A 144179-nucleotide genomic window follows, 5' to 3' on the forward strand; every position below is an offset into this window, starting at 1 on the left:
AACACCGGTATGATTGTTTAGATTGTCAAATCTACACAATGGGATGAAGTGTGTCCACATGCTAATCTCTATGTGGAGGCCTTCTTCACTTCACTTTGGCTTCACTGTGAATCCCCAGGTTGAAGATGTTCTTTGGTAACTGGGTGGCTCCAGTTTCTCAACTCCACCCTTGACCTCATTGCAATTTATCATTTTTGTACCTATATGAATCACATCTCCTAAATACAACTTGTGAAAACTGCTTTATTGGTGGTCATGCATATAATACTAGCTACAGAGGAGGCTGAGATCTGACGATTAGGGTTGGAGGTCACCTTGGACATAAAGACAATGAGTCTCTTTCACCAGTTAAACACCAAAAGGTTGGAAGTGAAGCTGTGACTCATTTGGCACACTACCACCATTGAGCATAAAAGCTCAGGGACTAAGTCAAGCACCATGCCTAGTACACAAAAAAACTGCTAGACTTAGGACCTAAAAGACATGTAACTTCTAGGACTATGCAGCTTAAGGAGCAAAATGAAGTTAAAGTAGAGTTGAGTCCTCGGTCTACAGAACAACTCAGCTTCTGAGAAAGAAGAGTTTCCATTAACAGATGAAACAAATGTCCTCTAAAAGTTCAGAAATATCTGTCCCAAACATGCATAATACCCACAAAGCTAGATATGATTCCAGGTATTTTCCTAAAACTAAAGAAGAAATACCTGAGGTGAACTGTTCTAGAGGGAGGCGATAGGGAAGAACATTCAGAAGGGAAGCAATCCAGTCATTTATATGAGTTCACAGGACACCAGTGAATGCACCAATGGAGTGTCCATATATCTCTGATCAAGACACTTTATTGCACATATTTCAGTGCTACCTTCCAGTAAAAACTTTGAAAACTGTTCATTTCTCTCTTTCTATCAATGCATCTATCTGTCTTTCTACCTACATATGTATTATCACTTTTATAACACATGTCTGCGTATTAATGTTTATTATTAAACCATATAACAAGGTTCAGGCAAACAACCTGAATACTCTTAATTCTGTATCACAAACTCCACTGTTACCAGAGTTAGGGACATACTAAAATTAATTTCCCTTTGAAATGTTTGTCTTTGAGTGTCTGATTTAAATGAAGAAAATCATACCAAGTCATGGATAAGTTGAAAATGTTAAAAAATTCTATTTGGGGTTGGGAATTGAGCTCAGTGGAAGAGTGCTTACCTGGAAAATGCAAGGCCCTCGGTTCAGTCCTCAGCTCTGGGAAAAAAAATCTATTCTTATCACAGGCCAACAGAATCATAATGTTTTCTTAGCTCTAGAAACACATTATCTACAAGCACATTGGACATCTGGGTTCTTCAGTTGTGTGCTTTGTCACTGAGATCTGCCAGCTGAAGCTCTGACTCGCACTGCCCAAGCCATGTTGATTTGCATGTGCCCAGAACACAGCCCACTACACTGGGAACTTCTTCATCGGCTGCTCACACTCTGTGCAGGAGAAGTTCCAGTCAGCACACAGCATGGACATGAGGGCCCTTGCTCAGCTCCTGGGGCTCCTGCTGCTCTGGGTTGCAGGTAAGGAAAGATGATACTGGGGATTATTCACTGAGTGTTCAGTGGAGCTACCTGGCTGTTCATGGAAGTACTTGGACAACAGAATTAATTAAACTGCTAATGGCTTTTATGTTTCCAATGTCAGGTACCAGATGTGACATCCAGTTGACTCAGCCACCTTCTCTGTCATCACCTCTGGGAGACAGAGTCACCATCACTTGCCTAGCCAGTGAGGGCATTAGCAAGAGTTTACATTGGTACCAGCAGAGAGCAGGGAAAGCTCCAAAGCTTCTGATCAGTTATGCAACTACTTTGCAATCTGGGTTCCCACCAAGGTTCAGTGGCAGTGGATCTGGGACAGAGTTCACTTTCGCCATCAGCAGCCTGCAGCCTGAAGATGTGGAAACATATTTCTGTCAACAGAGTGATAGTTTATCTCCCACAGTGACACAAGTCATAAAAAAAACCTCCCAGAGAAGCAGAAGTGAGAGGCTGGGCTGCCCCAGCTTCTCTTCTACCTGCAGAACTGCCTCTACTCTACACAACTTCTCAGACAGACGCAAACTTTAAAGTTACTGGAAAGTATTGGTAGAGAGGTCATGGAGGCATTTGCACACCCTAACTCTCTGTCCTCCTGCTCATCCCAAGCAGCACACACCTTACAATGCCTCTTCTGACTTTAAAAATCAGTAATCTATACTCATGTTTCACTTACATTGTGCTAACAATTTGCAGCCACAAAAAGAAAGAGCCATTTTAGGAATATCAAACCAGGTTTTAAAAGCAAGGCAATAGAGCTTTAGAAAAGATTTTGTTTTCAGATTATAAAAAAATCATCATTAAGTATTGAAACCTAAAGCAGATTTTTTTTATTAAAATGGAAAATTTCTAGTTCATTGAGTGACACATCCATTAGTTATTATATCTATATCTATATATACAGATACACATGTGTTATATGTGTATAAATGCATACACACACACACACACACACACACACACACACACACATACACACACACACACACACACACACACACACATATATATGTGTGTGTGTATAAAACACCCAGAAGCCATACATAAAATAGTAAGTTTACACAATCCCTGTAACTGCCATGGTCTGATTTGTAACATATTTTATTCAGCTGCCAAGGGCTCTCAGAATGCAGAGCAGAGCATATCTTCTGAGACCCCACTCAGCTGAGCCTACAGCCCACAAAGCTCTCCCCTTGCAGGCTTGTGTTGGTTGCTCTACTCAAGAAGCAGTTTTTTTGTTTTGTTTTGTTTTTGGTTGGTCCTGGGGCTTAAACTCTGGTCCTGGGTGCTGTCCCTCAGCTCTTCAGCTCAAGGTGAGCACTCTACAACTTGAGCTACAATTCCACTTCCAGTTTTTAACTCAGTTTTACATATAGAAAATTCTAGATGAAATAGTCTCATCTGCTTCTACTCAGGTGAGGCCTGTTCTGTTTGTCAACTAATATGCTGTATTAATGTGGAGAGAACAAGTAGTAGCTGGTCGCTGGTGGCTCATGCCTGTAATCCTAGCTACTCAGGAAGCTGAGATCTGAGGATCGAGGTTCCAAACCAGCCCAGGCAGGCAAGACCTTAAGAGTCTTACCTCCAATAAACCACATGAAAACTGGAAGTGGCACTGTAGTTCAAGTGAGCTGAAGAGATAAGGGACAGTGCCCAGGCCCAGAGTTCAAGCCCCACGACTAAACAAAATAAATAAATAAAAATAAATAAAAATAAAAACAAGCTGCAGTTAGAAAAGCCCAAATATATGGTTTATAACAAGCAACTTCTGTGAAAACTGACTCACTCCATGATCTAATCACTTCCTACAAGGAGGCCCTTCAGACGACCATGTGGGGTCTTCTGGAGCATCAGCACCAACTTCCTTCTCCACCTGTTCCTCCTTAACATGTGATATTCTGCTGCATGACAGAGCAGAATCCTTGGAGACAAGAAGTAGGGACTGAACTCTCTGTGACAAATAAGCAGAGACTGATCAATTCAGATTGGAAATGGAGACATTAAGAGATTTTATGTTAATTTAAGATAACCAGAATTATATACCTACATTTGTCTTTACATAGTTTAAAAAAGGGTTAAAAAACAACGGTATAGAAGTGGAATATATCTTGATCACTTTCTCCCTTTACTCTGTAGAGGAAAGATTTAAGAAATTCTGTGAGCAATTTGTTGTGCAAATACAGTGTGGAAGATTAACAGGACAGATAATGGATTTTAAAACTCATTACATTGAATATATAATCACACTTTGAAGTAAAACTTCATAACATTTTTCTTTTATCCTTTTTAATTTTATTCTGTTGTAAAGGTACTGTACAGAAAGGTTACAGTTACATAAGCAGGGTAATGAGAACATTTCTTGTCAAATATTGTTACCCATTCTTTCATCTCCTACTATCCCTCCACTCAAGCCACCCAGCCCGAAGTTATAAAGTTAATTTCCAACATAGTGTCCTGTGAGTATCACTGTTGCACTGGTCACCCTGTGTCCTTGTTTCACCATTTTGTTATTCTCCTTCTCTTCTCAAGTCATAGAAACGTGTATAAAAGATGCATGGTTCCAGAATATAAACAGTGACTACAGGGGATAAGCCAAAGGGTAATTAAAAAAAAATATATATATATATATAATAAAAAGAAGGAACTTGATACAGTATATAGACTGCATCAAAGACAACAAAAAAGACATCTTGTTTCTATATCTTGGAGTTCATTTTGATTAGCATCATTTTATATGGTGGTATGTGCATAGCTATTATCTATTGTGATCCTCTGCATGGACTATACTAGACATCTACTAATTATTACAAATGAAGGAAATTATGAAGCCTATGTTTCTTTGGATCTGCTTACTTCACTTAATATGGTTTATTCTAAGTCTTTACATTTTCTTGCAAAGGGATTTCTAGGGCTCCTTTATCCAGGTGAAAACTTTCTAAATAAAGATCCAGAAACACAACGAATCGAATGGATGGATAAATGGTATCATATTAAGCTGCAGAGCTTCTGCATGGCAAATGCCATAGCCAGCAAAATAAATAGAAATCTCACAGATTTGGAGAAGATATTCACTAGCTATACAACAGACAAGGCCTCATATCAAAAATATACCTAAAGCTCAATAAACACCCCTCCAAAAAAATCCTCAAAGAAATAACCAGCCCATTAATCATTGGGCTAAAGAATTGAGTCTATTCTGGAGAGCAAATAAGAATGGCCAATAGACACCTGAAGAAATGTTCAAAATCTCTGGTCATAAGAGAGATGCAATTCACAACCACATTGAGATTCCACCTCACCCCAGTTACAAGGGCCATTATTAAGAAAACAAATAATAATAGATGTTGGCAGGGATGAGGCCAGATACTACTCTGATGGTGGGAACATAATGTGATTCAACCACTATGGAAAGCAGTATGGAGGTTTCTCAAAAGATTAAACATAGAACTCATTACAATCCAGCAATCCCACTTCTGGGTATTTACTCAAGTGACCACAAACAAGGCCACATTACTGTTACCAGCACAACTGTATTCCTTGCAGCACTATTCACCTTAGCTAAGATATGGAACCAACACTGATGCCCCCAATAGATGAATGGATCAAGAAAATGTGATATATATACATCTATATATGCATCTGTATACATCTATATCTATCTATCTATCTATCCATGTATTTATACTGGAATTATATGCTTCTGTCAGAAAGAGGGCATTGTCCTTTAATCTTATAAATAAATGCATTTAGATCACTACTAGTAGCAGAAATTTTTGTTCTTCCTATCAATTCTTTATGTTAAATTTCCTTTCGAAACAGAAGTTCTAACACTTGTAGCTGAGATTCATGAACATATAACTTAGTAACTATGGGTATAAGATGACACTTTATATAGCTAAACTATTCATCTCCCTTGAGGATCCTTGCTGCTGTTGGTGAGTGCAGTGTTTCTCTCTAGACCTTCTGCATGAGTTTAAGGCCAGCTGGGAATTGTGCTCATTCCCTTCCTATAGACTGTCCTTGACATGAACCTGCATACTTTTGGTCTCTGATGATGTTTTAGGGTGTCAGAGCCATGGGCACCCTATCTTCCTTCACAGTGGGGCCTTTCTTCCCAGTGCTGCAGGAATCAAGGATTTTATTGGTTGTCCCCAAACACAGAGCTTATTTGGAATCACTTTTCTCAGAAGAGCAGGCCTGACCTTCCCCTTGGCTCTTCCCACATTGTTGCACCCACCTGGAGATCTGCATATTGGAAATATGCAAGGAAGGAGGAGGACCTTCCTTTCTAAGATCTGAACTTGCCTTGACCTGTCAACACTCCTCATTTAACTCTTAAAAATGAAGTCCTTCTATCACTTCCTGGGGCTGTTAATGCTGCGGATCCCTGGTAAGGGCAAAGGGAGATAAGGAATGAAAGTGGGTGAAAAGGTGAGATCTAAGGGTCAAGTTGTGCCCTATCTGTGAAGATCCTGTTATCCATGTTGGGAAAGTGATAATTAGGTGTGAGAGAGTGAAGAACATTCCAGAAAGAGCTAAAACTGTGCTTGGGTGAAGACTGCTAGATGAAAATACAGTCAGTGACTCCTAGAGACCTCTTTATATTTTACAAATATCTCTATTTATAATCTTTTATATTAGTAATCAATATGAAATATGAAAACATGCAATATGTATCAAAATTCAAATAATATCTACATGTCTATGCTTGTGAATAACCTTGCACTTCTGTCTTATTCTAATTTCAGGATTCAGTGGAGATATTATGATGACCCAGACTCCAGTCTCCCTGCCTGTCATGCTGGGAGATCCGGCCTCCATCTCCTGCAGGTCTAGTCAGAGCCCCTTGCATAGCAATGGAGACACTTATCTGAATTGGTACCTGCAGAAGCCAGGCCAGTCTCCACAACTCCTGATATACACAGTTTCCAACTGATTTTCTGGTGTTCCAGACACATTCACTGGCAGTGGGTCAAGCATAGATTTCACACTGGCATCAGCAAGGTAGAGCCTGAGGATGTTGGAGTTTATCACTGCTTCAAGATACATATAAACCTCCCACAGTGATCCATTTCTGAAATAAAACTTCCTTTTAGTCAGTATGAGCTATCCTTAGGGTTACTGGTCTGGGAAACTGCAGAGCAGATCATCTGAGTCTGTCTAGGAGGAAGATATTTTTTTTGGGGGGGGGTCTGTTCTCTTAGTAACTAGAAGAGACCAGAATGGAGGAGACACATGCAGGTTTAGGTGATACAATAAGTTTCAGATAAACTGAGTTCATCCTCCTTTTCAAGGAGAATTTACTTCTGAACATAATACCTAAGGGTGAAGAAGTTTAAAACCCAGAAGGAATAGTAAGAGGACCTCAAGCATGGACATTTGAAATAATACCCAAGGCTAGGTTGTTTTAAAAAAAGGTTGCAGGCATGAAGGAAGAAAATCTCTGAGAGGACTAGCTTTTATGGATCATCTGGGACAAGAAATTCAGTGGTAGAGGAGAAAATAAGACTGAGCAACCCAGGCATTTTCATTTCAATGAGTTCCACTTTCTTATTTCATTCCCATGGATTTCATTACAGGACAGCAGTGCTAATAAGTTGCCACATAAAGATTATCAATAATTCATAGCAATTCCAAAACTTTCTATTCTGCACTATAAAGACTACCAAATTGGTATGAAGCAAATTTTGTCTATAAATTTCTAGAACTAAGTTTCCAGTGGACAAGTCTTCTCTGACACAAAGAAATTAAACAGAAAGAAGCTTTGATCCTCCAAGGGATCATTGGTATGATCAAACCACAGTAACAATTTGGTGATCCCCTTCTGTAGCTACAACTTATTCTTTTACATGAATTGTGTCCCCTGAAATTCAGAATGTATGCAGTTGCTGAGATGAGGCAACTGGACAGCTGTGTTTAGCCCTGCCCAAATGCTGTTGATTTGCATGTACCAGCAGCACTGCCCACAATAATCAGGCTTCTTCACAGGCTGCTCACACTGTGCAGCAGTCAGTCCCAGTTAGCACACATCATGGACATGAAGACCCCTGCTCAGCTCCTGGGGCTTGTGCTGGTCTGGCTCCCAGGTAAGGAAGGACAATTCTAAGGATTAACATAGCTCCATGTGACCCACGGTGCTTTTCTTTTCAGGGAAGGCTTGCTATAACTTGATTAATAGTGTGGATATTTATTTCCATGTCTCTGCTGCCAGGTGCCCCGTCTGACATCCAGATGACTCAGTCTCCCTCATCATTTTCTGTCTCTAGGAGACACTGCCACCATCACTTGCAGGGCCAGCAAGGACATTGGGTATGCTTTAGCCTGGCACCAGCAGCAACCAGGGAAAGCTCCAACATCTCTGATATATAGTGCAGATAGTTTAGAATCTGGAGTTCCACCAAGGTTCAGTGGCAGTGGGCATGGGAAAGAGTCCACTCTCACCATCAGCAGCCTGCAGCCTGAAGATGTTGCCACTTATTACTGTCAACAAGCTTTCAGTACTCCTTCAACAGTGATACAAGTCATAACAAAAACCTCCCAGAGAAGCAAAGTGTGAGGCTAGGCTACCCAGCTGATTCTTCTACTCCCTCCAACTGGTCAGAAGGTTCTCAGACACAGTTTACACTTGAAGAATATGAATTGTGGCATCAGTTAGTATTTATGGAAGAATAAAACAATTAGCTGGCTATTTTAAGCAGGAATTGTCTTTAATACAAAGAACAGATTTATTGCTTCAGATTTTATTCATTCATTTTCTGATCTAATATTTCATTAACATACATATGCACTTATTAATGGTATTCTAGGATTCTCCATATATATCATTTATATGCATTGATCTTCCACCTTTCTTTTGTGTTCAATCTCCTGACATCTGCCCCTGTGCCCTTTCCAGCCCCACAGAATCACGCTTCTATTTTATTTTTTTCAGTTTGCTTGAGTAAGATACAGTATACATATGGTATTTATTTTGACTATTTTTTAAAAAGATGTGCTCTAGTTCCATACATTTTGCTGCAGATTGTAGGATTTCCTGATTCCTTATGCATGTCATATATATACACACACACACACACACACATATATATATATATATATATATATATATATATAGTCATATATATATGGACCACTTTGTGTCTACTTTCTCATCTCTTGTAGGGTACTTCACTGAATTGAATTTTTCACTAGTATGAACAGTTTCACAATAAATAAAGGCATGCAGAAACACCTTTATAAACGTCACGTTGTATAATGGCTTTTTTTTCTTTTGCATAAACACCTAGGAACTAGGTGGCCAAATCATCTGGTAAGTCTATTTTTATATTTTTAGTAACCTCTTACAGTCATCCATACTGGAACTGATACTTCTGTCCCTACTAACTGAGCTAGCCTAGTGTTGAAAATTTATTTCAAGGGAGATGGGAATGATGTGTCTTCTCCCTTTCTCTTACTCTATTGGATTATGCATTTGTCTGTTCTGTTCTAACTGGTCCATAACTGGTCCATAGGAATAAACTATGAGTGTGCCAAAGTCCTGTAGTTAAAACTTTACATTTCACGTATTAAAGATAGACCTAGGAAAACCTAGAAGATGGACATTTATTAAGGAAAATCACCCAAAAGCAAATATGGGTCCCATGACAATTTTCAATAGTCAGGTTAAACTCATTAGTACATCAGTAGTAATCTCAAGCACATTACTTTCTTTAAAAGTCTTTAAATAAAATACAGTTTTGGGGTCCACCATTATAAATAAGGCCCTAGATTACATTTGAGATTTCTGGAAGAGAACCACTAAGTGGTTTTTGGTTTCCACAGCATTTGAATTGAGATGAGCAACTTTCGTTGGTAAAGAAAATGTTTGATGTTTATTCTGCAGGCATTCCTTTCTCCTGCTGTTTTCCAAAATATGAGTTTATATGTGACCAAGTGTGCATTGCATTTTCATCCAAAATTAAAAGTGTGGATTGGGGTAGAAATAACACTTGCAGCCAGACATAAACAGATGGATCCTGAAGAGATAAACATGGAGATATAGTCCACACAGAGAAAGGCTGGAGCCTCAGACATCAGGGGCCCTTCCACAGGCTGATTAACCTTGGTCTCATTGGACCTGGTTCTAGAACTTTTGCAGGAATCTACCCCTTAAGATTTCCCAACAGTGTTAATTATTTGACCTTCCAGAATGTGTACTTTTCTGCTTGCTATTCATATTTATAAGCAGCAGCAAGAGTACCATTCAACCCAGGAGCAAGGGAAGCCAGTTTACTCCAAGAGTGTCATCTAAACCTCCTTTATGTTGGGAATCACCATATTATCTCAATGGACCTGCCAGAAGAAGACAATATTCATGGCCCTACTTGGTCAGCCTCTGTGACTTTATTTAAAAAACCATGGCATGAGGTCATCATTCATATTTTAATGTGTCATTTATCCACTTCTGTCACATTCAATATCACTACAAATGCCAAATAGCTGATCCGTCTTAGTCCAAGGTATGATGCTCTGCATTTTTATTAAATTAGTAGATATCTAGAGAATGTCCTAGATTCCATATTTTAGTAAACTTTTACCCCAGCAAATGCAATATTTTAAGAAAAGATGTTTGATATGAAAAGTAGAATAGCTAATATCTATGTACATATGACCATATAAGATGATGTCAAGCAACATAAACTCCATGATATGGAAACAAGAGGCTTTCCTTTGTTGTTGTTTTTAATGTACTATGTGATTTCTTTTTTCTTTTGTGTTTTTTCTTATGGTTTATCCCCTGTTGTCACTTTATTTGCGTTTGGTACCCTAGATATTGTATGTAGGTATATCTGAATTAGAGAAGGGAAGGGGAAACAACAAAATGGTGAGACAAAGAACAAAGGGAAAACCAATAAAATAGTGATACAAGACAATATGTTGGAAATGAACTGTATAACTTGGGGAGGGGATTGGTAAGGAGAAAAAAATTGGAGAAAAATAGGAAGTGGATAACATATGTAATTGTAATCCCTCTGTACATCACTTTGACAATAAAATTAAATTTAAAAAGAAAAAGGGGAAAAAAAAGAAAAGATGTTGGCAACATACTAAGTTTTTGGCTAATTAACACAAACTAATTTTTGTTCTTGGATGCTGAAGTTCAAATTCATAATTATTTCTAAATAGCATTATCCAATTCCTTGAAAGCATAATAGAATAAAGGTTTATTATTATTATTTTATCATTATTTATTATTAGATTTATTATTATATTGATAAACTATTAAGACAAAATAATTGAGTCTTTTCTGTTATGGGAATATTTCAATACAAACTTGTTGCTATAGCTTGATTACATGATAGTGTATATGATCTTAAATGGTCATTTCCTTTTTTTGTCTCTTTTCCAGATCTAACAAATCCACATGCTGGAGACTAGACTAGTGTCCTGCAACAAAAGCAAGAAGCTGTGTCCTGCCTGGATTGGGCAAATCATTGCAATTGTGAACTTCTCTAAGCAATAACATAAATTATATGATGTTTGGAAGAATTTGATACATACCATTGCTTTGAAATTCTGACTATCAATGCAAGATATGTATAAATACAGATGCATATTTATGAAAACTGATTGCATAACTGAAAATAATTGAAATAATTGTGAAGAGAAAAAATGCTGAGACAAATATAAAAGTATGTAAATAAATAGAATACAATTACTTCTATCAAGGAAACTTAGAATAGGAACAGATAATTTGCATGTGATCCATGCACATCAATAAATATCAGAGGAACAACAAAGGGAATTACATATAGCATGTGAAATTACTGATGGCAAGAAGCTCACATTAATATTCACATTAAAAGATAAAAAGTATATTTATACATATAGATTTGTATGAAGTTCTCAATTGCCTGCAGCCTTGCGTCCATCCACCTGTCTCCGGGAATGCACATCTTAGAGTTTGGACTCCTCTAGGGGGTCTTCATTCATCATATTCACAGGAACCCAGAAAGCGAAAGGGATGCTTAGAAATGCACTTCCTGACGATACTGTGTAACAGTTCAGAGCTGACCACCCTTTGAGTGTATATGGCCCAACTCTCAGGAAGCATTGGCCAAGAACATTTCCACATTGATTCCAAATGTCATCAGTAAGTTGCAATCAAATTAAGAAGTTTCATTAAATCACTGGCCAATGAAAAAATAAACTTTTTGCATAAAATGTGTAAGAAACTCTTCACAAACAAAATTCTTTCTGACAAATAAAAAGCAAACTCAACTAAACATGGATGCAGTATTATTTTTTTCTTATTCACTTTATCCAGAATTCTACAGCATCATCAACACTGAGAGCATGTTGCAAATGTAAAATTATAAATCACCTCAGATCCAGTGAAGGTGAGTCTTTATTTCAGCAAGTTATCAGGTGATCTTTGTTAGGTTTAAGAAATTTTACCAGAAATTGGTGGCTTACAACTAAGCTACTTAGGAAACAACAGCGATCTAAGGATCAAATCTAGCCTAGGCAGGAAATTCTCTTAACTTCCACCAAAAATCTGGAATTATGCACATGAAAATCTATGCCACATGTTAAAAGGCACTGGTGCTGCTAAAGACAACCCAAGGCAGTGTGATGGGATACTGGGATGAAAAGAAAAACAATAGGAAAAAAACAGAGACATAGACAGATAGAGAGATAAGGGGGAAGCCCAATGGTCCCAAGGCCCACCTGCACTTGAACCCCAAATGCCCACTGAAAGCATATTTATTTGAATTCACACAAGGAGTGTTACCATGGAAACATGCAAAAGTAAAGCATCTATATTAATATTACAATTAATATTACAAAGCAGCATTTGTAAGAGACATTGATCCACTTACTCTATTGAAACATGACACTGAAGCCCAAGGGAAAGTCCAGACATGAAGTCTACTTATCTAACCCAAGGTTAAGCTGTCAAGGTCTTTAGTCTAACTTACAAGGTCTCCAGCATAGCTGCCAGCCTAAGGAAAAGGGAGTAGGCAGCCTTCCAGTCTCAACCCTCTTCAGAATTGTCTGTTTTATCCCTTCCATGGCCAGCTCTAAGCGATCTCAGTCCTATGGAGACAGTATTCCAACATTTCAAAACTTTTCCAGGTTTCACAGCTCCAAGTTCCCTACAAACTGATATTTTCACTGATATTTTCCTTGCTATTGTTTCTCTGGTACTGAGATTTGAACTCAAAACTGCACAAGTGCTCTTCCATTTCAGCTAAACATCCACATCTTTTCACTTTAGGTTTGTGTGTGTGTGTGTGTGTGTGTGTGTGTGTGTGTGTGTGTGTGTGTGTGTGTGTGTGTTTTCTTCCATAGGTTTTTGTGGTTTTGATTGTCTGTGTCCCATGCCCAGACATTAGTTCAGTCATTAAAATTTTCTTCTGTTCCACACTAGAAGAGATGGCTGATGTAGGCATATGTAGGTTTATGGAGCAGAGTAATCTGAAGTAGACTTTAGCTCTTAGGTAAGGGAATATCCCAGTTCCTGAAGGTGAACTGAAAGATTGACCCCCTGCCCTATTCTCCCAGGCCCATACATATGCCAGGCAAAAATCCCAGGTATGTGTGAACTTGTTTGAAGTGCAGGTAGGGCAATCCACCTAAGCCCAGCTGTAAACATCCCATTGTGGGCCCAACTGAAAGGCCCCCACCTTCCCTGACCTAGTGGCTATTTAATTCACCTCTGCCTCCTTGCTCAGAACTCCTATAAAAACCCAGCTCCTGTCCCAACTCTTTGGCACAATCTCCAAATGCAGAAGGTCTGTGCCCCTCTTTGTTCCTGAATAAAGTCCTCACTTATTAATGACTGAGTCCAGCCTATTCCTTTTCCATTTTCCATTTTTCTAACATGAACAATTTGTGTTAAAATAGAGGCATAAATGTTATCCAAATACTTAGGTGACTTTCAGCTCAGAAAGCTGCAATGATCACAAAGGTGTACATGTAGCCTAGTATTTCAGGATATAAAGAGCCAGTTAGAATAAATTAAACTTTGCCAGAAAACCATGGGGACATGCAGGTACAAAGAACAAAGAAAAGGTTTATTGCTGGTGAGAGGAGGTGAGAAGTGCCAGTTTTGTATCAGGTGAACTTTTATAACCTCTGGGTTTGGGGGACCTCACTGCATTATGTGGTCATAGCTATCCCAATGGAGTGCCCTCTCAGATGACCATATAACCTGTGAGGTCTAGGAGATCTTGCTTCCTTATATGGTAATAGCTATTCCAAAGGAGCTTTCTCTGGGGAAAGGGGGTTGGGGCTAATCATTCACTGCCTTTACTACATAGGCCTAGTGTTGCCTAGGGAAAAAGCATGCCAAGCTATGAGAGAGGAGGCTTCTGGGCTAACAGAGCAAATATCTGATGTTAACTGTCCTAGACCTTGGTGGTGCGAAAGCACATTCAGGAGTGGAAGACAGCAATTCATTTATATGGAGTTGAAAGCAGATATACACTGGGTAAATTGTAAATTGCAGACCATGACACTATAGCTCACATACTGTATTATTATACTTTTCATTGTTATTCAATTTAAAATAATTAGGTTTCTATAATCATCTTTTAATTATCTATCTATCTTTCTATCTATCTATCTATCTATCCATCCATCCATTCAGCCATCATTCATCTACCTCTTTAGCTGAATAACTATCTACTTTGCTAGCTATCATCAGTCTTAAATTTTGTTCCATCTCTGGGCAAACGAATAATTGTGTTCATATTTAACAATTAAAAAGTTTATAGAAACAATTTAAATAGGAAATTAATCAAAATAATGAATTATACATTTCTGGGTATATTTTTCCCTGAAAAGATTGGCTTACATAAAAAGTTATTATGAAAAGCATGTCATGGACAACAATTAAATCATAATTCACTCTATTTATAGTGTAAAGTCTGATCCTGGATGGCGAGCAGACTCCACCTTCCTAGCAGCAATGTCTCTGACCAGTACCTGCATTACCTAGGCAACTGACACAACTGGAAGAAGTAACATCTGCATCCACTGAGGTCACACCTGGATTTGATGTGGCCACACTTTTCCTGCCCTACCCTAGATAAGGTCTAGCCCAGGGCCAGACCCTCTCTTTCCCAGGCCTTTCCCAGCCACATGGAAGTGCCAGCTGGAACGATGAATAAAAAAAAATCTGCCCCTTACCTCAATACCACGTGTGTGGTGTGGTTTTTACTTTGCCTCTTCTTTAAGAACCTAACGTATAGGATATGAATTCAGTTGGTTCTCTGGACTCCATGGAAAAACATCTTCTGCAAGCACAGCTGTGCTACCTTGGTCATGTCTAGGGCACCTTGAAGAATACAGGTCTGTGCTGAGATACTAAAGTTAATTAGCCTTGCAACTGTGCTCCTCCCTCCCAGACCCTGATTTGCCCATGCCCAGAGCACAGCCCACTGCCTGGAGCACTTCTTGTAAGGCAGCTCACACCTTATGCAGAAATCAATCCTCCCAATTAGCATACAGCATGGTCAGAAAGGCATCTGCTCAGCTCCTGGGCTCCTGCTGCTCTGACTCACATGTAAGGAAAGAAAATGCATAGATTCACCCAGCTCATTGTAACCAACACTGCTTCAAGGAAGTTCTCTAAGTAATGCATAATTATAGGTTGTCTTTTAATGTTTTCAGTGCCAGGTGTTAGATGTGACATCCAGCTGACCCACTCTCTATCCTTGTCTGCAGCTCTAGGAAACAGAGTTATCACTTTCAGAAACAGTCAGGGCACTGGTAGTTACTTAAGCTGGAATCAGCAGACATCAAGAAAAACTTCTGTTCGCTTTAGTCTAAATGTAATGTAAATAAAATGACATAATTTTGCATATAAAATTACTGAGACTCTCTTGCATATCTCTGTTGAGATAAACATTTAACATAACAAAACAAAACCAGAACTTCAAATGAAAATCTTGTCAGGTGTTATGTCATGACATTGCCACTAGTGGGAAATAAAACTCCACAAAGAGAAAAAAAATGATCCTTGACTTTAGAAACCCTGGGAAAGCATGGGTGATGCTGCCTCCTTATAAAACGGAGTTTGAAGCTGGGGAGCATTCTGCCATGCTTTCATAACTCTCATGGCAACTGGGACTATAATTACTGGGGGAGTGTGTATGTCATGTTTCCTAATGTACAGGTTGCTGACTATTCCATATTTTATTTTGTGAATTGTAATCACTTTACAAGGCTGACACTTCCACCAGGATTCTTATACGGAACTCATTACGTACAGGTCAGCAAGGTGAGGGAAGGAGGGTGGACTTTGCAGACATGCAGCTCTCATGAGAACATATGCACACACCATGCTCAGTTGTGGGAGATGAGAAGATGCTGCAGTGTCAGTGCTGACCCTAGTGGGTCCCCAGAGTCCTCTGCAGTGAGCAGGTCACTGCTTGTCCTCAAGGACACGGATTGCATCCTGATCTTCATGATGCTCAGGATGAGAGTGAGGAAAGGCCATGTGGTGGTGACTATCCATTGTTCCCTAGAGTGTTTTCTCAGGTCAAAATTTAAAATGACCAGTTATACAATTAAACTTTGTATTATTAATATGTTAATAACTATGTTATTACATATAAACAGTCATATAGCTTCTATGTTCATTTTTATTTAAATTCTTCCTTTCTTTTTCATTATTAATATTTTTTATTGTCAAAATACCGTACAGATGGATTACAATTACATGAGCAATGTAATGTGTGCATTTCTTATCAAGCATTATTGCCTCTTCCTTTGTTTCCCCTTACCATCCCTGCCCTCCCATATCCCCCAGATACAAAGTTGTGAAGTTAATTTTTGGATATAGAATCTTGTACATATCATTGCTGCAATGGGTCTATCTTTATCCCTATTTAAACAATAGTCCCCCTTTCTAATCTGGTAGAAGTTATATTAACTGAAGTAAGCCAGGCCCAAAGAAACATAGGTCCCTTAGTTTCCCTTATTTGCAATAACTAGAATATGTCTGAGACAAGCAAAAATGGTCAGACAAGTTGATGTTAGGCAAAATGAACCCCAAGATAAAGACTCAAATAGTTTTTCTTTCTTGCTATTGTTTCTAGCATATTTATAAGATGATTCTTTGTTGCTTTGTATGTCCCTCCCCCGTGGTATAACCCCTGCTTTCACTGTATTTGATCCTGGTATAATTTGTGGAGGGGAAGGGAAAAAACAAATTGTTTAAATGGGGATACAGGTGGACCCATTGCAACAATGAGATGTAAAAGATGCTATGTCGAAAAACGAACTTTACAACTTTGGCGTTGCGGGGGGTGAAGGGAGGGAAGTTGAGGGCGGTGGAGATGGGAAGGGATGGTAAGGGGAAACAAGGGGAAACAAAGGAGGACACAACAATGCTTGATAAGAAATGTACTCATTATCTTACTCATGTAATTCTAAACCCTCTGTACGATATTTTCCCATTTAAAAAATTTAAAAAAAAAAGAAAGAAATTGGCTTCAGTGGATTTTGGACCATCCTGAAGACACTGAAGACTCTCCACTGCATCCCAGTCACCTTTCCCACAGAGTCAGCCCTTCCCTGAAGTCTGGGTCTCTCAGAATTTCAACAAGGTCCCAGACCCAATTCAGGTTCATGGCTCAGCCTATAAGCACTTCCTTCTTGCCTCATAGAAAGCAGTCTTGATCTCCTTCTGTTCCCACATCCTTACCCTCGTTTCTCAGCCAGGAGCTCCTTCCCTCACAACTAAGCCAAACTACAATTCTGGTTTGAGACCACTATTCCATGTATTCCAGTGCCTGAAGTCTGTGTGGACTGGAAATTCACCAGCCAGAAGTCTGCACTTGCTAAATCAGCCCTGGAGCATGGCTCTTGAGATTGTATATACATATATATGTATATATAATATATAATATGTAATATATTATTGTAAAGATACTGTACAAAGGGGTTACAGTTACACGAGTAAGGCAATGAAAATTTCCTATCAAGCATTTTTACAAGGCTCTCGAGATTTTAGAGACTGGCTTCTATCAATCCACACAAATAGATGTTCTTAGGATCTCCCTTCCTCATCCTATTAATATGTCCCCTATAATTTACCAGGTGGCCTTCACTCTTACCCAGCAGCCAGCTGCCTTTTTCTTGGTTTTTGAGTACCCACTTTGTCTTGCAGTGCATGGTAGAGCTGAAGTCAATAGCAGCTACTTGGGGAACCATGTGATAAGATCAGAAGTGAAATATCAGAGGAGTGAAAGGGATGGGTAAAACTATTAGGTAGGACAAAATTGCAAAGTACTTCTTGGATCAGTTATGTTAGTATGTACTGAGGAGAGCATCGATGTTGTAGAAGCTAAGGATGATCCAAACACAACTCAGATGCAGATTATATAGTGAATGATATTGAAGAGAGATCCTACAGTATTGGATGATGTGCCTTTCATGCTGATCTCCATGTGGGTGGGGGCTATTTACTTCATTATAGTTTCACTGCCTCTGGTCAGTTGTTCCCAAGCTGAAGATGTCCTCTCCATACTGTGTGGCTTCAGTTAATTGTCCTCACTCTTGACAACAGTGTATTTTATACCTTCTGAATCTTCTTGGGTCATATGGTCCTAAACAATCATTAAAAACTGCTTTACTGTCTGTTGGTGGTAGTTTATGCCGGTAACACCAATTACACAGAAACTGGAGATCTGAAGCTCTTGGTTGGAAGCCACCTTGGTACAAAAGTCCATAATTACCTTACCTTCAATTAACTACCAAAAAATCTGGAATTGAAACTGTGGCTCAAGTGGGAATGCATCAGCCATGAACACAAAAGTTCAGGAAACCTCTTAGACCCGAAGTTAATTCTCCAGTCCTAGCATGCAAAATATTGCTTTAGTAGCCAGGCGCAGGTGGCTCATGCCTGTAATCATACCTACTCAGGAGGCTGAGGTCTGAGGATCATGGTTCAAAGCCAGCCCTTGCAGGAAAGGCCATGAATCTCTTCTCTCCAATAAGTCACGAGAAAACAGGAAGTGGCACTGTGGCTCAAGTGGTAGAGTGCTCAACCTAAGCTGAAGAGTTGAGGGACAGCACCCAAGCCCAGAGTTCTATGACCAACAAATACACACACATATATATCTATATATATGTATATATAGATATAGTTTTACTTAGGATCTAAAAAATGTAACTTGAAAGATTTTCAGGCTAAAGGAACACAGTGAAGTTAAAGTGGTTGAGCCCTTGAGTTAGAGAACACCTCAGCATCTGAGAGGGAACAATTTCCATTAAGATAACAGACATAAACGTCCTCTAAAAATTTATTAAATATCTAGGACAACAGTGCATATGCTCACCAAGCTAGCTAGGATACTATGTATCTTCCTAAGAGTAAGTGGGAAATGTCTAATGTGAGCTGTCCTGTCCTAGAGGGAGGTGATGGTGAAGAGCCTTCAGAAGCCGACGAGGGGGCGGCTATGGCAGCTGCGCGGCTGCCGTGGAGCATGCGCCCGGCTTTGAATGAGCAAGGTTGAGATGCAGCCCTCCGTTGAACCGTCGACCCTGAGCTCAAGGAAGCGACTGGCGGCGCGTGCTTGTGCCTCATGTGCGCGCAAGTGGCCTGTGGCAGCTGGGAGCCTCCGGGCGGGCTGGGAGGGGGAGGGGCAGGTTTTGATTCCCACCATGGCCATCACTCAGTTTCGGCTATTTCAAGTTTGTACCTGCTTAGCAACAGTATTCTCATTCCTAAAGAGATTAATATGCAGGTCTGGCAGAGGAAGAAAATTAAGTGGAGACCAAATAACTTTGCCAACTACAGTTGATTATTCTTCAGTTCCAAAGCAGACAGATGTAGAGGAGTGGACCTCCTGGGATGAAGATGCACCCACAAATGCAAAGGTTGAAGGAGGGAACGGCAATGTGGCATCACAACAAAATGCTTTGGACCAACTGGAACCTGACTATATTAAGGACATGACACTAACTATAAGGAAAACTCAGAAAATTGTTATTAAGAAGAGAGAACAGTTAAATGTTGGCATCCCAGATGGTAGCACAGGTTTCTCCAGTAAACTAGCAGCTACACAAGATATGCCTTTTATTCATCAGTCGTCTGAATTGGGTGACTTTAGACACTTGGCAAGAAAATACTAATGCATGGGAAGAGGAGGAAGATGCAGTCTGGCAAGCAGAAGAACTTCTGAGGCAGCAGAAAATAGCAGACAGAGAAAAGAGAGCAGCAAAACAACAAAGGAAGAAAATGGAAAGGGAAGCACAGAGGCTATTGAAGAAGGAACAGAACAAAATTGGTGTGAAACTTTCATAACAAATACTCTTCAAATGTCATTGTGCCAGTAGGAGAAATGTGAGCTCCACAGCCCATACAACATTTGTATGGATTTAAAAGTATTTATGGAATACAAATACACTGCTTGATTTTACTGCATTCATCAGGCCATTCAGGAGACCAAGATTCTCCCAAAGTACTTGGAACTCGTAGTGATTGAGACTCAAAAGGACAGAACAGATGTACGCAACTATTTTCTTCAACATTCTCCAGACATACAACATTGTTTTCTGTAGAAAAATTATTACAAATGGAATACGCCAGTACCTCTCAAGCAAGTATTTCTAGCTAAATAAATGGGTGTAAATAATTTTATGGTGGAAAAGAAATCTGCTATCTATTATGATTTCCTTCAATGTGTACAATTATAAAATAAATAATTCTACTAAAAAAAAAGAGCCTTCAGAAGAAAAGGACACCAGTTATTTATAAGTAATGTACAGGGCACTAACCCTAACAGCAGCAGATAGTCTATACACCTCAGACCATGAAACCTAATTGCACATATCCATTTTTGTTAGCATTTTCCCAATTACCTATGGTTTAACTCCTTTTTAAATATTTTTATTAATATATCTTTAAGTAGTTGTACAAAGAAGTTCTCATTCTGCAAAACAGTATATGAGTACAAGGTGTCTGACAACATTGTCACCCATCCTGACTAAACCAACCCTTCTCTCACTAATTTTTAAATTTGAGATTAGGTGATTACAAAAATTTCACAGTATTGTGGAATAGTGATACTTAAAGTCACAAACATTATAATCTTCACAAGGCAAATTGTCATTATCATGGTCTATAAAGTTTGTGAACTCTATGAGCTTTGACAATACAAATTCACATATACTTTTGAAGTATTATCTTTTATTAAGAATTTGGATATTTTTCTTTAACTACCTATCCATTTTCTTGACTATCTTTCCATCTCCACATGCATTATCACTTTTATAACACTTGTGTCTGGGTAATAATGATCCTTATTAATCATATTCTAGGAATTGTGTGTCATAAAATCCACTGTTAACAAATGCAGAGGAATTAAAAAATTAACTTGCCTTGGAAATGATTATCTCTGAGTGACTTACATTAAGGAAAAAACTAGCAAATTTTAGATAATGTTCATTAGATTATTATTCTTCTCACAGGAGACACACCATTTTTTTCCTCACCAGAGTCAAACACATGCTCTAGAAACAAAGTGGAAATCTGGGGTCTTTAGGTCTGTTCTTTGTCACTAAGATATGCCAGTCTGCAATTCACCCAGCCCTGCCCAGCCCTGCTGATTTGCATGTGTCCATAGCACAGTCTACTTCTTCATATGCTGCTCACGACCTGAGCAGGAGGTTTTAGTCAGCACACAGCACAGACATGAGGTCCCTTCCTCAACAACAGAGCCTCTTGATGCTCTGGCTCCCAGGAAAGGCAGGATACTATCAAGGATTTCTCATGCTGTGTTAACAGAGCTGCTTGGCTCTTCATGGATATATTTGGATAGTAGAATTAACTAAACAGATAATGTTTTCCATATGTCCATTGTCAGGTGCAAGATGTGACATCAGGTTGACACAAGAAACACCCAAGTCTATATTTCTGGAAGACATAGTTACTATCACTTGCAAGGCCAGTCAGGGCCTTAGCAATAGCTTATTTTGGTACCAGTTCAAACCAGGGAAATCTCCAAAGGTCCAGATCCTTTATGCAACTGGTATGTAATCTGGAGTACCATCAAGGTTCAGTGGCATGGATCTGGGACACACTTCACTCTCAGTATCACCAGCCTGCAGCTTGAAGATGTTGCTACTTTTTCATTTTTTATTTTCACTTTTTATTACTGTCAACAGAGTTGTAGTTGCCCTTCCACAGTAATACAAGTCATAACAAATGTCACAGAGACGCAGAAGTGAGAGGCTGGGCTGCCCCAGCTGCTCTTCCTGGTGCCTCCACCTGCTGACAGAGCTGCTCAGATGCAGCCAGACTTTTGAGATTATGGGAAAGTATTGCAGAAAAAGTCATGGAGGCATCCTCACACCATAATTCTCTGTCTTTCGGCTCATCCCAAGCAGCACACACAATGCCTATTATGACTTACGAGGCATATGCATCTGTACTCATGTGTAGCTCAGATTGTGTTAATAATTTGCAGTCACCCAATAAAGAGGAAACACTTTTCTGTAGGCCAAAGCAGATTTTTTGTATGTTTTTCCATTGTAAAAATACTGTACAGAGGGGTGACCATTACATGAGCAAGTTAATTAATGAGTACATTTCCTATCAAGCATTGTTGCCTCCTCCTTTTTTTTTCCCTACCATTCCTTCCCTCCCACCTCCACAACCACACCCTCCCACCCCTGCAAAAGTTGTAAAGTTCGTTTTTAACATAGTGTCTTGTATATCTCACTGTTACAATGGGTCAACTTGTATCTCTTTTTAAGTATTTTGTTTTTTCCCTTCCTCTACCTGAATTACAGAAGGGCATATAGAAGATGCAAGGCTAATACAATATAGCTTGAGAAAAAGATTTTGAAAAATAATTTTATAGGATAAAGTCATTAAAAATTTTAAAACAGGGCTGGGAAGGTGGCTCAGTGGTAGAGCGTTTGCCTTGCATGCTCGAGGCCCTGGGTTCGATTCCTCAGCACCACATAAGCAAAAAGAAAAAAGCCGGAAGTGGTGCTGTGGCTCAAGTGGTAGAGCGCTAGCCTTGAGCTGAAGAGCTGAGGGACAGCACCCAGGCCCAGAGTTCAGGCCCCACGACCGGACCCCCCCAAAAAAAATTTTAAAACAATTACTGATTGCCACAGTAAAATCTAATTTGAAATTAAATATAATGTTTTTGTATATGCACACATTGTGTAATGATCTAAAGGAGTTCATTAACTATTTAGTTCATCATCTGAAACATTTTTTATTTTTGTGTAGTCAACTTGTTTTCTTTAGGAAATTAGATCTTTATGACAACTTATATCTAGTTATACCTCAACAATACATGCAAAATTGTAATCTAAGTATCAGAAAATTAATATCTTTTTCATGCTGAATATCACGTTAATTATTATTATTTCTCAATGCCACTTTTGGAAGTCGAATGGAATCATGAATTTGTTATTAACTTAAAAAATATAAAGAAAAAATAATAAAGATTTTGTACCTTTATTTTGGAAAGTTAGGTCCGAATTTTTTGTTGCTTGATCTTCTCAAAATAAACTACTCTCTTATTATTTTCACTTCTTATTGTTATTGTATAGGTGATGTACAAAGTGATTAGAGTTACATAAGACAGGTAATAACTAGATTAATTTTTGAACAGTGTCACCACTTCGCTCATTTTCTCCCTTTTCTTCCTCCTGTTCCTTGCCCCAATAGTTGTGTAGTTCATTTTCAACAGTGTCTAGTGAGTATTACTGCTGCATTTGTTGACCATTTGTCCCACCATTCCTATGGCACCCCTTACTCTCTTCAAAATAAAACAAAAAAAAATTATATACAAGACAAGGTTACAGAAAACAAAAACAGCCAAAAAGGAGATAAAAAAATGAAAAGCAAAAAACAAAAGATGTAAACCATAATTTTAATTGATTTTATATATATATATATATATATATATATATATATACACACATCCATTGAAGCTTTTTTTGGGTGTGAAAATATTGTGCAGAAGGGTTTAATTACATGGGCAAGGTAATGAGTACATTTCTTATCAAGCATTATTGCCTCCTCCTTTCTTTCATTTTCTCATCTACACACAAGCACCACATCCCCCCTCTGCCCCCAGCTAAATTTGTAAAGTTCTTTTTTGCCATAGCATCTTGTACATCTCATTTTTGCAATGGGTCCATCTGTATCCCTATTTAAACAATTTTTTCCCTTCCCCTCCACAAATTTTATCAACATCAAATGCAGTGAAAACAGGAGTTATACCGTGGGGTGGGACATACAAAGCAACAAAGAAATCATCTTATAAGTATGCTAGAAACAATCACAAGAAAAATAAATATTTGAATCCTTATCTTGGGGTTCATTTTGTCTAACATCAATTTGTCTGACCATTTCTTCTTGTCTCAGACATATACTAGTAATTGCAAATAATGGAAATCATGGAACCTATGTTTCTTTGGGCCTGGCTTACTTCACTTAGTATAATTGTTTCCGAGTCTTTCATTTCCTAACAAATGGGGCAATGTCATTTTCTGATGGAGGCATATGATTCCATTGTGTGTATAACCACATATTCTTGATCCATTCATCTTTTGAGGGCATCTGGGTTGGTTCCAAATCTTAGCTATGGTAAATAATGCTGCAATAAACATAGTTGTGCTGGTAGCTTTAGTATGGTTTTGTTTGTGATCATTTGGGCAAATGCTCAAAAGTGGGATTGCTGGGTAATAGGGCAGCTCTATGTCGAGTCTTTTGAGAAACCTCCATACTGCTTTCCAAAGTGGTTGAACAAGATTACACTCCCAACAACAGTGTAGTAAAGTTGCCTTCTGTCCTCATTCCCTTCAGCATCTGTTGATATTAGAGTTCTGGACTTTTCAGTAAATGGTGCTGGGAAAATTTGTTAATCAGTTGTAGAAAACTAAAGCTAGATCCTTATATATCACTCTGTACCAGGATCAACTCCAAATGGATCAAAGACCTTGGAGTCAAAGCAGACACTCTGAAAACATTACAGGATGGATTCGGAGAAAACCTAGGTCTCCTGGGTACAGGCTGAAATTTTCTTAAAAGAGACCCAGAAACACAACAAATCAAAGAAAGTTTGGACAAATGGAACTGCAAGAAATTCCAGAGCTTGTGCATGGCAAAGGATGTAGCTAGCAAGATCAATAGATACAACGGACAAGGGTTTCATATCTAAAATAAACTTAGAACTAAAAAAATTAAATGCCCCAAAAACAAATCACCAAAGAAACAACTGCCTGCTAAATAAGTGGGCTAAAGACTTAAAGAGAAACTTCTCTGAAGAGGAAAGAAGGATGGCCAATAGACACCCTTCCTTTTTCTTTTCTTACACTGTTAGATCCACCTGGCAATTTGCATATTGCTCCCTAAGGAGGACCTTCCTTTTTAAGTCTGAAATAAAAGCTCAGCTCTGAACTTGCGTTGACCTGTCTAGACTCCTCATTTGACTCCTAAAAATGAAGTCCTTGTCTCAGCTCCTGTGGCTGTTAATGCTCTGGATCCATGGTAAGGGCAAAGGGAGGTGAGGAATCAGAGTGGGTGGGAGGGTGAGCTCTCATGGACCAGTGGTAACTTATCCATGTGTTAGATGTTCATGGTAGGGCAATGAGGTTTAGGTCTGAGAGAGTGAGGAACAGTCCAGAAAGACTAGAACCTGTGCTTGAGTGATGACTCTGCTAGGTGGGAATACTGCTGTTGACTCCTAGAGACTTTTCTGCTGCAAGAATATCACTTTTAATACTAAGTATTTTAAATTAAAAATCAAATCATGAATATGAATAAGAGGAAACATATATAAAAATAAAAGTAATGCATGCATGGCTCTCTATGGTTATATATAATCTTGCTCTCGGCCTTATTCTAATTTCAGGATCCAGTGGAGATATTGTGATGACCCAGACTCCAAGGTCCTTGCCTGTCACCCTGGGAGAGCCAGCCTCCATCTCCTGCAGGTCTAGTCAGAGCCTTCTGCATAGCAATGGAAACACCAATTTGCATTGGTTCCTACAGAAGCCAGGCCAGTCTCCACATCGCCTGATCTATTTGGTTTCCAAACGAGCATCTGGGGTCCCAGACAGATTCAGTGGCAGTGGGTCAGACACAGATTTCACCCTGGCAATCAGAAGGGTGGAAGCTGAGGATGTTGGAGTTTATTACTGCATGCAAACTACACATCTTCCTCCCACAGTGATACAGCCTTGAACAGAAACCTCCCATCTGGCTGGGTGAGCTGCCCTCATGGCTGGCTGGTCTGGGGAGCAGCCCAGCAGATTGTGTGAGTCTGCCTAGGAGGAAGATATTGAGGTCAATATTAGAGTCACTCTGAGTAGAGGTGAAGAGTTTATGACAATACAACAAAATGCAATCTAAAACAACCAGGATAATTACCTGAATATAAAGACCAGATAAACCATGAGGTATTTATTGAAAAATGCAAGTCTCTCTTCAGTAATATCATAGCCAACCAGAAATCTAAAAATCAAATGTCTGTCGTGATTATTATTCTCTCTGTGATGAAATTTGTAATACTTCCTTTCAGCACACACTAGTCTACAACTTATGCCAGAACCTGGAAACCCAATTTTGCCTTTTCTAGCTTCTACTCTGTATGTTCATCAAACCTTGCCTGACCATCAAGCCATCATCAGAGTTTGATTAGTGTGTCTTGGCTGGATCAACCTGGGGAAGATACAAAATTGCAGAAAGCACAGTATTCTCTGCTTCTATGTACTGGGGCTCTGGCTCTACTTAAGAGAGTGGTGTGTGGTGAAACCCTGTAATATGGTTCATAGGTCCCAGAAGTCTGAGATTGAGCCCTTTTTCAATGGGTGCTATCTTCATCTGTTCAACCTCTATGTCTTTATATAAACAACCATGTCAAAAGGGCAGCATTAATCTTGTGTGTCTTGTATCTATTTCTATCACCTTAGACACCTGGAGTTATGACATCTCACAGGCTAGGACTTGGGGAATTCCCAAGTCTCCACCAGTGTCCAGTGTTCATCTGCTTCAGATGCTATAAATTGTTTCACCATGATGCTCTCCAATCCAGCTGGGAAAAAGTGGCATGAAGTTGGAAATGCTCTGAATTCATCAAGGTATCATTTATAGGAGAAATATAGGTTTGGAATGTATATGAACCAATGGAATAGCTTTACATTACCTCTGGAAACATCTTAACAGGGACATTAATGCAATGTTTATCCACAATTGTAGCATTTTGTGGAAGACCAGACAGAAATGTCAGAGTTGAATCTCAGTTCTCCTCTCTGCTCAGGAATTTTAAAAGGGTATACATAAGTACCCATCAGATTTATAATTCTCACCTAGGCTGCTCATTTTCTTTCACAAGTCTGTGAGTCATCAGAAAAGAAAAATTAATTATAATGGGGCCTCCAACACAGTGCTATTGCTGTATGATTGACAAGTCAGCTGTTATCATTTCTTCCTGTCTAAGAGCTGCAAATGGAGCATGCATGGAGTCATTTCAAGATATTATTATTGAGTCTACTATCCTATCAACAGAAATTCATTTTAATAATGGTAATTACAAAATGAGAAATAACATTAAATATTTGTAATCAACATTTGTCAGCTATTGGAATACCTTTCTAGAAAAGCACATACACAGGCAAACACACATATGGAATAAAATGGAGGAATATTTGTTTACCTAAATATATATAATTTAGCATTTCTACTCATTCTTTTCCTGAAGCCATAAATATCCTCCTCATCCATGAGCACTAGTTACAAATGCAAAATAGCTGATCCACCTTTCTTCAAGGAATGATGCTCTGTATTTCAACAAGTTAACAGGTTTCCATGGGATGTTTTGGAATCCAAGCTTTAGGAGATTTTGAGTTAAATGATGATCTTTTAAGAAAAAAATGGTAGCAACACAACTACATCTTTGTCTAATTAACAAAAACTAATATTTGTTCTTGGATGCCAAACTTCAAATTCATGATTATTTCTCATGATCCAGTCCTTTGAAAGTATAATGGAATAAATATATATTAGTAATTTGATAAGCTATAAAGCAAATGGTTTAAAATTCATGGTCCATATCTGGGGATATTTGGACATAAATTTGTGACAATAGCTTGACCACAGCAGCATGTAAATAATCCTAAGTGGTCATTTCCTCTTATGTCTCTGTTCCAGATCAAACAGTCCACAAAATGGAGACAAGACCAGGGACCTGCAACAAAATGCAGAAGCTGAGCCCTGCCTGGATTGGGCACATCATTGCAATTGTGAATTTGTCTTTGCACTAACATAAATGATTTGAGTTCAAGCCCCTAGATTTAGAGGAGTTTGTTACACTTTATTATTGTTGAAATGATGACTTTTTTGGGGGAGGGGTCCAGTGGTGGGGCCTGAACTCTGGGCCTGGGCACTGTTCCTCAGCTCTTCAGCTCAAGGCGAGCACTCTACCACTTGAACCACAGTGCCACTTCTGGCTTTTTTCTTTTTGCTTATGTGGTGCTGAGGAATCGAACCCAGGGCCTCAGGGATGCAAGGCAAGCGCTCTACCACTGAGCCACCTTCCCAGCCCTAATGACTGGTTTTATATGAAACATGAACACATAGAGAAGATGCATTTTTTTTGAGAAGATGCATTTTTATGAGAACTGATTACATAATAAAAGTATTTGTAAAATAAATATAAGGTAATAGAATACAGAGACAAATATGAGATTATGTAAATAAAAATAATGCAGTTGAGTCTACCAATGAACCTTCTGAACAAAAAAACAATTAATTTGCAATTGACTCATGAACTTCAATAAACATCAGAGGAATTAGAAATGGGCTTACATATATGAAATTACTGATAGTCAGATATTCACATGAATACATTATCAGGAAAAGAAAATTTAGAAACATATAATATATAAAAATATATATGATACAGGCTGACCATTGTAACAATGAGATGTGTAAGACACTGTCTTGAAAACAAACTTTACAAATTGGGAGGGGGAAGGAGGAGTTGGGAAGGTGTGGAGGGAAAGGATGGTAGGAGCAAAACAAAGGAGGGGGTAACAATGCTCGATAGGAAATATAATCATTACCTTATTCATGAGCTGTAACTCTCTGTACAGTATTTGTACGATAAAAGATATAAAGCATATCTAATACATATAAAATATGTAAAAATATATCAAGTCTTCAGTTGCCTACAGCTCTCAAATATTTCCTCCTGTATATTTGTGGATGGATATGACTGAGTCATCTTAGGGCCTAGAATCCTATCTGAGGCCCTCATTTAGTATATACACAGGAAACCAGAGAGGGAAAAGGGTTCTGGGAAATACACTTCCTGTAGAAACTGTGTAATAGAAATTGAGAGCTGGCCATCTTTTGTGGTCATATGACCCAAAACTCAAAGATTTGATCAGGATTTCAATAGCCAAGAACATTTCCACATTGATTCTAAGAATCATCAGCATATTGCAAGCAAAGCAAGGAAGTTTCATTAAATCACAGGTCAGTGGAAAATGACATTTTTGCATGAAATATATAAGAAACTATTCACAAGCAAACAAAATTCTTTCTTAACAATAAAAAAAACAAAACTCAACTAAATAGGGATGCAGTATCATTTCTTTCTCTTCTGAATTTGTACAGAATTCAACACCATCAACATCATGAAGATCATGTGACAAACGCAAAATTATAAACCATCTCAGATCTACTGAATGTGAATATTCAGTTCAGCAATATAACAAGTGTTCCTTGTTAGGTCTAAGAAGACTTGTGTAAGCCAGGGCCTGGTGGCTCACAACTGTAATTACAGCTACTCAGGAGACTGGGATTTGAAGATTGTGGTTCAAAGCCAACCCAGACAGGAAAGGAAGACTCCTATTTCTAATTAACCAAAAATATCTGGAAGTAGAGCTCTAACTCAAGTAGTAGAGCCCTAGTCTTGAGTATACATAGTGCAAGGAAAGTGCCTAGGCCCTGCATTCCAGGATGAGGACTGGCAGAAAAAACATCAGATGTGTTTACAGGATGAGTATCAAGGGTAAGAGATTCTCCTTACTTCTCTATTAGCCCCTTTTAAGAACATGTCTATTTAACCCACATGTTAAACACACATAGATGTGCAACTGCATATACATACATGTGTATACACACATACACATACCTTCATTAGCTCATTCCCAGTTGTTAAAACAAAGTACCTGAGCACTGTACAAAGAACAGTTTTGTTTAATCCACACTTTTAGAGTTAGAAAGTCCTAGGTGCAGTGTCCTTATTTGTCTGTTCTCAGGTGAGGGCTTTCATGTCTGTATCTGGACACGGTGTGTTATTAGAAAACCACATGTTGAAGAGGCTGATTATTTGGTGGTCTTCACATCATGGTAATTGACTCTTAAGAGATCTGACTTACTCCTTCATCCTCCCAAAGGCAGCACCTTCAGTGATCTAAACACTTCCCCCAGGTCACTGACATTTGAGGTCTTCTACCTCTTAGCATAAATATACAAGTGACCACTGAGAAAAATCTTTCTTACACAGACTTTGTGAAAAAGGTACATTGATATGTTAGTAGTGCCTGTCCATATGCTAATACATTTGTATTGGTAGACAAAGGGAAGATGCATGCAATGTAATTTAATATTTTGTTATAAGCTCTACTCTGCTGTGCATATTACATTTCTATGGGTATCAATGCAGGTTGTCAGATATTGAACTATACAATTCACCTCTTACTGATAGGCATTCTATTCCCATCAAAAGCACCAGGAAATGGGTATTTGAGAGAGGAAGGGGCAAAAGAGAAGAGTAGAAGAATGATAGGCAAGAGAATAGAATGCAGGCAAGAATGCATCTAGAAAAAATAGGGGAAAGGGTGGGTCAAAGTGGGTGAAGATGTTGAAGGGATGACACAGATTGAGATGCATTGTAAACATAAACTTCTTTGTTAAATGGCAAAACAATCCAATATACTCTAAAGAATGAAAAGTAAGGAAAGAGTTAGGGTGGGAGGGGTAGGTAAGAATGTTAAAAGGGGCAACATTGATTAAGAGGCACTGTGGTTATAAACTTGTGTTGAATGGCAACTCCCTTTACTACTATTTACAAGAAAATAAAAAATATTCAAAAAAAGTTACTTAGTGGTAACAAGTTAGACAAGAAATGTACTTACCACCTTACTTATGTAACTGTATCACCTCTGTACATCACCTTGACAGTAAAATTAAAAATAAACATAAACATAGGAATAATCCGAGGTCTCTTTGAATGGGAATGAAACATTTTAAGCTTATGCATGATATCAACACTTATGCATGATATGCCATGTCAACACTTCCTTCCTATGCTATACCATGTACCATGATATTTGCATATTCTCCTGTATGTAATGAAATATATGAAGGCATATAAAACATGGTGCCGAGCTAATTGAGAAGTTAACTTGCACATGAAGTTCAAGTCCAAGGTGATGTGGTCACCGGCTCTGATTCTCAGCTTTTCTCCTCTAGATCTTTCATGAGAGAAACAGTTTCTCTTCTTTATGGAATTAAGTGCTCAGAATCTTCACCAAATAGTACATTTTCAAAAGGGATTGATATTCTTCATCTTCTGAAAATATGATGCACTTGACTTGTCCTCCTTATTTCTATCCATAATCAAACAGAAGAAACAATATTCATACAGTCTCCACAGTTCCCGTCTACAGCTGCAGGACACAAAGCCACCATCCACTGCAAAGCCAGCACAGACATCGATTATGACATGCATTGGTACCAACAGAAGCCAGGAGAAGCTGCCAACCTCATCATTAAATATACTACTACTGCTGTTTCTAGGGACCCATGCTGATTCAGTGGTGGTGGGTATGGGACAGATTTTACCCTGACAATGAATGATATGTCTGAGGATGCTGTATATTATTTCTGTCAGCAGGATAATACTTTACCTTACACAGTGATGCACTCTGCTGCAAGAAACCTGACTAATGCGCTCAATGAGACTGCCTCAGCTGCTCCTGAAGATGGTTAATAGGGGAACTAGGCCTGCTGCGGTGTTTGCTTCATGCACAAGCAAATTCACTTCTCTTTCCTGTTCTGTAGTTTCTACTACCCACCTCCTCCTATGGTGTTCTTGACAAATTTGATGTGGCAGGTTAAAATAGATTTTTCCACATTCTCTGAGTCAAAGACCAAAAAAAAAAGATCAATCTCCAAAGCAGAGGTCAATTCATGTAGCAAAGTCCCTGGCTTATACCTCACATGTGATTTCCAACTCCAAGAAGAAATCAAAGACCAGAATGGACCTAGTTAATATTCTAAATAATATTAATAAAGGCAATTCTTGATCTTGCTCCAATCTTCCATACTCATGACCATATTCCAATGCCCTGGGCAAAGCACATGATAGGTCCTTCTTGCATTCCCAAAATTTGTCCTTCATGGATTTTTCCTTGATTTTTTTATTATAAAGGCCATTAATCAATAAAATATCTATCTCTGTCTCTACTACTTTACGATGTCATTCAGTTTTATTTAAATTTATTTAGATAGTCCCATAGTTGAAGGCCTCCTCTTCTAATCTGGTATATACTATTTGCTGGAATTGATGGGACAAGAAGAATACAATAATGGCTTCCCTCTTTAGGCTTGAGGTTGCGGCTTTCAGCCTGTACTCCTCTAGCCATCACCTCTACAAGGTCCAGATGTGATGGTCTCACCTGTGACTCTTCCTGGTTTGTAGGTGATGGCTATCAGTGTCCCAACTGTTAACTAATTAATTTGAAATACACATTCATAATACATATTCATAATATTTTCTAAATATGTTATAATAGTTCAATATTCCAGTCAGTGGCTTCTCTTTTTATTTTCTTTACATTGTCTTGGAAGTATAAATGTTTCAATTTCTTCTTTCTTTCTTTTTGTTTTTTTGGTTGGTTATGGGCCTTGAACCTGGGTCTGGGCACTGTCCCTTAGTTCTTCAGCTCAAGGCTGAAGAAAAAAATGGTATGGGTTAGTAGTCTTAAGGATTGCAAGTTATGGTATCAATGTGGATTTAAACATCAAAATAAAAGTACATAGATTAAAAAAAAATATTTAAACTAGTGATCGGATCATTATTTTATCCTGTGTGTGTGTGGGGGGGTCTATGCCAGGATTTGTGGGTTTGTGACTAATTTCACCTGTGGTCCACAAACATATTGATTTAAGGTGTAGATTATTATACTATCAATGAGAGAGCTTAACTATCACTCTGAAAGACCTGAATTAAGACATTCAGAGACTTCTGCACAAGTGAAAACAAGGTGTGAAGGTATGCTCTGCAGCCCCACTGCTGCTCATGTGTAATTTGTCAGTGATGGAGTTTTTATCCTCCAGGATGAGCATTTACGGATTCCATCTATTAGACAGGAAATTTCCAAAAGCAGCATTAACTTGTACTTCTGTGAAACTTGTCAACAAAACACTGGGAGTAAGGTTGGTAATTTTTAGAGGTTCCCTTTGCCTTGGAAAATCCCCACTCTTCTTGTTTTGTGTGTTTTTTTTTTAAAATTTAATTTTATTGTCAACGTGATCTACAGAGGGCTTACAGTTACATATGTGAGGTAGTGTGTACATTTCTTGTTAAGCATTGTTACCCTCTCCCTCATATTTCTCCCATTCTCCCTACCCAAATTATATATTCTGTTGTATGAAACAAAAACAATAGCCCAACCATAATAATTTGGTAGTAAATAAGTAACTGATGAAAAATCATCAATATGTCTCACAGTGTTTGTGCAGAACCGTGCACTCCCCTCTCATTATTGGAGAATCCATGGGGATGATGGAAGGACCTAGACTCCATAATGCCTTCCCGCTATCCATGGAGAACTGGCTTCCACTTCCTGAAGGTCCATTCAGTGCCTACTACACAGTTATGGAACAATTACTTTAATTGACTTTTGTAGATGCAAGACTATTCTCTGTGGATTTCAACATGATCTCTGGGTCCCCAGATAGTTTCTGTGGCAGCAAGTTAAAAAAAAAAATAACCGATTATCTGCAGCATTGTTTCTAGGCATGAAAGAACACAATACTGTCTGCTCATTGGACTCAACGAATGTCCCAGTGCTACAGTTTTGAATAAGAAACTGTCTGCTTGGGTAGCCCAGCTGTAAACTTGTCCCTTCAGTGTGGAACAAGCAGGACATACTCCCTAGTTCTGTGTCAGAGAAAAATGTCAAGGAATTCATGTGTCCAAATTAGTAAGAAGCCATGAGATGCCCGGTTTGTATCTGTCTCCTGGGGTGGCACAGCATCTTAATTATGGCTAAACTTTTAGGGGAGACTTTAGTGAGACTTGATGCTTGGAGAGCTGACTGGAAACCTCATCCTCAGTTTCTCTATTTTGTTTGTACAGTGTAAGTGTAACAATTGAGGCTGAATTTGTGGCAAGAATACTAGAGCAGTTTGACTGATCACTTGTGATTTAGTATTTGTGGTCTCTAGTGTTATAGCATATCACTTGGTAGTATGAAGAAATTTATTTTTGGGGCTGGGATGGTGGCTCAGTGGTAGAGCGCTTGCCTTGCATGTCTGAGGCCCTGGGTTCAATTCCTCAGCACCACATAAGCAAAAAGAAAAAAGCTGGAAGTGGTGCTGTGGCTCAAAACTAGCCTTGAGCTGAAGAGCTGAAGGACAGCGCCCAGGCCCAGAGTTCAGGACCCACGACTGGACCCCCTCCCAAAAAAAAAGAAATTTATTTTTTCCTGTACTATTGCCTTCTGCTTTTCCTTACTATGTATTCCTTTACAGGCCAATGGCACACATAGGAGAGTGTGATCCTAAAGGAGAAGCTAAGAAGGACATGAAAATGGATACTCAGTTTTAATTACTTACAGTTTATCCACAGTTAAAATGGATAAATGTTATTCAACACTTTTAAAATACAATGTAAAACTAAATAAACTTCCTGGAGAAATCTCATTAAAAACAGTTTAATATAAACCACTATCATTTCCCTTCCATTTCCTTCTCTTCCTATCTTTCCTTCTTCCTTCCTTTCTTTAATGTGTGACTGTATAGGTTTGTGATGTCTGCATGTGTGCATGTGTAAGGTGAGGTGGAGGGAGTGTGTTGGAACTGATAATCTAATTCTGGGAGTCATGCATGTTAGACTTATAGTCTATCACAGATCTATATGAAAATAAATGTAATTTTGCAATTACACAGTTGTGCTTGAGTTTTATTGTTTTTTTCAATTCTTAAGGAAAAGATCAGTTTATAAATTGAAATAAAATGATCCCATACATGCTGAAAATAAATTTTTAAAAATCCAAAATTGCGATGAAGGTCAAAGCACATTTTACCATACTGGATGCTGATAGTGAATGCTTTCCATGTTAAAGTAATTCATGAGTCACTCAATGCACTCTAAATAGATCCATTCACTATGCTATCATAATCTGGGAGGTGGACACTTGTGAAACCTAGCACCAGGAAGCAAACTTGGCATCAGAATGAGACTCAATCTCAACATATAAAATGCAGAACAATCTGAGTTCAGAGTGAGACCATATTTCAATATACAAAACACAAATATCACTGTAGAATTTTAGTGATTCAGAAACATATATTAATTATGCTATCATAGAAATAATGAGAAAAGGCTAGACTGAACAAAATATTTTTGCGAAAATAATCATGAATTCAAAAATTTCCATACTAATATATCCCATAATTAATACAATTAAAGTTCCTTTTTCCCAATTTAACAATCCTATGAAAATCTTTTTTTATAGAGAGGGTCTTGGCAGCAGCAAAGTAGTAATTCCACATATGGCAGTTTGCCTATATGAACGATAAGATAGCACATGAGCTCTAGTTCTACCCTATTTGAAAACAGAAAAAGAGTGCTTCAATTAGAAATCAAGGAGCCAAATCTTGTCATCATTTCATGTCAATGTTGCAGATATGGACCTAAAAGAGGAATCTGATCATTCATGGTGTTACACCTCACAGCACAACATCTGTGGTCATTGATACACATGCCTGGTGACCTTAAGTGCTTTCAAGTGACAAGTGACACAGCAGCTATGCCTATCTGAATCAGCTCTCACAGGTTTGTGAGACAGGAGAGCTCTAGATCAGGAGACCTCATCGTTCTTCCCACCCTGACGCTATACCCTAGAGTTCCTCCAGGAACACTGTCTAAAACCACATTATTAACATTTCGAATATATCTTAATAGCCCATTCATAAGAGTCTTGTGACTAACATCTTTTCTGAATTTAAGGTTGCGTATTAGAATTTAATATTGAAATAGATGTCTGAATGACTGGGAAGGGGAATTTTTTTATTGTAAAGATACTTTACAGAGGGGTTACATTTACATGAGTAAGGTAATGTAATGAGTACATTTCCTATTGAGCATTGTTACCTCCTCCTTTGTTTTCCCCTACTACTCTTCCTTTCCTCCCTACCTGAACTCCTTCCCGAAGCTGTAAAGTTTGTTTTCAGCATAGTGTCTTGTACATCTTATTGTTACAATGGGTTAACCTGTAACCTTATTTCAGCATTTTGTTATTTCCCTTCCCTCCATAAATTAGAAAAATGTGTATATAAGATGTAGGGCACCAGAATCAAATACAGTGAAAATAGGGGCTATACCAGGGTGAAGAACATACAAAAGAAATAAAAATTCACATGGTACATTAAAAACAACAGCAACAAAGAAAAAAGTCTTGTGTCCCTATTTGAGGTTCATTTCACTTAGCATCATCTTATATACGGAATTGTTTTATATTCCTTACAGATTCCATTCTAGCAATGGATGAAAAGGATCAACAATAAACACTGATGGAAGAAAAGCATCACAAGTAAAAGTGGAGTTTGTCAACTACTGATATCTAATATCTGGCATTGTATAAGCTCAATGTGAGAGAAAGACTATCAGATGGCAAACAAATTCCAAAATAAACAAAAGAGCTCCTATCTTATAACAGCAAAGTAAGAATGAGTGTCTTGCTCTGTATTTCACATGTCTTCCCTGCTGTACATTGCAATATTAGGCCAGGATCTCCCTACCCAGGACAAAATTAGAGATTAGGGGAATATCAGCTCAGAAATGAGATGTTACGTGTGTGTGTGTGTGTGTGTGTGTGTGTGTGTGTGTATGTGTGTGTGTGTGTGAGAGAGAGAGAGAGAGAGAGAAAGAGAGATAAAGTTGGGAAATTTGGTCAGTTCTTTTAAAAGATTGTGTTCCTCTATAAACTGGAAATCTAAGAGCTTTCCTTCAAATTCTTTTTGGAATTTTTATAAGAGAACTTGGCAGAAGCACCACAGCTTTCTTGACACCATGAAACACTAAGCCTGGTATTGAATAGTCTACCTGATTATGGTAAAGTAGACATATAGAAGGAACCTGAGTCCTTTCTGCCATCATTATGTTGTAATAGCCCACTCCTTCCCAGCCTTCAGACTTCTAAGTGTGAGTTGTTGCTGCACTATTATTTCTTCTGCTAGCATATAAAGATGCATCCTCTGAAACTTGTCCCAAGTAATTCTATCTTGCTGTCATAGAGATCCTCTGCATGTCAGACTGTAACAGAGCAAGCCAACCTTCCTGTAGTTGAGCAGCTAGCTGAGAAAGTCTCATTAAGGGATACCTTTTGCAGGGTGGTTTTTTCTCATATCATGTCATTTGAGCCTGTGTGCTGTTTTACCACTAGGTGGAAGTCTAGGACCAGGTTTCTATTATTGGGTTACATACAAATAAAATAGGAATTCAAGGGATTTTAGTGTCTTTGGGAGCTTAGGGTCATCGGTAGTCATCCAGTGCTCTGTAAGTTATTCCTATTAAGGTCACTCACCATAGTAAGTTATGTCCATCCTGGCAACTCAGTCATACTATGCTAATGTCCAGTCTAAATAACCTCCTAGTTTATGACTACTATTTTCCAATTTTCACTTCTCTTCCTATAGTCTAACTGTGAAACAGCCTCTTGTTTTTCTTAATCTTGTCTCCTTCAAGGGCAATTAACACAGAATTAGAATTAAGAAACACAGGAAGTCTGTCCACAGACCTTAAAGGATCAATAGAGCATCTCCTTATAGAGCACAATATCTGAACTAGTAAGAAAAACATTTTCTCTGCAGGGAAAATTCTTCTGCTTTGCTCTGACCTAGGACAACTGGGCATTTGCTCTGCTATACCATATGGAGTTTACCAGACAAAGCCATCACCCCTGGTCAGAGCTCAGGCTGTCAGTGGGTTGTGGAGTGTTTTGGCCTGTGTCCACGAAGCCACTAAACATGTATGCTGCCCTGGGTGATAAAAGTCACTAGGAGAGGAGCTGTCCATGGTAAGTACTGGACACAAAGCTTCTTCACATTTGAGGGTAAGATCCAGTGTTTCTCCTGGGCTCCTGTTTCACTTTCTCCAGACCTATTCATGCCATTGTGTATCTTCAGAATGGTGAAGGTCTCTGTTTCAGCAGCAGGAGCACAGGGTGGGTTTGGGAATTCATGAGTCTAAAGGGTTTGGAGTAGGAAGGATTCTGTGGAGTTGTATAACCAGCCCTGATTTTAGTATACCAACTCAATACATCTAAATGTAATATCACATACACCAACAAACAGAATTGCATCTATATATATTCAAAGTAGGACTACAGAATGAGCTTGAGTCTCTTCTATTGTGTCTAAGTTGAAGCCCCATCCTAATAAGTTCTTCATTCTCAGCCTTATACTTATGGCTTTAGCTATGATCAGATTTTCTTTTGATAGGTCTGACTGGGACTTGTTGGGTCACTGAATCTGTGCAGAGTTACTGTGATGATCCAGTTCTGTGCCTGTGCCCATCACTGCAGCTGTGCTAAGGCCCTGCTGATTTGCATCTGCCAAGAGCACAGCCCACTGCCTGAGCATGTCTAATAGCTGGTCTCAACCTGTGCAGGAGTCAGCCTCATTCAACACACAGTATAGCCATGGCAGCCCCTGCTCAGCTCCTGGGGTTCCTGCTGCTCTGTCTCCAAGGTAAGGAGGGCCAGCCTGGAGCTCTATTCAGTCCAGTGTGATCAGTGCTGCTTAGCACTTCATGGAAGTCTTCTTGTATTATGATTAATACTATGGTGATTTTGTTTTGTGTTTCTCTACCAGGAGCCAGATGTGACATCCAGATGACCCAGTCTCCACCTTCACTGTCTGTTTCTCCAGGAGACAGAGTCACAATCACTTGCCATGCCAGTGAGAATAATTATAACAATTTACACTGGTACCAGCAGAAACCAGGGGGAGCTCCTAAGCTCCTGATCAGTTATGTATCAAATTTGCAACCTGGGGTTCCATCCAGGTTCAGTAGCAGTGGGTATGGGACAGAGTTCACTCTCACCATCAGCAGCCTGCAACCTGAAGATGTTGCCACTTATTACTGTCAACAAAGTACTAGTTACCCTCCCACAGTGATGCAAGTCATAGCATAAACCTCTTAGGGAAGCAGAAGTGTGAGGCTCAGCTGCCCCAGCTGCTCTTCCTGGTGCCTCTTGCTGCTAAGGGTATTTCATGGAGGAAGCCAAGTTCTGAAATTTATTGGAATGATGTTTTTGATTTGTAGCAGTGGCAAGGATTAGCACTGTACTATCATTCCAGTTTATCCCACTGTTTTTCCCAGCACAGACATGTTGATGCCTCTTCTAAGAGAAAGGAAAGATATTTCCTCTGAAGAGTGTGAGTTTTGGCATCATTTACTATTAATTCAGCTAAATTGAAGGCAGGCAAGTTAATAAGCACCAACTGTTTTAATACAGAGCACTAGATTCTAAAGTTTCCATGTTGAGTGGTGGACAATGACATTAATAGAAATGAGATTATTTGGTGCATTCATAGGGCTTAGCTGTGTTAAAGTTTAGAATGTCTCATCATGTGATCCTCTGTCATGCAGAGAGAGCCAGTGGTGAGGTAATTACGTCCTCACTTGCTCTAAGCACCTTTGCAGGTAACCTGGATTTACCTTTGCTCATGTATCTGACTGCTGATTTAAATAAATTTAAATCCTTTCCTGTGCCCCTCAGTCTCATAGGAATTTCAATCAATCAACTCTTCAGGAAACCATAGGAGGGGCAATTGCTCTGGAACAAAACAAAACAAAACAGAAGGCTTCCAGAGTGATAGCACTGACAGGTAATAAATGTTCCACAGGCTAGGATAGTAACTATGGCTCAACTCTCAAATTTTTCATTTAGAGAATAACCCTAGAATATAGTTGAATGTATTTGAGCCAACATTGACTATTGATCTTTCTTTACTTCTCTTTGCATATCAGGAAATAATTGTACTTGAATACCAAAGGACTAGTTCTTTCAGGTAGCAATCTATTTGTGTGTGTGTGTGAGAGTGTGTGTGTGTGTGTGTTTGTGTGTGTGTGTGTTGAAATTAATAGTATATTTGGAAAGAATTCAGACATTGTAATCTAGCCCAATCTTCAGTCAGAACCTGACTCTCCTACTTATTATTTTTCTAATAGAAGTTGAATAAATTGGGCATATTATGGGCATATATATAGTCTTGTTGTGAGAATGAAAAGAGATAATAGACATAAAATGTCTGCCATGGTATCTAGCACATCATCAGATATATACTAATACCCTTTGTAGTTGTTTTCCTTGCATTCAAGTTCAACATTTCTAATTCCAGACAGTGTCTTTGAAAAATGATGTTCCCTCTATCCTGTATTATATATTAAGGGATTCCCATCTACATCCCCTTAGAAATTTATCTTTTAGTCAGAATCATAGGACAATTCTTTACCGAACTAAGAATATTATTTTAATAGAAGAAATTATGATATTACTCTTACTGCTTTTCATTTTTCCTCATTCCGTATTTCCATATTGGAGAATGGAGTATTCATTTTAAGGGGTTCCTTAACCAAGTGTCACAAATTTGGGGACCAGAACCAATAGAAATTTCCAATCTCTTATCTCTGGATAATGGAATTCCGAAATTAATATCTCCATTCATCTCTAATCAAGAAGTTTATGTTCTAGCAGCTGTTTTAATGATGTGCCAGGAAAAATCTCAATCATTGCTGTAGAAACAGAGACATGAAAACATTGGGTTCAATGCTTGCTATTCCAGCTTGTGGAATCTAATTTAACTGTGAAATTTGTAGTTGTGATCACACCACAAAAAAACAGGGGTTGGGGATAATATGGCAAGAAAAGAAATAGAAACTCTGACAATCCCAGCTTTTAAATGAAAAGAAAGTGTAAAAGTGTACAGGTTAGGATAATTTTAAAATAATCACAAATTAATACAATCCTTTCTTAATCATTCTGTCACACTATTTGGGTGGAATTGTATTTTTTTATTTTAATTTTTTATTTTTTATTATGATAATACCATACAGAATATTTACAATTACATGGGCAAGATAATGAGTACATTTCTTATCAAGCATTGTTGCTTAGTCTGTTATTTTCCCTTCCTATCCCTTCCCATATCCAGCCCCCCACACCCATATCCACCCTTCTTCCTCCCTTCCCCCCTCCCCCCTTTCCCCACCAAAGTTGTAAAGTTTTTCTACATAATGACCTGTATATCTCATTGTTGCAATGGGTCCACCAGTATCCCCATTTAAACAATTTGTTTTTTTTCCCTTCCCCTCCAACATCAAATACAGTGAAAGCAGGAGTTATATTGTGGGGGAGGGCCATACAAAGCAACAAAGGAATCATCTTATAAATATGTTAGAAACAATCCCATGAAAGTAAAATACATTTGAATACTTATCTTGGTGTTCATTTCAACTAACATCAAAATATCTGACCTTTTCTATTTGACTCATACTAGTTATTACAAGTAAGGGAAACCATGGGGCCTATGTTTCTTTGGGTCTGGCTTACTTCACTTAGAAAAAATTTTTTCAAGTCTTTCCATTTCCTAACAAATGGGGCAATGTCATTCTTTCTGATGGTCGCATAGAATTCCATTGTGTATATATACCACATTTTCTTGATCCATTCATCTACTGAGGGGCATCTGGGTTGGTTCCATATCTTAGCTATGGTAAATAATGCTGCAATAAACATAGTCATGATGGTAGCTTTAGTGTGGTCTTGTTTGTAAACATTTGGGTAAATGCCCAAAAGTGGGATTGCTGGGTCATAAGGGAGCTCTATGTGGAGTCTTTTGAGGAACCTCCATACTGCTTTCCAGAGTGGTTGAAGAAGTTTAGACTCCCACCAACAATGCAGTAAGGTTCTCTTTTGTTCACATCCCCTCCAGCATCTGTTGTTATTAGAGTTCTTGATTTTAGCCATTCTAACTGGGGTGAGGTAGTATCTCAATGTTGTTTTGATTTGTATTTCTTTTATGGCTGGAAAGGTTTAGCATTTCTTCATGTGTCTATTTGCCATCCTTCTTTCCTCTTTAGAGAAGTTTCTCTTTAAGTCTTTAGTCCACTTATTTATTGGGCAGTTGTTTCTTTGAGGATTTGTTGTTGGGGGAATTAATTTTTTGAGTTCCAGGTATGTTTTAGATATGAGACCCTTGTCCGTTGTATGTCTAGTGAAGATCTTCTCCCAATCCATGGGCTTTCTACTGATCTTGCTAGCTATGTCTTTTGCCATGCAGAAGCTCTGCAATTTCATGAAATACCATTTGTCCAACCTTTCTTTGAATAGCAAAAATGATCCTCAACGGAAAGAACAGTGCTGGAGGAATATCAATACCAAATTTCAAACTCTACTACAAAGCCATAGTAATCAAAACAGCTTGGTATTGGCACAAGAACAGACCTCAGGACCAACGGAATAGAATTGAAAACCCAGAAATGAACCCCCAAATCTATAGCCATCTAATCTTTGATGAGGGAGCTAAAAAAATAGAATGGAAGAAACACAGCCTCTTCAGTAAATGGTCCTGGCAAAATTGGTTAACTAATTATAGAAAAATAAAGTTAGATCCTTCTATATCACCCTGCACCAGAATCACCTCCAAATGCATCAAAGACCTTGGAGTTAAAACAGACACTCTGAAAACATTACAGGATGGAATAGGATAAACCCTAGGTCTCCTTGGTACAGGCCCAAATTTTCTTAATAGAGACCCAGAAACACAACAAATCAAAGAAAGGTTGGACAAATGGGATTGCAAGAAATATTTTTTTTATTTTTTTTAAAAAATTTATGGGGTTTCAACTCAGGTCCTGGGCTCTACCCCTGAGCTCTTTCACTGAGGTGGTAGTGCTCTACCACTTTGAGCCACAGTGCCACTTCTGGTTTTTCGGAGTCATTAATTGGACATAATTTTCACAGGGACTTTTCTGCCTGGTATGGCTTCTAACCAATATCCTCAGTCTCAGCTTCCTGACTAGCTATGATTTGAGGTGTGAGCTACCACGTGTCTGGCAGGTGAAATTCCTATTAAATAGTTTGACTGATCTGTAGTATTGCTATAGTATGAAAATGATATAATATTTGGTAAATTACACAAATTATTACATGGACTTTAATACTTAAGTCCTAAGGTATGACATCTCTCTGCTTTTACTCTCACTCAAAAGAAAAGCTATTATTTCTCAGCTCAAGGAAACCAGTTTTAATCTCCTTGTACTGTTCTTTATCCTTGATTAGGGTACAGGGCCATGTTTATGGACCATGTTTATCCTACAGATCCAAACCTTTGCAATGGATTTATTTGGCTCACAGATGCAGGCGGCATAGTCTTTAGAGATGTTACACCAAATACTGAAGTTATTTATGTCACTCCAGTCTCAAGAGAGAGGTCTTTTCCTCCTCTTATCTTTTCCCATACAGCTGCACCAACAAAGACATGTACAGGTTCACTATAGGTAGTACCTATCCTCAATCTCTGAGATAAATGCTCAGCTCTAATGATTTACTAGGACTTCTGAGTTTAGGTTCTAAAAATGAAGATCATGGTCTTTTAATAGTGAAGAAAATGAAAAATATTTTAGTGTTATATGTGTTCTCAGAAATCACATTTCCATATTTAGCAGTGTGCAGAAGGGATTCCTTATTGAGAAGGCTTTCAGAGTTTTAAATTCTTTGCTGGGTCAACTCTAGTAGAGTAGCATTATATAGTTCTCTTTCTGTTGCTCTGCTTGTTCCCTAATTTTGTTCTTACATTTAATTTTCCCTCTCCAATTTCTAATATGTTTCAGCTTCTTTTAATAGTAGAATATTAGAGGGTTTGATTGTGTCTGAAAAAAACAGATTTTAGTTAGTTAACATCATAAGAAAAAAATGGGAAGATCACAAGGGAAGATTTCATGATCCTCAAGGCAAATAAGATACATTACTACTGAACAACAGAATATTTCAGTCCTGTGGTCCTGATATATGTTAAGCTTACTGAGATGAGTCAGCCACATAGCTGTGCTCACCTAGCCCAGGCTATGCTGGTTTGCATATGTCTCTCATTACACAGCTCAGGTGTCCTAAGGAATTCTTCATAGTCTGGTCATAACCTATCCAGCAGTCTCAGTCAGCACACAGCATGGACAGGAGGGCCCCTCTCCCACTCCCCCAGCTCCTACTGCTCTGGCTCCCAAGTTAAGGAAGGACAACAGTCAATATTTACTCAACATGGTATGCCCATTGTTGTGTGGCCTTTCAAGGAAATCCTCTTCTAACACGATTAACCATGTGAATACTTACTTTTATATTTCTAATGTCAGATGCCAAATGTGGCATCCAGATGACCCAGTCTGCATCCCTGCCTGCATCTCTAGGAGACAGAGTGATCATCAATGGTCAGGCCAGTAAAGACATAAATAATGAGTTATTTTTGTATGAACTGAAACCAGGGAAATGGATTAAACCTTTCATCAATTATGCAATTCATTTGGTATCTGGGATGCCATTCAGTTGCAGTGGGTCTGGGACAGAGTTCACTCTCCCCATCAGCAGCCTGCAGCCTGAAAAATGCAACTACTTATCACTGTCAACAACTTAGAAATGAGCCTGCCAGAGTGATATACATCATAATATAAAGCTCCCAGAGAAGCAGAAGTGTGAGGCTGGGCTGCCCCAACTGCTCTTCCTCTGCTTCCTGACTAGCTAGGATTATAGGCACGAACCACCAACAACTGGCTTCTTTGAGATGTTTTGTTTTTTTTTTAAAGAAAATAACATACATTGCACAACATTTCAAGTCATCCATTACTGAATAGATTTTATAACCTTATCCAGTTTTATTGATTAAAAAATAAGCATTCATTTTCACATAATATATGTGCTCATCCCAATGAAAATGAGAAGCTTCAGGATTGACAGCATCTATGCATTCAGTGATGCAGGTCACATGAGTGATCAGAATCTTCTTACTTGAAGAATTTCTTAGTTTCAAAGTGCTTCAAGTTCATTATACTATACGGATATAACAAGTCATTATTCATAGTCAACTTTAAATTTCATTTTCTTAACTTAAAAAGTAGCTAGTGTATATTTCTTTAGCTCACATCACCAGTACTAATCCTGATGAAGTCCATGGCAGAATTGACAGACTCCTGGTGCGTGAAAGACTGAGCTATTTGCACAACAATACAATGTATAACCCAACTGGTAAGGAGCCTGGAGAGAAGACTATGCTCCCAGGGAAAGTTGTTTATAGTCAAGGACAGACATTAGTATGAGAGCCACACATTCTGCTAGTTCATAATGTTTTAAACAGACTTCAGAGGATTCTCGTGTCTTAAGCTCCTATTTATACTGTTCTATGGGAATCTACACTATTGAAACCTGTACAGCTGGTTCTAGAATCCAAAGCTCTTCTCAGAGGCCTTTCACTTTTAGAGCCTAAGTCTTTATTCTCTGGCATGTATTGAATCTGCCCCTGGTGATTATCAAGTATTTATTTGACTTCTGGAACACATGCGTGTGCACGCACACACACACACACACACACACACACATACACACACACACACTAAGTTACTAACCCTTGGATAATACAGACTAAGCCATTATTTTTTGCTGTACCATTAATAGACAGGACATAAGAATGACTCAGATTGTGAAATTTCAAGGTCTCATATCTGGCTAGTTCAGAAAAATCCAGTATTTCCATTTTAAGTGCTTTTAAACATCACATGAATGCAAATATGAGAGTGCTTGATGAGAAGAGTGGTCCAACAGAGCCTGTGTGGTAGAGTGGAGTGAGATGCAGCATATACTGACATGTTGACTAGATGGCCCAGCAACTCCCGCATTACCAGAGAAGCAGTGCAGAGAGACATCAATGCCCATCATTTGTGCAGAATTGAGGAATAAAATTGTGCCAACTGAAATCGATTTCACCATACTTACTAGAGAATGATATCTATATTGAGTTGGTAAATACATAATTTTCCACTGTTGCATGGTTGTTCATCTAATAACAAAAAGCATTTTTATGTTATAGTGGCAATAAAAGATTGCATTTAAAACACAACAATTCTACTTTTGTTTAAGGAAATAAACTTTACTTGGGAAAATTGTCTGTTCTGTAATGATATAACCTATGAAGTGTAAAGGCAAAATCCTATTATTTAATTTTATAAGTTTTATGGATAATTGTAGATAAAAAATTGGGAATAATTAAACTGACAATATTGTCAAATATCCTTTATAGATGAGACCTAAACACTTCTAACAAATAAAAGATGCCAAATTACCACAAACATAGGACAATTGTATATTGTAAAATATAGTAATCATTAACAAAACTAAAGGAAAAAATAATGAGAAGCCTTGCTATTTTATTCAATAATGCATAAACAGAAAGCAAGGCAAGAATGAAGTCTCTAATTCTTCAACACTATAGATCAATTAAACTTAAAAAATGTATAACACGCTGGAGGGGATGTGGACAGAAAGGAACCTTACTTCATTGTTGGTGGGAATGTAAACTTGTTCAACCACTTTGGAAAGCAGTATGGAGGTTCCTCAAAAGACTCCACATAGAGCTCCCCAATGACCCAGCAATCCCACTTTTGGGCATTTACCCAAATGATCACAAACAAGGCCACACTAAAGCTACCAGCACAACTATGTTTATTGCAGCATTATTTACCATAGCTAAGACATGGAACCAACCCAGATGCCCCTCAGTAGATGAATGGATCAAGAAGATGTGGTATATATACACAATGGAATTCTATGCCTCCATCAGAAAGAATGACATTTCCCCATTTGTTAGGAAATGGAAAGGCTTGGAAAAAATTATATTAAGTGAAGTAAGCCAGGCCCAAAGAAACATAGGTCCCATGGTTTCCCTTATTTGCAATATCTAGTATAGGTATGAGTCAAGCGGAAAAAGTCAGAGAATGTGATGTTAGGAAAACGAACCCTCAAATATGTATTTTAATGTTTTTGTTTCTTTCATGCATGTGTTTCTAACGCATTTATAAGGTTATTTCTTTGTTGCTTTGTATGTCCCTCCCCCACAGTGTAACCCCCGCTTTCACTATATTTGATGTCAGTATAACATGTGGAGGAGATGGGGACAAACAAGTCGTTTAAGGATTCAGGTGGACCTGTTGCAACAATGAGAAGTACAAAATGTCATGTCAAAACCAGCTTTACAATGTCGGGGGGGGGGGAGGGGGGGTATGATTGGGTGGGAGGGAGGGGGGAGGCTGGGAAGGGAGGTGAAGGGTAAACAAAGGAGGAGGCTGCAATGCTTGGTAAGAAATGTATGCATTATCCTGCCCATGTAATTGTAACCCCTCTGTACAGTATGCTCTCAAATAAAATTAAATTAAATTAAAAAAAAAAAAAGTTCCTAAACAAACACTGACTACAAAAAAAAAAAAAAAAATGTATAACACTCCACCATCAACAGCACAATACACACTTTTCTGAAGTGCCCATGGATACTTTTTCAAGACATATTATATGAATTTGAAAAATATCTTAATGCATTTAGAAAGACTAAAAACCCTTATACCATTTTTGATGAAAATGAAATTGAGTTTGAAAAACGAATGGCAGAAGGAAAAGCTGAAAACTTCACAAATATGAAGGGAGAAATTCTACAAACAAATTTTAAGTTGAAAAGAAGAAATCAAGAGATATATTAATAATCATTATAACACACAAGAACACACAAATACAAAAAAAACTAAAATCTGTAGGATGCAGCCAAAGCTGTGGCTGGAGAATGTGTAGCTGTGAGTGTCTGCATTAACTTACAGCAAAGTCCTCAAGGGAGATTCAGATTTTCAGACCATCTTCTAAATCTCTCCTTTGTATTTGGTAAGGACAAGTGAGTCTGACCCAAGACACACCAAGCAGACTTTAGAGGTTCACCGAGATCTTATCAGAAATGAGATGTGAAGGCAGCTGACAGCTGTTATAAAATTTTTGATTCCTCTAAAAAGAGGGAAGGCAAATTCTTAGAAATTTCTTTCTGGAATGGTTTTGAAATACTTGAAATGAGCGACAGCCCAGTTGAAGATCAAGAGGCATTGAAGCCAAGATTGAATAGTCTGCCTGGAGACAGGAACACAGAAGGAGCCTAAGTCCTTTCTGACATACCAGTATTGCTGCTCAAGCTCCTACTATCCATGCCTACAAACTTCTGTATGTGAATCAGGTGGGCCAGATGTTTTCTTCTGCTTGCATAGTGAGATGACTCTCCTGAATTCTGCTCTGAGTAAGTCAGTCTTGCAGTCAGCTGTCATGGAGCAGTTCTGCATACCAGATTACAGCCACACAAGCCTTCCTTCCCATGATTATAGCATTTGTGACAACAGTAGAATCTCTGGTAAGAGCAGGGATAGAGTTCTATCAGTAATTTTCCCATGGTCTGATTTTCCTGTTTCATACTATTTAAGCCTGTAGTTGCTTCTCCTGTTTTGATGCTAGGTGGAGAACTAGGTTCCTATCATTGACTTACAACATATAAAATAAGAGCTCAATAGGCTGAGGGTTGAACAGACTGTTGAGTTGGAGAGTGTATATACCTCTGAAGTCACTGAGGGTGCCATAAGGAAGTCTTAGTATAGTCACTCAAGTGAATTTGTGTGAATGGTTTTGTGAACTGTAGGCACCCTCCTAGCCCATAGGTACAGGTTGCTTTACATTTCCCCAGAAAATTAGTAAACCAACTTAATTGTACAAGAATCCAATTAATCAAGAATATATGTAAAAGAAGGTTTCAGGTCCAACTGTGGCTTGCTCTACAAGATAGAACAGGTATTACCATGTGTTTATACATATGCTTTGTGGGAGACTGAAGCATGCAGGACTGGAAGCTATAACAAGTTATATGTTGGCATACTGTGGCAATGTATAGAGAAATGTGCACCACTTCAGAACGTCTACAAAATCTTCCAGTGTTCATTTTTCTTTATATGTCCTGAAGCCTGAATGCTCTCGTTTTCCTTAATTCTTCCCTCCTTTAAGTTTAATCGAGTACAACTATGATTAAGAGGCACAAGAAAAGTTTCACAGGCAGCCAGGAAATGAGCAAGAGCTTACTCTACTTTCAGAACAAACTGATTGTTTCCTTTAGCTACCACTGAGAAGCATTCTATGCAGGTAAACTCTGCTGCCCTCCTCGGGCCTGTGACAACAGAGGAGAGTTAACATGGATTCTGCCGTTGTTTCCAGCTTTTTACAGCCTCTGCTGATTTGCATGTGCCCCAAGAACAGTCCAGTGCCTGAGGTTTCATACTCGGCTGCTCTTATGCTGTGCAAGAGTCAGTCCCAGTGAGATCACAGCATGGATATGAGATCCTCTGCTCAGCTCCGACCAGAGCTTGTTAACATCAGCAGCCTTTTTACAATTTTTCTTTATATGTCCCATTTGACCACATCCAAAACACTTTAGATTAGAGGGTTTTGTTTGCAAAGCATGCCAGGTAGTGGCCATAGTTTCAGCAAACACCTGCATACGCCTGGATTCAGATGTAATGTCTTTGCAGGCCTTAAGTATGTATTCACATCCCCAGATTCTTTAATAGGCAATAGGGCCTGTCTACAGGCCTCATTAGCATTCTCATAAGCCAACATGTGCAGCAGTTATTGCCGTTCAGCCTCTCCCACAACAGTACGTTCCAAGGTCAATTTCAATCGTGATAAAAATTCAACATAGGGTTCATTAGGTTTTTGAATTACTTTAGTCCAAGAGCCATAATGCTCTCCTACCGGCTGAATCCTTTCCCATGCCTCAATACCTATGTGTCATAACTGCTCATGGATCTCTTCAGGAGAGTTTACTTGCATATGAGCATCTGCATATTGTTCTGTTCCACTCAACATGGGAAAGGTTATGACCTGAAGGCGTGGATTACTGCTCTGTGCATTTGTCTAACTCTTTCTGTACATAACTCAGTAAAACACATTTGCCCTTGTAGGTATTCGGGTTCCTTAAGCAAGGCTCAACAAAGCATCTTCCAATCCTCAGGACCAAAATTATTGTAATGTCGAGCAAATCCTTTAAGCAATTCCTTAACATAATCAACCATAAATTTATATATTTTAGATACATGGAAACATCCAACAGGAATTATAGGACAAAGTGAGCTACCATTAAAATGGATTTATACACGGCATAGATTTACAAAAAATATTATGCTTTATGAACAACAGTTGGCAATTATTATTCACCAGGCCAGGCAATGGGTATTTACCCTATCAGGGTATGATTTATTTAAAATTATCTTTCCCTTGCCAAAAGACCAAGTAAAATATTTGTTAAACATGTCTGAAATGCTACAAATATCATTAGTAAATTTTACTGGATAATTTTCCTATCATTTTCCCAAAGGTAGATTGTGAGATTGCTTGCATAAACAACAATTTGTCATTAATGATATAATTACCACTACTCTTACCGTTTTTACAGATGGCTCCAAAACAAAAAGTGCTTATTGGACAACAAATAAATATTGGGTACAAACAACTACTTTAGCGTTACTCGATGTAAAAACATTTCTTTTATTCTCTGTTCTACAAATTGTAATTCTCTTTCAGCTTCCTTAGAGTTCTTTTGCTATGTAAATCAGGATCCCCTTGTAACAATGAAAACAAATTATGTAATTGATAAGTAGGAATTCCTAAGGCCAGTCACATCCAATTAATATCTCCTAATAGCTTTTGAAAATCATCTAACGTATGTAATTGATCACGTCGTAAAGACATTTTTTGAGGTGCTACTGTTTGTCTAGAAACAACGTATCCTAAATATTTTACCACCGTATATTTTTGTATTTTTTCAGGTGCTATTATTATTAATCCAAAATCTTTAAATATAGAGGGTAAGCACTGTAACACCATTTCTAATTCTGTCATATTTGGTCCTGCAAATAAAATATCATCCATATAATGAGAAATATAAATGTGAGGCCATTTTTGTCTAACAGGTTTTAAGGCCTTATCAACATATATCTGACATATAGTTGGAGAATTCATCATTCCGTGGGGCAACACCTTCCATTGGAAGCGCTGATGAGGGGCTTGATGATTTATTTGTGGTAAAGAAAAGGCAAATCTTTTACAATCTTTTACATGTACAAGAATGATAAAAAAGCAATCTTGTAAATCTATTACTATTATTGGCCAATTTTTAGGAAGCATGACAGGCAATGGTATACCAGGTTGTAAAACCCCCATGGGGTACATGGATGCATTAACTCCTCATAAATCAGTCAGCAATCTCCATTTCCCTGACTTCTTTTTAATAACAAATATTGGAGAATTCCATGGTGACATAGACGGCTCAATATGTCTGTCCTTTGGTTAACTGTTCTTCAACTAATTGATGAGCTGCTTCTAATTTTTCTTTAGATAAAGGCCATTGTTCAATCCACAGAGGTTCCTCAGATTTCCATAATATCTTTATGGGCTCCATCTAAAAATTTTAAAATTGAACATGAGCTCCCCATTGTTCCAGTACATCTCTACCAATTATGTTAACTGGAACTTCCATAATATAAGGTTTAAGGACAGCTGTCTGTCAGTCTTCTGAGGTTATAGTAACATAAGACACTGCTTGTCCTATAGAATTTACAGGAGTATTGCTAACTCCTTTAATATTACAGGGATTATTTCATATAATAAATGATTAGGCCAGTCATGAGTGATAATAATTGTAATATCTGAGCCAGTATCTATTAGTCCTTTCAATATTTTTCCTGAATATTAATCTTAGGCTGCATTTTAGTAATATGAGTAGTCCAAAACACATTTTGTTGGTTAGTACTTCCAAATCCCCCAATGCGGGGTATAAATGACTTTCCAATAGATATATATAGTAATAACAAAATCTGAGCAATTCGTTCTCCCTTTTTAAAGGAAATATCTGCAGCAGCTGACATTAAAATTTTTATTTCCCCAATATAGTCAGCATCAATAATTCCTAAATGTACTAAAACTCCTTTTGCATTAAGACTGGATCTACCAGTCAATAGTCCAAATGTTCCTTCAGGTAAAGGCCCATAAATTCCGGTAGGAATTTTTTGTGGCTTATCACCACCTTTCAAAATAAAATCTATTAAGGCTGGTATGTCCACTGCGGCAATGTGGGCTGTGACAGGGACGAGGGAAAAGATGGTTGGCCGCCCTTGGTCCGGGGCTGGCCCTATGGAGTTTCCCTGCATAGGGTAAGCATCTTTTATAGGAATTCCTTTATGGTCTATTTTTGATCTACACTCCCTTGCCCAGTGCTTCCCCTTTTTACATTTAGGGCAAATTCCTGGTCCTCTCTTGTTAATATCAGCAGCCTTTTTACAATTTTTCTTTATATGTCCCATTTGACCACATCCAAAACACTTTAGATTAGAGGGTTTTGTTTGCAAAGCATGCCAGGTAGTGGCCATAGTTTCAGCAAACACCTGCATACGCCTGGATTCAGATGTAATGTCTTTGCAGGCCCTTAAATATATACTCACATCCCCAGATTCTTTAATAGGCAATAGGGCCTGTCTACGGGCCTCATTAGCATTCTCATAAGCCAGCATGCGCAGCAGTTGTTGCCATGCAGCCTCTCCCACAACAGTAACTTCCAAGGTCAATTTCAATCATGATAAAAATTCAACATAGTGTCCCGACCCGCAGGACTTCAACCAGGGCAATGAACCTAAGTGAGAAGGAATGAAGGGACAAGAGACACAAAGAAGGACAGCAAGACAAGGATTCTGATCAAGCTGCCAAATTTTATTTTTCACACAGGGGTATTTATATGCTTAGAATAAGGAAGCTTTTTCATTGGGCATAGCAGCTGCAGGATGCTTGCTTAGGGCAATGTGAAAAGGTGGTCAATAGCAGCTACCTGGTCTTTGTTTGGGGCAGGATGCAAAGACCAGATTCTGTAAATAGCCTGGAGAGATGTTCCAGCCAGATAGTCAAGCTTATCATGCAGAGAGACTCCCTGCAGGGCTCTAGACAACATAGGGTTCATTAGGTTTTTGAATTACTTTAGTCCAAGAGCCATAATGCTCTCCTACCGGCTGAATCCTTTCCCATGCCTCAATACCTATGTGTCATAACTGCTCATGGATCTCTTCAGGAGAGTTTACTTGCATATGAGCATCTGCATATTGTTCTGTTCCACTCAACATGGGAAAGGTTATGACCTGAAGGCGTGGATTACTGCTCTGTGCATTTTGTCTAGCCCTTTCTGTACATAACTCAGTAAACTACATTTGCCATTGTAGGTATTTAGGTTCCTTAAGCAAAAGTCAACAAAGCATCTTCCAATCCTCGGGAGCAAAATTATTGTAATGTCGAGCAAGTCCATTAAGCAATTCCTTAACATAATGAAACTGAGGACCATACAATGTCACTGCCTTCTTAAGTTTACCAATATCATCAACAGCAACATCTTCATATCTGGCTGGTTGAGCTATAGCATTCATAGGGGATGGTCGAATTACAGGATAAGAAAAAATAGGCATTTCCTCATCAAACTCACTGTCTGAGCCCTCTGTTTTGTGAGGGAATGACGGAGGAGCCGAAGGCTGCTTTACTTTCACTTTCTCAGGTTCTCTTTTCACTCTGCTAATTTCCAACTCCATATGTTGTAATTTTGATAAAATCAATTCCATTTGCTCAGACATTTTATTTACACTTTCAATTTGTTCCTTTTCAGCCTTTTTACCTCTTGTTTTTTCTCTGTTAATTGCAATGCATCCTTATCTATTGCATCCTTAACCTCAGAGTCCAATTGTAAATCTACAAAAGAAGGAGTGGCCTTTTTCTTTAAGTCTGCTATTATTCTTTCCTCATTCAAAGCTTTAAAAAGGGTATGTAAAATAGCCCAAATGGACCAAAATCTAATAGGAATCTTTTCCCCTTCTCGAACAGCTCTTTCTACATTATTCTTTACTCGTTTCCAATTATCAACATCTAATGTTCCTTCATCAGGGAACCAAGGATTCCATTCCCTAAGTACTTTAATACATATTTCTATGTCAGAAGAAGAAATATTTACACCATAAGCAGCAAGTAAATGTTTAAGCATATGTAAGTACGGAGTAGACTTAACTTGTCCCATTACCCTGTAATTAAAAGTACTTACCTGAATATCCCTTCCTGAAATCAACAATGCAGGGTCCCTGTTCTGGCACCAATTGTCAACGACTAGTGCATTGGGGTCCCTGGGTAAGGGTCACAAAATCACCAGGACACAGGGGATGCAGAGTGCAAACAGCAATTGCCACTGCATGCTGTGCTTTATTGTTAGTGGGTATTTAAAGATAAGCAAGCATAATCTTTGCCAAGATTTGGTCAGAAGATATTCATACACAAATTTCAACAGTTACATTTTTACTTGACCTATGAGACAATGTCTTGATATATTATTATCTAAACTATTTTAGAGCAAGTTCAAACCACTTCTCCAATCTCAGGAAAATGCTTGACCAGCTGTTCATCTATGCTTAAGCAAGCAGAAGAGCTACTTCCTCAGCACCTAGGAGTCTGTGACATGTGTTTTGAGATAGGGAGAGAGAACATGTTCCCTCTCTAGCCCAGCATGCCAAGAGCTTTTCTAATACTCAAACACAGTCCTCAGATAATCCTGAGGCTGGAGCCTGCATCATTCTGCCCCTTCAACAATGACCCTGAGTCTTCACAAGTGCTGTTCTTCATGCTTGCAAACCCAGGTGAACAATAACAATCTTCTTGAAATTTATAAGCCCTGTGAAACTTCCATACAATGGAATTTTAGTCAATAACAGAATGGAAAGAGTTTTCAATCCACACAGCACATAGATAGATCTTAAGCTATAAATCATCCTTGTCATGAAAATTTACCATGTAGCTTTTGATTGGAAGGATGATGTTTGCTATGAACAACTGCAGAAGGGTCTTTGTGGTGGCAGGTGTTACTCATGGGTTGGCAAAAGCATTAACCAAACAAGGTAGCAAAGATGTAAAGATTTATTAGGATGCTGTTGAGAGACAGCTGAGGCACAAGAGAGGACTGGTGACCCAATATGAGGATTAGGAAGGGCTTCTATAGAATTAATAGACTACATGGAAATGGTTGGTAGATTAATTCTTCCTTATGGTTTCAAAACCAGAGTTCTAATACTCTAGGCACAAACTGCTAAAGTTCCCCGTGCAAGGTCTGGCCACTCCTCTATGTATTAAATAAAGGGATATACAGGGCAAAAGAAGATTTGTTACATAGCATGCAAAAGACAGGAAGACAGAATTTAACCCATCTTTAGTAGTCTTCAGGGTACTGACAGTACATCTAGGTTTCAATAGACAAAGAACTGTGATTAGGGAAAGAGCTATGCATAATATTTAAGTGCTTCTAGTCACTGCTGTTGGTCCATTATCTCTGTGCTTGTTTCCTAAGGCCTTGCAGAGGAGTAGGTATCACTTTATCAGTTGATGGGAGTGAACCAGTCTTAGGTGCCTGGTGGATGCTCTATTTGAAATTCTAACATTGGGGAAGTTTTCCTTTTTTAAAATTTATTTTATTGTAAACATGATGTACAGAGGGGTTACAGTTACAAAAATAAAATAATGAGTCAATTTATTTTTTTAAAACAAAGATGAGTATTTTATCAGCAATCCCAGAGTTGTACAATTTAAAAGTGCAGTAATAAACAACTTTAGATGATTGAGTCAAAGATACAAAATACCAAATCTATGTAGGGAAGGAAGAGGCAATCAAATTGAATATATACATATTAGTTAATTTTCATTTAAATGCATTTCAATCAAGAAAACCTATGGTATTGATGAATTTGTTACTGACTTCTAAAACTTTGAAGGTCATTTCGATTCTTCAAAAATATTTCTTCAGAAATTGAAGAAATAATATTTGACCATGTAAAAGTTTGTTTTTTTTATTGTAAGGGTGATGTACAGAGGACTTACAGTTACATATGTAAGGTAATGAGTACATTTCTTATTGAACATTGTTATCGCCTTCCTCATTTTCTCCCACTTTCCCTTCCCTCTACTTCCCTCCCCACCCCAAGTTGTAAAGCTCATTTCCAAAATGTCTGTGAGTATTACTATTACATTGGTTCATTCTTTGTCCTTTGTCTCACCACTTTGTTCTTCCCCTTCCCTTCCCCAAATCAGAAATACATTTATACAAGATACAAAGTACCAAAATAAAAAACAGTGACAACAGGGAATAAACCAATGGAAACATGAAGGAAAAAAAGAACAACATTGAGATACCACCTCACCCCAGTTAGAATGGCTCTAATCAAGAACTCTAATAACAACAAATGCTGGAGGGGATGTGGATAGAAGGGAACCTTACTGCATTGTTGGTGGGAGTGTAAACTTGTTCAACCACTTTGGAAAGTATTATGGAGGTTCCTCAAAAGACTCCACATAGAGCTCCCCTATGACCTAGCAATCCAACATTTGGGCATTTACCCAAATGATCACAAACAAGACCATACTAAAGCTACCTGCATGGCTATGTTTATTGCAGCATTATTTACCATAGCTAAGATATGGAACCAACCCAGATGCCCCTCAGTAGATGAATGGATCAAGAAAATGTGGTATATATACACAATCAAATTCTATGCCTCCATCAGAAAGAATGACATTGTACCATTTGTTAGGAAATGGAAAGACTTGGAAAAAATTATATTAAGTGAAGTAAGCCAGGCCCAAAGAAACATAGATCCCATGGCTTCCCTTATTTCCCTAGTATATGTCTGAGTCAAGCAGAAAAGGTCAAATAAATTGATGTTAGGGGAATGAACCCCAAGATAAGTATTCAAATGTTTTTTTTTTCTTTCATGCAATTGTTTCTAACATATTTATAAAATGATTTATTTGTTGCTTTGTATGTCCCTCCCCCAGGGTATAACCCCTGCTTTCACTGTATTTTATGTTGGTATAATTTGTGGAGGGGAGGGTAAAAACAAATCATTTAACTAGGGATACAGGTGGACCCAATTGCAACAATGACATAAGTCATTATGTCGAAAAACGAACTTTACAACTTTGGTGGGGTGGGGGGTGCGGGTGTCGGGGGGAGTATGGGAGGGGATGGGTAGGGGAAACAAAGAGGAGGCAACAATACTTGATAAGAAATGTACTCGTTATCTTGCCCATGTAATTGTAACTCTCTGTACAGTATTCTCACAATAAAAAAAACAAAAACAAAAAACCTGTGGCAAAAGGCAACAAGTGAATGGAACAAAAACAAATAACTTCACACATTACAATAAAATAGAAAATCCAAAACAAAACCTAAAAACACTTTTGCTTCCATATCTTGAAGTTCATTTCAATTAGCATCATTTCATATGGTCATAAGATTAGAACATTTCTTTTTGAACAGTGTTACCTCCTTCCTCATTTTCTCCTGCTTTCCCTAACCCAACTATTCCATACTCCCAAGTTGTAAAGTTAATTGTCAATATAGTGTCTATATCACTGAAGCATTGGTTCACCCTTTGTCCAACCCTTTGTTTCTGTGATTCCTCTTCCCTTCTCCAAAACAGATAGACTGTATATAAGACAAAGGGTATCAAAAATCAGAAATCATGAACATGTGGAATAAATCAGAGGGATAAAAAGCAAGACAAAAGAAATAACTGCCAACAGTACACTTTAAAAAAAGAAAAGAGGGGCTGGGAAGTTGGCTCAGTGGTAGAGCGCTTGCCTTGCATGCCTGAGGCCCTGGGTTCGATTCCTCATCACCAAATAAGCAAAAAGAAAAAACCCGAAAGTGGCACTGTGACTCAAGTGGTAGAGCGCTAGTCTTGAGCTGAAGAGCTGAGGGACATCACCCAGGCCCAGAGTTCAGGCCCCATGACCGCCCCCCCCCCGAAAAAAAACCCAAAAAACAAAAAAGAAGAAAGAAAAGAAAAAGAAAACAACAATAGCAACAAAAAATTAACCCCCCTTGTTGCCAAATCGTGAAGATCATTTTTTCTTTTTTTATTGTGAAAATACCATACAGAGGAGTTACAATTACATGGGCAAGATAATGAGCATTTTGTTTATCATCATTTTATATGGTCATATATACAGAGATATTGGGCTATTGTGAACCTCTACTAGGACTATCCTAGGCATATACTAATTATTATGGATGAGGAAAACCATGAGCCTATGTTTCTTTGGTTCTGTCTTACTTCACTTAATATAATTTTTCCAAGTCTTTCCATTTCCTTACAAATGGGACAATATCATTCTTTCTCATGGAAGCACAGAATTCCATTGTGTCTGTGTGTGTGTGTGTGTGTGTGTGTGTGTGTGTGTGTGTGTGTATACCATATTTGCTCGATCCATTTATCTAATAAGGAACATCTGAGTTGATTCTATATCTTAGCTATACTAAATAATGCTGCAGTGAACATAGTTGTGCTGGTAGCTTTAGTGTTGATAAATGTCCAGGAGTGGGTTTGCTGGGTCATAGGGAAGCTCTATGTTTAGTCTTTTGAGGAAACTCCATATTGCTTTCCAGCGTGGTTGTCTAAATTTGCGTTGATTGGCAAGACTCCTTTTTTCACTCCTAAAAATGAAGTCTTTTTCTCAGCTTTTGTGGCTGTTAGTGCTTTGGATCCCTGGTAAGGGCAAAGGAAGTTGAGGAATGAGAGTGAGATGGAAGGGTGAGTTCTCAGGCCCAGTTATGCCCTATCCATGTGTTAGATGTGCAGATCTCGTTATCATGATGGGCAAGTGACATTTAGGTCTGAGAAAATAAGGAACTTTCCAAAAAGAGCTTCAGCCTTTGTTTGGCTGAAGACTCTGCTAGGTGGGAATACCACTGGTGCCACTTAGAGACACATTTATGCTTTAAAAAGTCTCAGTTTTACAAATATTTAGTATTTTAGATTCTGGTTTAAATCATGAAATATGAATAATAGGCAAATATATATATATATCAAATTAGATGTAATAAATGTATATGCCCCTATAGTTGTACATAACCATGCACTTCTAACTTACTCTAATTTCAGGATGCAGTAGAGATGTTGTGCTGACCCAGACTCCACTCTCCCTGCCTGTCACCCTGGGAGAGCTGGCCTCCTTCTCCTACAGGGCTACTCAGAGCCTCCTAGAGAGTAATGATGCTTATCTGGCATGGTATCTGCAGAAGTTTGGCCAGTCTCCACAACTCCTTATCTATGGAGTTTCCAACTGAGCATCTAGTATCCCAGTCAGATTCAGTGGCAATGGGTCAGATACAGATTTCACACTGAAAATCAGCAGGGTGGAGCCTGGGGATGTTGGAGTTTATTACTGCTTTCAAGATACACATTTTCTTCCCACAGTGATACAGCCCTGAACTAAAACCTCCCATCTGACTGGGTGAGTTACTTTCATGGGTTACTTGTCTAGGGGCACAGCAGAACAGATTGAGTGTGTGTAGGAGACTCATACAATGGTCAAGGTGAGATGACTCCGAGAGTAGAAGAGTATGTGGCTACATACAACTTACAAAGACCAAGTGAATAATCATGGAAGAACAAAACCAAGAGACTTCAGATCAACCATGGGGTATTACTTGGAAATATTCCTTGTGTCTTAAGTAGAATGATGGCTAGCTAGCAATATAAGAATCAAATGTCTGCTGCAATGTAAGTTTGTTCCCTTTGTAATGAAAATTATAGTAATTCCGTCAAGCATACCATCTTGGTCCATACTTATAGCATATGCTTTGCTTTATATTCAGAATCTGGAAGCCCAGTTATGCATTTTCTAGCTTCTGCTCTCTGTGTTTCCCAAGTCTTACCTGTCCATCAAACTATTAGCAGAGTTTGATAACTGTCCTTTGGCTGTATCAACCTGGAACAGTTACAGTACTGGACTTTGTACAGTGGTCCCTGGCCTTCTGTGTCCTGGTACTCTGGTACTTTAAAAGGGAGTGTCTAGTGAAATCCTGTAATAGTGTTCATAGGTTCCAGAGAGTCTGAGATTGAGCTCTTGTTCAATGGACATAGCATTCACTGCCCTACCTGGTCAGCCTTTGTGATTTTATTTGAAAAACCATGACATGAGGGAATCATCAATGCATTAGTTAGTCTTTTATCTACTTTGATCCCATTAAATAATGTCTTTTTCTTGTAATGAGCCTTTCAGAACTATGATACTGTACAGCCGAGGACTCGAGGATTGTCTGGCCTCCACCAGTGTCCAGTGTGCATCTGCCTCCGGTGGTGTAAACTGTTTTACCGTGATGCTCTCAAAGCCATCTCAAACTAAAGGATGAAGTTGGAGATACTATGATGCCACTGAGATAACATTCATAGGAGAAATACGATCTGCAATATATGTGAACTAATAGAATAATTCATGTAACTTATGGAAATTTCTAATAAATTGTATCCTCAATTGTATCATTCTGCACAAGATTAGTATCACAGGTAGAGATTGTTTTTACTCCTCAGTTAGCCCATTTTAGATTGTTTCTATTTGAAGCATTACACTCACTCTCTCTCTCTCTCTCTCTCTCTCTCTCTCTCTCTCTCTCTCTCTCTCTCTCTCTCTGTCACACACACACACACACACACACACACACACACACACACACACACCAGTATCAGTTCTTTTCTTTTTTTCTTACTTTTTTCTTTTCTTTTCTTTTTCTTTTTTTTTCTTTCCTTTTTTGCAAGTCCTGGGACTGAACTCAGGGCCTGGGCACTGTCCCTGAGCTTCTTTGCTCAAGGATAGTGTTCTACCACTTGAATTGCAGCACCACTTGTGGATATTTTTCCCTGTGGATGTGGTACTGAGAAATTGAACCCAGGGCTTCATACATGCTAGGCAAACACTCTACACTAAACCACATTTCCAGCATTTTCTATAACAAAGCTAAGCTCTGGATAAAAAAGAATTTAAGATGCAGAAAGCCCTAGATGTAATATTCTCATCAGTGTTCTCATCAGGTAATGCCTGTCATGTTTGTGGGAAAATATGGTGTGTCTATGAAAAGAGAACCAGCCGCAAGTTGAAGTGGTCAAGCATATGATTGCCTTCCTTTTATCACAAACAACTACTGTTGAACCTACTCTCACTTCAGGAGAGCAACTTTAATCCTCCAGAGTGCAGGAACTCCCCTGATGTAATCACTTCCTACAAGACACCTTTTCCAATGGCCAAGTGGAGACCCTTGGGACATCAGTACAAGCCTCCTTCTCCAGATGCTCCCTCTTCCCACGTGATGAGCTGCCTCAGATAGGCCCAGCATCTTTGGAAACAAGAAGAAGACAATGAAAACTCTGAGATAATTATGCAAATATTGGGTTAAATTAGATCGAAACTAGAGACATTTAAATGTTAAGTACTAATTTAAGTTAATCATAAATTATATGTATATGATTATGCATCAGAAGTTACACAAAGGGGTTTTGCCTCAGCATGTCAGTGTTTGAGTACAATGCATCTTGATCAATTTCACCCTTCCCTTACTTTCTAGAGGGAACATTCAATAAAACCTTTAATTAATTTGCTGTACAAATATAGTGTATGACAATGAAAGGATCTTTAGTGGATTTTAAAAATTAAAAAATTAAATTTGAAAATTTAATATATATATAGTCCCATTCTCTGATATAAATATTCTACCATTTTACTTTTCCCTTATAAATTCTACTATCTGTATTATTAGTTCACTCTCTATAAAAGAAAATCCTGTTCTCCTTGACATTTCTTTAAGTCTTAATAGGAAGTTCTTTGGAAACAGAATTTCTAACAATTGTAGATATTATCCTTGCTTCTTCTTACCCCTCTACTCTGTGCTCATATTGGTCAATTCCCTGAGGATCAGAGCTGCTGACAGTGTGCACTCTGTCTTTCTCTAGACTAGCTGAGGGAAGCCAGAAGAGCCAGGCCCAGTGTCCATTCTTTCCAAAAGACTGTCCTGACTTATACATTTAGTATGGTGGTAGGAACATGTGCACTCTCTGGAACCTGCAGTTCCAGACTTTCACAGTGGGGTCCCTCCTAGTACCACAGGTATCATGGATTTTTATTGATTATCATCAAACTCAGAACACACTTGACACTTTTCTCAGAAGAGCAAGCTTTACCTTCCCTTTTTCTTTCCTCACACTGCTGCACCCACCTGGCTATTTGCATATTGCTCTCTAAAGAGGACCTTCCTTTCTAAATCTGAGATAAAGGCTCAGATCTGAACTTGCCTTGATCTGTCAAGACTCCTCATTTTACTCCAAAAATGAAGTCCTTGTCTCAGCTCCTGTGGCTGTTAATGCTCTGGATCCCTGGTAAGGACAAAGGGAGATGAGAAATGAGAGAGGGCAGAAGGGAGAGCTCTCAGGGCCCAGTTGTGCCTTATTCATGTGTTAGATGTTCATGATAGGACAAATAATGTGTAGGTCTGAGAGAGTGAGAACATTCCAGAATGAGTACCTGTGCTTGGGTAAAGATTCTGCTGGGAAGGAATACTGTCATTGACTTCTACAGACACTTTTGTGCTTCAAACATATATCTTTTTAATATTTAGTATTTTGAGTTTATAAATCAAATCATGACTATGAACAAGAGGCAATATTTATCTAAACAATAGTAATAAACACATGGTTCTCTATGATTATATATAACCTTGCACTTCTGTCTTATTCTAATTTCAGGTTCCAGTGGAGATGTTGTGATGACCCAGACCCCGAGTTCCCTACCTGTCACCCTGGGACAGCTGGCTTCCATCTCCTGCAGGTCTAGTCAGAGCCTTCTGTCTAGCGATGGAAACACCTATTTGGACTGGTATCTGCAGAAGCCAGGCCAGTCTCCACAACCTCTGATCTATTTGGTTTCCAAACGAGCATCTGGGGTCCCAGACAGATTCAGTGGCAGTGGGTCAGGCACAGATTTCACACTGACAATCAGCAGGGTGGAAGCTGGGGATGTTGGAGTTTATTACTGCATGCAAGCTACACATGATCCTCCCACAGTGATACAGCCTTGAACAAAAACCTCCCATCTGGCTGGGTGAGCTGTCCTCATGGCTGGCTGGTCTGGGGAGCAGCCCAGCAGATTGTGTGAGTCTGCCTAGGAGGAAGATGTTGAGATCAATGTGAGAGTGACTCTGAGTGGAAATGAAGAATCTGTGACAGTATGACAAAATACAATCTATAATGACCAGGAGAACAATTATCAGAATATAAAGACCAGGAGACTTCAGATAAACCATAAGGAATTTTTGAAAAATTTCTCTCTTTAGTAGTATTAGAACCAACCAATGATCTATGAATCAAATGACTTCTTTGTAATGAAATTCTTAATACTTCCTTCAAGCACATCCAAGCCTACAACTTTAGCATATCCTGTGCTTTCTGTTCAGAAGAAGCCCAGTTCTACCTTATCTAGCTTCTTCTCTGTGTCCATCAAACCCTGCCTAACCATCAAGCCATTAGCAGAGTTTTATCATTGACTCTTGGTTGGATCAACCTGAGAAAGATACAAAATTGCACATAGTCAGTTGTCTCTGCATTCTCTGTCCTGGGGATCAGGATCTAATTAAGAGAGTGGATTGGGGTCAAGCCCGGAAATATGCTTCATATGTCCCAGAAGTCTGAGACTGAGCCCTTGTTCAATGGGCACAGCATTCACAGTCCAACCTGTTCAACCTCAGTGACTTCATATGAAAACCATGTCAAGAGGGAATCTTTCATATTTAAGTGTGTCTGGTATCCATTTCCATCACTTTCAACATTAATCATTTCCTTGTAATGGGCCTTTCAGAAGCCTGGAACTATGACATTGCACACCTGGGACTTGGGGGATACTCCAACCTCCACCAGTGTGCATCTACCTCAGATTGTGTAAACTTTGTATTATCAGTGAAAAGTCTGTCAGATGGTGATTATTTCCATCTGGCTATCAATACTGGCTTTCTTTTCTACCCCTAGATGAAAGTGTTGTTTTCAAGTTATCCTCTATCTTTGTTTTCTCTTTTAAATGAATACAAAGTATCCTATGATACTTTCTAAATATCCTCTTACTAATCACAACATGAAATAATGATATATAGTTTCTTTAGGGGTTTATAATGTCCATCATAACTCATTTTCATAGTCAAAATTCCTCAAATTTGTTTATTGGAAGAATATAACCATGCTGCAGTCTAACCTTCCCACATCTGTCTCAACATACCAAGCCATTTCCTTAAATTTTGGCACCAGATTAGCCAAGCTTATTGAATAATTTCCCTGTCTTACACCTAAAACTAGCCATTTCTCCAATAAATATTGACTTATTCTTTTAGAGACAAGTATATTAGAAAGTAGAGTAAGGAGCATGGTTTCTTTCATATATGGCAGCTATAATTAGCCTATAGACATAAGTAAAAGTATGTAACTGATTGCATTAAATATAGTACTTAAAAACATTTTTTATTGTAAAAGTACCATACAGAGGGGTTACAATTACATGGACAAGGTGATGAGTACATTTCTTATCAAGAATTTTTGCCTCCTCCTTTGTTTCCCCTTCCCATCCCTTCCCCTATCCCCCTTCCCATGCCACCCCCCTACACACCATCACCACCCTCCATGGACCCATTGCAACAATGAGATATACAAGATATTATGTCGGAAATATAGTACTTTCAAAGGAGAATTTAAATAGTGTAATTCCTTAGAAAAGCAAGACAAAGCCCAGCAAACTAACCACTAGAAAATTGGTAATTGCAAGAGCCGTAGTAGAGTCAAGGGGAGATGAATAAAGATGAGAACAAGGCAAGGGGGGAAATGCAATCAAGAAATTTAAATTAAAGACCACAAAATTAAGATAGAAAGGGTCAGAGTGGGTAAGGGGGTAGGGGAAAACATTGAAAGGGGTGACATTGACCAAGGTACATAATATTCATAACTGTCTTTGTTAAATGGCAACTCCTTTGTACAACTACTTAAAGATCATTTAGAAAATTAGATGTGGCACTAAAATTTTCACTCTCTCTGTGTTAGGAAGCTCTAGCCTCTGTGTATTTATCTATACAGTCGACTGATCTATGATGTATTTTTACACTTTCATTCTATAAATATACATTTAATTAGTATTTCTATAAAACAAAGAAATTGTATTCTAGGTTTTAATTACAACCCCAAATCAGAGTTTATTCCAGTATTCTCCATTTTATTTCTGTAATACTTTTGCAACATTGAAAATCTTGTTTCTAATTATATTTGCTGAATTTCAATATCTGATTAATTCCTTTTAATACTAATTTCCTACTGTATGTGTCACCTATACTCCTCTTGAAGACAATTTACTTCACATGGCTCTACAACTATGTTAGCCCTTATAGCCCTTTCCTGCCCACAATTATCTTTGTTCCTTTGTGTGTGCCTTAGTCCTACTAGTGTGTACTGTACCAATATTAGTTCTGGCTAATCCTTGTCAACCTGAACTTTGTGTGTATGCTTCTGTGTGTGTGTGTGTGTGTGTGTGCACTGAAGTTGTTCCCAATTTTGTACAATTCTGTGGAGACAACCTTAACACATTGCACTCTAACTTAAACAGCCTGAGATCTTATTTCACTTGTCATAATGAGGATATGCTTTCCATATTTTGGACCTCAACACTATGGGCAACATTCTACCTTACCCTTTTGCTTGATTTCTTGGATTATTTTCAGAACCTGGTTGGCACCCATGCTCTAAACAAAATCATTAAATATTATTTTCTGTTTTGAACAAAATTAAAAAAATAAGTGATATAAGAATATGCAGGTTTTCTTAGAACAATTGGAATAAAGGATACAATTAAATTTATGATGTAGAGAACATCTCATCCCCTGACTTATGTATAATCTTTGAGTAAAGATAAGTAGGATGCATGAACAGACATCCATGCATACAAGAGATAAATAAAATAAAAATACCAAATGACGAGCTAAAAAGAAGTAGAGCATCTGCAGAGGTAGGAAGAAAATGGTTTGTGATGTTGGATATTCTAGAAGGAGATGATAGGAAAGAGTATTCAGAAGTGGAGGGCATGAAAAAGGACATCAAAACAGAACTTAGAAAGTGGCAAAACCTCCCCTGCTCCTGGATTGGAAGGATCAACCTTGTGAAAATGGCAATACTTCTCAAGGCTATCTACAAATTCAATGTGATACCTGTCAATATTCCAACCTCATTCTACAAGGAAATAGAAGAGGCAATCCAAAAATCCATATGGAACAATAAAAGACCCTGAATAGCAAAAACTATCCTTAACAGAAAGAACAACGCTGGAGGAGTATCAGTACCAAATTTCAAACTCTACTATAAAGCCATAGTAATCAAAACAGCTTGGTACTGACACAAGAACAGACCTCAGGACCAATGGAATAGAATTGAAAACCCAGAAATGAACCTACAGACACATATAGCCATCTAATCTTTGATAAGGGAGCTAAAAAATAGAATGAAAGAAACATAGCCTCTTCAGTAAATGGTGCTGGCAAAATTGGTTACTCACTTGTAGAAAACTAAAGCTAGATCCTTATATATCACCCTGCACCAGAATCAACTCCAAATGGACCACAGACCTCGGAGTCAAAGCAGACACTCTGAAAACATTACAGGATGGATTAGGAGAAACTCTAGGTCTGGTTGGCTCAGGCCTAAATTTTCTTAATAGAGACCCAGAAACACAACAAATCAAAGAAAGGATGGACAAACAGGATTGCATGAAATTGCAGAGCTTCTGCATGGCAAAGGACATAGCTAGCAAGATCAATAGAAAGCCCATGGATTGGGAGAAGATCTTCACTAGCCATACAAAGCACAAGGGTCTCATCTCTAAAATATACCTGGAAGTCAAAAAATTAAATCCCCCAACAACAAATAATCAAAGAAACAACTGCCCAATAAATAAGTGGGCTAAAGACTTAGAGAGTTTTCTGAGAGGAAAGAAGGATGGCCAATAGACACATGAAGAAATGTTCAACCTCCCTAGCCATAAAAGAAATGCAAATCAAAACAACATTGAGATACCACCTCACTCCAGTTAGAATGGCTAGAATCAAGAACTCTAATTAAACAACAGAATGCTGGAGGGGATGTGGACAGAAAGGAACCTTACTGCATTGTTGGTGGAAGTGTAAACTTGTTCAACGACTTTGGAAAGTAGTATGGAGATTCCTCAAAAGACTCCACATAGAGCTCCCCTATTACCCAGCAATCCCACTTTTATGCATTTACCCAAATGATCACAAACAAGACCATACTAAAGCTACCAGCACAACTATGTTGATTGCAGTATTATTTACCATAACTAAGATATGGAAAAAACTCAGATGCCCCTCAGTAGATGAAAAGATCAAGAAAATGTCCTATATATACACAATGAAATTCTATGCCTCCATCAGAAAGAATGACATTGCCCCATTAGTTAGGAAAAGGATAGACTTGGAAAAAATGATATTAAGCGAAGTAAGCCAGGCCTAAAAATCATAGGTCCATGGTTTCCCTTATTTACAATAGCTAGTATATGTCTGAGACAAGCTGAAAAGGTCAGATAAGTTGATGTTATGCGAAATGAACTCCAAGATAAGTATTCAAATGTTTTTTTTTTCTTTCATGTAATTGTTTCTAGCATATTTATAAGATGATTTCTTTGTTGCTTTGTATGTCTCTCCCCCCCATGGTATAACCCCTGCTTTCACTGTATTCGATGTTGGTATAATATGTGGCGGGGAAGGGAAAAAACAAATTGTTTAAATAGGGATACAGGTGGACCCATTGCAACAATGAGATGTATAAGTCGTTATGTTAAAAACGAACTTTACAACTTTGGTGGGGAGGAGGATTGGGTGGGGGGAGGAGGATGGGAAGGGATGGGAAGGGGAAATAAAGGAGGAGGCTACAATGCTTGATAAGAAATGTACTCATTATCTTGCCCATGTAATTGTAACCCCTCTGTATGGTATTATCACACACACACACACACACACACACACACACACACACACACAAAAGAAGTGGAAGGCAACAATCACACATCTCTAGATGACAAGTACCAATGACAATGTTTGGGCTCATCTATATGAATCATGACACTGTGTTTCCTACAATTATCATTTTCTCTATTTTACACTTCTATGTATAGGGACATGTCTATGGCTATCTATTTATGAATTATCTAGTTATCTGTCTATGTACCAGTCTAATTATCTGACAGTCTATGCATCTTTCTGAAGCATGTCTGTTTGTCTATCTATCTGCTTAGATCTCATTTGCCACTTACTGCTTGTGATAATGATTTATTACACACAGAGCATTAGATATTGAGAAAGATAAGGGAATCTCTTTGGTCTCAGCAATAGTCACAGTTTCCACATTCAGCAGAACTACTTAAATTTCTTAACATTTTCCTCATATGATTCCATAATAAGATATCTTAGATTTTTAAAAAAGTTACCAAGAAAGGATGCCAGGACCCATGAATTGAGCAGAAGACACTACCCATAGGATGCTGGAGTAATTCTGCCCTGTGGTCCCAGGACAAAACAGGTTCTCTTAGGCAACTCTGTTCAATTCTGGCATGATCCAGATAGTCTGAAGACTCAGAACTCTTCTGGGCTGTATAGAGATAAGATCCCTTTCTTTGCCCACTCCTATCTAGCTCCTGCTGATTTTTATGCGGTTAGAACACAGTCCTTTGTCTTGAGAATTTCTGAAAAGGCTGCTCTCCCGTGCAAGAATCATTTTCAGTCACAACACATCATGGACCTGAGGGTCCCTGCTCAGTTCCAAGGGTTCCTACTAATCTGGCTCCCGGGTAAGAAAGGACAGCAATTGGAATTTCATCAGCTCAATGTGGTCATGAAACATGAAACATGGATAAATTTGTGAATATTGGACTCTATGTTTTTATGTCAGGGACCAGATATGACATCCAGTCTCCATCCTCCCTGCCTGTATCTCAAGGAGACAAGTCAGTATCACTTGCCAGGACAGTCAGGACATTAGCTATAACTGACATTAGTATCTGAAGAAACCAGGGAATCCTCCAAGGCTCTTAATCACTTATTCATCCAATTTGTACTATGGGGTCCCATCGAAGTTCAGTGGCAGTGGATCTGGGACAGATTATTTTCTCAGCATCAGCAGCCTAGAATCTAAAGATGTCACCCCTTATCACTGTCAAGAAGAATATAAAAGTCTTTCCAGAGTGTTACAAGTCATCAAACCTTCCAGGAAAGCAGATGCCTGAGGCTGGGCTGCCCCAGCTGCGCCCCCTGGTGTTTCTGTTATTCTCAGACACAGTCAGATGCTCAAGTTCAGTAAGTCGTTTTGCTAGAAGAAGCTCTGTGAACCTCTGTTTTATTCAAACACCCTTTCCCTGTCTTCATCCTAGAAAGGCCTTCAGAACAAAGTCTCTTCCTATTCAAATCAGATGTAGATTATTATTCCTCAGTAGTGTAAGTTATCACATTAGTTTGGATTTACTGGGCAAAGGAAAAGCCATTCTAGGTATTAGGAACAGCATTGTTGCTGTAGTTATTATTGTTCCTAGTAAAAGGTAATCAGAATTTAAACTACATTAAGCAACTAATTCACACATAATAATATTTTGTAGTGTCAGACATGGTATTATCCTTCAATAAGGCTTATGTTGTATAATAAACAAATTAGTGCAATTGATATATCAACAATCACAAGATCTCATTTCTTTGTGGAGAATTTTTAAAGACCTGGGGTTTGACAATCAAATATTACTGGAAATTGGAAATTCTTCCTTTCACCAGCCCATCTGCACAGGGCCAAGAAATCTTAGATGAAACCTTCTAAAAAATGAGTTAAAATCTTTTCTCTTTTTGAGGTGATTATCTCAGTTATTTTATCACAGTGATGGAAAACTGACCAATATAATGGATAGGTTAATCTTTATTGTCAACTGGATTAGACTGAGAAATGTCAAAGAAATTAGCTCATTCTGAAGGGGTGTTCATGAGTGTGTTTCCAGATCAATCATGTGGGCTTTGCCACAATGAATAGATTCAACACTTGAAAGGTTAGCAATGGAGGAGTATTACTGGGATGTTGTAAAAGCATGGTATGGGCTTAGTTGGAGGAACTACACCACCAGTAGACATGACCTTGGGGCTCCATCTTGCCCTGATCACTTCCTATCTTCCCTTGGCTTCTTGTCTGCCCTGAGTTGAGTACCTCTGTTAGATGGTCCTATTTTATGATGTTCTGCCTCACCATAGGCCAAGAAAGCTTAGGACAATAAACTTAAAGCTCTGGAACTATGAGTTCAAATAACATTTCCTTCCCTTAAGTTGTTCCTGTCAGTTAATTGGTTTTAGACAACAAACTTTATGAACATACCCATATCTACTGACTAGCAATCTACACTTTAAGCAGGTAACAAGGATCCAAAGAAGGTTCCAGAAACTCTGATTTAGGACAAATCTATTGTCACGAAGGAGATCTTAACTTAGCAAAAATTTTTTAGGTACACAAATATTTATCCAGTGATCTCATATCTCAAAAGAAAAATGATTTTTAGAAACTTGAGGATATATAAGTACTAAACTTGCTAAAAGAAATTGCTTATGATCCCAATAAACTCCCAAAAGGAAATAAGGGAATTAAATTTGATTCTACATTGGCAAAATTGTTATCAAGAAGCTTTCCTTTTTTTTTTTGTTTGTTTGGGGGCTTGAACTCTGGGCCTGGGCGCTGTCTCTCAGCTTTTCAGCTCAAGGCTACCACTTGAGCCACAGCACCACTTCCAGTTTTCGGGTGGTTTATTGGAGATAAGAGTCTCATGGTCTTTCCTGCCAGATCTGGCATTGAACCATGATGGTCAGATATCAGCCTCCTGAGTAGCTAGGATTACAGGAGTGAGCCACAGGCACCTGGCTTTAAGAAACTTTCTTAAAAGATATCTAGGGATTATTGGGGTTTATGCCTATAGTCATGGCTACCAGGGAGGCAGTATGACAGCTCCACCTGGATCAGTAGTCTTTAAAAGCATGAGTAGCTTACAGACATAACTGGTTAGGATGTATACCAATAAGTTTTAGGGTGGTTCATTGCAAGCTATTTTTGTTACAAACCAATGTATAACTATGTATATTTATAAAACAATGGGAAGCTGGAGAAATTTTTAAAAATCTACAAAATACATGAATAAGCCCAATAAAATTTAATTCATTTATGAAAACATCTAAGGAACAGTTAGCACTAACATTACCCATGAGATACATATATAGAAAATGTAATGCACAATAATGTATAGTAATATGTAAAAGAGCAATAAAATGAGACTTTACAGGTATAATACAGCCCCTTCCAATAGTCTGGAATCTCTTGTGAAATGAAAGGGGAAGGAGGAGGAAGCCACAAAGTAGAACATTCACTCTGCTTCTGGCCTTACTTGTTATGGGCTCCACCACACTCTACCCACCTGGTAGACTAAAATTTCTAATCTATGAGCTGAAAAATGAATATCCTTGAAGTTGCTTTTACTGAGGTCTTAGACACAGCAATGGAAAGCTAAGTAACACATCTTTATAACTTATGTCCTAGCTTACCTAGCTTACTTTATGAAAATAGCCTTTCAATGAATGAATGGATCAAGAAAATGTATATATACACAATATAATTATACTCAATCAGAAAAAATGATAATGTACCATTTTTAAGGATATAGAAAGACTTGGAAAAAAATTATTGAACAGCTGGGCACTGGTGGCTCAGCCTATAATCCTAGCCACTCAGAAGGCTGACATCTGAGGATCATGGTTCAAAGCCAGCCCGGGTAGCAAATTCTGTGAGACTATCTCCAATAAACCACTAGAAAACCAGAAGTGGCACTGTAACTCAAGCGGTAGAGCGCTCACCTTGAGCTGTAGAGCTCAGGTACAGTGCCCAAGCCCAGAGTTCAACCCCCATGACTGACAAAAAAATAAATTAATTAATTAAACAATGTAAGTCAGACCCAGGGAAGCATAGGTTGTATGTTTTCCCTCATTTGTTGTAGGTAGAAAATACCTATATAAATCTACTGTAAGTATGGCAGGTGTGGTTACAAATGAATTAACTGAAATTTAATAGACTCTATGCAGAGTTCAATAATTTTTAAAAAGATTAAGTCAAAGCTCAACAAAATAAGTATCAGGAAATGGGTACTTGTAACAGGGGAAGAGTTGGGCCAAGAGGAAAAGGGTAGAAGAATGAAGGGGAAAGGAGGAAGAAAGGAGAAAGAGAAAAAATAAGGGAAGGAGTGTGTTGAATGGACCGAAGATATTGAATTGGTGACACATATCACCATGCATTGTACACATAAACTGTGTTGTTCAATGTCAGAAAATCAATACATAATATAAAATTAAGTAAGGAAGGGGTGTGTGAGAATTTTGAAAGGGTGACACTGATCAAAATGCACTGTATTCATAAACTGTTTAGGTGAATGGTAAACACTTTCTACAACTACTTAAAGATAGTAAAAACATTAAAAAATAAGTGATCATCAGGTTGAGAATCACAAAATAATATATTTGTATTTTACTTCTAGTAGACTAAAATGATAAACAGTGGCATCAACTTTTGATATCAGTTTTGTTGCTCTTGAAAATTACATATATGCTACTGTAGTCTTATATAGTTTAAGTGATAATCATATGACATTAAATTTTGAATTTTCTGCTTTAAAATATTTAAATGATTTTGTTATTATTAAGGTGTTGTACAGAGTGCTACCATTTTATAAGTCAGATAATGATTATATTTTCTTTTGGACAGTGTCACCCCTTCCTTTTTTCCCCCAGTTTCCCCACCCCCCATTCTTGCCCACAAATTACATAGGCCATTTTCCATAGAGTGTATACTGAATGACATGGTTGAATTTGTCATCCCTCCTCCCTCCTTCTCTCTCTTTCTGCACCCCAATTTACCTTCCCTCATTCTAAGTATTTTAGAGAAATAATCATTTAGACACACATTCCTGTTGTACAGACTTGGGACCTCGGAAAGACCACCAGAGACCACGACCAATGCAAACAGCAAGAGTTGTTTATTTGCAAGCTCATGCTTGGTCCTCCACGCACACGATAACCAGTGACGCTAAGAGGCCCTGAGCACAAAATCAGTACAGCTTTTATAGCATTTAACAAACAAGTTTAGGGGATTTCCACACAAGCAGTTACATGATTGGTTAACATCTATAAAGATTGTATAGTCATTTTTTTATTGGCCCATGTACCGAGGTTTGAGTCCACCCTAAAGGCACTGCCCTTTTTCTGAACTATTGGTCCACGTTTGACGGTTCGATGTTTGCAAAACTGTTATGTTGCATTTCTGGAACACATGGACAATTCTTCTGTTTCTTAAGGGTGGGCAGGGTTGACGGCAAACGATTTTGGTTTTTTTTTCTCTCTCTTGGGGTTACTCTGAGGGCATTCCAGAACAAGATGTTGGGGTTAACCTCAAAATGGAGTTACTTTAGCTCTTCAATTCCCAGATTCTTTGTGTGCTATTGTTACCAATGATATTTACCATATATTATTTCCTATGGGTGGCTATGTTCATTTTATCTTCATTTTTAAATTTCTCGAGGTCATTATCCTATTCATCAGACTTGGAGCTACATCGAAAAAGCGGCCTTCACGGGGCTCAATTTCCATCTCATCCATGGACAAAACTCTCACCTGTAATCACAGCACTATGTTAAATGACAGAAGTCAGGCTGACAAAGCCAAATATTGCATGGTCTCCTCATTTGTGGAACCTAAACCTACACTGATGGTGATATAAATAATAATAACAGGACATAAATGTAAAAGGGGAAACTATCTGGAGGGAGGTAGATGTGGCAAAAAGAAACAAAAGGATTCTAAGTTTAAATATTAATTATAATACATAGTAAATATTTATACACACATGTAAATGTGTTTGATGATGGCCATAAATACTATATGAAAAATGGTAGGTGTGGGAGGAGAAAACAGAATGGAAATACAAAGAGCTTGGTGACTTTTTTCTTCAAAGTACACTGTATTCAGGTATGGAATGATGAAATCACCTCATATTGTCAATACATGACTTGTTCATCATTAATTAAACAGTACTCTAAACATTCATACAAAGAGACGAAAGGATTTTTTTAGGAGAGGACCACAAGAGATCAATAAATATGTGCATGTGATTATATAAAATGATACCTATTGAAATTCATTCCTAGAAATGGAAACAGAGTGTTTATATAGTTCTGTTTGTGGTTCTTTTTTTTTTTTTTTTTTTTTTTGCTTTCCTTTTTTTCCTTTGATTTATTCCCTCTTGTCACTGTATTTAATTTCTGCATACTTTGTCTTGTATATAAGTCTACCTGATTTGGGGAGAGAAAGGGGAAGTCCAGAAACAGTGGGACAAATGGTGAACCAATTCACAATTGAAATCCACTACACACTAAGATGGAATGAACTACACAACTTACGGGGAAGAGAGACAGGAGGCAAATAAGTGGATAAGAACGAAGAATGGGTGATATTTCAAAAGGAATTGTACTCATTACCTGAATTGTGTAACTGTAACCTCCTGTACATCATCTTTACAATAAAATATTTTAATAAAATTATCAAAATTCACAGTAAATAAAATGTCATAATTATGCTTATAAAATTACTGGGACTCTGCACAACTCTTGAGATATTCAATTAGCTTAACAAAACTAATCAAAACAAAACCAAAACTCCAAATGGGTATCCTGCCAACTGCTCTGTCAAAAAGCAGCTACATGATGGCAAAAGGATCTCACAAAGAGCAAAAAATAAACTATGACCTTAGGAACGCTGGGGAACAAGGGGTGTTGCTACCCCTTTCTCAACAGGAGATCCAAGCTAGAAGGCTCTCTATCAGGTTTTGATGGCTCACATGACAGCTGGGACCATGTTTATAGAGGAGGCTATGTCTCCTCATGTGCAAATTCCTATTTTATATTTTCTTTGTCAACTACAATTACACCTCACAAGAGTGGCACACCAGGATTCTTGTAGTGAGGTCATTAAGTACAAGTCAGAAAAGTGAGGGAAGGAGTGTGGATCCCACAGATATGCAGCCCTGAAGGGAACATGTGCACACATCATGTCCAGTAGTGGGAGGTGAGAGGGGGATGCAGTGTCAGTGCTGTCCCCAGCAGGTCCCAAGAGTCCTCTAGGGCACAGACTGGGTTCTGAGCTTCATGATTCTCATGCTACGAGTGAAAAAGGGCTACTTACCTGGTGACATGCCCATTGTTGTGCAGTATGTTTTCTCAGTATAAGAATTTAAACTGACCCAGGAGCCAGTGGCTCAGAACTGTAATCCTAGCTACTCAGAAGGCTGAGATCTGAGGATCGTGGTTCAAAGCCAACCTGGGTAAGAACATCCGTGAGACCCTTATCTCCAATTAGTCACCAGAAAACCGGAAGTGGTGCTGTGGCTAAAGTGATACAGTGCTCGCTTTGAGTGCTAACACAGACTCCAGTGGATTTCAGACTGTCCTGAGGACACTGCTGACTCTCCTCTTTATCCCAGCCCCTCAGAAGCAATGAGAATACCTCTGGAGCATCCTTCCCACAGTCAGCCTTGCTAAGTCTGGGTCTCTCAGACTTGCAACGTGGTCCCCAATTTCATTCCAGCTCATGTCCCAGACTGTAAACACTCTCCTTTCCTGTGTATACCTCCTGTACTGAATGTAGGTAGAAAAGACTTCTGATTCCCACTTCCTCCTGATTTTTAACCTCATCTCTCAGCTAGTCAGCTTCTTGCCTCCCAACCCTAGACAGTGTATGTGTGCCCACAGTTGCGGTTTGAGGCCATTGTTCCAAACTCTTCATGTTTTCCAGTGTCTAAATTCTGTGTGGACTTGAAATTCACAAGTCCATGTCCTGAAGCATAGATCAGGAGAATTTAATATGTTATCTTCAGAGCTTGGCTTCTCTCAACACCCTTGAGTAGCAGCTTTTGGTGTCTCTCTTCCTCATCCTATCAATATATCCCCTACAATTTACCATGTGTTTTTCACACCTACACAGTATTCAGCTGCCACCTTTTTATTTGAACCAGCTTCATCTTTCAGTGCATGGTAGAGAAGTGAATCTGTACCAGAAAAGGTAGTAAGGGTTATTCAAGGGAACAGATGATAAGATTAGAAGTGAAATTTTAGAGGAGTGGAGGGAATGGGTATAGCTTTTAGGTAGGATTATAAATCACCATAAAAGGAGGGAAGAAGAAAATTGTAAAAATCTTCCTGAAGCAGTTCTGTTAGCATATGCTACAGAGCGCAGTTGGCCCAGTTCTCATCCCTGTCATCATCTCAGGGAGACAGAGTTGCCATCACTTGTAGGGCCAGTCAGGGTATTAGCAATGATTTTCATTGGTAAGAGCAGAGAGCAGGGAAAGCTCCAAAGCTCCTGATCAGTTACACAACTACTTTGCAATCTAGGGTCCCATCAATTTCAGTGGAGGTCAATGAGGAACAGATTTCACTCTCACCATCAGCAGCCTGCAGCCTGAAGATGTTGCCACTTATTACTGTCAACAGAGTAATAATTATCCTCCCACAGTAATACAAGCAATAACATAAGCCTTTAGGGAAGCAGAGGTGAGAGGCTGGGCTGCCCCATCTGCTTATCCTGGTGCCTGCATCTGCTGATAGAGCTTTTCAGATGCAGCCAAATTTGAAGGTCACTGGAAACTATTGGGAGAAAGGTTATATAGGCATCTCCACACCCTAACCCTCTGTCCTTCTGCTCATCCCAAGCAGCACACACCTGACAATGCCTCTTCTAACTTTATAAGAACACACATCTGTACTCATGTGTGGTCCATATTGTGCTAAAATTCTGCAGTCACTCAATGAAGAATTCTTTCTAAGTATGTCAAAGCAGATTTTTGAAAGGAAGACAATATGGCTTGTGAAAAATATTTTGAAAAATAATTTTGTAAAGAAAAATAGTCATGAAAAAGTTTGATTGCCATGGAATAATTTTATTTGAAGTAACATGATGTTAGGGTATGTGTACATATTGCACAATGTTTTAATAATAGAATTAGCCAATCAGTCATCATTTAAAACACTTACCAAATTTTTTGTAATCAGCAGATTTTCTTTTTTTCAGCACATGACATCTTTAAATAACAGATTTCAAGTAACATTTTTACAACACATCCAATCCTTTCACCTAGTTACCAAATATTAATTTATCTTGGATGCTGAATATCAAATTGATCATTATTCTCCATGTGATTGTCTCATCCCATGACAGTAAAATAGAATGATTTTTTGAAACTTGAGGAAATATAAAGACAAAAATAATAAAAATTTTGTAATTCTGCTTTGGAAATTGTTGAAAGAATTTTTCTGTTGTTTGACCTCAAATTATGCAAGCACACTTGATTTCTGGCCCAATTGAAATAAATGCACATATAGCTAAATAAATATATGGCAATATGTGAATAAATAGAACATATTTAAGACATTTATTAAACCATCTACTAGGTGAAATTATATAGTAACATATATTACACCAATGTTTACCAGTTTAATCAGTAAAAGGTCTTCCATGTACCATACAGATGTAATAAGAGCCCAAAATTCATATTTAGTATTTATATTTGGAACTATGCATTGAAGAAAGGGGTTGAGTAGAGACGGATGGGGTAGAAAAATGAAAGAGGTGACATTGATCAAGATATATTGTATTATAAACTATGTTTAATTGTCACTCTTTTATACAACACCTATATATAATAAAAATATAATTAAAAACAAAAATGTATGAAATTCTCATTTGTCATGACACTCATCTCTGTCTATCAGACAGAATGTGGATGGATAGGGTTGAATCTCATCAGATTCAGAAAATCCACAGTAAAGCAGAGAGGGAGAGGACTGCTGGGAAATGCACTTCCTGAAGAGACTGTGATGACAGGAGTAATTGGCATAAGTTCTGAATAAAGAAGTGTGTTGCTTAATGCACAGTGTTAGAAATAAAAGTCCAAGATGTAGTATCCTCATCTGTCTGTGCTCAGATAAGGCCTGTCCTGTTGTGCCACAAGTGTTAGTAAAGAGGGAACAAGCTGCAGATGAGATGGCCAAGCACATGGTTGTGGTCACTTCATAACAAATCACTATTCTGAGAATGACTCAATCCATGAGAGCAGCTTTAATCCTCCTGACAGCAGGAAATCTGACTGTCTACTCACTTCCCATAAGGCATCACTGCTCAAGGCCAAGTGGGGTCCATTGAGCCATCAGCATGTCTCTTTCTCCATGTGCACCTTCTTCACAAGCACAGAGATTTTGGAGACAAGAAGTAGAGACAGAGCATCTGACACAAATAAACAAAGACTAATTAACTAATTGGTACTGCAGACATTTAAAGATTATATGTTAATTAAAGGTAATGAGAAATATATTTATACAAATATGTATTAATATAATTATCTTGAAGTAGTCACATCAGTACATTTCAACTCAACATCTCCATGTATGAGTATACTACATCCTGATTGAATTCAAACTTCTATTACATTCCAGGTAGGATTTTTAAGAAATAGGTTGATTAATTAAATATAGTACAGGATATTGTATCAAAATGGTTACATTAAATATACATATATATGAATATATATTCATACTTTCATGCATAAATATTTCTGTCATATTTTTCATTTTAAGACAATTTGGTCATTACCTATAAGAGAAAAATTGCTCTCCCTGTCAATTTTTTTGCCCTAAGTCTTAACAGGAAGTTCCTATGGAAACAGACTTTCTAACACTTGTAGCTAACATCCCTGAACAGATCATCTGCTAACTATGGATATCAGATGCCTTTCCATCTACTCAACTCACTGCTCTTAGTGGTCAATTCCCTTGAGGATCACTGAGGATAGAGGCTACTGTTCCTTTCCCTAGACTAGCTGAGGAGTTTCATGGGAGCTAAAGCATGATATCTAAGTGTGCCTATCATTGGGTCCCTGATACTGTTTTATGGAGAGCATGTGCACCCTATACTTCTTGGAGAAACAAAACTTTTACAGTGGGATACTTTTTTCCAGTGCTGCAGAAACCATGTAATTTTTTGGTTATTACCAAACACTGAACACTTCGGTTGTCACTTTTCTTAGAAGAGCAGGCTTTATCCTCCATTTTTCTTTCCTCACACTGTTGCCCCCACCTGTCTATTTGCATATTGCTCCCTAAGGAGGACCTTCCTTTCTAAGTCTGAAATAAAGACTGAGTGCTGCTGAACTGACCTTGACCTGTCAAGACTCCTCATTTCACTCCTAAAAATGAAGTTCTTGTCTTAGCTCGTGTGGCTGTTAATACTCTGGATCCCTGGTAAGAGCAATGGAGATGAGGATTTGAGAGTGGGTAGGAGGGTGAATTCTTAATACCCATGGTGCCCAATCCACATTTTAGACATGCAGATCTTGTGATCCCTGATGGGGCAAATGAAGAAAAGGTCTTAGATAGTCAGAAACGTTCCAGAAAGTGCTAGAACTTATGCTTGGATACATATTCTGATGGTTGAGAAGACTGTTGGTGACTCCTAGAGACTCATTTATGGTTTAAAATGTCTATTCTTTTAATTTTTGCTATTTTTACATTCTGAATCAAGGCATGATATGAATAAAATGCAATATATATCAAAATATAAGTAATACATGCCTGTCTGTCTATAGTTGTGAATAATCTTGCATTTCTTCTTATTCTAATTTCAGGATCCATTGGAGATGTTGTGATGACCCAGACTCCAAGTTCCCTGCCTGTCACACTGGGAGAGTCGGCCTCCATCTCCTGAAAGTCTAGTCATAACCTTCTGTATGAGGATGGACACATCTACCTCGATTGGTTCCTGCAGAAGCCAGGCCAGATTCCACAACTCCTGATCTATAAGGCTTCCAACAGAGCATCTGGGGTCCCAGTCAGATTCAGTGCCAGTGGGTCAGGCACAGATTTCATACTGAAAATCAGCAGGGTAGAGGCTGAGGATATTGGAGTTTATTACAGCTTACAACGTACACATTATCCTCCCACAGTGATACAGCCCTGAACTAAAACCTCCCTTCTGACTGGGGCAGCTGTGCTTATGCATTGGTGCTCTGGAAAGCAGATGAGCAAATTGTCTCAGGTACTATGTCAGTGTGAGAGTGACTCTGAGTGGAGGTGAAAAGTCTGTGTCAATGAGACAACATACAATCTACAACAACCAGGAGAGTAATCATGCAAGCACAGAAAAGAGGAGATAACAGATAAATCTAGTTGTTTGTGTGGTACTGAGGTTTGAACTAATGACTTCACAAGTTCTCTTCCATTTCTGCTACACATCCAGACTTTTACTTCTTCCTGTTTTGTTTGTTGGTTTTTGTTTTTTCAGGTCAGTTTCTGTGGTTTGTTTGTCTGGGTCACAAACCCAGTCTTTAATTCACTCACTGCATTTTTCTCCTGTTTGACACTAGAAGAGATGTCTAACATAGGAACATGCATGTTTACAGAGAAGTGTAATGTGAGTAGACTTCAGATCATAGGAGAGAAAATACCTTGGTTTCTGAAGAAGAGCATTTTGGGATAAGAAGGATAGAGTCATTGGAACTGGGGTGAGGTGGAATCTCAATGTTGTTTTGATTTGCATTTCTTTTATGCCCAGAGGAGTTGAGCATTTCTTCATGTGTCTATTGGCCATTCTTCTTTCCTCTTCAGAGAAGTCTCTTTTTAAGTTGTTAGCCCACTCATTAATGGGTATGTTGTTTCTTTCAAGATTTGTTTTTAGGAGATTTAATTTTTGTGTTCTAATTGTATTTTAGGCATGAGGTCCTAGTCTGCTGTATGGCTACTGAAGATTTTCTCCCAGTTTGTGGGCTTTCTATTGATCTTGCTTGCAATGTCCTTTGCCATGAAGAAGCTCTGCAGTTAATTCAATTCCGTTTATCCAAACTTCCTTTGAGTTGTTTTGTTTATAGGTCTTTTTAAATTTGTATTATCTTATGAAGATGCTGTACATAGATGTTATGGTTATATCAGTATATGAATACATTTTTTGTTGGGCATTGTTACCCCCTCCTTTGTTTATTTCCCCCCCCACTAGTCCTTCCCTCCCCTACTCCCCTACTGTCCATTCCCTCTCACAGCCTCCCCACTCACCCCCACCCCGAAGTTGTAAAGTTCATTTACAACATAGCATCTTGAGAATATCATTGTTGTAATGGTTCATCCTGTGTCCTTGTTTCAGCATTTTGTAATTCCCCTTCCCCTCCCCAAATTAGATTAAATGTATATACAAGATGCAAGGTACCAAAATCAAATACAATGACAACAAGGATATGCCATAGGAGGAAGAACATAAAAAAGAAACAAAGAAAAATCACATAGTACATTGAAAACACCAACAACAAAGAAAAACCTCTTTTGTCCATATCTTGGAGTTAATTTCACTTGACATCATCTTATATGGTTATATGTACATAGATTTTGAGCTTTTCTATTGAACTGTTTTCATTTTTTTACTTTCCTTTCTTCTTTTCTTTTTTCTTTGGTTTATTTCCTTCTGTAGTTGTTTTTTTTTTCTCCATACCCTTTGTCCTGGTTTGTGGTCGTTTGGATAAATGTCCATAAGTGGGGTAGCTTACTATTTTCCTTAATGGCAGGTTTGTATGTGCCAATTTTAATTTTGCATATCAAGTTACTTCAAAAACAGTATAAAGAAGTACTGATTTTAATCCACCAAAGAAGTGGATACAGAATGCACTTCAGGATAATCCATCCACAGCACCAAACAATAAGGAAAGATAAATCCAGTTCATGGAAATTCCTAATCACCTTGTCCCTATGTGTCTTTCTGACCCAGACACTCCCTGTGTGTCTCTGGGTGTGAAGTCTTATAGACAGACTAGCCTTTCTGTACTTCCTGTCACCTCAGCCTCTACACAGTCTCTTGATGTGAGGAGCTTCCTCCTGCAAATGTCAGTCATCCCCAAAATAAAACTGCCATTTGCTCCTGATCACTGATATCTTGTTTTTGTTGTTATTTGTTTTTGTTTTCTGTGATCAGCCCACAGATCTAAACATCCTCCCAAAATTTCAAAACTCCTGAGCCCAAATTGTCCACTCCTATTTGATGGACACAAACAATTCACTTTGAAGAGCTTCTGGCCTGAAATCAAGATACCACACATGGTTCCAATCTATGGACCCAGACAAAGAACATCAGACAAAGGAGCCTGAATGGCTGAATACAAAGTGTTCTCTTTAAGTCCTTCCTCCTTTAATTGCCTCTGGTCTTTAGGAAAGAATTTTAGAAGCCTGCATCCCACCTGGGAACAACAGACACTCCTCTGAGGGCCTTACTCTTGTTCTTGTCCAGCTTGTGGTCACCATCTCTGGTGACCTCAGCATTATGTGGTAACATAGGAGAGTGCCAGTTTATGTCAGTCACCAGAGGACAGTTGCCTCCCTATATTCTCCTTTAGTTCTATAGATAGTGTACAAAAATTGAAATGGCTCCTTTCTTTTTCTGTGTGCTGCTTCTGATACTTGTACTCAGAGCCTGGGAGCCATCTTGAGCATTTTTGGCTCAAGGCTAGCTCTCTACCACTTGAGCAACAGCTCCACTTGTTACATATTTAGTAGTTACACTTGGCTTTGAACAGTCATGCTCAGATCAAGGCCTCCTGAGCAAGTAACTAGGATTACAATTGTGAGCCACTAGCACCTGGGTGAAATGACTTGTTTTGGCCCAAGAAGAATTTTGGTAAGTTTTTATAATTTCTGTAGAATTGAAGTTCATATATTAAGACCAAAGGCAGCCAAAAGTAATGATAGTCTATTTAAAGGCTAATCATTTGTTTTTGCCAAAATGGTAATATGTTTACAATAGAAATGTCTTTAAAGAATACATTGCATCTATTATATTTTCCAGCAGTAAGTTCTAGTAAGTGAGGACATGACATATCATATTGTTACTTGTTTTCCTAGAATTCGAATTTGGTATTTAGTAGTAAACCTGAGTACAGTTTTAGTAGAGATCCAAAACATGTATTTTTTTTCCATTTCCCTTTGAAAAATAGTATTAGCATTGAGGAATTACACAAAGGGATTTCATTAGGATATTTACAACATGAATATCATAGACACTGAGCAAAAATATAAAATATATTACTCTTTATTATGATATATGTATATGTGACACATACATATATGCCAACCATGTGCTAATAATATGTCATACACATGCCACATGCATGTCACAAACATTTCACACATGCATCATGTACATGCCACATATGTGTCATCTGGCATACATACCCCCACACACCTCACATGTCATATATCATGTACATGCCACACATATCATGCGCATCATATGTGTCATATAATATTCATATGTGTCATGTATATACAGATGTTTGCCTATATATAGATGTTAACATGTATATAGGCCTATGTATTTTAATAGCATATGTATATATTCTGTGTATATATTTTCTGTATATAATGTACTGTATGTAATACTGTATAATAGTCTCTCTAAACATAAAGAATATATAATACTGCATTTTACATATAATATTCTTCTATTGGATTTGTTATTTATCACCATCTCCCTTATTTTTTACCATACATGATGGCCCTCCAACATTTACCCATTTATTTACTTTTTATTTTTGTTAATTTAGTTTAACTTTGTTATAAAGGTAACATACAGAGAGGGGTTATATATATATATGTAAAGTTATGAGTACATTTCTTTTTTATTGTGAAAATACTTTACAGAGGGGGGTGACAATTACATGGGCAAGATAATGAGTACATTTCTTATCAAGCATTGTAGCCTCCTCCTTTGTTTCCCCTTCCCATCCCTTCCCATCCTCTTCCTGCACCCCCACCCAATCTTCCTTCCTCCCTCCCCCCCCCACCAAAGTTGTAAAGTTCGTTTTTTGACATAATGACTTGTACATCTCATTGTTGCAATGGGTCCACCTGTATCCCTATTTAAATGATTTGTATTTTCCCTTCCTCTCCACAAATTATACCAACCTCAAATACAGTGAAAGCAAGGGTTATACTGTGGGGGAGGGACATACAAAGCAACAAAGAAATAATCATATAAATATGCTAGAAACAATCGCATGAAAGAAAAAAAACATTTGAATACATATCTTAGGGTTCATTTCCTTAACATCAACTTATCTGACCTTTTCCGCTTGACTCAGACACATACTAGTTATTGCAAATAAGGGAAACCATGGGACCTATGTTTCTTTGGGCCTGGCTTACTTCACTTAATATAGTTTTTTCCAAGTCTTTCCATTTCCTAATAAATGGGGCAATGTCATTCTTTCTGATGGAGGCATAGAATTCCATTGTGTATATATACCACATTTTCTTGATCCATTCATCTACTGAGGGGCATCTGGGTTGGTTCCATATCTTAGCTATGGTGAATAATGCTGCAATCATCATAGTCGTGCTCATAGCTTTAGGGTGGTCTTGTTTGTGAACATTTCTTTTCGAACATGATTACCCCCTTCCTCATACTCCCTCACTCCTGAATCAACTCCCCCCACCCAAAGTTGTAAAGTGCATTTCCAACTTAGTGTTTTGTTAATTTCACTGTGGCATTGGTTCACCCTTTGTTCTTTGTTTTACCATTTTGTCATTCCCTTTCCCTTCCCCCCAAAACATGTAGTTTTAATTTAACATTTCTTCTGAATTATTTTCTATTTATTTATTTTAATTTTTTATTGTGAAAGTACCTTACAGAGGGGTTACAATTACATAGGCAAGGTAATGAGTACATTTCTTATCAAGCATTGTTGCCTCCTTCTTTGTTTCCCTTTCCCAACCCTTCCCAACTCACCCCTCTCCTCTTCCCCCGGGGCCTCCCCACCCCGGCCCTGCCCTGCCAAAGTTGTAAAGTTTGTTTTTCAACATAAGGACTTGTACATCTCATTGTCGCAATGGGTCCTCCTAGATCCCTATTCAAACAGTTTTTTTTTGCCCTTCCCCTCAACAAATTATACCAACATCAAATACAATGAAAGCAGGGGTTATACCATGGGAGAGGAACATACAAAGCAACAAAGAAATCATCTTATAAATATGTTGGACAATTTCTTTCTTAGACAGGCCTTCAATCTGAATTCTCCAAATCTCAGTCTCCTAAATTGCTAGGGCTACAAGCCTGATCTCTGCCTCCCAGCATCAATCTATGATTTCTATTGCTTCAGCATTGGTGTTCCAGTGAGGGAGCTTTATTCTTAAGTGAGTTGAGTTTGGTCCTATTTTCCAGAATCTGATTATTCTAGTCTCAAATGCATTAGTGAGAAGTGGGTCAAAATCAGATAGTTTCCCTGTTTAAATGATTACTGGTATGAGATTCTCACACTGTAGCAGTTATCGTCATTAAGTGAAGACCAGGAAAATGTGAGCCACAAACTAATTGTAAACCTAACTCTGTGTAGCCTGACTTGGACCCAAGGGTACTATGCTACATCATAGAAAGGGAGACAACAATGGAATCTTTCCAGGAACTGTCATCAGTTAACCTGTGAATGATCAAGATGGAAACTTTAAGTGAATGATTCTTAGTAATGTTCATCAACATTTTCAGTAAAGACTTAAAATATTGCCTGGTGCTGGTGGCTCATGCCTGTAATCCCAGCTACTCAGGAGGCTGAGATCTGAGGATGGTGGTTCAAAGCCAGCCATTGCAGTAAAGTACGTGATACTGTTATCTCTAATTAACCACTCAGAAAACCAGAAGTGGCACTGCGGCTCAAGTGGTAGAGCACTAGCCTACCCAGGCCAGGCCCAGAGTTCAAGCCCCACGACTGCCAAAAAAAAAAAAAGGACTTAAAATATTAACTAAATTCTTTTAAACAAGATACTATGTAAAACATAAATGGTTTGTTATCAGAATAAATAGTTACAAAGGTAAGTAAGGCATTACTTCTTGTATTACCTCTTGCAATATATTTAAGTCATTGGACAGGATGAGAACAGAGTGCATGGCTTATGGCTCTGTCTTAGCCTCTCTTTCAAGTTTTAAACCATGTGTAAGTTCCTCTTATTTAGTACATATCAGCTCCTGACATCAGAGCAGACCTCTGATAAATCCCTCAGTACAAGCACCATTGCAGAACTTGGAGTCATTTTATGCTGAGTAGTCACTGCTCCTAGGGTCAGTTTTTCTCTCCTATCCCTTGTCAAGTCCTTCCTATGCCTGTTGCTGACACATCTAAGGTTCCACAACTCACTCTGGTGCTAATAGGTGAAACAACAGCAGATCTCAAGCTATGTTGGACGGTTCATTTATTCCTACCCCAAACACAAAGGAATTATTTACTGTTATACACTAATAGTGTCATGGACAATACCAACAATGAAGTCTTGAGCACATCCAAAAAATCAGTAATCTCACTGAGCTTTTGCTTTAATGAGATTGACAGACATCACATGAACAAATAATGTTCTATGGCTGCTCCTAATTTGCTCCTTTGGGATTCCCACCCTCTTTTTCAGTACTGCCTTGAACTCTGAATTTAAGAACTGGATACTCTCCCTGAGCTTTTCTGCTCAATGGTATCACTGAACTACTTAACCCACGGTTCCACTGCTGTTTGTGGTGGTTAATTGTAGGTAAGAGTCTCACAGAGGTTTGTGCCTGAGCTGACATTGCACTATGATCCTCAGATATAGGTTTCCTGAGTAGCTGAACTTACAGGTAGGAGCACTGGTTCCGAGTTAGATTCTCTCTCTTTCAGCAATGACCTTAAATAGAGCACTGGGACATGTCCATTTAGTGTCTTCTCATTTATCACAAGGGACTGGGACTGAGGAATAGAAAAGAAGTTGTACAGTTGAACACTCATGTTTCATCAAAATTAAAATCAACTGTGTGCTCACTAGGGTCCAGTTATCCACACTAAGACAGAGGTCTTCCAGTCCATCATGTGCCCACAGCTTGAAGCAGTAGACTCTAGTCAGTGAGGAGGATTAGTGTCTGATAAAATCTATGTAAACAAGCACAGACCTATTTTTAGCATAATGCACTTTTTACTATATTCATCATTTGTTTTAATAAAAAGTAGCCTGTCATTTAATTTGGAGGGAAGCATTTGAGGGTGAAGAAGAGCAAGGAACATTAGTCTGTTATAATATATCCCCAAGAGGGCTGGGAAGGTGGCTCAGTGGTAGAGCACTTGCCTTGCATGCCAGAGGCCCTGGGTTGGATTCCTCAGCACCACATAAGCAAAAAGAAAAAAGCCAGAAGTGGTGCTATGGCTCAAGTGGTAGAGCGCTAGCCTTGAGCTGAAGAGCTGAGGGACAGCACCCAGGCCCAGAGTTCAGGCCCCTCGACCGGAACCCCAAAAAAATATATCCCCAAGATTCTCAATAACTCCCATAATCCTGTGACTGTTTCCTTCTCTGACTAACTCACAGCCTTGGTCGCTGATGATAGAGCAGACATTTGCTTCTCTAAAGCACTGATTTTGCCTCCTCTATTCTCAGATATCATTTGGTGGGTTATTTAATTTAGGAGATGTTGATTCCCACCACATTCCATAGATGAGGTGCAGTCTCCCTGACTGGTCCTTATGCAATGTTGTGTGGTGATCTCTCCACACTGGGCATTACCTGTGCTTTATCTCAAGGAAAGAATATCTGCAACTGGTGGCATGAAATTTATGAACACTCTATAACAAAGATTATTGGATTTCAGCCTTTATCCAGGCCCAAGAACCTCTATCTCTCCATCTATTTCTGTCTCTGTATCTCTCTTTTTTGAAATTACAAGGGATTTATAAGCTGCTATGTCATGATCAGAGGAAGAATAGCAAATTTTTTTTTTATCAGAGCCCCACTTAGACACTAGAGAAAATGGGTGGTGTAGGAATATTCAGATGTATGCAATGCAATACACTGAAATAGATGTGAGTCTATGGTTTAGAGAACACCTCAGCTTCTGAGGGGCAACAGATTCAAATAATAAAGATAGGAGATATATGACACCCAAAAGCTTAGGACATGTCTGGTGCAGAAATGCACAATAGTCACAAGGCTAGAAATAATACCAAGTTCTTTCCTTAGTGTGGCGGGGGTAACTTATGTGAACTGTCCTGGAGGGAGGCCATGGGGAAGAACATTCACAGGGGAAGAAAATCAAGTATTTATCAGGTGTGCATCAGTCACCAATGCAAAGACCCAAGGGATGGTCTGTATATTGTAGATCATGAATTTTTATTGCACTGATTTTGTTTTACATAATTATATTTAACATTTTAATCACCTATCTACCTAGGTAGCTTTCTTGGTTTTCTTCACTTCCTTGCTTTATTCTTTCCTTATATTTCTCATCTTTGGCATTTTTCCTACTTCCTTCCTCTATACATTCATATAAATCCATTATTTCTACCTAGACAACTACCTACCTACCTATGATCAATGTTATCACTCATCAATTTTGGAGTAATAATGATTATGATTAATTGCACTTTGGGTTTTGGGATGGGAACAGCGAGAAATCTGGAAATCTGGTCTCATAATATCCAGTACCAGTGAAGCAGTCTTCTATAATTATTTTCATTCTGAAACATAAGCTATCATGAAAACCATAGCATGATCATGTTGAAAGTAAAATTCACTTTTAAAAAAATAACAAGAGCATCATTCTATCTTGATAAAACATTTTCTGCAGACAAATTTGTTCTGTACATGTCTCTTTGGGACACCTGGTGACTTCAGTTCTGGGATTGGACATAAATTTTGGCCAACCTGCCTCTATGCCAGCTGTGCAGCTCTGCCCACTGTTTGAGAATCTGCATATGCCCAGAGCACAGCCCACTTGGCCTGAGAATTTCTTCATAGGATGCTCACACAGTGTGTAGCAGTTAGTGCCAGTCAGCACACAGCATGGACATGAGGCCCCTGCTCAGTTCCTGGGGCTCCTGTTGTCTGGCTCCCAGATCAAGAAGGACAGTGCTAGGAATTTACTCAGCCAGTGTTAAGAATGGTGTCTCACTCTACAAGGTCGGTCTCAGAGCACAATTAATCCTGTGGATATTTGTCTTTTGTTTCCAATATCAGGTGCCAGATGTGACATCCTGAAGACCCAGTCTCCACCCTTCCTGTCTGCATCTATTGGAGACAGAGTCACCATCACTTGCAGAGCCAGTGAAAACATTAGCCATGATTTACAATCGTATCAGCAGAAACCTGAGAAAGCTCCAAAATGCGTAATTTACTGGTCATCCAGCTTGGACTCAGGGGTGCCATCCAGGTTAATGGAAGTCAGTCTGGGACAGAGTTCACTCTCCTCCTCAACAGCCTTCAGCCTGAAGACTTTGCAACTTATTACTGCAAACAGGGTAAGTATTTCCCTCCCACAGTGATATAAGTCATAACAAAAACCTCCCAGGAAGAAAGAGTGAGAGATGGGGCTGCCCTTGCTGCTCCTCCTGGGGCTTCTGCCTGCTGACAGAACTTCTCAGCTAGAGCCAGGCTCTGAAGTTTTGTATGTGGTCAGTGACAATCCTCTCAAACTTACCTGTCTTTCATCCATCTCAACCTCAAAGTCATCAGCTAGACAAGGCTTCCGTTGTCTTATAAAAGCACAGCTCTGTACTCCAGAGCATCTAAGATATGGTATCCAAGTGGATATGATTTCCACTTGGTCACAAGAGAGGCCATTGCTCTCCCTTTGCTCCTCTCACACTACTGCACCCACTTGCTGTTGTGCATAGCGCTTTCCCTTCTAAGTCTGAGATTCATAAGACACATATCCCCAATTCTTGAAGCCAGCTCTGGAACATGGATCATGAGAATTTTGTGTGTTATCCTCAGAGTCTGGCTTCTTTCAACCACACCTAAGTAGGTGCTTTGGGGGTCACATTTTGTCATTTTATTAATATATCCCCTATAATATGCCAGGTGGCCTTCATAACTATACAGGAGCCAGCTGCATTTTCCTTGTTTTATTTAGTACTAGCTTTGTCCTACAGTGCATGGTAGAAGGAACAATTTCTCCCCACAAAGGCAGTAGTAGATATTAAGAGGACCGCATGAGAAGAATAAAAGTTAAATTGAAGAAGAGTAGAAAGGATGGGTAGAACTTTTCAGTAGTAGGATTTCAAATTATCATAAAAAGAAGGGAGAAGATCATTGTAAAATCTTCCTGGAGCAGTTGTTTTAGCATGTGATGACAGAGACCATTAATATTGTAGGAGGAGGAGATGATCAAATCAAGACTCAGAAGGAGTTTATATAGTGAACAATAATGAAGAAGTCTTTGATTGGACAATGTCTTGGGCTATGTGACTTAGAGCAACGGTGTTTTCTCTGTGCACCCAAAGCAACTGCTTCTATTTATGATGTTAAGTTCCATGTAAATACTGTGCTCATCTGCACAGTGCAATGTGTCAACACATGCTGATCTCCATGTTAGGGCCTCCTAACTTTACTCTAGCCTCACTTCCTATGGTCAGTTATTCTTGATTTGTCATGCTGATGATGTCCTCTCTAAATAGTATGGCTACAGTTCGTTGTCTTCACTCTTGGCCACATTTCATTTTATTCCTTCTATGTTTGCTTGGATCACATGGCCTAAATGCAATCATTAATAAAATGCTTTAGGACCATATGCCACTGGATCATTCCTGTAATTCAGCTACTCAAGAAGCTGAGATCTGATAATGGTGATTGGAAGGAGCCTGACCATGAAAGTCTTTGAGACCCTTATCTCCAATTAACAACTAAAAAAGCTGGAAGTGAAGCTATGGTTTGTGTGGCAGAAAACCAGTCTTGTACACAAAAGCTCAGGAAAACACCTAAAACCAGAGTTTAAACTCCAGGCCAACTACACAAAAACAGTTCTTTACTTACAACCCAAGAGGTATTGACATGAAGGACCATGCAGGCTTGAGGAGCAAGTTAATTTTAAGTAGAGTTGAAGGCCTGATTTACCAAACACCTTAGCTTCTGACAGAAAACCGTTTTCAGTAATTAAGAGAGAAGGCAAAAGTGTCCTCCAAAAGTTCATTCAATTTTAACTGAAATATAAATGCATGAAACTCACAAAGCTAGATATAAACTCACACCTAATCTTAAGAATGAAGAGGAAATGCCTGATGTGAACTGTCCTAGAGAGAGGCTATGGTTAAGAACATTCAGAAGAAAAGGAAACCAGTCATGGCTAGGGAGTGAACAAGGCACCAATGTAAACACCAACAGACAGTGTATCCATCTCAGATCATAATGCTTTATTGCACATATTATGTTTCTTCTGAAAGATTAAAAATTAGAATTACATTTTACAATTGCTAACTGCTGATTTTGCTTTTGTAAACTTGCTCGCCCTAGCACTAACCCCCCATTTTCTGGAAATAAGGAATTGAGTAAAAAGTCTCGGAGCCCAGATGCCTGGCCCCTGGCCCCTCAACAAAAAAATGGGGCAGCCCCGACCTTTTCAAGGCTTCAAGCCTACCCGCTGGAAACCAACAACAACCACAACAACAAACGGTTTCCAGTCTCCTCAGAGCAACCCCAGGAAATGCAGCATAGGACCTCTGTTCCTCCACCTACACAGTATTGACTCCTGAGATGGGAGTTCAAGCTCTGCCTACAGGCATAGTTGGCCCACTTCCAAAAGGATCTGTTGGCCTATTATTAGCTCAGCATTGAGAGGCCTACATATTACCCCAGGAGTGATAGATCAAGACTATACTGGAGAAATAAAAATCATGGCCTCAGCACCTACTGGAGTTATATCTATTTCTGCTGGGCAAATAATTGCTCAGCTGGTTCTAGTTCCTTTAATCTCTGTTGGAAATTTTGATACTTCTGCCCCTAGAGGCACAAAAAGTTTCAGGTCCTCAGATGTATTCTGGATTCAAAATATAAAACAAGGAAGGCCTGAACTTATAACTTATATTCAAAAAAAGCCTTTTTGAGCGTAGTGGATACTGGAGCAGATGTATCTGTAATAGCTAAAAAATATTGGCCTTCTCACTGGCCCCTTACTGCCTCAATTATGTCCTTACAAGGAATTGGTCATGCTACAGATCCATAGCAAAGCAGTGCTATTCTCATTTGGAAAGATGATGAGGGCCATTCTGGAACTTTTCAGCCTTATGTGCTGGATCATTTGCCCATTATTTTGTGGGGGAGAGATATTATGGAAAAAATGGGGGTTTATTTGCTTAGCCCAAATGATGTAGTCACTTGACAACTTTTAGATCAAGGACTGCTACCTTCAGGAAGACTGGGGATTGGTCAACAAGGCATTCCAGAGCCCATTCAGCCACAGCCCCGACCGCATAGACAAGGTTTAGGATATTTTTAGTGGGGGCTGCTGCTCATCCTGCCCCTCATGCCTTCCTATTACATGGTTATCAAAAACTCCAGTGTGGGTGGATCAGTGGCCCCTATCAAATGAAACGATTATTGTTGGCCAGCAGCTGGTGCAGGAACAGCTGGAATTGGGCCACATAGTTCCCTCTACTTCCCCATGGAATTCACCTATTTTTGTTATCAAAAAGAAATCTGGAAAATGGAGTAAATGCTACTATGGAACTCATGGGGCCATTACAACCAGGTTTGCCCTCCCCAATGGCCATTCCGCAAAATACATACAAAATAATAATTGATTTGAAAGACTGTTTTTATACCGTACGCCTTGCCCGTCAAGACTGCAAACGTTTTGCATTTAGTGTCCCTTCCCCTAATTTTAAAGAACCCATGAAACAGTACCATTGGCTAGTACTGCCTCAAGGCATGGCAAATAGCCCACCTTATGTCAAAGTTTTGTAGCGCGGGCTCTTTTTTTTTACTCGCCAAAAATTTCCTTCAGTTTATGTCATTCATTATCTGGATGATATATTGTTAGCTCATTTAAACCCTACAGTACTACGACAAGCTTTTAGACAATTAAAACTAGACCTTACCTCTTTTGGAGTAATTGCAGCCAATGATAAAGTGCAAGAGCATCCTCCGTACACTTATCTTGGTTATATTTTAGGTCCTTATTATTTTACTAGTCAGAAATTACAGATTAAAACCTCTCATTTGCGTACTTTACATGATTTTCAAAAATTTCTGGGAGATTTTAATTGGCTTCGCCCTTATCTTAAATTATCTACAGCTAAATGAAAACCTTTATTTGATTTGTTAAAAGGAGAACCTAACAACTGAAGTGCTGAGACTTTAAAAATAGTAAATTCTGCTATCTCTTCCCAACATGTAAATTATATTGATTATTCAGCTCCTTGGGAAGCTTATATTTAACTACACCTCATTCTCCAACAGCGGTCCTCTGGCAGAAGGGACCCCTTTTATGGCTTTCTTTATCTGCTACCCCCTCAAAAGTATTAACTCCTTATTATAAATTGGTGGCTACTTTGGTTCACATGTGCCATGTGGAATCTTGTAAATAACTCAGACGAGATCCACATGTTATTTATATTCTCTATAGGTTACAACAGCAGGAATGGCTTTGTTTTCATTGTGATTCCTGGGTTATTGCTTGGGCTAATTTTATGGGCACAATTTCACATCATTATCCCTCTAACAAATTGCTTCAATTTGCCTCTTCTTACACTTTCATATCTCCTCTGGTGGTATCTTTATCAACTCTTTCTATGGCTGCCTTAGTGTTTACAGATGATCCTGGAATGGCTGCTCTATTGATGGGAATACTACATCCTGGGATACTGGTCTTTCTTCAGCCCAGGAAGTTGAGCTTCAAGCAGTTTTCCAGGCCCTTACGCTTCTGCCTACTAGTGCTTTTAATTTATATTCAGATAGTCATTATGTTATTCGAGCCCTTCAGGTTATTGAAACTGTCCCCTTTCTCGGGACGGCAAATTCCACTATTCAAACTCTTTTTTGCCAAATACAGCTCATTCTTCACTCTCGCACTTGTCCATGCTATTTTGGATTTATACGTGCCCATACTAAGCTTCCTGGTCCATTAAATGAGGGCAATGCTATTATGGACAAGGCTACTCAAGTTTTTCTTACTCAAATTGATTTGGCAAAACAATCACATGCCACCCATCATCAAAACAGTCGTGCTTTATGCCGACAATTACAAATCACTCCTGAGGTGGCTCGTCAAATTGTAAAGACCTGCCCTAGTTATACTACTTTCTTACCAGTGCCCTCCATTGGAATTAACCCTCGAGGTTTAGTTGCCAATCAGATGTGGCAAATGGACATTACTCATATTCCATCCTTTGGACGGCTTTGCTTTGTTCATGTTACTATACTTATTTTAATTTTATTATGGCTACTCCTCTTGCTGGGGAGACTAGCAAACATTGTATTTCCCATTCTCTGCATTGCTTTGCCACTATGGGACTTCCTAAATATATTAAAATTGACAATAGTCCAGGATATGTAGGACAAGCTTTTCAAAATTTTTGTAAATCTTATCAGATTATTCACACTACAGGTATTCCCTATAATCCTCAAGGTCAAGGAATTGTTGAACAAGCTAATGGTTTGCTCAAATACCAAATCTTTAAATTAAAAGGTGGGGAATTATACCCCTTCTCTCCTGTTAATATTCTTTCTCATGCTTCGTTGGTACTAATTTTTTTAAACTTAGATTGTAATGGCCTTTCCACAGCACAGCAGTTTTGGGAAAAAAAGAGAGGAAAGAGCTTCTGCTCAAGTTAAGTGGAAGGATCCTTTAACAGGTGCTTGGCACGGGCCCGATCTGGTTTTACCATGGGGTCGAGGACATGTTTGTGTTTTCTCCCAGGAAGAAAATGACTCCCACTGGTTGCCTGAGTGTTGAGTTAGGATTGTGGAGGCTCATTCAGATGACACAAACCCTGACACATTGGGCTTACCTGCCGGATCCCCGGATTGTGCATCCAGCGACCTTGGAGGGAGTTGAAGTACTCATTCATGTCAATAGATCAGCATATGGTACAGCCCCCCATCCTTTCATCCAATATACACAGACGGGAGATTTCTCAGCTTTACCACCAATTTTAAAAGCTCCATTCCAGGCTGTACTTTTATGCAATCCATGACTCATAAAATTTGGATCCCAGACAAAAATCAAATGTACAATATACAGATGACATCTTTGCCAACTGAGCACTTAGTTTATGCAAATTCTACTCCATCCTATAGGATACCCCGTTGCATTAATTCTTTACAAATAGTAGAATCTATAGGAAAGCCTCATCCAATAAGGTGCAGGCATGTGCAGCCATTTGTTACCAATATTTCTGGAACTAATTCTCAATTAATGGATTGGTCTGGAGCTAATCTTACTAATAAGTTCAATCCTGGATTGTGGTGGGTAATGGGCATCCTCAACATCATGTTTGGATGTTGGTGGCTGCACTCAATAATATAACCTGGTCCAATTCATCGCTTTTAAAAAATATTATGAGTTGTGTATCCCCACCCCATGTCATTATGTATGGACCATTTAATATTTCTGTAGGAGCTAATTATTTTAATGTTACCTGTTCTAATTGTTCTTTTACTAATTGCTTGTATAGCGGCATAACTGAATCCATACTTATTGTTAGACAACCACTTTTTGTTATGCTTCCTGTAAATATTTCTGAAACTTGGTATAAAGATTCTGGTATTCAGGTGTTAAAACAATTGAAAGAACTAATGTGCCCTCATAGATTCGTTGGGCTACTTATAGCTGGTGTTCTAGCCTTTATTTCGTTAGCTGCCTATTCAGCAGCAGCTGTTGTGGCACTAACTCGAAATGTACAAACTGCCTATTATCTTAATCAGCTTGCTCATAATACTACACAGGCTCTACACTTTCAAGGTCAGAATGATGACAAGGTAGAACAAAAACTAGAAGCATTATATGAGTCAGTATTATCTTTAGGAGAACAAGTTCGCGCTCTGCAAACTTTACAGTGAGTGCGCTGTCATGCCAGGTTTGATTTTTTTTGTATGACTCCTCATATATGTGATGAATCAAATCACTCTTGGGAAAAGGTTGTAGCACATCTCAATGGTATTTGGCACCATAATAACTTGTCTTTAGATCTTTTTCAACTTCACAGACAAATAGCCGGATTAGAGCAAGCCCCACCGCTGGACTCTGAAATGGCTAAAATTGCTAACGAGCTGTTTGAACAATTTCAACCCTATATCCCTTCCCTGACTAATGTTAAAGGATTGTTAATGACATTGCATGGCCCCGGTGTACTTTTATTGATGGTTTTTCTATGCCTTCCTTGTATTATACGTGCACTGCAAAACTCTGTTATGAGTTTAGCCAGCCAGCTACATAAGATCAAGCTCCAAATAAAAGAATTCCCCCCGAGAGGAACTACAGCCAGAGACGGGTAAGAGGGGGTGCCAGTCTGATCAACCTAGGACAGGGCCTTCAGCTTTGCTCTGAAGAAGTTCCCAATGACGGGTAAGGCAGACAAGGTCATCCACCCAACCTAAGACAGGCGGGTTCCCTTCTTCAAACAAAGACGGGGGAGATGTTGGGAGCTGACAGTAAAGCTCCAAGGTCATCTTGACCCTTGTGCTCACTTCAAGGCACATGCAAGGAACTGGCTTTCATGAAAAACACCAGGTGCCCAGGATTGCTTTGTTATGTCTTTAGAGTTTATTTTCTACCAGTTGACCTTGTCTTGTTTTTACTGCACTTTGTTTTTATTAAAATTTTCCTTGTTTTTCTGCACTATGGTAACCTTATGTTACCTCTTGACTTCTAATAGTATATAATAAAGAAAGTTAAAAATAAAAGGTGCTGTAGTCTTGAGCTGCAGACCTCCCAACACCATCCTTTGTCATATGTCTTTATTTTTCCATGTCCTTGCCCCCTAATTCAGGATTCCCTTTCATTGCTGGCAGGCTCCAGCACCTACCTATAGACTATCTGACTTTCTTGCTACATGAAGATATATTATCTTTTTATAATATCAGTGTCTGGATAATAATGATCATTATTAACTATATAACTATAGAATCCTGTATCACAAAAATCTACAGATACCAAATGCAGGAGAATTCTAAAATTAATCTCCCTTGGAAATATGTATCTCTCAGTGATTGGCTTACATTAACACAAAGAAGAAAGATAGTGCTAGCAAGTCTTGGATAATGTGGAAATTATAGACCATTATTTTGTTCACAGGACAACACATTATTTTTTTCATTACTTGGAATAAACACATTATCTACATAAACAAATTGGTTATTTGTGGTCTTTAAGCATTTTTTTTGTAACTAAGATCTGCCAGATTGTAGCCATGCCCAGACCTTGCTGATTTTCATGTGCCCAGAGCACAGTCCACTTCACTGACAACATCTTCATAGGCTGCTCAAATCCTATGCAGGAAAATGCTCCATTCAGCACACAGCATGGACTTGAGGGCTCCTTCTCAGCAACCATGGCTCCTACTGCTTTGGCTCCCAGGTATGGACGGACCATGCTGGGGATTGCTCATCACATGTTAACAGAGCTGCTAAACTCTTTATGGAAGTACTTGGATAGCATAATTAATTAAATACCTAATGGTTTTCATGTTCCATTACCAGGTGCAAGATGTGACATCCAGTTGAACCAGTCCTCACGCTTGTCTGCATCTCTTGGAGCAGAGTTGTCCCCATTGCAGGGCCAGTCAAGGCATTAGCAATGATTTACACTGGTACCAACAGAGAGAAGGGAAATCTCCTGATCTATTATGCAAATAATTTACAATCTAGGGTCTCATTGAGGTACAGTGGGAGTCAATTTGGAACAGAATTCACTTTCACCATCAGCAGCCTACAGTCTAAAGATGCTGCCACTTATTACTGTCAACAGGGTAGTAGTTATCCTCCCACAGTGATATAAGCCATAACATATAACTCCCAGGGAAGCAGAAGTGAGAGGCTGGGCTGCCCCAGCTGCTCCTCCTGATGCCTCTACCTGCTGACAGTGCTTCTCAGATGCAACCAGACTTTTAATTATTGGGAGAAAGGTAGTGAAAGCATCTGCACATCCTGACTCTCTGTCCTCCTGCTCATCCCAAGCAGCACACACCCAACAATGCCTCTTCGTACTTGAAAAGAACACACATCTGTGTTTATGTATAGTCCATGTTGTGCTAAAACTTTGTAGTCACTCAATAAAGAAGCATCAATTCTAGGAATATCAAAGCAGGCTTTTGAAAGCAAGGCAATATAGCTTGGAAAAAAGATTTTTTAAAAGCAAATGTGTAAAGAAAAAAAAAAGTCTTTTTTAAAAATAATTTATGATTGACACAGTATACTGTATTTGAAGTACAAAATGAAATTTTGGTATGTGCACACATTGTGCAATTATCTAAAAAATGTAATTAACAAATTAATTCATCAACTTAAACATTTATCAATTTATTGTTTATCAAATACTTCCATGTATCACACAGACATGCAGAGTCATAAATTCATATTTCATAATTAAAATGTATTTTTATACATGGTGATAAATATAAAAGAAAATGGTAGGGGGGCTGGGAAGGTGGCTCAGTGGTAGAGCACTTGCCTTGCATGCATGAGGCCCTGGTTCGATTCCTCAGCCCCACATAAGCAAAAAGAAAAAAGCCATAAGTGGCGCTGTGGCTCAAGTAGTAGAGCGCTAGCCTTGAGCTGAATAGCTGAGAGACAGCTCCCAGGCCCAGAGTTCAGGCCCCAGGACCGAACCCTTCCCCCCCCCAAAAAAAGAAAACGGTAGGATAGAGAGGGATGGGGTAGAAAGAAGAAAGGGGTGACATTGATAAAGATGTATAATACTTAAAAATGGACTTGTTTAAGGGTAATGTTTTGTACAAGTACTTACAGATTAGAAAAACTATAAAATATAATTAAAAAGAAGAGATTTGTATGAAGCTGTCACATTTCTGCACTCACATCTCTGTCCATCTGTTACTTCATAGGTCATGGATAGATAGGACTGACTCTCTTAAAGCTTCTGATATCATATGAGATGAGAATCTCATCTCATTCCCAATATGCACAAGAAAGCAGTGAGCAAGAGAGTGCTGAGAAGTGAACATTTTGAAGGAATTTTTATGAGAGGAGTTCACAGCTGATGACCCAGTGAGGTCATGGACCAACTCTCAGAATATATCCCGGAAGGCATTGCACGAGACCATGTTCACACGTGCCTCTTCCTGTCAATAACTTGTAATCATACCAAGAGTTTCAGTCAGTCTCAATCCACAGAAAATGGGATATTTGCATGAAATATTAAAGGATGCTTCTCAAATAGAAATACTTCTTGACACATAGGAAGCAATACAATTAAACAGAAATGCAATATTATTTTTTCCTACTCAGAGTTTTGTTTCAGCATCACTGATGGCATGTTAAAAACACAAAATAACTTAACAACCTCAGATATACTGAGTATGAATCTGTACTACAGGAAGTTGACAAATGATCTCTGTAAGGTTTAGGAAAGTTGTATTTAGATGAATATCAATGGTAGGGGGATGCTTTTCACACCTCAGCCTATTTAAGGTCATTTCTAGGTAAACTAGATCTCTCTCTTTCTATTTCTCTCTCATTCTTTCTTTGTCTCTCACACAAATACACACACAGAAACACACACGCATACAGAGAATCTGTATCAGTTCTTTACTAGGACAAAAGTTATTGGCATAAGCTCTGAACAAAGAAGAGTTTTATTTAACTCATAGTTTTAGAGACAAAATGACCTACATGCTGTATCCTGTCTGTCTGTAATCACGTGAGGCCTGTCCTGTCTGTGGAACAATATGGTGAGTTAATAAAGAGATAATTAGCTGCAGGTTGAAGTGGCCAAGTATATGGTTGTATTTATTTTCTAATAAGCAACTATTACAGGAACTGATTCAATCCATGAGAGCAGATTTAACCATCCTCAGTGCAAGACTTCCAATGACCTAATCATTTCCCACAAGGCACCTCTTCCAAAAGCCAAATCAGTCAATTGGAGCAGCAAAACAAACTTCGTTCTTCATGTGCTCCTTCTTCAAAGGTGATGATCTGCCTCACAATAGGACCAGGATATTTGGATACACAAAGTAGAGACTAGTTAATTTGATTGGAACTGCAGACATTTAAATATTTTATATTAATATAAGATCATAAGAACTATGTATATATGCATATATATATATTTATATACTGAATTATCCTGAAATATACCAAGGGGATTCAACCCAACATATCCGTGTATGAGTGCAATGCATCTTGAATGAATTCACCTTTCCATTATACTCCAGAGAGGATTTTTTAAAAGTCCTTTGATTAATTTGCTTTATAAATATAGTATGGGACAATGACAAGATACTATTGCACTTAAAATTGAATATATATTCACACTTTCTACCCTTATCTTTTCATTTATAAAGATCATTTGGACACTACTTGTATGGGAAAATTTGTTCTCCTTGTCAATTATTTACCCTAAGTCTTCCATAGAAAGTTCCTTTGGAAACAGACTTTATAACACTTGTGCCTAAGATCCCTGAACAGATCATCTAGTAAATATGGATATCTGATGCCTCTTCATCTACTTAACTCTCTGCTCTTTGTGTTCAATTCCACTGAGCATCTCTGAGGCTGCAGGGCACTGTGCCTTTCCCTAGACTAGCTGAGGAGTTTCATGAAAGCTAAGGCATGGTATTTATTTGTTTCCTAGAGATGATCCTAGACTTAAGCCTGTATATCATTGGGTCCCTGATGCTGTTTTATGGGTGTGAGAGCATGTGTACTCTATACTCACTGGAGAAAAATACTTTCATAGTGGGATCTTTCTTCCCACTACTGCAGCCATAATGTAATTTTATTGGTTATCACCAAACACAGAACACATCTGATGTCACTTTTCTCAGAAGAGCAGGACTTACCAACCCCTTGACTGTTCTCACACTGTTGCACCCACCTGGCTATTTGCATACTGCTCCCTAAGGAGGACCTTCCTTTCTAAGTCTGAGATAAAGGCTCAGCTCTGAATTGTCTCGAACTGGCTAGACTCCTCATTTCACTCCTAAAAATGAAGTTCTTCTCTCAGCTGCTGGGGCTGTTAATGCTCTGGATCTCTGGTAAAGGTAAAAGGAAGTGAGAAATGACAGTGGGTGGGAAGATGGGCTCTCAGAATCCAGTGGCGCCCCATCCATGTTTTATACATGCAGATCTTGTTATCCATGACGGGACAAGTGAGGTATAGGTCTTAGAGAGTGAGAAACATTCCAGAAAGAGCTAGAACCTGTGCTTGGGTGAAGACTCTGCTAGGAAGGAAAATTGTCAGTGACTCCTAGAGACTTATTTATGCTTTATAATATCTGTTCTTTTTACATTTTGAATCAAAGCAAAAACTATGAATAAAATGCAAAATATATCAGAATATAATGAATAAATGCATGTATCTCTATGTTTGTACATCAATATTCATTTCTGTCTTATTTTAATTTCAGGATCCAGTGGAGATGTTGTGCTGACCCAGTCTCCAAGTTCCCTGCCTGTCATCCTGGGAGAAACAGTCTCCATCTCCTGCAGGTCTAGTCAGAGCCTTTTGCACAGCAATGGAAGGACCTATCTGGATTGGTACCTGAAGAAGCCAGGCCAGTCTCCACAAGTACTGATCTATGAGGTTTCCAACAGATATTCTGGGGTCTCAGATAGATTGACTGGCAGTGGGGCAATCACAGATTTCACATTGAGAATCAGCAGGGTGCAGGCTGAGGATGTTGGAGTTTATTACTGCTTGCAACGTACACATGAGCCTCCCACAGTGATACAGCCCTGAACAAAAACCTCCCTTCTGACTAAGCATTGAGCTGTGCTCCCACATTGCTGGCCTGGGGAGCAGCAGAGCAGATGGTCTGACTCTGCCCAGAGAGGAAGATACCTTAATCAATGTGGGAGTGACTATGAATGGAGATAAAGACTGTGTGATAATGTGACAACATACAATCTACAAAGAACAGGAGAACAATCATGAAAACACAAAAAAACCAGGAGATATCAGATCAATCGTGAAATATTTACTCAAAAAATATAGGTCTCTTTAGTATTATAGCTAACCAATAATAGAAGAATCAGCTTTCTTCTGTGATTTCACTCCCTTTATAATGAAACTTAAACTTCCATCAAAAGCTAGGTACCAATGGCTCATGCTTGTAATCCTAGCTATTCCGGAGGCTGAGGTCTAAGGATCTGCCTGCCAGCCCAGGCAGAAAAGTCTATGAGACTCTTACCTCCAATAAACCACTAGAAAATCAGAAGTGGCGCTGTGGTTCAAGCATTAGAGCGCTCACCGTGAGCTGAAGAGTGTAGGGACAGTGCCCAAGCCCAAAGTTCACGCCCCATGACTAACAAAAAAACAAAACAAACACACAAACTTCCATCAAGCCCACACCCACAGCACATGCTGTTTTCTCTTCAGAAGAAGGAAACCCATTTGTACCTGAGTGTTCCCCAAAACTTACATGACTGACAAGCCCTAATCACGGTTCAGGCACTGTTTCTTGCCTGTATCAATGTGAGACGGATACAGTACTGGAGCCTGCACAATGGTTTCAGGTCTTCTGTGTTCTGGGGCTCTGGCTCTTGTGAAGAGAGTGGAGTGTGGTGATGCCCTGAAGAGTGTTCATATGTCCCAGAAGTCTGAGATTGAGCCCTTGTTCAATGTGCACAGCATTCACAGCCCTCCCTAGTCAGCCTCTGTCATTTTATTTAAAGAAACCTGGCATGAGTGCATAATTAATATTTAAGTGTGTGTCTTGCATCATTTTCTATTAATTTAAACATTTCTCATTTCCTTGTAATGAGCCTTTCAGAGGCCTGGAATTATGACACTGCACAGCCCAAGACTTGGTGGATTCTCCAGTGGTGTAAACTGCTTCATCACAAGCCTCTCAAATTCATCTGGAAAAAAATGGTGTAGATGCACTGAATTCACTGAAGTAACATGAATTGGAGAAATGCAAGTCTGGAATGCATGCTAACATGATTATCTTTAGTACTCTGTGTGCACACAGTTTCATTTTATGCTTGAAAATCATTCTAAGGCTGAGCTAGGTGAGCTTATGTATTCACCATTTAATCCTATAACTGAAGCCACTAAAGGGACAGAGGAAAGTATATTCATAGTGTTCAAAGTATTTCATAGTATATTTTCACAGTGTTTTTGTAATTCATTAAATGTTTTAGGTTTCTATTATTTTCTGTCTTTTTCTAAATTAATTTTATTTTCAAGGTATGTAAGAAGGGATTAGTTACATATATAAGGTAATGAGTACATTTCTAGTGGAACGTTGTTATTCTTATTCTTCCCTCACTTTTTTCCCACTTTCCCTTCTCCCAAATCTCTCCCCCCCAAGTTGTGAAGATCATTTCCAACATACCTTCTTGCTTATCACTATTGGATTGCTTCACACTTTGTTCTTTGTCCCACGATTTTGTTGTTCTCCTTTCCTTCCCCAATTCAGATAATGTAAGTACAAGACACAGTACCTAAATAAACACAGTGACAACAGGAGAAAACCCAATGGAAAACAAAAATGAAAGAAAAAAGAAATAGCTTCACATAGGATATTAAAAACAAAAACAACAAAGAAAAACATCCTGTTTCCATATCTTGGAGTTCATTTGGTTTAGCGCCATCTTATATGGTATCATTTTTTCTATGTCTTCATACATATTTTTATTTGAATCTAACATCTATCTGTGCACCTATTATCTATCTATCCATCTATCTAGCTATCTATCTTCAACAGTCTTATTTTATTCCATCCCTGTATAATAAGGTAATTGTGTTCATGATAACTAAACAAACAAGTCTATGAAAAAAATCAACTGATAAGTCAGGGAATCACTTAAAATAATTAGTTGTACATCTCTGGAACCATCTTTTTCAGAAAGATTGACTTTTATAAAAGGCTAGCATGAAAAGCATTTCGTGAACAACATGGAAATCACAATTCTAAAATCACAGGATATAAAGTCATTTGGTTCACTGGATTCAAGGGACAACCATTTTCTGCTGGCATAGCTGCACTACTCTTGTTAGGTAGACATAACTGAAACCTGGGCACATTATGGACTGTTTGCCACCTTACTATCCCCTGCTGATTTGCATGTGTCCAGAACACAACAGTGCATTAGAACTTCATAATAGGCTACTCGCACCCTGTGCAGCAGTCAGTACCAGTCTGTATCAATGAGCACACAGCATGGACATGAGGGCACCTGCTCAGCTCCTGGTACTCCTGCTGCTCTGTGTCCCAGGTAAAGGAAGACAATGCCTAGATTTCCTCAACACATGGTAAACAAGGCTTCTTCAAGGAAATCTTCCAATAAATGAATTATTATTGATTTTGTTTTTTCAGTATCAGGTACCAGATGTGACATCCAGATGACCCAGTGCCATCTCTGTCTGCATCTCTAGGAGAAAACATCACTATCCCCTGGAGGGCCAGTCAGAGCATTAGCACTTAATTAAAACGGTTGTCAGCAAACACCTGGGAAACTTCCTGACCTCCTGATACTTAGAGAAACCAGGTGGCAATCTGGGGTCCCATCAAGGATCACTGGTAATAGATGTGGCTGGAGTTCACCCTCACCATAAGTAGCCTGCAGCCTAAATGTTGCAACTTATTACTGTCAACAACATGACTTTACTTCCCACAGTTAAACAAGTGATCACACAAAACTCCCAAAGGAACAGAAGTATGTCTAGTATGATGAACATTCCACTAGAAGCCAGATGGGGAACAGGTCTCTCTGTATTTGGAATCTCATTAATACAGTATAGAACTTGTCTCTTTGCTCCAATATTTGTCTAGCCAAAGTCTAGAGCATATGCAAGTGACCTAAATATACTTTTATCTATGAATGCTTCCTGTTATTTATCCAAACTTTACTTTTTTTAACATTTTTAAAAATTTTATTGTAAAAGTCATATACAGAGAGGTTACAGTAATATGAGTCAAATAATGAGTACATTTCCTTTTGAACAGTGTCTCTCCCTCCCTCATTATTGTAGCTTTTTCCCTTCTAATTTCCCTCATGCCAAAGTTTTATAGTTCATTTCCGACATGGGGTCTAGTAGGTTTCAGTGCTAAATTGCTTCACTTTTTGGTCCAACATTTTTGTGCTTCATCTTCCTCTCCCTAAATAAGGTAAACATATATATATATATATATATATATATATATATACATATATATGTGTGTGTGTGTGTGTGTGTGTGTGTGTGTGTGTGTGTGTGTGTGTGTGTGTGTATGTATATATGTATATGTATATATATGACAAATTGTATGGAAATAAAAAGCTACAGAAGGAAATAAACCAAAAAAGGAAAGAAGAAAAGAAAGAAAAAATGCAAGCAGTTGAGTTAAAAAGCTATATTTCCATTGCCTGGAGTTCATTTTGACAAGGATCATTCTATATGATCATATGCACATAGCTTTTGAGCCTTTGTGATCCTCTCCTAAGATATCCTCCTTTGTTCTCACTGTGTGAATGTTTAGATGACTTTTTAATTATTTCCCGGTGCATTCACCTGTCTTTTACTATCCATTGGATTTCATGGTAGATTTATAGGCACATTCTAGCTATTAAAAATGAGTTGAAAACATGCAGTTTATGTTTCTTTGGCTCTGGATGCTTTTCTTAGTATTATGTTTCCTGGTGTTTCCATTTTCTTGTGAGTGGAGCAATATCATTCATTATGATGGAAGCATAGAGTTCAAATGTGTATATAAATACTACATTTTCTTGTTCCATTCATCCACCGAGGGGCATCAGAATTTATTTATATGGTCCTGCTGGTGGCTTTAGTGTAACCTGGTTTTTGGTCATTTGAATAGATGAGATGATGTGAAGGAAAAGTACAAATGCAGTACATCTTGGAAAGGAGACAAAAATGGAGTTTTCTCAAGAATTGTCGTTGTGAGACTGTGAATGGTCAGGATTGGCATGTTAAGTGCAAGATTCTCACTAATATTCACCAAAATTTTCAGTAGTTAAATAATTACACTAAACTCTTCCAACTGATACACCATGTGAAACATGATATGGTTGGTACCAGAATAGTTAATTACAAAAATAAGGGAAGCATTACTTCTTGTGTTACCTCATGCAAAATATTAAAGTCATGGGACAGGATGAGAACAGAGTGCAGGATTTATGGCTTTGTCTTAGCCCCTTGTTTGAGTTTTAAAGTCATGTTTAAGTTCCTCTGCTTCAGTACATATCAGTTCCAGACATCAGAGCAGACTTCTGATATCTCTCTCAGTATAAGCACCACTGCAGAACCTTGAGTCACCACATGCTCAGGAGCCACCTTTGTCACTGCTACTCAGGTCAGCCAGACTATCCTGTCCCAGTTCAAGTCCTCCTATGATCAGTGTTATCACTTATCAATTTCTGGATAATGCTGATTATGATTAAATACACTTTGGGGTAGGGCAGAAAAACAAAAAACTCAGAAATCCGGTGCCAAGGCAGCAGTCTTCTATAATTATTTTCATTCTGATTTTTTTCTGAGTGACTGACATGCAAAAGCTATTGTGAATATCCTAATATAGATCATGTTGAAATCAAAATATAGTTTTTAATTTTTTTGTTTGGTCATGGGGCCTGAACTCTTGGTCTGGGCGCTGTCCCTCTGCTCTTCAGCTCAAGGCTAGCACTCTACCACTTGAGCCACAATACCACTTCTGGCTTTTTCTGCTTATGTGGTGTTGCTGAATCGAAGCCAGGGCCTCATGCATGTGAGGCAAGCACTCTACCACTGAGCCACCTTCCCAGCCCATAAAAATAAACTTTTAAAAAAAGAGTAAGAGAGACATTCTGTCTTTGGAAAACATTTTTAAGGACAAATTTGTGATGTGTAGGTCTCTTTGGGACACATGATAACTTTAGTTCTGGGTTTTGACCTGGATTTCCGCCACCCTGCATCTGTGCTGGCTCTGTTGCTTTGCCTAGCAGTTGAGGATTTGCATGCACCCAGAGCACAGCACACTTGGCCTGAGAACTTCTTTAAGGCTGCTCAAATTCTGTGTATCAGTCAGTCCCAGTCAGCACATACCATGGACATGAGGGCCCCTGCCCAGCTCCTGGGGCTCCTGCTGCTCTGGCTCCCAGGTAAGGAAGGACAGCACTTCTTCCACCCTTTGGGAGAAGTCTAGGTCTAGAAGCCTGGGTCTTCATGGAAGGTCTCACAGTATAACTAATTGGGTGGATATTTGTCTTTTGTTTCCATTATCAGGTACCAATTGTGACATTCTGATGACCCAGTCTCCATCCTCTCTGTCTGCATCAGTAGGAGATAGAGTCTCCACCACCTGCAAGGCCAGTCAGTGTATTAGCGATGATTTACATTGGTATCAGCAGAAACCAGGGAAAGCTCCTAAACTCTTGATTTACTGGGCATACAGATTGGAATCCGGGGTGCCATCCAGGTTCAGTGGGAGCCAACCTGGGACAGAGCTCACTCTCACAATCAGTAGCCTTCAGCCTGAATACTTTGCAACTTATTACTGTCAACAGAGTAATAGTTACCCTTCCAAAGTGGCACAAGCCATAACATAAAACCTCCAAGGGAAGCAGAAGTGACAGGCTGGGCTGCCCCAGCTGCTTCTCCTTGTGGTTTCATCTGCTGACAGTGCTTTGCAGCTACAGCCAGGCCCTGAAGTTCAGTTGGGGATTTGGTCGATGTGGTCAGTGACAATCCTCTCAATCTTAACTGTATTTCTTCATCTCAGCCTCACAGTCATCATCCAGACAAGGCTTCTGTTGTCATAAAAAGAACACAGATCTGTACTTCAGAGCATCTGGAATATGGTATCCAGGGGATATGATTTCCACTTGGAAGGCCTCACAAGAGAGGCATTTGCCCTCCCTTTGTTCCTTTTACACTGTTGCACCCATTTGCTTAGTGAATTCCCTTCTAAGTCTGAGATTCAAGTACAGCCTGACCTTGTCTTGACCCATCATGACTCCTCAGGTCCTTCTTTAAAATGAGGTTGTGCTGGGCATTGGTGGCTCATGCTTATAATCCTAGACACAGGAAGCTGAGATCTGAGGATCTGGTTCAAAGGCAGCCAGGCCAGAAAGCTGTGAGACACTTATCTCCATGTAAATACCAGAAGAACAGAAGGGTGGCTGTGACTTAATGTGCTAGAGTGCTAACCTTGAGCAAAAGAGCTCAGGGACAATGCCCAGGCCCTGAGTTCAAGGCCTATGACCGACAACAATAGGGATTTTAGTAAAGTCCTGAGGACATTATTGCTCTGGATCTTTAGCAAAGACAGAGAGAGATGAACAATGAAATTATATAATATGCTGGAAAATTTAGGAACTGGATCATGTTGAATGATATACGTCAGGATTCCAAAGACAAATATTCCCTAGTTCCACTCATTTGTTGTATGTAGAATTAAATGATGATGATAATATAATAATTAAATAATATTAAGAATAAAACATAGTAACAGTTCATGAAAGTAAAATGGGGAAAACGTCTAAAGAGAGATAGGTGAGGGAGTTAGTAAGGGACCAAAGGCACAAATAAATGAAAATGAATTAAGTTATATATATAATATGTATGCATATTTACATATATTTTTGAATAATGAAGTCAATTACATACTGTAAGAAAAATAGTAGGTGTTGGAGGGAAATGACAGTAGAAATAGAAAGAAGGTAGTGAAATTTTCCAAAGTACACTGAATTTAGGAATAGAATTACTAAAAATCACCTCATGCTATTAATATAAGTAAATTAAAATTAATCCTTAGGTACAAGAAATAAAATGGCATAATTTTGCATTAAAATACTGAGATTCTCTTGTATAATTGTTTGAGAAGATTACTTAACAAAACAAAACCAAAACTCCAAATGGAAATCTTGCCAGTTGCTATGTCACAAAGCTTCCACGAGATGCCAAAATCCACACAAGGAGAAAAAACTGAACCCTGATCTTAGAGACCTTGGGAAAGCAGGGCTGATGCTTCCCTTCTTTCCTTAGGAGCTTGAGCCTGGGGAACTCTATTCCAGGCTTTCATGGTACACATGGCAGCTAGGACCATGTATATGGAAGGGGTCATGTCTCCCCGTGTACAGTTCCTATTTCATATTTCACTTTGAAAGTGTAATCACACAAGACAAGGCTGACAATTCCACCAGGATTCTTATAGTAAAATCATCAAGTATAGATCAGAAAGGAGAGGGAAGGAGGGCTGAAGACACACAGCCCTGAAGGGAACATGCACACACCATATCCAGTTGTGGGAGGTGAGAGGGGGCTGCACTGTCAATGCTATCCCCATCAGGGTCCAGAGTCCTCTGCACTGAGCAGGTCACTGCTTGTGCTCAAAAGAACAGATTGGGTCCTGAACTTCATGATGCTCAGGCTAAGAGTGAGGAAGGGCCATTGTTCCCTAGAGTTCTTTTTCAGGATCAGAATTTGAAATGAGTTAGACAAAGAAAGTATGTTTATCCATGTGTTAATTTGATACATATGAACAATAGACATATTACTTCGGCATTCTTTCATTTGTCAAGTGCTCCTGTATGTTTTTTTTTAGTTGGTGGGTGGGTTTTTTTTTTTTTTGTTTGGTTGGTTGGTTTTTGATGTTTGTATTTTTTTTGCCAGTCCTGGGGCTTGAACTCAGGATGTAGGTGTTGTCTCTGAGATCTTTGTGTTCAAGGCTAGCATTCTACTACTTAAACCATAACATCATTTCCAGCTTTTTCTGGGTAATTTATTGGAGATCAATTTATTCCTGACCAGGGTGGATTCAAACCATGATCCTCAGATCTCAGCCTCCTGAGACGCTAGGATTAGAGGAGTGAACTACCAGAGCCCCACTTCCTCTATGTTTGAATAAGGACTAGAATTAAGAATCTGTCCTTAGGGCCCTGCTGAATTTCCTCCTTTTTCAAGCCTCTCAGAAGCCAAGGGAAGAACGCTGGAGCATCCTTTCCAGTCTCAGCCCTGCTCTGAAGTCTAGGTCTCTTAGACTTTCACCTTGTCCCAGACCTCACTTACTTTCATGGCCCAGATTATAAACACGTTCCTTTCCTGAAGCTCTTCCTTCTTTCAGTAAGATCCACAGAAAGTTCCTTTAGTCTCCCCCATCTCCCTGTCCTCAACTTCATCTCTCAGCCAGTAACTCCATCCCTCACAGCCCAGAGCAAGATCTCTGGTTGAAGGCCATTGTTTCACTCTTCCAAGTATTCCAGTACCTAAATCCTTTGCAGACTTGAAACTCATAAGACAAATTTTCACAGTTGCTGAAGCCAGACCTGGAGTGTGGATCAAGAGAATTTATGTGTTATTGCTAGAGCCTGTCTGCTTTTAACTCCACACAGGTAGATGTCCTTTGTCATTCTATTAATAATTTGCCAGGTAGCCTTTATACCATCACAGCAGCCAGATCCCTTGTACTTGTTTTATTTAGTACCAGCTTTGTTCTACAGTGCACAGTAGAGAGAGCAAAACTCTTCCAGCAAAGACAGTGACAGAGATTGAGAGGACCATATGAGAAAAATAGAAGTTAAATTTAAGAGGAATAAGGGGAAGAGTATAGCTTTCTTAGTAGGTTCATACATCATCATAAAAAGAGGAAAGAAGAACATTGTAAAATCCTTCTTGGAGCAGTGGTGTTAGCATGTGCTACAGAGACCATTAACGTGTTAGGAGGAGAAGATAATCAAGTCAAGACTCAAATGCAGTTTACACACTAAATGGTAATGAAGAAGGCTCTGATTGGACAATGACTTATTTGTGGGCTCTGTGACTTGGAACAACTGTGTTATCTCCTTGCACCCACAAGCAGATGCTTCCATTTGTGATGCTAAGTTCCATGTGACTATTCTACTCCTTTGTCCTCAAATGTGACATCCTGCATATACAATGCAGTGTGTCACCACAAGCTAATCTCCATGTTGTGGGGCCTGGTAACTTAACTCTAATTCCACTTCTTATTGTCAGCTGTGCTTGATTCCTCATGCTGAAGATGTCCTCTCCAAACTGTGTGGCTGCAGTTTGTCCTCACTCTGACCACAGAGCATTTTATTCCTTCTGTGTCTGTTTGGATCAAATGGCCTAAATGCATTCACTAAAAAATGCTTTAGTACCAGGTACCACTGGCTTATCCCTGTAGTCCTAGCTACTCAAGAAGCTGAGATCTGCTCAAGGTAATTGGAAGTCAGCCTGGGCATGAAAGTCTATGTGCTGCTTATCTCCAATTTACCACTAAAAAGCTGGAAGTGAAGCTATGGCTCATGTTGTAGAAAACCAGCCTTGAACACAAAAGCTGAGGAAACTACCTAAAATCTGAGTTCAAACCTCAGGCCAAGCACAAAAAAATAGATCACTTACAACCTAAAATATATTGGTTATGAGAGATAATGTAGGGTTAAGGAGAACAGTGAACTTGAAGTAGAGTTCAGCCATTGGTTAAAGATATTAGATACACAGAGAGAGAGTGGGGGGAGAGGGAGAGAGAGCACTTTCCAGTAATTAAGATAGAAGACACAAATGTCCTCCCAAAATTTAGAAAATGTCATATTAAACAGAAATGCATGACACTTACAAAGCTATGTATACCTATGTATAAGGAGGAAATACCTTTTATGGTCTGTCCTTGAGAGAGGCAATAAATCACAGCATTTAGAAGAGAAGGAAATGAGTCATTTGTATGGAGTGAACAAGGCACCAATACAAACAGCAGAAGACACTCTATACATCTCAGATAAAAATAGTTTATTTCACATATAATACTTTTCAAGAGTTTTAACTCTCATAAAACTTTTTGAATTCTATATATTTCTCAATCTGGATAATAATGATAATTATTAACTATATAATGTGGTTCAGGGAATTAACTTGAATGCTCTAGAATCCTGTGTCACAAAATTCACAGATACAAAATGCAGGAAAAGTATAAAATTGACCTCCTTTAGGAATGTTTATGTCTCAGTGACTGGCTTACATTAACATAAACAGTAAAGAAAATACTAGCAAGTCTGGATCAATATGGGAATTAAAAACATTTATTTTTCTCACAGGACCACATATTCTGTTCACCATGGAGAAACACATTATGTGCAAGATAATCGGACATCTGTGGTCTTTAGGTCTGTACTTTGTCACTGAAGTCTGCCAGATTGCAGTTATGCCCAGCCCTGCCCAACTCCTACTAATTTGCATGTGCCCAGAGCTCAGCCCACTGAACTGAGAACATCATAACAGGCTGCTCACACCCTGTGCAGGAGAAGGTTCCACTCAACACACAGCAAGGACATGAGGACTCCTGCTCAGATCCTGGGGCTCCACAGTTTTGGTTCCAAGGTAAACAAGGACAATGCTGGGGATTATTCATCTCATGTTTGTGTGTGTGTGTGTGTGTGGGTGGGTGTTTTATTGGGAAAATACCATACAGAGGGGTTACAATTACATGGGCAAGGTAATGAGTACATTTCTTATCAAGCATTGTTGCCTCCTCCTTTGTTTTCCCTTTCCATCCCTTCCCATCTCCCCCCCCCCCCCACCCTGTAACACCCCTCCCCCAATCTGCCAAAGTTGTAAAGTTCGTTTTTTCAATTTAACGTTTTATATGTCTCATTGTTTCAATGGGACCACCTATATGCCTATTTAAACGATTTTTTTCCCTTTCCCTACACAAATTATACCAACATCAAATACAGTGAAAACAGTGGTTATACGGTGTGGGAGGACATACAAAGAAACAAAGAAACATCTTATAAATATGTTAGAAATAATATCGAGAAAGAGAAACAGCCTGCTTCTTTCTGGAAGTACTTGGATAGTATAATTAATTAAATGCATAATGTTTTCCATGTTTCCATTGTCAGGTGCAAGATGTGACATCCAGTTGACCCAGTACTACCACTTACATGCATCTCTTGGAACAGAGTTGTCATCACTTGCAGGGCCAGTCAGCACATTAGCAATGAGTTAAATTGGCATTAGCAGATACCAGAGAATGCTACAAAGCTTCTGATCTAATTTGCAAATAGATTGGCCTCTGGGGTTCCATCAAGGTTCAATGGAAGTTGATCTGGAACAGAGTTCACACACCATCAGCAGCCTGCAGCCTGAAGATATTGCCACATTGTACTATGAACAAGATTATAGTAGACCTCCAACAGTGATACAAGCCATGACAAAAACCTCACAGGAAAGCAGAAGTGAGAGACTGGGCTGTCCCAGCTGCTCTTCATGGTGCCTCCACCTGCTGACAGAGCTTCTCAGGTGGAGTCAGTCTTTTAAGGTGACTAGACAATATTGGGAGGAAGGTCCTGGAGGCATCTGCACACCCTAACTCTCTGTCTTCCTTCTCATGCAAGCAGCACATATCTGACATTGCCTCTTCTGACTTACAAAGAACATACATCTGTACTTATGTGTACTCCAGGATGTGCTAAAATTTGTAGTCATTCATTAAAGAAGAAGCCTTTCTAGGTATGTCAAACTAAGCTTTTAAAAACAGGGCAACATGGTTTTTTACAAAAGATTTTTGAAAAGCAACATTATAAAGAAAAAAAATTGTCATTAATTTTTAAACAACTTGTGACTGACACCTTATAATATATTTGAAGTACAGTAGGTTTTGGTATGTACACGTATTGTCAAATCATCTAAACAAGGTAACTAACTAATTAGTCCATCAACCTAAACATTTACCAATTTCTTCTTGTCAAGGGATTATTTTTTTCACCAAAGAGATCTTTAAAAAACCATTTTCTAAACTAAAGGCAGATCCGTATATATCTCCTGCACCAGAATCAGCTCCAAATAGATCCAAGACCTCAATATAAAAACAGACACCTTGAAAATATTACAGGAAGCAATATGAGAAACTCTAGGGTGCCTTAGCACAGGCTGAAATATTCTTAATAAAGACCCAGAAACACAACAAGTCAAAGAAAGTTTGGACAAAAGAGACTGCATGAAACTACAGAGCTTCTGCATGGAAAAGGACATAGCAAGCAAGATCAATGGAAAGCTCAGGGATTGGGAGAAGATCTTCACTAGCCATACAATGGACAAGGGCCTCATATCTAAAATATACTTAGAATTCAGAAAAATAAATCCCCCAACAATGTATCATCAAAGAAACAACAGCCTGATTAATAAGTGGGTTAAAGACTTAAAGAGAGACTTCTCTGAAGAGGAAATAAGAATGGCCAGTAGACACATGAAGAAATGCTCAACTTCTCGAGCCATAAAAGAAATGCAAATCAAAGCAACATTGAGATTCCACCTCACACCAGTTAGAATGGCTATAATCAAGAAATCTAATAACAACAGATGTTGGAGGGGATGTGACCAAAAGGAAACCCTATTGCATTGTTGGTGGGAATGTAAATTTGTTCAACCACTTTGGAAAGCAGTATGGAGGTTCCTCAAAAGACTCTACATAGAGCTCCCCTATGAACCAGCAATTGCACTTTTAGGCATTTATCCAAACAATAACAAACAAGGCCATACTAATGCTACCAGAACAGCTATGTTTATTGCAGCATTATTCACCATAGTTAAACTATGGAACCAACCCACATGCCTCTCAGTAGATGAATGGATCAAGAAATAGGAATTCTATGCCTCCATCAAAAAAATGGCATTACCACATTTGTTAGGAAATGGAAAACCTGAAAAATTTATATTAAGTGGTGTAAGTCAGACCCAAAGCATCATAAGTCATATGGTATTGCTTATCTGCAATAACTACTATATGCCCAGGACAAGCAGAAGTGGTCCAAAGCTCTGTATGTATGACCATATAAGCTGATGTTAAGTGAAATGAATCCCAAGATAGGGCCACAATTTTTTTATATTTCTTGCTGTTCTTTTTAATGTACTTATAATGTACTATGTGATCTATTTTTTTTTTATTTCTTTGTTCTTCCCCCATAGTATTTGATTCTGGTGTCCTGCAAAATCTTTTTTTAATTTTAATTATACCTTTATTGTCTTTAAGTAGTTGTACAAAGTGGTTACCATTCAACAAATCAGTTTGTAAGTACAAGTGCAGTTATAAGTATGACACCCTTTCATCATTCTCCCCATCCCTCCTAGGCCTCCCCTCAATACTCTTCTCTGAAACCTCACTCCACGTGTGAGTGACAGAGACACAAGAGAGGGCTTGAGCAAAAGGAAGTGAGGTGACCTGGCTGCACATTGAATGCACTCTCAATCCACAAACCAGGGTGTACGGAAGAAGCAGGATGGACTTGTAGTGTAGGAAACCTGACCCATCACTGGCATTTGTCATGCTGTGTAGATAAAGGTAAGCCATTAGAGATTCAAACAATAAATTGGAAATGAAAAGTTTAGAAAAGATCAATGACATCAGTAACCAACCACCAAATGCTAAATAGACTTCAAAGTAGTTATTTTATGGATTATAAATGCTACGAATGTTTAAACACCATTGAAGCTTCTGATCTTTGATCAAACACCTAAAAAGCAATATACAAAGAAAATAATAGAACAAATAAGTTCCCAATAGCAATATGAGAGAGACCAAATGGGAATCTGAGAATAGAAAACACAATGACCTCACATGTTTGAGTTCTTAGCTAACACATCCTGATCGTCCAAAGAGACTTCTTAGATTTCCATCAGTGCAAACACCATCTTCAAAAATGAGTTCTCACATACTTAGGAATCCCTCTCATTGCTGCACCTCAGGACAACTAGTTCCCCCAATGACATCTCAAATGCTAACCAATCCCTCTGTCACCAAGAGACTTAAGGTGATACAGCTCCCTCTGGGGATAAAAGCTGAAATATCTTCAGTACATTTCCTCACAGTACCATGAGCACTTGTAGACACAAACCTCTGATCTTACAGAACACTCATTTTAATGCAAAGGCAAGACAATGAACAAATACTTCTCATGCTGTCCTGTTTCCAGAGACTCCAGTCACTCCACCCCATCTGCTGCCCTTTTGCCACTCTCTCTAGCAACACTAATACTCAAGGGAAGTGGGTAGTGGGCATCTTAGAACACGTTTTGTCTCTTCACCTCTTAGCATGATTAGAATGAGAGGAAGAGGAAACAAGTTAAAATTGAACATCTGTGGTTCATTAAAAATATTCCATGTGATCTCACTGAAGCCCATTTAACAAATTCATCTTCTGAATAAGGATATTAATTTTTAATTCCATCATGTCCCTGCAATTGGAATTCAGCAAACACACAGATGAGTAACATGAACCAGACCCTGACTCTCTATTCAAAACAAGCCTTGAACCCCCTGTAAAAGAGTATCTTAGGGTTGGGAAGGTGGCTCAGTGGTAGAGCGCTTGCATTGCATGCATGAGGGCCTGCGTTCGGTTCCTCAGCACCACATAAGCAAAAAAAAAAAAAAAAAAAAAGCCGGAAGTGGCGCTGTGGCTCAAGTGGTAGAGAGCTAGCCTTGAGCTGAAGAGCTGAGGGACAGTGCCCAGTCCCAGAGTTCAGGCCCCATGACCGGACCCAAAAAAAAAAGAGTATCTTAGACCTTTTTTAATATCTCTGTTAATAAAGAGAACCAATCTTCATTTGAAGTGGTTTGTTCACAGGCAAAGGGAGAGGAAGCATGTTTGATCAATTATATCCCTCTGATTCATAATGATACTTCCTTCAAAATATAACTTACTTCCCTTCTTTGGTCTTTAACTCATGGCCTTGGTCATAGATGAAAGAATGGACATATATGTTTGCTCTTCCAATGCATTTGTTATGCACATCAGAGCTCTTACTACAAACAGCTATTCTTGTCTGTAGGCAGTTTGCTTTTAAGGATGTTTAATTTAATCCCATTTCAGAACAGCTGATTGGCCTGTATGCAAAGTCATTCCCTGGACAGTGATTGTCTCCAGTATTTGCCCAAGTTGACCTTACCTGGCTTGACCTCATGGAGAGAAACTGAGATCCTAGTGGTAGGAAGAAGCCTGTGCTTGGCAAGGAGTACACATGGTCCTACAATTTGTTAACAACAAGGCAAAACCTTGTCCTAATTACAGAAGTAGGACACAGGAGGAAAGAGGAGAGAGGTAGGAAAAAATCATATCTTGTTATAACAAATGAACCCCTGGATTAAGTGTTGTTTGAGCTTCCTCTCTTGAATTACCTTTTGTTTCTCCATTCTTCTATACAATGAAATCTCTGCCTACTTCCAGTGAAATATTGCCAAATAATAAATGAGTTCTAATGGAAGAATATATGTTATTTTGCATCCTATTGTGTAAGAAAAAAACACAATATAATCATAGTCTTATCATTCTTAGTGACTCCACAGCAGCCATGTTTCTGAATGCCTCTCAAACTAGATTCATGCAATTTTCCTTCAGGTTATATTCAATAGTACATATATGTGAGCAAAGTCCAGAATTGCCACTGTGTTCTTTTTATGGTGACTGTTAACAGACCCATGGTTTGAATCATCATTACTGGTGATCTTCATTTCAATTCTAAACTAGGTGATGGCTGCCAGATTTCTCTGCTGTATAATAATTCTTTCCCTTTTACAATTTATGAAAATGTGTGGAGAAGTTTTTGATCATTTTAGAATATCCCATTTCTTATGAAAATATCATGGCGAATCCAAGGATTTACAATTGATTTAATGCAGTATATTAGCATTTATATGGTATTCAAAATCCCTTGAAATTGGTCAGTGGGCATCTTTTTCTAGTTGATTCTCTCCACTTTTTCCGTTACCTCGCACACCAGGATTTTTTTTTTTGGCACAAAATGGTCCAAAATTACCTTACACTTTCTTAGTTTTGATAAAAAAATCAATTATTTCCATAAGGGTCACTTGTTTCATTTATTGGAGAAAGTTTACAGGTACATTAGTGATGGTGCTATCTATTAATGGAACTAGAACATCATTACTATTAGACTGTGAAAAATTATCCATCCACACATTCATTCATCTAGTCTTATACATACATATATGTGTGAATTCATGGTGATTTCTTCACCTGTATGCACAGCAATAGGTTATTCTGAAATACATTCTTAGACAAAGTTCTCCTGTATTAGATTACAATTCTTTCTCTCAAGAGTATGACCATTGATCCCTCATGAATTTAGCCACATGATCATCTTTTTTGGATGATGAGAAACACCAGCTGTCACTGTCACTTACATGATCATAGCATACAACCCCCTCACATATTTGCTCATATATTACTCAGACTGGCATAACACTGCTGAGATGAGCCAACATTGCATCCCATGCAGTAGTGACTTGTGGGCCCTGACAACTGCACAGGCCCATATGGATGTCCTCGTGTCTCATTCCACCTCAGCACCTTCAGTGCAGCCAGCAATGCTCTTTCTCCCTGGCATAGACAATCAGCTCTCCTCACTCTTGCTTCTAAGCCCCATGTTGCCTCTTCTCAATATGAATGACATTTCCATGTACTGCTGGCTCCTGGATTCTGTTAAAAAATTCCAACATGATCTTTCTTTCTATGGTTCTACTCACTCTACTTGAGCCCAATATCTTTAACCCAGCTGTTAAACACAGTGTTCTCTTCTCAAATAGAAGAAATTACCAAATGAAAGGAATATATGTAGGTTTAGGCAACTCAGTAGGCTTCAGCATAACCCAAGTTTTATCCTCCTTTTCAAGGAGAATCTCTGATTCAAACACAGTAGCTTTGGTTAAGATGTTTAAAAAACAGAAGTTAATATGAAGACTTCAATAATGGACATTATAAACTATGCACACCCCTAGGATGGTGGAAAAGATTGGTCAGGTTTGAAGAGAAGAAAATGTCTTGCTTTTATGTATCTGCTGATGCAAGAAATTCAGAGATATAGGAGAAAACAAGGCTGTGCTGCACAATTCACAAGTTTAACTATTTTCTAATCAATGTAATAGCTTCACATTCTTATTTCATCTCTAAGGATCGCATTACAGGGCAGCAGTGCTGACAACTTGCCACATAAAGATGATCAGTGAATCAGAGAAATTCCCAAAATTCCTGCTCTGGATAATAAATGCCTGTGCCAAATGAGTGTTGTACAAACGTCTGTAAATTTCTGGAACTAACCTTTTGATGGATAGGTCTTGTCTCAGATAAAGGAATAAAAAGAAAAGTGGCTTTTATCCTCAATGAGATCAGTGGTGTGCTCCATCCACAGGAAGGAAATGTGCTGATTCTCTTCTGTGGCTACAATACAGACTGTTGCCTGACCTAAGTCTCCTGAGACTCAAATTTGTGTAGATCTACTGAGATGAGACAGCCGTACAGTTGTGTTTAAACTTGTCCAGAAGCTGATGATTTGCATGTGCCAGCAGCACAGCCCACTGCCCTCAGGACTCCTTCATAGGCTGCTCATAGTCGATGTAGCAGTCTGTCCCAGTCAGCACACAACATGGACGTGAGGATCCCTGCTCAGCTCCTGGGGCTCCTGCTGCTCTGGCTCCCAGGTAAGGATAAAGAATATTGGGCATTAAAAGTCCTCAGTGTGATTGATGATGCTTTACTCTTCAGGAGAGCCTTCTTATAAGTTGGTTAATAATGAGGATATTTGTTTCATGTTTCCCCTGCCAGATGCGAGGTGTGGCATCCCGATGACCCAGTCCCCGTCCACCTTGTCTGCATCTGTAGGAGGCACAGCCACCATTACTTGTAGAGCCAGTGGAAACATTTATAGATATTTAGCCTGGTACCAGCAGAAACTAGGGAAAGCCCCTAAACTCCTGATCTATGCTAGTAGTAATTTGGTATCTGGAGTTCCATCCAGGTTCAGTGGCAGTGGATCTGGAACAGAGTTCACTCTCACCATCAGCAGCCTGCAGCCTGAAGATGTTGCCACTTATTACTGTCAACATGGTAATGGTTACCCTCCCACAGTGATATAAGCCATGACAAAAACCTCCCAGGGAAGCAGAAGTGAGAGTCTGGGCTGCCCCAACTGTTCCTCCTGTGCCTGCACCTGCTGACAGAGATGCTCATATATAGATAATATAGACTTGAAGAGTGTGAATTGTGTCAACACTTGAGATTCATAAAACAATAACACAAGTAACAGATATTCTAAGCAGCAATTTTTTTTTGTTATTGTCAGTCCTGGGGCTTGAGTTCTTTTGCTCAAGGTTAGCACTCCAACATATTGAGCCACAGTTCCATTTCTGGTGTTCTGGTGATTAATTGGAGCTAAGACTCTCACCAAGTTTCCTGCCCAGGCCAGCTTTGAACTAGGATCATGAGATGTCAGTTTCCAGAATAGCTAGTATTTGGTGTATGAGCTACCATCAGGAATTGTTTATAATACAAAGAACAGATTCATTGCTTCAGATTTTAGTCATTACTTCTCTGATATCTATAGTATTAACATATTTTATCAGCATCTATTAATAAGATTCTAGGATTCTCCATATACATCTATTATGTACATTGATCATGTCCTTCTATTTTTCCCCTGTGCTCACCCTCCTGCCTCCTGAACTGGAGCCCTTTTTTGGCCCACATAATTACTCTTCTATTTTGTTTTGTTTGAATGAGAAAGGCCTTTTGTTTTGGCTGTTTTAACAGAATGTCTCCAGCTCTCTTCATTTTGCTGCGGATTACAGGATTTCATGTTTCTTTATATTTATTGTGTACATGTATATCTATATATCTATATATATATATATACACACATATATGTGTGTATATGTATATGTACATATATATGTGTGCATATATGTATATGTATGTGTACATATATATATGTGTGTATATATATACATATATACAGACAGACAGACATATATGGGCCAGTTCATCACTACTTTCTAATTGATTCTAGGACAATTGACCGATTTCAAATTTTCTCTACTGAGAACAGTATCACAATAAATCTATATATGCAGAAATTCCTTTATAAATATCACTTTTGTGTGTTGGCTTTATTTCAGATGTTTCCCGGGCGTGAGGTAGCCAAATCATCTGGTATGTCTCTTTTTAGGTATTTTAGTAACTTCCTTTCTGTCCTCCATACTGGCTATGCTAACTTGCATTCCTACAAACTGAATTTGCCTAGTTTTGAAAGGGAATTTAAATGGAGATGATAATGTCTCATCTCCCAATCCCCTCAACCTTCTTTATTGGATCACATCATTCCACATTTTTCTGTTCTGTTCTAATTTATCAACAGGCAACAAAGTAACAGTGTATTAAATCATGTAGTTAAACCTTTACAGACCTGATCTTAAAGGAAGAACTGGGGAACCTGGATTGTGGAGATTTAGTAAGGAAAAACATGGGTTCCGTATGTAATGTATCAGTAGTCATCTTTTTTTATACATTTTTATTGTAAAAATACTGTACAGAGGGGTTACAGTTACATGAGTAAGGTAATGAGTACATATCCTATTGAGCATTGTTGCCTCCTCCTTTATTTTTCCCTACCATCCCTTCCATCCCCATGCCTTCAACTAACCCCCCACCCCTCCTTACCCCTCAACTCCCCCCCCCCAACCCCCGACGTGTAAAGTTCATTTTCAACATAGTGTGTTGTACATCTCATTGCTACAATGGGTCAACCTGTATCCCTATTTAAACATTTTGTTTTTCCCTTCCCCTCCCCAAATTATAAAAATGTATATACAATATGCAGGGCACTGAAATAAAATACAGTGAAAACAGGGGTTATACCATGGGGGAGGAACATACCAATGAAACAAACAAAATCACATAGTACATTATACATACATTATAAACAATAGCAAGAAAGAAAAAAATAATTTGTGTCCCTATCTTGGGGTTCATTTCACTTAATATCATCTTATATGGTCATATGTACATAGCTTTTGACCTTTTTTGCTTGTCCTAAACTTATACTAATTATTGCAAATAAGATTATTATTTTCTTTAAAAGTCTATACATGAAATACTACTTTGGATTCACCATTTTAATTTAGTCCTGGGATTACACTTGAGACTTCTGAAGGAGAACCAACAAGTGGGTTTGGGTTTCCCTATCATCTGAATTGAGGTAAGTAATTTTTGCTTGTAAAGAATATGTTTGCAATGTATTCTGTGGTCATGTATTTCTCCTGATGTTTTACAAAATGTGAATTTGTTTATGGAAAAATGTGCACTGCATCTATATCCAAGATCAGATTGGTGGTTTGAGATAACAGAATGGCTGCAGGCCAAGAGCCCTTGTCTCTTGTAGCTGTACTGCTGCAGAGTTGTAATCCTTCTGAGTTACAAGAATATCCTTCTTCCCTAGGGAGTCGCTTGAAACTGAAACTACAGGTGTTGGGGATCCTTCCACAGGCTTAATTAGCAGTGGCCTTGTTGGATCTGTTTCTTGAAGCTTTGCAGGAATCTACTCCATAACAGTTTCTAAGAATGTGTAATTTGACATTCTAGAATGTGCACTTTTCTGCCTGTTATTCATATTTACAATCATCAGCAAGAGTACCCACTCCACACAGGAACAAGGGAAGCCAGTTTACTCCAAGAACATCACCTACACATTTTGTTGCTAATCAACATACTATCTAGTGGATTTGCCAGAAGTGGGCAGTTGTGCAGGCTTTCAAACCTGAAGTCAAACAAGAATAGAGGAGCATCTGAGTTCTCTTCCCCTGCAGCAAGGTTGGCCCCACTGTGGACCTGGGGAATGGACTACTGCTGTTATCTATCCTATGAACAGGATAGATCTAATGAAGAAACACACAGAGTCTATGAAATTTAGGCTTGAACTTTTTAGTTTGAAACTTTTGTTGCCCAGCGGTAATGATGATGAAAATAATTGATACCTTGTAAATTATGTTTTCATTATTTTAAGTATTTGCATAAGAATTTACCATTCTCCAAATCAGGTTACGAGTTCAATACATTATGTCAGCCCTTGCATCATTCTCCCCCATTAATCCAAGGAAATTTGATACTTGAATTGCCCACTCTGTCAGAATGACTGAAGGAGCACTATGTGAGGGGTCGAATTTCTGGGAGCAATGAAATATATTAAAGAGTGATACCACTTTTTCTGGGTCTCCAAATTCTTTCTGGTTGACAAGACACTCTGATTATTGTTGTGACATTATAAGGCTCCAATTGCAATAGAAGATCGGGACTTGAATGAAGACACTGCATTTTTCATAGGGTCCTTCATGATCCATCAGGTGTCAGGACTTTCTGGCATTCTTACATTCCTAGTGGAACTTTTGATCTCTGCCTTTTCTCTTCCTCTCTATGTTTCCAAACTCAGTGATGTGATGTTGATTTGAATTTTACTTGGGAGTCATTGTTTTGCAATAGATCATGACGAGTCCAGGGTTTTAGGTTTATCTTAATCCTGGTTCCATCTTGCTTGGCTGGAAGAAGTGAAAAATTAATTTCTCTTTGACAAATATGTTTAGCATTACTGGTAAGAACTTCCAGGTTGCTGAATAAGACCACACTCAAAGGACAGAATATGGAGGTCCCTAAACAAAGAGCAATACTTAGGCAATTATTAGGTGGGCATTAAGGAGCATATGGCTTTTGTAAGGGTCATATATTTGAGGAAACAGTATTATCTTCGACATTTGTAGAAAAGTGATTTTTCTTACAAAGCAAAAATAATTTCAGCATATGGTTAAGGAATTTTATTTTATATTGCAAATTATTTGAAACATTTTTACCTTTACAGATGGGTTGTAAGTGTAGTAAAAAATTGCATTTTGTTCTCATTCATTTCAGAATATGCCCTCATAGTTTTACACCCTAAAAATTTCTTAAAAACAGGGCATTCTCTAATCTGACCCAATAAAATGATGGTATCCTAAATCATGCCCTGTGGACTGCAAGACCATTTTGACTTTGACAATTGTAACAGCATTTGTGACAAAAGGACCCACTTACAGGTTGCCTTAACTGGCCTAGATCTCAGTCTGCTTTTAATTCAGAACAGTTTTGCGGTCCTTCCTTGAATATCATAATCTGGCTCTTTTATACATTACATACCCTCACTTCTTAGAGTCGTATGGTTTCTATCACTACACAATTACAACTCTAAATGTTCATTAGAAACATTTTTATATGTTCATATAATATTTTTACCATATTTGCCTATTTTAACTTTTTTTTCTCTCTCTATCCAATGAGTACCCATACCCAGAGAGGACCTACTTTACCATTCCATCATTAATTTTGTTTCCCAATTTTTAATGTTTAAGCAGTTGTACAAAAGAATTGCCATTTAAAAAACCACACATCATTTAAATAGGAATACAGGTGGACCCATTGCAACAATGAGATGTAAAAGTCCTTATGAGGAAAACAAAATTTACAAATTTGTCAGGGAGGCGGGAGTTGGCTGGGAGGGTGGGAGGAGGATGGGAAGGGATGGGAAGGGGAAACAAAGGAGGAGGCTACAATGCTTGATAAGAAATGTACTCATTATCTTGCCCATGTAATTGTAACCACTCTGTACAGTATTTTCACAATAAAAAAATAAATAAGCAAGTTATGAATACAATGCAAATTGATCAATGTCATCCCTTAAAACATTCTCACTATCCATCCCTACCCACTCTTTGTGCACTCTTCATAATCTGGGTGCTGTCCCTGTGCTCTTCAGCTCAAGGTGATTGCTCTACTGCTTGAAACACAGTGTCACTTCTGGTTTTCTAGTGGTTTGTTGGAGGTAAGAGTCTGACAGACTTTCCTGACCAGACTGGCTTTGAACTGAGATGCTCAGATCTCAGTCTCCTGAGTAGCTAGGATTGCAGGAGTGAGCCACCAGCACCTGACTTTGCAGTGAATTCTTATCCCCATTCTCCTTTTCTCAGCTTCATTCTTCTTCCCCTTTGCCCTTGATCCCACTCCATTCCATTCAAGTGCCTGCCCTCTACTGTTGTTTTGTTGAAATTTGACTTCGCCATTCTAAGGGATTATACTAGAGTGCTGTGTGGAATCTACCATCTTCCAATGAATATATTTGTATGTATTTGTATACCAACTAACCTATTTACTAATGAATTTATACGCTAAATCTGGCTTCCATACATAAGGGAAAACAGGCATCCTTTGTCTCATTCATTTTTCTTTAAATCTGCACTATAAGATTTTCTTTTTAAATTTATTTATTTATTTATTTTTATTGTGAAACTACCGTAAGGAGTTGTTACAATTACATGGGCAAGGTAATGAGCTCATTTCTTATCAAGCATTGTTGCCTCCTCCTTTGTTTCCCCTTCCATCTCCCCCCACCCCTTGCCCGACACCCCCCACCCCCTTGCCCGGCCAAAGTTGTAAAGTTCATTTTTCAACATAACGTCTTGTATATCTCATTGTTGCAATGGGTCCACCTGTATCCCTATTTAAGCAATTTCTTTTTCCCTTCCCCTCCACAAATTATACCAGCATCAAATACAGTGAAACCAGAGGTTATACGATGGGGGAGGGACATACAAAGCATCAAAGAAATCATCTTATAAATATGTTAGAAACAACTGCAAGAAAGAAAAAAAAAAACATGCATCTGAACCAGGGCAAGCAAAAGGCCATGTGCTTCTGGGGTCACAATGAGCCCTGTCAGGTTCACTGGTTTCCAGCTAGCTATGATTATGGAAGCACCATGCCTCACTCTTCCCTAAATGTCGTATTTCACTGGACACATGGAGGTCTCAATACTGTAAAATGAGGAGTTCCAAAGATGATTTCAAATTTCCAAAGGCAACATTGGGAGGAAAGGAAGGAAGATGTGGCAATGTTTAAAAGGAAATGTACTATTTACCTGACTCATGTAACTATAAGTCCTCCATATGTCACCTTTCCAATAAAATGTAAATAGAGGCAGGTAAAAAATAGTGTTGTTTTAATGTTTTTCCTCAGCAGCCAGGGCAAAAATTTAGCAAACCTCACACCTGTAAGCCTGTAACTGTGATAATATGGAATGCATAGGTAAGAGTACTGGGTTCTGTGAACACCCTCAGAACAAAGCATGGGATTCTCCCTCAAAAATGTGCTAGAGTCAAAGTGCTGGAATGTGGTCATTTACCAAGATTGTTTGAATTCCTGAATACAAACTTCAGTCCCAACAAATAAAAACAATAGCATCAAAATTGGTACTGATGATGGTCAATATGCTTTAAGTGGCTGTATGTGTGCCCACACACTTTGCATCATAGATATTCTTTTTGGAGAATTACATGTTATTTAATAAATAAGAATGCTATTTGTAACTAAGGTTTATAGAAAAAAAATTGAGAACAGAAATGTGAAGGTGTCCAATGATGCTAATCAGTATCAGCTGATTTTGAACTGTTACTCACAAGTGCTTCTGAGACCACTCACTGTGCACAGAGTACTTTCTGACACTGTCCAGTCAGACAATGATTGCCCAAATTCTGATTATCACTTGCAGGCAGGTAGTCGGATTACACCATTAATCACACTGCCTCCATCTTTATCCTTAATCACTCTCCTCCGTGCTCTTTCTGCAACTCAGGATCATATCCCACATAGGCTTCTCTGAGACCATGAATGGAGGATTTCTTGTCAGGGAGTCTTGTAGGACCCAGGGATTCCTGTTTTTCAAAATGCAGGATTCAGTTCTGGGTCTTAAATTGTACTTGGAAAAAGAAAAAATATAACAGGAATATTGTTATTTTGTGTGTAGTGTCAGTCCTGGGGCTTGACCTCAGGGCTTGGGCACTGTCCCTACGTTTATGTTCTGAGTTAACATTCCACCATTTGATCCACAGCTCCACTTTCAGCTTTTTTTGGTGCTTAATTGAATACAAGAGTCATACAGCCTGTCTTGCCTAAACGACCTTTAAATTGTGATCCTCAGATCTCAGCCTAAGTAGCTAGGATTACAGGTGTGAGCTACCCATGCCAGGCTAATTACTGTTTTTAATGCCTATAAGAATGAGACAAGGCCACCTTATTAAAGATGTTAGAACATCTTCAGTCTGTACTCAACAAGTGCTGTTTGAGTTTTTAAAGGGAAACTATTTCAAGAAGAAATATTAAAAGTACAACACAAAGTAGATTTTCCCTGAACCATCTGAAGCAAATTGAAGAAGTAAGAAACATACTCTTGTGTATTTCTATTTATTTGCAACAAATAAGAAATCAGCATTCGTACCCTAGGAAGATAACCTTAATATACAAGTCTAATTCTTTCTTAGCCTCATGTCAAATACTGACAATTATCCCCCATTGTTTTTTGTCACATAATAGTTCAGTCTAGGTCATATTGTCCTAGATCTGCCTTTCCTCCTCTTCCCTGGAAATCTTCCAAAGTCTCTTCAGTCCCCTGATCTTATCAGTCTTGAGGATCACAACCACTTATACTCCTGAATGTCCTTTGGTGTGGACTTGTGCACTTTCCATCAACGTTAGACTCAAGAATCCATGCTTAGAGGAATGTACAGCAGTACTTCTGAGTTCTTCCCAGGATATCCACTTGAAAGTCCCTGTTTTCACTCAGTTCCATTACTGATGATCTTCACTTCAATTCTATTCTAAGGTAATGGTTGTTTGATTTTTCTTAGCTCCATTATTTTTTCTTGGAAATTAAGTTGCTCTGTGGAAAGAACTTGATGGCTTATAACCATCACATTCCTTGTTGAAATATACTTATGGATCCAAGTTTCTACAGCGGAATGTAAAATTATCTTTGTTACTTGATAGGGAAAACACCACAAAGTTGGTCAATGGGCATAAAATACAGTTGGCTTCTCATCACATTTGACAATTTCCTCATTTTTCATTATTAAAATATTTTTATGGAATATGTATATTTTTTAATTGTGAAAATACCGTAAGGAGGGGTTACAATTACATGGGCAAGGTAATGAGTACATTTCTTATTAAGCATTATTGCCTCCTCCTTTGTTCCCCTTCCCATCCCTTCCGATCTCCTCCCGACATCCCCCTCTTCCCTCCCACCCCAACTTGGCCATAGTTGTAAAGATTGTTTTTTGATATAACGTCTTGTACATTTCATTGTTACAAGGGTCCAACTGTATCCCTATTTAAATGATTTGTTTTTTCCCTTCCCCTCCACAAATTATACCAACTTCTAACACAGCAAAACAGGTGTTATACCGTGGGGGAGGGACATACAAAGCAACAAAGAAATCATCTTATAAGTATGTTAGAAACAGTGCAAAGAAAGAAAAAAAAACATTTGAATCCTGATCTTGGGATTCATTTCACCTAACATCAAATTATCTGACCATTTCTGCTTGTCTCAGACATATACTAGTTATAAATTACATTTATTTTTGCCAGTCCCGGGACTTGAATTCAAGGCCTAGGCACTGTGCTTGAGCTTCTTTTGCTCAAGACTAGCACTCTACTACGTGAGTCACAGCTCCACTTCCAGCTTTTTCTGTTTATCTGTTACTGAGAAATCAAACCTGGGGCTTCATGCATGCTAAGTGAACACTATCACTAAGCCACATTCCCAGGCCTCATTAGAATTTGTATCATAAAAAGGATGTTGAACTTTGTCAAAAGATTTTCTGGATAAGTTAAAGTAATCATGCTATTTTTTAAACCTTGATTCTGTTTAAGTACTGCATTATGTTTGATTTCTATATGGTGAGAAATTCTTTTTTTCAGCATAGAAACCAATATACTTGATCATGTTTTATGATCTTTTAATGTGAAGCTGAATTTGATTTGTAAATATTTTATTGAGAATTATTGTGCCTAAGTTCATCAAAAAGATTGGTCTATAATTCTTTTTTGTTGTTGGAATTCTCTTTTGGGAATGAGTGTAATACTTGTTCCATAAAATCAGTTGAGTAGAGTAACATGCCTTCCATTTCTGTCGCGACCGCCTTGACCCGCAAGGATGACGCGACAACAGGTTCTTCTTTCAGGCGGTTTATTCAGGACCTTTTACAACATCTTCTCTCCCTCTTCTTCTGCCCGCTTCTTCCTGCTTCTCTGTTCCTCCGCCCCCCCCCCTCCCCTCCCCCCTCCCCCCCTCCCCTCCCCCCTCCCCCCCTCCCCTCCCCCCTCCCCCCCTCCCCTCCCCCCCTCCCCCCCCTTCCCCCCCCCCCCTTCCCCCCCCCCCCCCCCCTCGCGCTCCGGTTATAAGCCTCCTGGATGGCCAATCCCGAAGTGCCACATGGCATACACCGATAGGGCTGCAAACATGGAAGCAAACTAGGAGCCAAGTCATAGCCATATAAGGAGTTGTTTTTTACAGAGAGCACTCGTCACCGGGAAGACGGAAGGCGGGAGCCCGCGCCATCTTTGGTCTCAGCCGCGCCAGCTACAATGTTGCTTTTGTGGCCGCGCCGTCTTTGGGCGCGGCTCCCGCAGCTCTCCACACATTTCTATTTATCTAAAAACTATGAGGGTTATAGGTGTTAGTTATTTTATAGTAATAAAATTTCACAATAAAAATTAAAAAATAAAATAAAGTGACCAAACTTAAACTTTTCAATAAATATCTAGAAACTAAATAAGAATGACTCACTACTTAATGAAAAGGCATCTTTATTTAAGAAAACTGTAAAACATGCCTGGAAAGGGTTGAAGAATTAGGGCGCAGGCAAACAGGAGGAATCATGAAGGCATGTCCCTCTCTAGGGAACACATAAGATCTCTCTTGCCTCTCTTTTTATTATTTATTTATACATTTTAAAATTGTGAAAATACTGTACAGAGGGGTTACAATTACATGGGAAAGATAATGAGTACATTTCTTATCAAGCATTGTAGCCTCCTCCTTTATTTCCCCTTCCCATCCCTTCCCATCCTCCCCCTGCCCTCCCACCCAATCCTCCTACCTCCCTTTGCCTTTCTTTTTATGATATGCATTTTCATTGTGAAGGTACTGTACATAGGGGTTACATTTACATGAGTAAGGTAATGAGTCCATTTCCTCTTTTGTTTTCCCTTACCATTCCTTTTCTCTCCAACTCCTTCCTCTCTAAACCCTCCCCCCAGCAAAGTTGTAAAGTTTGTTTTCAACATAGTGTCAAGTACATCTTATTGTTACAATGGTCATCCTGTATCCTTATTTCAGCATTTTGTCATTTCCCTTCCCCTCCTCAAATTAGAAATAGGTATATACAAGATGCAGGACACTGGAATCAAATACAGTAAAAACAGGGGTTGTACAATGGAGGAAAAACATACAAAGAAAAAAATCTCAAAGTACATTATTAGTACATTAAAAAGAACAACAAGAAAGATAAAATCTCTTGTGCCCCTTTCTTGGGGTTCATTGGCTTAGTATCAGGTTATATGGTCATTTGTACATAGCTTTTGACCACTTCTGCTTGTCCTAGACATATACTAGTTATTGCAGATAAGGGAAACCATGGGACCTTTGTTTCTTTGAGACTGGCTTACTTCATTAATATAATTTTTTCCAAGTTTCTTGATCATAGTTAATGACTATTACTACCAGGAGAGGCCCCACCCTCCTGGTGTCACTTTGTTTTTCTCCTGACAGCTTGTCTCTCACAACTGCACTCACCAGGATATTTGCATATTGCTCCCTGGGGAGGAGCTTCTCTGCAAGTCCACCATAAAAGCTCAGCTCTAAGCTTGCCTGGGCTGACAAGGACTGCTTACTCTCAGAATGAGTTGCCCTGCTCAACTCCTGGGGCTGCTCATGCTCTGGATCCCAGGTAAGAACACACCAGAGCTGAGGAAGGAGATGGGGAAAGGCTGAGCTCTGGTGCCCAATTCTTCCCATGTGTGTTGTATCCACTCGTGAGAGGTGCACATTTTCCCTCCTGGACGGGTAGATGATATATGTATCTGTGAGAGTGAGGAAGATTCCAGAAGGACCAAAGAACCTTGTTCTGCTTAGGACTAGATAAACAGAAAGTGCTGGTAAATTCTAGAGGTCCTCATGGTTTACAACTATCAGTGTGTGTGTGTGTGTGTGTGTGTGTGTGTGTGTGTGTGTGTGTGTGCGGTGTTTAATGAAGATTTTGGATCAGAAAACATTATTAAAAATTTTATAGTCCAGTATAAGTTAGGAAAGAAACTTGTAATTAACCCTGTCCACTTCGCACTTTAGGATCCGGTGGGGTTGCTATATTGACCCAAACTCCACTCTCCCTGCCTGTCACCCTTGGAGATCAGGCCTCCATCTCCTGCAGGTCTAGTGAGAGCCTCCTGTACAGTAATGGAAAAACATATTTGTGTTGATTCGTGCAGAAGGCAGGCTAGTCTCCACAACGACTGATCTATTGGGTTTCCAACTGAGAAAGCAGAGTCCCAGACAAATTCAGTGGTAGTAGGTCAATCACAGATTTCACACTGACAATCAACAGGGTGAAAAACCAGAATGGTAGACATTTTGAATCACATGGCCTCCAAAGAGTAACCTTGCAACCCCACTCCTATTCCAATAACAGTCTTCAGATTTGGAGAATCTTCCTTGGAAGGGGAGCACTTAAGTTGGGACAGATTGTCTCCTCTTCTTGACAGTTTCCATGTCAGGCGCCTGAATAGGAACTTGGGGAACTTTACCTTACATACGGTCAACAAACTTCACTATATATAGAAACTGCTACTAAAACTTAGAAAAAAAGCCAACTAAAAAGAAAGCAAATTGGGCTAGGAATCAACACTAAAGTGCAGGTTGGAGTTAACTATTCACTGGTCATTGGGCTTCACATTTTTACCTTCTCTTAGCTTCTGAAGTAATGTTCCCCATTACATTTTTGTGCCCAAATATAGGGGAAAGATAAATTTATTCTCACACTCAACTCTTTTGGAGATCTGTGGGTTTTTACTCAAAAATATGTAATTCAGTTCTCTAGTACATATTGGTAAATCATCAGGTCCATCCACTTCTGGGCTGAACCTTACAAGTTTGCCCCCCTTCAGATGTCAATCATCATCCCTTCTTTGTTAGATCATTTTCTAGGATGGTTCACAGTCCTCAGAACAAGTTTACTCCTAGATTATGGATTATAAAAGGACATCACTCAGGAATTAGAATATTCCATGCTCTCTCCAGATGTGCCACTTTTCAGCCAGACAGGTGTTTAACCACTTATAAACTCACTGAAACTTGTGATTTTTATTATTACAGAAGGAAAACATGGCAGAAACATAGCCTTTAGTCACAGGAGCATAGGCAAAACAATCTTGACTTGGTCAGCATGATCAATACTATCAAAGCCATTGACACTATTTTAGAAATTATTTTTATTATAAGCTCCAAACACAGCATTTTAATGCAGCTGGTGATAAGCCTCAGCTGTCAATAGCTTTTTGCAAAGCTGCCAGTTTGGTAAACTTGAGTGAGGGAGCGATGTTCTTTTGCTTTTTATCAAGGATGAGGAAAGGACAAAAGCTGAGGACTGGTCAGCCTTTGTCTGGGGTTTTTATTTACCAGGAGGTTTTTGCTCTTTATCAATAATTTTGGTTTGTTTTCTGATTTCACAGGTTTGTACCCATGGCTATTCTTTTCCCAGGGAAAAGGGGAGAAAGTACATTTTTAACTGCAGGAGGGACTGAGACCAGAAAACAGGAAGAGATTTCTGCCAGTGAATAGTCACTCGGATATTACAGAAAACCAAAGATCTGGTGTTTTAATGCATTACGCTGTTCATCGTAATCAAATTACCTGACTTATCAAAAATGTAAAGGATTATTGCATTATTTTGAAGAGGAACTTTAATTAATTTTCAAGTTTTTTTTTTAATTTAATTTTATTTTATTTGAGAACATACTGTACAGAGGGGTTACAATTACATGGGCAGGATAATGCATACATTTTTTACCAAGCATTGCAGCCTCCTCCTTTGTTTACCCTTCACCTCCCTTCCCAGCCTCCCCCCTCCCCCCCACCCAATCCTTCCTCCCCTCCCCTTAATTTTCAAGTTTTTGCTAACACCAAAACTTGATGACTTTTCTTGGGAGTTTAAAAAAACTCATTTATGTTTTTACATGATGGTGACAGGCAGAAACTTACTGGTAGAACAAACTCCAGAGTCCATTTCAGGGGTTCCACAGAGCAAGGGCACCTGGGGCTGAGGAATGTCTCTCAGAGGCCTTCCACTAGGTGCGCCCATGTGGTCTGTCCTCTGACACAGGAGTCAGGTCGTGACAGGGGTCGTCCTGTTCAGGCAAGAATAGGATCTCACTGGGGCCTCCAGATGAAGTGGACTGACCCCTGGACAAAATCACAGACGCTGACCAGTATCTTAAAAGATAGTTTATTCAATTGACCAGCCAGGGCTAACTCTGTAGACTTTTCTTCCAAATAAACCTGTGCTAGTGTTTAAGCTACCTCTTTGTCTATCTTCTGTGGCTTTTAGGGACCTAATAGCTATGTATCTTCTTTTGCTTGTTCTCATTTCTCCAGTGTTAAGATACTGACTGAATATTTGAAGCTTAAGGCACAAATGCAGTACAAAGAACAGTGTTACTCTAATAGTAATCCCCAAACCCAAACATGTGTTAATATAGAACCCTTTAGAAACTCAAAAATTCTCAGCATCTCCAGCCCCATTAAATCTGAAGCTACACTTAAAATTCCCAAATAATTTATATGCACATTACTGTTCATAAGTAATGCTATAGGCTGGATCTTAAGTGTCCACCTAATGCCTGTGTTTTAAAGACTCAGCCATTAGCTTCGTGGAGATGGTGCAAATGAGAATGTAAGATCTAGTGGGAGGTCTTCTGGTTATTTAGGGTATGTCATGGGAGGTCTTCTGGTTATGTAGGGTGTGTCCTTGAAGTGAGAAATAGGACCCCAGATTTTTCTTGACCATGAAGTGAATAGTTTTCCTACGCCATACACCCATCATGTCATCCCCATCCTCAACATAGGAGGCCTTAACACAGTAGGTCTGCCCTATTATAGATTGGAACCTCAAAATTTTTGAGCCAAAATAAGCCTTTCTAAGGTAACTATCAAGCATTTGTAATAGCAACACAAAATTAACTCAGCCTAATTGTAGAGAAGTCCCCAAAATATTTTCAAAACCTTGTATTCATGACATCACTGCTAAAGACAGATTACTTCCTGGTGTGTATGTATAACTTAAGTAGTTTCTCACCATGCCTCAATGGACCACCTTGAGCACATACCTACTTTGCAGATTGCTGACTAGCACACTGAGTGAACATAGCATTTGACTACTTGCTCTGCCGCTGCTCAGCTTTATTCCAGGAAAGACTGCAGAGTGAAAAGCAGATTGCAGAGGGAGAAGCCCAATAAAATGAAAACTAGCCTTGCTCACTAACAGGCAGGCTCACCACCAATGGGTGCCTACATTTTCAGAATAAATAATGGGATGCTTATGATTCAATGGTTAAACAAAATAATAATAAACACTTCAGATTTGAAAGCAGGCCCTGCATGGAAAAGAATGAAAACAGAAAAGTTTGAAGATAGGTATATCCGAGTTAACATAATGCTTCTTCCATTCTAAGACTTTTTAACCTTGTTTGCACAATCTTTAGTCTATTTTCTGTAAGTATTTTTGCTTACAGTAACATATGCAAAAGATAAAAGGCAAACAAGAACCCTCAGACTGGAGCAATAACCAGCCAGATGGGGAAAGTGATGGAGATGAAGATGAAAGTGATGGAGATGAAGATGATTGAAGTATGTTCCATGAAAGTGGCCATAAAAAGGGGAAGAGTGATCACATTCTTTAAAAGTACACCTTGTATACATTGAAGTAACAGTAAAACCCCTTTGTATAATTAATATACAGTTATAAATTGTGCTTTTCCAAAGCTATCCCAAATAAGGATGTTTTCTCCTATGTGATACCTGATATCCCAACTGGAAAGGAAGCCAGCAAGGCATAACTTACTTCTGCAGAAGAATCTGATACTGACAGGAAGCCAAGCAAGCATGCTGAGCAGGCAGTCCACCATGACTCTCACTCATCAGAACTTTGGGATCATAATCTTTCTTGCTCAGATAAACTTTCAAACTAGGAAAAACCAGGATATCTGGTCAAAGTTTGTCAGAAAAGCAGTCTTAGCTTCTTGTAAGATAGCAGCTATCCTTTAAACAACAGTGTTTATGTTAAGCACTTTGGTAGAAAAGATTCTAACTCCTACAGTCCTGCCTTGTTTTATCTTTTTTCAAACCTAGTCAGCTTTAACAGACTTTCCCATTCAGCAGTATCCAAAGGGAGAATATTTAAGAAATAGGTGTTTGTTTTGCCCTCATTCTTACAGCCACCAACAGAGGCATTGCTATGAAAACAAGTGCTAGAGCTAAATTTGGACAGGAACATTCCTTTGTCTTCCAAATTATTGATCAACAAGCTAGTAAATGGTTCACCTTTTGCCAGCCTTCAATCTATGTAAGGCCTTTGTGCAGCACTGGTGTCTAATCACCACAGAGATAATTCCCTTTCCAGCCTACATACCTAGAGATAGTCTTTCAATGCCATCCTACTAGTGGCACTTAGTTGTTCTGTTATTACCTTGATGGTATCTAGTATAATTACCAAGGCTCTGCTGATAATAAATCTAATCCAATCAACTAATGGATCTAACCCAAGCTACATTTTATAGGTATTACCAGTTTAAAGCTAGAAATCAAATAGCAGGTTTTGATTAGGAACTCTTTGGGAGACCCCATAGCATCTAAACAAATGTGACAGTTGGAAGACTCTCTGGGGATGAATCTCACTCCTTGGTGTTAGCATTTTCTCAACCTGGCCATTCTCAAATAGCTTGAGTAAAATGGATGTATGTGGAACTAAAGTGCAGTTTCCAACCCAGTTGTCCAGTAAGGTCTCCAATACTGGTCCTCTGCAATACCAGATACCTTTCTAGGACTTAAATAAAGTTGCTTTTGGATTGCATTTTTTCCTTTGATGATCCAACTTTGCTCATTAATAGTTGGCAAGTTTGAGCAGACTGATTAAGTAGTGGGCCTGGCTCAACTGAGGTCATGTGGTTCCCACCTCTTCAAGTACCCTGGAAGATCCAGGGTATAAACAGAGTTTATCTTTATAATAGTAAATGTACTCATTATCTTGCTCATGTAACTGTAACCCCTGTGCACATCATTTTTGCAATAAAAAAACATACAGAAAAAAGGAAGGTTATGACACATCCAGGCTGACCTTGTTCTGGTGTTCTAAGTTCTGACATTCATGCTTGATAATGTCTGACAACAGCCCTCCCATTAAAAAATTTGTTAGTTTTACACAATTATTAGATGTTAAATCATCCCTTGCTCCACCCCATTTTCCGCACCCAAGGCTGTTTGAAACTTTTTTTTGTCGGTAATGGGGCCTGAATTCTGGGCCTGGGCAGCTCTTCAGCTCAAAGTTAGCGTTCTACCACTTGAGCCACATCACCACTTCTGGTTTTTTTCTGATTATGTGGTGCTGAGGAATTGAACCCAAGGCCTCATGCATGCAAGGCAAGCACTCTACCATTGAGCTACCTTCCCAGCCCTTAAATCTATCTTGACTGGCCTATTATAGAACATGTACTCACCAAAAACATGTACTCATCATTCCCATGTTTCCTCTACTTGCTGGTTTTTCCTTTATAAAACTTTCAAACTTACATAACATTCTTTTAAATATCCAGGAAAAAGTAATCCTATATGAAGTTTTTTAATGTAATAGCAATAATAACTTCTTAGACCTGGAACATTGTAAATAACCAATTTTCAAGAACCTTTTGCTATTAAGTCAGTTAATTACTGAATGCCTGTAACAGATCCTTCTGAAGATATTTACACAGAGACAGGGATATACAAGATTTAACAAGTGCACATTAAATATAGATCTCAAAAATAAAAATCAGCCTTAAAACATGTTTTCATATCTTTCCCCACATTCTCCCTAAAAGACAACAACATAAAGAATTTATGAGGGAGCCTTCTTAGCTCCAATTTTCCTGGGCTTCCTAGGTTTAGAATTCACAAATCACAGACACATGCTGAAATGTGAGTAAGGTTTTTTGTTTGTTTGTTTGCTTTTTGGTGCACTCTGCATTTTCAGACTGCCTTTTTTTTATTGTGTAATACCATACGGAGGGGTTACAATTACATGGGCAAGGTAATGAGTACATTTCTTATCTAGCATTGTTGGCTCCTCCTTTGTTTCCTCTTCCCAATCCCTTCCCATCTCCCTCCCCCACAAAAAAAGTTTGGTTTCATCATATCGACTTGTACATCTCATTGTCGCAAGAGGTCCACCTGTATCCCTATTTAAATGATTTGTTTTTACCCTTCCCCTCCACAAAGTATACCAACATCAAATACTGTGTAAGCAGGGGTTATACCACGGGGGAGGAACATACAAAGCAAAGAAATCATCTTATAAATATGTGAGAAACAATCACAAGAAAGAAAAGAAAACATTTCAATACTTATCTTGGGATTCGTTTCACCTCTTGTTCACCCCTTTTCTTAACTCCCTTACTAGAGATTTTTCTCAGAGATGACTCCATATCCAACATTTCATTCTTACCCAGCTGGACAAATGAAATTGCAGGTTAAGACTCTTAGTCAAAAAGAATTTAAGAGACTGAATCTAAAACAATTCTCTCACACAGCCCCTGCAAACACACAACCACCAAAGCAGTATTCATAGTTTCATTTTTTTTCTACCGAGGCCAATGCATGAGGTTGCTTGCTTGGACCTCTGTTTGGACCCCTTCCTGATGTTGTGGATTAATTTTACATCTCAGGTCCATTGTCAGCTACAAAGCATGGCAGGTTTAGCCCATGCACGAGACTGCCTCAACAGGATGGCAGGGTGTCTCTCCTCTTGAGGGGCTCCTAGGATCCCTCATGAAATGCCATGGAAGATTTGTGTTGGAAATTCCTGGGGAAATTAAGGTATCCTGAGAACACCAACTCAGAATGCCTTTTGCAGAAGTAAACTTTGCCTTGGTGTCTATTGTATGCCCAAGTTGAATAAGCACACTGGATGGGCAGCCCACACTGGCTCCCCCGAATTTGAACTCTGGGATCATCTTTCATGATAGCTCTAACTTTTGACCCCTTGCAAACTAGTAAAAAATTTTAATAATCAACCCCCAGAACACCTGGCCATATTAAAAGAAAAATAACCAACTTTTACCCAGCTGCTGCTCTACCACTAGAGCCATGCCTCCAACCCCTAGCACTTCTCTAAAATAGGTTTGGTAAGGTTGTGACTACCTTTACAAGGGCAGTGCTTATATCAGTCAAGCACTTCAAGACTTAACTTCTACAATTCTTCCATCTTATTTTACTTTTTCTTCCAACCTAAAGCACTGACTTTCCTATTCAGCAGTATCCAAAGGTTATTTGGATTAAAGAGTGTTTGGTTAAGGCAGTTTTTCGGTCACTGAACAAAACCTCTTATACAAGAGATAAAGCACCCATCCACATATTACTCTGAAAACAATTACTAAAGAGGTAAATATTGACACCATGACTCATTTTTAAAATGCTTGCTCCATCATAGATCTAGTAAAGGGATCTGCCACCACACACAGACACACAGACTTTTTTTTTTTTTTTTTTTTTAACAGACTGTATGCTGGTCCCGCATTTGATCTCATCTCTTTTTTTTTTTTTTCTCAAGGCTACAAATTTAGCCACAACTCCAGTAGTTTATCTTTTTGCTGGTTTGGTGGAAAGTCTCATCTTACCTGCCTGGGTTGACTTTAAACACAGATCCTCAAACTCAGCCACTTGAGCATCTAGGATTATACTCAGCTTCATCTGAGTTTTTAGGTAACTTGTTTGCCAGTGTTCAATCCTTGCAAGTCTTCCTGTAGCATTGACCTCCAACCACCACACAGATTCCCTTTCAAGTATTATACTTAGAGCTAATTTCTCCCATTCAATCCTACCAGTGGCTCCTAGTTCCCCCCTTCCTTGGTGGCGTTTCCAATTAACAAATCCTGCTGATAAATAAAAGCTCATATTGGAATAATCGATTGTGGAGATCAACAGAATAAAACTAATTTGAACTGCTATTTCTGGTTTCTAGCTTTAAGCTCTTTGGGAAAATTTTAGGGGCTCCTAAATAGCATATTTGTAAATATGATTCTTGAATGACTTAGTATGAAGTCTCTCTTTACCTAATTTAAGGTGTTTGAGAATGGTCAGGTGTGGGTTGGCCAATTGAACCAAAGCACAGATTCCACTCCAGTTGGCCAGTAATATCTTCAACAGTGGTCTTCTGCAATACCACCAGATATTTTGCCTGGCTATTATTAATGCTCATTGCTCATCTCAAAGGGTTGGCCTTCACTATATCCAGGTAAGTTTCCCTGAAATGTCAAATTTTCCCCAGGTATAGTTGGCCTTGAAAGAATGGAGCTGGTCAGTTTCAGGGGTTTTTGAAATAGACTCTTGCTTTTGAGATGAGCAACAGGGTGTTCCAAGTTGTCTTACTGACCTATCATGCATTTCATGCCCATGAGGTCTGAGATCCAGGACAGCACAAATAGGACCACTTGTGTGGCCTTTCTGCCACACAGTCATAGCAGTAATTAGAATGTGGACACAATCACCACAGTATTTACCTCGCTTATCCAGTCTCAATTTCAGTCCTGGTAGACTCAAAATTGGAAGTCATACACAGAGTGTCTGCTTCAAGACTGAAGTTGCAACCATACCGTAGGATTAACTAGAGGGTGGATTGAGGCCCTGGAGCCAAGCATGGTCACCATAAGGTCATTAAAACTGCAGTTCCCCATGCAGGATGTTTTCACAAGTCAATACCTGACAAACATTAGACACTTTTTTGGGCATTATGAAACTGAATCAATTTGATCAGAAGCCCCCTCCTTACTAGAAGGCAATCTCTCTCCCAACTAGAAGGGAAACCTGCTTTCCTGCTAAACAGAAACCCCCAAGACTCCCTCCCTCCTGGTAGGAAATCCCTTAGGTGTAGCTTTTTTTTTTTTTTTTTTTTTGGTAGGTTTTGGGGCTGAACTATGGGCCTGGTGCTGTCCTTCACCTCAAGGCTAGTGCTCTACCACTTGAGCCACAACACCACTTCTGGTTTTCTGATTGGTTTATTGGCAATAAGAGTCTCATGGACTTTTCCTGCCCAGCTTGGCTTTGAACCGTGATCCTCAGATCTTAGCCTCCTGAGTAGCTAGTATTACAGGTGTGAGCACCAACACCTGGTTTTTAATATTTTCTTTTTTTTCGGTTGTGAGGCATGAACTCTGGACCTGGGCATTGTCACTCAGCTCGCCAGCTCAAGACTAGCGCTCTACCACTTGAGCCACAGCGCCACTTCTGGCTGTTTCTGCTTACATGGTGCTGAGGAATCGAACCCAGGTCCTCATGCATGCAAGGCAAGCACTCTCCCACTGGGCAAACTTCCCAGCCCTTCATCTGAGTTTTTAGTTAACTTACTTGCCAATGTTCAATTCTTCTAAGGCCTTTGTGCAGCTTTGGCGTCCAATCAACACATAAACTCTTCCCTTTTCAGATAACATTTCTAGAACTAATTTTCCCATGCCATCTTACTAGAGCATTTAGTTTATGGGTTAAAAAAAACCTTTTTACAAACCTTTTTTTTTTTTTTTTGCCAGTCCTGGGCACTGTCCCTGAGCTTCTTTTGCTGAAGGCTAGCACCCTACCAGTTGAGCCACAGTACCACTTCCAGCCTCTTCTGTGTGTTTGGTGCTGAGGAATAAAACCCAGGGCTTCATGAATGCTAGTTAAACACTTTACCAGCCCCCAAACTACATTTTTATTTATAGTAATCATAAGAATAAAACTGATTCATAAGCTGCTATTGGGTTTCTGGCTTTGAACTTTTTGGAAATTTTGGGGAATCCTGCATAGCACCCATGTAAATATGAGATATGAGTGACCCTCTAGGGAATGGGTCTCTCGTTACCTAGTATAAAATGTTTGAGAATGGACAGGTGGGTGAAATGCTAGGGTGAAAGGGATGGCCAATTGAACCAAAGCACAGGTTCTTCTCTAGTTGGCCAGAAGTTCTCCAACACCGGTCCTCCACAATACCATCAGATATTTCCCCTGGCTATGGTTAGTGCTTACTGCTCATCTCTTCACAGGATCTGCCTTCACTCATCCTGATAAGATTCCCAGAATTGCCAATTGTCCCCCAACCTAGAGAGGCAAGAGGTATAGTTGGCCTTGGGAAGATGGGGTTTTTGTCTTAGATCCTTACTCTCGCGAACAGCAACAGCAGGGTCTTACAAGTTTCCTCAGGCTGTGTTTGACCAATAGATCATGCACTCCATGCCCTTGGGCGTCAGAGGTTCATCACAGTAGGAAGTGAACCATTTTTTTTTTTTGGCCTCTGTGCCACACAATCTTAACAGTAATCGTGGACAGAATATTAAATCCATTTCACCCAAGCATTTGTTTTGTTGTTGTTGGTTGTAGGACTTAACTCTGGGCCTGTGTGCTGTCCCTGAGTTCTTTAGCTCAAGGCAAATGCTCTACCACTTGGATCCATAGCACCACTTCCAGTTTTCTGGTGATTAATTGGAGACAAGGGTCTCAAGAGCTTTCCTGCCTGAGCTGGCTTTGAACCCCAACCTTCAGATCCTCAGCAGCTAGGATTTCAGGTGCAAGCCATTGGCACCCGGCATTTAACCTAAATTTTAAGTCTACCCTGAAAGTCTGCTTCTGAAACATTTTCCAATGCCATACATCTGTGGATCAGCTAGAGGACCGATCCAGGCCTCAGAGTCAAAATGGGTCAGCTGAAGGAGTTTAGTGAGTAGGACTTTTTGAGTTCTCCCTTCTGGATATAGGATTTAACACACACATGCAAGCACAGATATATAACTTTTTGTTTGGAGAAGTGCACATCATAGAGCTCAAAAATGAAAATTATTTATAGTGTTCTTAGATCTTTTTCAACATTCTCCTAGTGGATTATCAGGAACAGCTCTATGGATCCATTTTTCTTGGTTTCCTTTAGGTCTACAATTCTTATTCCCCATTTTATCAGGTCTCTTGTGATTTCAGTTTTTGGTGCACTTAATCTTCCCTATTGTAAGTTTCTTGTGCAAATCCCCTTACTGGGGATTTGTCAAAGATGTCTTCCTCCAGCTCCCACATTGTTTTCTTGGGCCAGAGAATGAAAACGCAGGTCAAGACTCAAATTCTCTTTGTGCCTACAACACACTCAGCCCATGAAAATTCCCAACCAACAAGGTAATATGCTCTAGTCCAATTTTTCTTCTCATGGTCAATGCATGAGGTTACTTTTTATTGGGGTGCTTCCTTGGGCCCCTTCCTGACATTGCTGATAAACTTTCCATCTTCGGTTCATCATTAACCACAAGGGATGTTGTTTAACCCAAGCTTGAGCTACCTCAACAAGGTAGGATGTGTCTCCTCCTGAAGGGTTCCCAGGATCCCCTTGAGTAACAAGGATCCTGGACAAGTCCCCAAATTGTTGGGAATACTCCCATAGTGTACCCCAATATCCAAAGAAAGACCATCGACTTGAAAGAACTTTGCATGGCAAAGTTTAGTTCTGTCAAAGGGCCTATTACTGACAGGAAGCCAATTAAGCAACCACTCTGAGTAGGAATCTGCCCAGGTTTTACCCTTAATGAGTTACTACTTGTCTTTATCAGAAGTTGTGTTCACAGTCTTGGTCAGTTGTCTATTTTGAAAGCTCAGCTGGCTATTTTCAAAGGGGTTAACAGTTTCAGAGCAACCAACTAAACCAGGACAACCAGAAATTTTTAGAAAAATCTTACTCATCTTGTGCTCTATGAGTTAACCCTTGCCTCAAGTCCCTAGAACGATTCTAGAAACAGGATATACTTTAGTTAAAATAGCTTTTTGTAAGATGATGGCCTCTCTTAGTTGCTTTACTTCAAGCAATCACTTTGAGAGAAAAAGATACTAACTCCTACAGAGTCCATTCCCAGACAGACTTTATTGTCAGCAGCTCCCTCTTTGGAATGGAGGCTTATGAGCTTCAAGGTGAAAACAGCTTATTCACATATTGCCTTGGTTCCCTTAGGCAAATTCACCTCAGCAGGTGGTTATGAAACTAACAGCTGTGTGTGGCTGCTTCATGAAAGAACCTGCCTTGATCTTCTGCTCCTATGGTACTAGAAAGAGGAGGCACCTAGCTGTGGACTTAAGCACACATATTGAGCACAGAACAAAGAGCACAGAGTAGGCTGCAGCATTTTCAGAGCTATAGATGAATCAGTCAGATCCTAGCTGCTTGGCTGACCACAGGGCACACTCTTGATGCCACATTTCTGAGGCAGAGCATTTCCAAGCTGCCAAGACACTATGGTAGGAAGAGGCCTGAAGGAGAATTCTTGGTGAGAAGGAGAAGGTAAAAGTTTGGATTTAGGTTTTAGAAAATGCAAGCCACTTTCTGAATTGCTTGAGGCAGCTAGCAGATCAACATGTTTTCTAGCCCTCTAATGAAGAGTATGAGAACACTTCCCACATCTTACAGTCAACCCTGCCTGCCTGGGAGTCTTCTATTCCCTCTTAAGGGAGTTAAGCAGTTTTTAAGAAGTCCTACAGGGTGCTCATTACATTCTTCTGGGTTTAAAAAAATGGTAACACATTCTTATTGAAACAATGTAGCACTAGATTCTTGTTTGAAGGATTTCACTTGTGGCTCTGCTACTTACAAGGCTTAATCTTAGTCAAAATAACTTGTCCGAGCCTAAATTTTTATTCTGTATAATGGAGAGCCTTATAGCATTGATGAACTTTGTGAATAGTTTACTACTTGCTACAGAGGGGTATTTGTTTTCTTTGAACTCTCACCTTTTATCTATCTATAAGGTTGGTCTTCATTATTGTACTTCTATAACCCCATTTTATATAGAAAAAATGTAGCTTCAAGAAAAATTTAATACCCAGTAGTTTATAGAGAATTTTTACCCACATTAAATCTCCAAAGGGATGAGTGGAGATTCTGACTCAGACAAGCCCCATGAATAAGATAGGATAAAGAAAGTAATGAAGGCAAAGCAAGAGATGTTGTCATTAATCCTTTCCTGTAAAGCAAAGGAGAGGTAGAGTGTGGTAGCCAACCAGTGAAAGAGAGCAGAGTGGATCTAGGTATTGAAAGCAGTTTTATTTTTAAGAGCCTGCTTTAATTTAAATACACAGGTGTTATATAGATTGTCTTTGGTTTAAAAAATTAATAAAAATTATTCAGCAAATTGCTGAGAGATTCTATTAGTTTAAATTCTTAATTCTTGGACTGAGTAATTCACAAAATTAAGATCTTCGAGGTTCCTTGAGTATGAGACCATTTGGAGAAATCAAGAGTCAGCGGATCTGATCTATCTGGTAAGAAAGCATATCCTCTGGCTTTA

General features: G+C 38.9%; 1 long non-coding RNA gene, 1 pseudogene and 3 gene segments (V, D, J or C); all 5 read left to right on the forward strand.

Moving 5' to 3' along the window:
- Positions 1-19212: 19212 nt before the first annotated feature.
- On the forward strand, positions 19213-20098 carry LOC122114101 (annotated as a pseudogene).
- An 18235-nt stretch (positions 20099-38333) lies between these two features.
- Positions 38334-59158, forward strand: LOC122114181. The segment is given in 4 exon segments: positions 38334-38599; positions 38723-39004; positions 54836-54889; positions 58974-59158. Coding segments are annotated over 4 exon segments (570 nt in total).
- Positions 59159-62137: 2979 nt separating this feature from the next.
- LOC122114182 lies at positions 62138-116022 on the forward strand. The segment is given in 4 exon segments: positions 62138-62240; positions 101385-101701; positions 109506-109512; positions 116009-116022. Coding segments are annotated over 4 exon segments (387 nt in total).
- Positions 116023-119291: 3269 nt separating this feature from the next.
- On the forward strand, positions 119292-119836 carry LOC122114142. The segment is given in 2 exon segments: positions 119292-119386; positions 119511-119836. Coding segments are annotated over 2 exon segments (366 nt in total).
- A 1917-nt stretch (positions 119837-121753) lies between these two features.
- On the forward strand, positions 121754-122942 carry LOC122114157. Its single transcript, XR_006148534.1, has 2 exons — positions 121754-121938; positions 122179-122942. It is a non-coding gene; the product is annotated as an uncharacterized LOC122114157 (long non-coding RNA).
- Positions 122943-144179: the final 21237 nt, after the last annotated feature.

This window comes from Dipodomys spectabilis, unplaced genomic scaffold, assembly GCF_019054845.1.
Source record: "Dipodomys spectabilis isolate Male_0828 unplaced genomic scaffold, ASM1905484v1 ptg000106l, whole genome shotgun sequence".
NCBI classification, from domain to species: domain Eukaryota; kingdom Metazoa; phylum Chordata; class Mammalia; order Rodentia; family Heteromyidae; genus Dipodomys; species Dipodomys spectabilis.